Source organism: Camponotus vicinus, unplaced genomic scaffold, assembly GCF_025532165.1.
Source record: "Camponotus vicinus isolate PSW18456_S1 unplaced genomic scaffold, iyCamVici1.0 SCAF_2, whole genome shotgun sequence".
Taxonomy (NCBI): Eukaryota; Metazoa; Arthropoda; class Insecta; order Hymenoptera; family Formicidae; genus Camponotus; species Camponotus vicinus.
Genome location: NW_028141956.1, coordinates 3,902,603 through 4,026,490, shown reverse-complemented (window position 1 = coordinate 4,026,490; position 123,888 = coordinate 3,902,603). Strand labels below are relative to the sequence as shown.

At 38.8% G+C, this 123,888-nt stretch overlaps 2 protein-coding genes across 5 annotated transcripts; one reads left to right on the top strand and one right to left on the bottom strand.

The window, feature by feature from the left end:
* Window positions 1–46,463: 46,463 nt before the first annotated feature.
* On the bottom strand, window positions 46,464–105,124 carry LOC145966754 (uncharacterized). Of its 2 annotated transcripts, XM_083091086.1 has the most exons (6): window positions 104,364–105,122; window positions 93,208–93,604; window positions 79,982–80,255; window positions 68,044–68,211; window positions 67,614–67,690; window positions 46,464–47,735 (listed from the first exon to the last, which is right to left on the bottom strand). In XM_083091086.1, exons 1-6 carry the CDS (start codon window positions 104,545–104,547, stop codon window positions 47,267–47,269), a joined length of 1,569 nt encoding a protein of 522 aa, XP_082947212.1. In that variant the 5' UTR covers window positions 104,548–105,122; the 3' UTR covers window positions 46,464–47,266. The 2 variants fall into 2 exon arrangements, with proteins under 2 accessions (XP_082947212.1, XP_082947211.1); XM_083091085.1 differs by lacking the exon at window positions 67,614–67,690 and having other exon boundaries at window positions 104,364–105,124.
* On the top strand, window positions 80,562–82,925 carry LOC145967077 (uncharacterized). 3 transcript variants are annotated; one of them, XM_083091709.1, is made up of 3 exons: window positions 80,562–80,650; window positions 81,061–81,246; window positions 81,660–82,925. In XM_083091709.1, exon 3 carries the CDS (start codon window positions 81,692–81,694, stop codon window positions 82,418–82,420), a length of 729 nt encoding a protein of 242 aa, XP_082947835.1. In that variant the 5' UTR covers window positions 80,562–80,650; window positions 81,061–81,246; window positions 81,660–81,691; the 3' UTR covers window positions 82,421–82,925. The 3 variants fall into 3 exon arrangements, with proteins under 3 accessions (XP_082947835.1, XP_082947834.1, XP_082947836.1); XM_083091708.1 differs by having other exon boundaries at window positions 81,061–81,274; XM_083091710.1 differs by lacking the exons at window positions 80,562–80,650; window positions 81,061–81,246 and adding an exon at window positions 81,267–81,358.
* Window positions 105,125–123,888: the final 18,764 nt, after the last annotated feature.

Here is a 123,888-nt window from a genome sequence, read left to right as displayed (position 1 = left end):
CTTCCTGGCGTGGGTAAATTTGTATTTCCGAGGTAAGGAGCCATTATTCCAAACGCAGTGATTCTGCCCAAGCTGGCGTGTACACGCTTAGGCAAATGTTGTTGGTTCTGTACGGTTAACCAGCTACAGGATGCCCCGTTTAAAGGCATCATCACGCGATCCTCAAGCCGACCGTGCGATTAGGGGATGAAGGAGTCGCCGACTGTGCTGAGAAAGCGAGACGGGTTGACCGCCGACGCGTCACGAGATCGCGCTCTCGTAAACGCTCGTCGTTTCCGGCGATGGACATTTTTATTAGCACACATTTCTTATATTTATCGTATTGCAAAACACTGATAACCACATACAACCGTGTTCAAGAATATATGTGAGAGAATTAAATATTAAAAAAATCTTTTAATATAATGTAAGATATAAATTTGTATAAGATAAGCAGCTTTTTTAAATAGTTTCTAAAAGACTCAATGTTTTTAACGTAACAATCGAGGATATTTAGTTATTTGACATTTTATTTATTGCATTTGCTCTTTTTTGAAAGTTGATAAACGTTGCAAAATTTTATGATGGCGTCGATTAAAAAAATTAAAATTAATTAAATATGTTGAACTTCCATGCGCTTGGGTGAAATTTACTGGTCACTGAAATATTCGCTTATTAATTTGTCGAGCGCGATGATTGTGTCGTAAAGTGGGCAGGCTGAATACATTTCCGTCGTTATGGCTATTCGTATTCAGATGGACATTAGAATGAATAGACATGCAACCGGCTGATTTGCCGATCCATTCTTCGGCCGTAAATTATGCGTCGCGTTTGCTACGAAAGGACATTAATGGGACGAGGAGAATTTAATACAGAGATCTCATTACGAGACGGAAAAGGGGGAAAAAGCGGCGACATTGAAAATGTTCGTCGTTTTGATTAACACTCGTTTTGATTATGGCCTGTCTCGTCATAAAGCATGCGATTGCGATCGCACCTTCAAGAGATCGATGCACAAGTTTTTTCCCTGCTCATTAAGATGAAATTACCCACATTACCCTAAAATAACTTTGCGATTGAGAGTATAATTTTCAAAAAAAACATCTCGAAAAGACGTTTAAAGACATCTTAATCTCTCAGATATCCTTCACAAAATTCTCTCTCTTATTTTCAAGATTCTCCTGTTGTTATATTTTAAATATTTAATGTAAGTCACATATATAAATTTTAACATAATTTTTAAATCACCGCGTCTTTCATGTAAATAAAATATGTATTACACAGGATTGCAATAACTTTGCGCGTGTGACAAATTATATTTTCATACATATTTCCCACAGAAAATCATTGTTGCAACTTTAAATCGAAGAAAATTCAGGCACTTTGTTCCTTTAACGTAATTCCTGCGCAGAACTGTAATTCCAAGAGAACGGCGCGTTATCCTGGACAGGAGGCGGACGGTTTCATCAGGCCTGGCCGGTCCCGCAGGACACACCGCGAGAAACCGCCGTCGCGAGAGGTGGCGTTTTAATGCGGAATGAAGGCATTATAAACCCATTAGCCAGTGGGCCGAGCCCATTCGCTTTTGCGTGCGAATGTGCGCGCACATTGCCGCCGCTCTTTATTTAAATACACAAAACATTAACGGCTTTGCTCGTCCTGAACCGTACCCTCGGCGCCGATGTTACTCGCATCCTCCTCCTGTCGGGAATTTTTTTCCTCAAACGACGGTTGGTCCCTTCCTTAATCTCTCTGTCCGTCGTTAACCATATCCGATAAGTTTCTCAATTTACTTAATTCGAAGCTTGTGTGTATAAGTACGTTGATTTCTCCTTGACATTCATACCAATATGCTAGATATATTTTTACGGAAAAATGTTTAATTTTTGGAAATGTTTGATTTTTCAGTTCAATAATTGTTATTTTATTTTACATAACTCGTATTACATACTAGTATTTAGAGATTTTATACCGTACAGTATTCGCATTAAAGTAACACATCCCTTTAGCTACAACGTACAACGTGTAGTCTCGTTTTTGCTTTGTATTTGCTGCATTTCCTTGATACCTCGATGCACTCATCTTACTTCGTGCCTTATTATGTTAATTTGTACTTTACAATCTAATTCCTTGTAAAATCCCTCGAGGGATGATTTGTAAAATATTCTTGCTCTTCCTCTCTCTCTCTTTATCTCACTTTTCTCTACCGACTGTTTCTCTTCTCTCCTTCCCTCTTTTTGTCTCCTTACGCCCTCTTCCTCCAAGGGATACTGCGTCAGCCTTAATAACAACTTGCTTAACCGACTCACGGCACCGCTCATCCAGCGTGTCTGTTAAATCGTTAATTATCCCCGCGAGAAGGTGAGATCAGAGAAACAACGACTGGAAGGACGAGGAAGTAAGAAGAGCCAGACCTTTGTAAGAACAAATGCAGAGAAGGAAAGAGTCAGTTGGCGAACGAAGGAAAGCAATGTCGAGGGTCCAGGACGAAAAACGGCGACGATCGAGTCGTTTCGTTCTTTTTTTCTTGCCTTCCCTCTGTCCCACCTTCTCTTCCCCTTGCCTTTCGTACCTTCTGGAAGCTGCACCGCGGTGAACGCCCACTTCCTGGCTGATGCACGGCCACTTTATTCCGCGTTTGAGAGCGAAAGGGGCACAAAAAGGTATGGCGAAGAAAAGGAGAAAGAGAGTGGAAAAAGGGAGAGGGAATAAATAGTCGTTTTGCCTAATCTCTTCGGTAATGCTCTGCCGAGAATTAACGAGTCGGGATGAGAGACAAGAGAAAAAAAGAGGGATAGAGTAAAAGGATGAGAGGGAAGGGGAGAGAAGAGGGCTGCTAGCATCTAGGATCGGCATTAATTATGTTATTGCCATAGGTGCCAACAACCTGATTATCAGATTTCGATCAAATCCCAATCATCTATACGATTACATCGGGGTTTCAAACACGAGCGAGGCATCGATTCCCTTTTGGATATCGATATCTTGGTCGATTCTTGTAACTCTTCTCGATTCTCTCATAAACTTATATCGTAAAAATTAATCGATGAATGTTTATTTACAGGAAATGCCTTAATAATGTATTATTATTATTATTAATCATTATATTTAATATTTTAATTAAATGAATTAATTATTATTGTTATAAATAATCTGTGTAATGAGAGTTAAAAAAAATCAATTTCACATTTATCAATGGATTTATTATTGTTTTATCTCTTTCTCTATTGATTATATAATATATTATACGTAAAATTAACACAAAATTATTCTCTCTCTTCCTCCCTCTCTCTCTCTCTCTCTCTCTTTCTCTTTCCGATATTATATTTAATTCTCATCAAGATTTTTTACTTTTAAAATTCAAAATTTTTGGATATTGAAAAAATAGAAAGTAGAAAAAAATAGAGAAGCGTAAAATTTTCCTTTAGAAAGTGTGACTAAAAAAAAGGAAGAGACACACGCACACATATAAATTCTTCCTTTGAGAAAGTATGGTTAAAAAAAAGCAGGCGCATAAATATGTCCTTTCCCCGAAAGAATACGCGAAAGTGTGCGCCCTGGAGGGCGGACGGAGGCGGGGGAGAAAGCAGCAATCGCTGTGAAATAAAATGGCGGTCCGGCGATGCCACCGGTATCGATTTGGTCCCGACGGCACCCACCGTCGTACGCGTACACGTGTGTGTACAGTCGCTGTTCACCTCCCTCTCCCCCCCCCCCCTCCTCCCTCGCAATCGCGTAGGTGCGAACCGCAGGGCACGAGGGCGCCGTTTCGCGTGCGCGCGGGCGGGGGAGAGGGGATGATGGCGGGCGAGATGGCACCCGATCGGCCGGTTATTAACCAACGCGTGTCGCGCCCCGCATTTGCGCGTTCCCTTAAGCACGTATTAATTGATCGAATTAATTCGTCGACTAGCGACGTGCCGGGGGGGCTCCGCGGGGAGGCCCCCAAATTTGACAAGGCGCAAGGCAGTTGTCGTCGACCGGAGAAATGTCATCGAAACGTCGCGCGACGTCCTCGTGGCGAAAAATTATACGCAATCACGCGTATCGAATAAAAATCGATAATAATCGCGTCTGACTCTCGTATAATAAATGGAGTAGGAAGAGTGACGGTAGTTTTAATTCTCTACAGCTTTCGCATTAGCGATAGCGAGGATACAATGAGCGTGATAACATTATCGCTTTCGCTGAAGTGCCACTCATGCGAGAACAATATGAGTTTACTACTTCATAATAGATTAGTTTAAATTAATAAGCGGTACGTTACACGCGAATATGTAGGACGAGATTGGATAATTGCCTGGTGCACTTTAACGTAGTTTGAAAACTTAATCTATCTAAGTCTGTCTTTTTTACACATACAAATACCCACTTACGTGATTTTATAATTGTAATATAAATTCAACACTTAAAAAATAAGTTGTGTTTAAGCGATAGTTAATGTTACATTGTAACTGATATGTTATAATATCGCCAAAATTATTTTTTTATATTATTTTGTTAAGTAGAGTATCTGCACATGTATCTGCTAACTATTTTAACTTAACAACGTTAACTATTTTGAATAATACTAAAAAACTCAAAGATGGCACAGAGTCCGGCTAATTAAAATTTAAATCTCTTGTAACATCAAACGGTTCAAAAACATCGGCGTTGAGATACGCATCGGTAATTTCTCGACGGAGGAGAACTTCATTAATTAGATTCTCACTCCGAAAAACGGTCAACGTGTGATCGGTCCTTTTTAATGACGCTTGTATCGCCGATCGAGAGTCTGCTCCTCGTTAGATCGGACTTACACGACATCCGAGCTAGGTAAGTTAAGAAGCAGAACCGGGTATAGTCTGGTATCCGTCTGACTACCGAGTAGTCAAAAGAGAGAGAGAAACTGAGAGGAGAGAGAGAGAAAGAGAGAGAGAAAAGGACAGGAAGAAAGAGAAATCCTCGAAGGGCGAAACCTGAGCTTATTCCCCCTTTTTTCCATCTCAATCGGAAAGAGAGAAAGAGAAAGAGAGAGAGAAAGAGGTAGAGGCACTACTATTCATTCATTCGCTCGTTCTCGAGCGCGCGCGCTCGCGTGCACGACCTACCGCGCGTCACCGCTAATCTCGATTTACAGCTGGAAGAAAAATCGACTGTACTCGACATTTAATCGGGTATCGGAATTGGGTTCTGATATCCCGGGTATCGCGAATATCCGCCCAGCGCTTTTTTTTTTCTCTTTGGAGAAGCGGCTTTTCGATTCGCTCTCGGGTTCGAATTCGATGGAAACGATTCTTGTTGCTCTTCTTAATACACTGCATTATTTGGAGAAATCGGGGAAAAGAACTTTATCGCAATTAGTATATTCTGTAGTTTTATCCTTTTATATATTTCCCCATTTAATCCTATATAACTTCTAAATTAATTAAAATATAGAAGTGGAGCAGTAGATTATTGCATGTGTCAAAGATATTACCATAAATTTAGAAAATATTTAATAAATGTGTATCCAATAATTTTTTAATTCTCTACTCTTTTTTATATAAAAGAAATAATTTTTAAAACTTTGAAATTTGCATAAAAATATTTTTTTATCTCTCGCGCCCTTCTTGCCAGAAGGAAATTCTATACGGTCTATTCCCCGATCTAAAAGTATACGTCACGTAGTTTTTTTCTTCAGTACTCCATTTAACGGCACAAACGGCGCAACAGTCGTTAAAATTCAGTCGGCTTGGTGAATGATTTACATCTGTTTGACACGCGGAAAGTTTGCAACGGCGACGGAGACTAAATAAGCGCTCGGAAATCCGCGACGGATTCGACGCTTCGACTCTTTCTCTCTCTCGCGCGCGGTCTCTTGAAAAATTCACAAACAGCCCTGACGTCGGATTTTGCGTCGGACAGCGAGCGCCATTAGGGTCGTAAACGTCGATAAGCGGAACACACGATAAATTAAGGACAACGGATCTGCGGATAAATAATAAATCCCGGCCGCCTGCGAGATTAAGCGGATCGCTTTTAGCCGCGACTTACGGCGCGGAAAACGCGAGCTGGTAAAATCGTTCGTTAAATCTACGTTTCCACGAGTTATTCGATTCCGTGTCCTGCGGGCTCGCTACCTGCTGAGAGTATCCTGTGATACGTTCTTTTGAATAGAACGTAATCCGAATGTCGTGACGATCGATCATACTCTTGACTTGAAAAGGGAGTTAGTTATAACGATAGTCTATCGTTGTACGTTTCAATGCAACCACCCAAGTGGTTTCACACATTTCTGTGAATACTACACGATTCGCTTTGTCATATTTAAGAAGTGTTTTCGAATAGCGTTAAAAAATAAAATAAAATCGAATCGGGATTGATATAGAAATTATTAAAATAGCTCTTTTATATGAATTAATAAGAGCAGTTTTTAAAAATATTATCAAAATTTCTTCTTTTGAAAATTACCATCAACAAATTTTATAGAATTTTATTTTATATATAATACGATGCTGGGGGAAAATTTTTATAAATAGCTTTTTAAATAGCTTTTTTATGAATTAAGGAGCAGTTTCTAGAAATATTATCAAAATTTCTTCTTTTGAAAATTATCATCAACAAATTTTATAGAATTTTATTTTATATATAATACGATACTGGGGGAAAATTTTTATAAATAGCTTTTCAAATAGCTTTTTTATATGAATTTTTATAAATAGCTTTTTTATATGAATTAAGGAGCAGTTTCTAGAAATATTATCAAAATTTCTTCTTTTGAAAATTACCATCAACAAATTTTATAGAATTTTATTTTATATACAATACGATGCTGGGGAAAAATTTTTATAGAAAGTTATATCGTTTATAGAACAAAAGAAGTTTAAAAATGACAATTTAAATTTTATCACAAAGTAAGGAATTTTATTATAATTTCAACTATAATTATATAATTCTCCTTTTGGTAATCGTAATTTTTAATTATAGTAGATTACGCTTTTCGTTAATCTTAATTTATATTTTACAATTTACAATTTGTGAATTGTAAAAGTTTGATCGCAAGCCTCGACTGAGTCTTTTGTAGAGCGAAATCGACGATGCCACGTCACGCTCTCCGAGATAATCCCCAGATTGACAATAGCTTGGCGTGGCTGTGAAAATATTTCGAGTCCTGCGACAGATTCCCGGATTGTGATTCAACCAATGTGACGTTCTTCGCCCTTTCCAAAAGATTATGAGACGACAGGAAGGAAAGTAACGACGAAGAATAAACGAAGTTCTTGTGGCTCTTGACTTGCCGCGTAATCCTGTGTTCAGGTCTGTCACCGGTCGACCTTATGATCGATCGAGTTCGGGGATTCCTCTTGGTTTCCGGGAATAATATCTCGTCGATCACGAGAGAGAGAACGATCGCGCCCGAGTTAAATTCGCCTGTCAAAATTGACTGACCTTTGCGTATTGGCACAATGACCGTGATACGGACAATAAGATATCCATCGAAATATATGGAGTAACATGAAGAAAAATATAAGAATATAAATTTTGATCGTAATCTTCACGTTCCTCGATATTTATTTGACGGATTAGTGGAGAGAAAGAGTTGTCAAATATTGAAAAATTCAAGGATCCAACGAGATTACGGGATTACAAAGTCGCGAAGTCACGGATTATCCGATCGCTAACAGTCGAGAACAGAGGGATCACGAGAAAAATTTTGTGGATCGATCGACAATGAAGCTCGCCGACATCTTGTCCAAATATTTGGAATCACCTAACGCAGTCGGTTGACACTGCGGAAAACGCACGGGCGACCCGTGACGAACTACGGCTAACACACTCGACTGCAGGTGGTCCACAGATGCTGGGGGATTATAGGGTTTATTCCCCAGCGGGATATTGATCCCATTGTGCCCCAGCTATATGAAGCGGGCGACACTCGTCGAATTGCTCTCGTTGCTCTCGGTTTCCTCCGAGATGGATTCGAAGACGGGTGAAGCGTGTTCACTCTCATCTCTACGATGGATCTTGTATAATTTATGACGGTCGCCTATATCTTTTATAAAGAAAACAACATATTTATATTTATATATTTTCCAATTCGCTTGTTTTTTCACATTTTAATTCACTTTTGGACTCGCAATTTAAGTATATTTTTCATCATATTAAAAATATAACGGAAATGAAATGTCGCGAACTAGGAAAGTTATGTAACGAGCAAGACGTTAAATCTACATCGTCCCATTACGCGGGCAACGCGATATATACTTTATTTATTCCATAGAAAAACACGATACTTTATTTATTTATGCACATGTATCGGATTACATCTTTCATTCCTGACGGTCCATTACTCGCTAAAATAGTTTGTCCGATCCGTTGGTTTTATCATTATCCATCAATTTCTACGCGACAGATTGGATCAAGGATCTCGAGGAATATTCGTCAAAGCGATTGTCCATATTGCACGACAATCGACAATCTCCAAGGATCCTCGCCAATTTATTTACACAGCAATCTATGGAGATTGCGGGATTGCTATTTCAAATACCGTGATCGTTGTTTAACAATGCAATAGGTTTCAGTCGAGAGATTCCCGGGCGGCATGAATCGCGTGAGCTTGATTCGCCCGTAAATCGGAGCCGAGGAGATCCGTGATCGCGAGGTAATCGCTCGCGATTTCGATCTCTCGGACGCTCGAACGATTTCGATGGTGGCGAATCAAGCGTCGGCAGGAAGGAAGCTGCCAATTTGCACCGCGCACGCCACGTCAGGACACGGCTAACGGGGATGTCCTTCAGCTCCTCCTACTTCACGCTCCTTCGAGCAACGATGATTGGCCTGGACGCGCAGGCTCCCCTCGCAAGTAAAAGAATCGCAACCGCAATCGTCGATGCGAATCCGAAGTCACACACAGACGATTCTCTGCATTTCTGGTTATCGCACGCCAGACTGAAAAAAAAATGGAAAGAAGAAAATAATTTATCGAAACAAGAGTCTACGTTTCAATAAATTTTAACACACTTGATTGAAAATTATTGTATTATTAATTTTAGTTTTTTTTAAATTTAATATGAAATTAATGTTTATATATTTAAAAAAATTTTTTTATATTTATCATTCAATTTGCATTTAGTGCAAATTTGTGGATAGCTTACATTTTAATTTTTGCAATCGCGGAATGTAGTTTTTGACTTTTTATCGAATTTATATTCGCGTAAAGTCATTTCGATATGCAGATTGATTTCAAGGAATAACGCGAGAGAAGTGAGATGAACCGTGATCGTTCGATTATATTTGTGAAGCGTAATGATCCTATTATTGTCGGGGCGCCTTTTAGAAAATAAGCTGTCACATATCGTCGCTAAACTACGCTAGGGGAGATGGCAGAATGGAAATAAAGGGGAATCGTGGATTAGGTTTTAGTTATTCCCCGCGTATCGAGATGTTATTTCCCCATGATATCCTTCTACTGCGGCCACCGCATGTATTTGGGGAAGTGGCAGCATATATTTAAAGCATCCGTTCATTTTTCACGTCTGGTCCTGCGTGTGCGTGCCTTGTATGTCGCTCTTCAATTTTTGTCATCTCTCATGCCTATTTACTTTTTTATTCACCACTTCCCCATCTTGTGTAGTTACATTCGATCACACAATAACGTATTTAAGTACACTATATTCGAGTATTTGTGTAACGACAGTTTGAAATTTCTTGTAATTTTAATTTAATATTTACACGTCGCACGATTTTGAGCTCAGACAAATTTAAATTTAAATTTAAATTTCTCGCATAAAACAAAATTTAATGATATTAATTAATTAAATGTTTCGTGTATTGTGTTCTACTTTTGATACTAACGTTCCAAGATAAACGATTTTTTTATTGTCGTAATACGTCCCATTGATTAGGTGAATTATAGTGAAATTATCGAGATTGCACAAGAATCGCAAGGGAAAATCTTGCGACGCAGGCACTCTTTGCGGAAGAGCGATGTCCAACCGCGACTGACTTTCCGTCCGTTACACTTGGAAGGGCGCAAACTATATCAGGAAACGCGGCAATTGTCCTGTCGTGAGGAGAAGAGCTGTTCGGCCGAGGCGCGCAACACTCGACACGCAACTAACAGGAACCCGATAATTCGTGCGATCCGCCACGATCGGCTCGCGAAATCGCCTGGAATCACTTTCGCGCGAGCCTTTCCTGCGAATTCAGCCCAATGGACGAAGACAATCGACCGCCGATCGTTTCGTAGAAGGGAATATTGCATATCTAGAATTTCCAAAGAGATCGTCCAAAAAATTTTAATTTTAAAAAATTATTTAAATTAATTTAAAAAATTTTTTAAATTAATTTTAATTTTAAAAATTAATTTTAAAAAATTAATTTATCCTCGTCTCCGCAAAATCGATATTGGAATCAGATATTTCTAATGTTCATAATTTTGTGATTATTGAAATGTATTATAAAGAGATCTTACACGTTTTCAAGATGAAGATTTGTGGATTTTTAAAATTTAAAACTTTGCTGTGGAAGATTTGAAATTTACATAAATCAAATGATTATATTTAAATCTGATAAGTTATTGAGATACTTGATTCATTATTTTGAATTTAATGAATGATTTATGTCATCGTGTCTGTAGCTTTTTAGGCGAAGACTTGTATGAAAAAAGAGATCTCACACGTTTCCAAGATGAAGATTTGTAGATTTTTAGAATTTGAAACTTTGCTCTGAAAGACTTGAAATTTACATATGTATTAATTTTTGAAATCAAATGATTATATTTAAATCTGATAAATTATTGAGATACTTGATTCATTATTTTGAATTTAATGAATGATTTATGTCATCGTGTTTGTAGCTTTTTAGGCGAAGACTTGCATGAAAAAGGATCTTTTCATATTTAAAATATTCTCGAATACGTCCAATCGTTCCGCGAAGTTGAATGACTTCCATCTGTCGTACTCGAAAATACTTGTAAAGAAACCGCCTTAATTCTTAACAACTGGAGCGTGGATGCTCGTTGATTGTTTGTCGCGGGCGATACACGCGATGCGAAATCCTGTTATCCGGCCGGCTGATTTTCAGCCGGCGCGAGGAGCATCCTCGCGTCTCAGCAGCTACACGCGGAGTTTAATTAAGCGTTGTACCTGAAGTGAAATGCACTGTTGTAACAACAACGGCGGATATCTAAAGCCCGGCACGTAAATTACAGGTAAAGACGCAAGACGCCCTCGAGAGTGGTTCGAGTTCACGCCGGCACGATGCTAGTAATTAACTCGGAGGGACGCTACAGTTCCTTCCGCCAAACGCGTTCGTTTGCTCGGAATTGTTTAACCGCCACTACACCCGCCCATGTTTCACCATATCGATCGTTGCTTCGCATTGTAATTACGTTCTTTCATCTCGCGAATTTTTCGTGATTTTGAAATCCTCAAAACTGCTAAGAATTTCGAGGAATTTTAGAAGAACGTTGAAAATGTCAGGAATTTTTAAAATTTAATTTAAACTACTTGAATGTAACATTCTTTTAATTCTTACAATTTGAGTATTGAAACTATGAAACATGTAAAATGGAATAAATAATAATAAGTGGAAATAATTCTTTTCTGTATGAAAGCGAGACTGCTTTTGTCAAAGTGTTATGCCAACTGGCTGTCAGCTGTCTCTCTACGGCACATATATACGCTTCTGTTGAACGCATTGCCTGCAAAGTGACAAGCTGGAATCGCCGGAGGAGAAATTACCTGTCGAACAGGTGCGCGAAAACGCAAAAAAGGAAGCGTGCAAGTGCGATTCTGCGGAACCAGGGTTACTAATATCATTTGATCGACACGCGAAACGTGCTCAAATACAAATGTACAGCCATATATCAATTCTAATCTTGTATCCATTCTTTTCTAAGGACAATTTTCAACAAGTTAGTAGAAAATCAATATTTTTTTCATTTTTTTGGTATAAAAAATTCAGATATTAACACGTGTGATACTATTTTCTAGAAATATTAATAATATTAATTTATGATCGAATTCTAGAAATATTAATAATATTAATAATAATATTAATTTATGATCGAAAAAATCATTCGACAAAATAAATTAATGAAAATGTCGACGAAAATACCTAATAACATACATGATATCTGACAAGAATTGCTTTTCGACTGGAAAGTCAATTTAGAATAAACTTCTTTAAGAAAAATTTGATTGAGGATTATTTTTATCATTTGATATTTAAATATCCTTGCAACTAGAGCTTAAAAATAAATAAATTAGATTAAAATCCGCGAAATTACACCAGCTTGCATCGTATCCTCAGGATACATTCTCGGGTGCGCGAATAAACGTTCACAGACAAGTGTCCCGCGGCTATGTATCGTCGATCGAATGTATACGTAACCGTTGTTCCGCTATCGAAGAGAATCAACGCGCATCACGCAACGCTAATTTGTCTTCGATTGCTCGGACCTTCGTAGCGTGGGAGATTTTGTTTGTCCCTCGCTCCCATCGCGAATCTCGTCACTTTCGGAGACAGCGAGAGAGCGTTCTTCCTCGAGGATTAGATTAAAAATTAATTTCACGCATCCTCTTTAATTAATTTCATTTTTTTTTATTTTGCAGCTTTTTATACTTGTATATTATATTTGTATATTTTTTTATTTTGCAGCTTTTTATATTTGTGTATTATATTTCGATGAAGTTCAATAAAGATGCCGGATGCACACCGAGTTTACCCGAAGTTCCTCTGACTCGCTCTCGCTATCTTCCGCAGAGGACCGGTAGAGTTTCCTCATCTTTCGACCCCCTTCGAGGTTTCTCATTCCTTCCCGCCCCTGCTCCCACTCGCGAGGAGAAAGCGCGAAGCCGGCGGGGCTCGATGCGAGCGGCACGATGTCGGCGTGGAATATCGTGGGTCATCACACCGGGGCTCGTTTCGCAATGATACCGCGCGTCATAAATAACGTTTGTTTCAATGTTAATCTGCGGCTCGGATCAAATCTAATAAGTACAGAGGCGACGCGAAGCAATGCCGATGGCGATTGGCTCGGCGGTATCGGAACGCAGAGGCGAACGTTGGAGAACCGAGATGGAGAAGAGAGAGGCCCCTGGGGGATAGAGAAAAGGGAAGAAGGAGCAGAAAGGAGAGAGAAAGGAGAAAGAGGGGGAGAGAGAGAGCGCGGGTGAGGAAGAGGGGGTGGGAGGGAGGGTGGGTGGAAGAAGACGAGCAAGAAGGGCCGCTCGGCATTGTTCGCGGCCGCTCGCTCGTGACTCGTGACTCTTGCGACCCGGATGACCCCTAGCCTCAATTACCTCAGACACATCCGCCCGCTCGGATCCTCTCCCTCTCCGCCTCATCCCGCGCCCCCGTCCTCCCTCCGGCGAACCTTGCCCCCCTTCGACGTTCATTCGCGGCCCATGACTTCGTACCGACACGAACGTCGATACTGGACTCTTCTCTCCTCGAATCGATACAGCTCACCCGGTATATGTATGATAAACTTATCCTCGCGATAAATTCAAACGATTGCATTTACTTGTGATCCGGTTTCAGTGGACACAGTTTTGTTTCTTTTTCTATTTGGTTTTCTCCCTCGTTGAACATGAGATTTGAATTCATTGCGTAGAACGATATCACTTTAGATGTTTATAATAATTGCATTTTTCAAAGTTCTAAATCGAGGAAAAAATATGCGAAGTGGATATAATTATAATAAACTTGCTTCACAGAGATTGCGAGTAGAATGGATAGATAAAATGAGAGACGATGGCTCTGGAGAACACCCTATATGAAATATCGAAATATCAGATATGCGCAATTACAAGGGAAACGCCGACAAGCGTGTCCGAATCTTCAATCAGTAAACGTTGGATCGATGCCGGTTTCGCGAAATGTATGTATCGGACATTCAGATGCGAGTGGCTCGTCTTCGCTCGCCTAAGGAAATTAAATGGCAACCGGTCAAAACTTGACTGTAGATCCTGTCGCGATAAAACTCGGAAGATTCGAACGTCTTAGTTAGCCGGTGCTTAAGGGAATTGCTGGATACGTCTAGACCGTGTCAGCTGTTTCCCCGACTTCCGGTTGTCTCTCAATTCCAAAATCGGATAGTCCTCTCTCGGGTAAAGCGCGCATGCTTTCTTTCCGAAAAATTAGAAAAAGATTATGTGTAAAGAAAATTAAATTATATATTTAATTTAACTTTATTTTTCCTCAAGTTTTTTTAAGAGAGAAATTTTCAATTTGAACCATTTTGTAAAATCGAAAGAGGGTTTATTATGAAATATTAAAAGTAAAAGATTAGATAAATTTGAAATATATAATAATATAATGCAAATCATTTGGAAGAAAAATATTTCTAATCTAATTGAATATTTCAGGATTGGAGAGAGGAAGCGAGAGGCGCCGGCGTCGAAGGGAATTTAAAGGGCCAAATGTGCCTAGATCGGCGCGCGCGCGCGTCGATCCCTATCGCGGAAGGATTTACAAACACGTTTCGAGAGATCCGTAGTTAATCTCTCTCGGGAAGAGGCGGTAGAGGTGATGTCCGGAGAAAAGGAAAGGAGAGGGGAAGGGGTGGCATTCTCGCGGCTAATAAATTGTGCTCCTTCGTGTAAAAGTATCTCTACCGAAATTCCAATGTTCCTTCATCTCGACATCGGTACAATCGTACCGGAGGACTTCCACGACGTCTCGATAATTAGTCGGGTTATCGGGTCCTCTGACACTATCCCAGGTCGATCTACAAGTGTTTGGAATCCGAACGGATCGTACCGGTTTGTTTCGTCGTAAAAATTCGACCCTCGCGCGCGTTGACTAATGAAATCGCGCACGCGTGTCCTTTATCACTCGTCCTGCCTTCCCTCCTTTTCTCTCCCGCGGATAACGATCTCGAGGAATCTGTACGCGGATTCGGAGACGAACGTCGCGTTAAATAATCCGAGTTATCGGCGCTGGAATGGTGCGAATTTACAAACCTGTAACCGGCCCGCGATCGTTAGCGCCGTCCAAGAATGTTAATCGCCGTCGAAAAATGCGACCTTTCAACGAATCCAGCTAAAATCAACGTGAAACCACTCCTGATTCTCTTGTCGGTTAATTAACCGATAACTTAAATTAATTCGCGAATAAATGTAATTTATAAGAAATAATATTGTTGTTTGCGAACATCACGACATCATACGCCTACTTTCAGGATTGCAAGTCGAGTAAATGTGTGACAAGATCGAGATGGAAAAGCAATTTAAGAATCGTAAAGTCAATCTTTTTCTGTGATTCTGCATATTGAGGGTTGTAAGTTTCACGAAATGAGAGAAAATTCTCGTCTCAGTTGATTTTAAATTATTTTTATTGCTCAAAATTGCATCGTCGATAGAAGCGAGAAAGAGACATGTATTCGATGATAATTATGGATAATGGCAACGGCGGGTCCACCATTGCACGCGAGCCAAGCTCCGGTGAACTCGAAGACAAGATCGACAAAGAAGAGGAAAGGAGATCCGGATTGATCTCTCGACATCACGTGGATCCGCCCACAACAGAACCGAGGAATCAATGTATTTAACGAGAAGACCGACACAAAGTTAAAGTAACAAACATCTCCGAGGTCAGAGAACAAAGATGCTCAAGTCCTGAGAGTCCACTGAAATTAGTGTCCCGAGAATAATTATTTCGAGCATTTAAATCTTTAAATGTTGAAACATTTTTAGAAATGCAAACTTTAAACTTTCTATTATATAAGCATCTTTATTTAATTAATGATTATAAAAGGTATTTAATTATTTCTTTGCATCGTGATTTTTATGATTTATTATAATTAAAGTTTTGCAAAATTAATTAAAATCTATCAAACGCACGTGAGTTTTTTTTAGATATAATATGAATATATTTTTAGATATACGAAATCAGACAATAGAAAATTAATTATATTTCCGGATCAACTAAACCGAGATTGAGTTACATGATGAGGGGGATAGGATTCTAAATATCAATTGTCTAACAGGGTCATTGTTTCGAGATAATACACAATACGTTCTGATCGACATGACACGCTGCAGGAATTCGTGTATTCGCCCTCTATAAACCATCACCGTCGCCGTAGATCCTATCTGAATAATTGTACGAGCCGATCACGAAGATTCGAGATCAAAGCTCGTTTTTACAAGCGTCGTAATTGAGCCATGAAAGCGTGACGAAATCGCCTTGCAACTCGGCTTCATCCAACGTGGACTCAACGTCGCGAGACGTCCTGACGTCGCGTTCGCCCCGGTGACTCTCTTTGTAGCTCGTTTAAAAACTATAGCACATCAGGACGACGAGCGCAATTCGCTCGCGGGCAGCGCACGCGACCGTCACGTTATAAAACGTAGGAGCGACGTTGATGGATTTCACGCGGACCGTGCGTTATGAAGACATTAGGGGGACGGAAAGGTGCATGAAATTGCGAACGTGAAAATGATCGTTAAATTGCGTCCCGACTACAACAACATGTTAACGACGACGATCAGTCCGTTTCCTTCGTGTCGAAGAGAGAGAAAGAGAAAGAGAAACAGAGACATCGAGAGGCAGGGAGAAAGAGAGCGGTTTGAACTTTCGACTGACTCTCTCCAGAAGCCCTAATTCGTACTTCGTCCCCGTCGCGATCATCGACTCTGCGGATCACCCTAAGCGAAGTATAATTGGGCTCGTTAAGACCAGGAGGCATCCACTGTAATGGCAGAATTTGTGCGACGCCAGGCAGACAGGCAAGACAGGCAGATTGCACCTGCTCGCGCGCAGTCAACTCGGTCGACTTCTTAATCCGACAATGAGCTTTCATGATCTCACCGGTTTCTCGAATCGCGTCATAAATATTGGAATTAAATTCCCGAATTGAATTCCGTTCTCTGAACGAACGCTTGAAATTTCCCTTCGAGTCGGCTGAGGATAGAATCCGATCGTGTAATTTTCGCCATCGCTGAATCGCGACAAGTGACGCGGCGAATCATTCGAGCGACAAGGTAACAATGTCTTTTAAACTTTCTCGTTTTAGCGCGCCTCGCGTCAGCTTTCATTTGCCTCAGGTATGTACACTTGAGAGTTTCTCAGCTTTATAATTTGACTAAATGATTGGAGATAAATTATTTTTATTGCCGTTTAAGAGAGATTAATTTCATACATTGTTCCAAATTATTCTGATGAATGAGCTATCTTGTCACATTAATTTATGAAAATATATTTTTGAGAGGCGATTCCTATCAGAGTGAGAGAAACGATGGAAATCTCTAAAAATTATATCCCAATTATATTTCCAAAATAGTAAGAAATTGATTACGAGGTAATAATTATAAAATTGATTTCAAACACGATCGAGAATTATAAGTGAATAAAAAACATGCGATCTTATCTTCAGTCATTATGACGATACTAAACTGATATATTTACTCGTCGAAGCCGGATTTCTCTGATGCAATTTAAGAAACAGTCGTGTCACATCAATCGCGTATCCCCGCGGCGCGATTTGATTAATGCTCGTTATTTTATACAAGATGTCCTCTAAATGTGCGTATCTTTTTCCTCCAAATATATAAAATAGATATTAGAAATTAAAATACAAGATGCCTTAAAATTGTTGCTCGAGACAAACTGATTTCGGGTCGAAGCGAAAAATTAAAACATTCCGAAATGACTAGAGCAATTAAAAAATATTTCTAATAAATATTAAATGAGTTTACTTGGATCTAATTATCAAGATATTGAAATTTAATAATAAAAAAAAAAACAATTTCGAATCCGAGAATCCAGAGGGAGATATCGATTCGATTTTCAAAGAATCTTTCAAAGGAGAAGAAGCGCACTTTTGGGACATCTTGTACACATCCTCCGGATTCAAACGCGTCACCGTGAGACGCGCTTGAGAAAAAGAATGTAACGCCGAGAGTGATCGAATCACGGCACCTGCCTAAGCGGTCCACTGTAGAAGCGGCGGCGGCCGCGGGCAATCTAAAAGCCGCGCGAATTACAGGGTCCGCCATCATTACTCGCGAAGAAAGGAAGCGGCTCCGACAAGAAAAAGAGAGAGACAGAGGGCGAGAAAGAGAGAGAGAGAGAGGGAGAGAGAGATCGCCGTCCGGCGGGATAAAGGGGTGGAAGGGGATGAGCTCAGGGGCCTTATGAAATAATTGCGGATTTCGCTATCTGATCGCGACATAGATGGCCGTATAGAGAGCGCCAATGGAAGAAAGCTATCTACGTCACGTACGCTCTCCGCGTTTGCGGGGAGAAGTACGTGACCCCGAAACTTTTGACCTGCGACCTTTGAAAGGTGCTCGGAAAGGCGCCCGCGATGATAAAACGACGTGGTCCGAAAGATAATTTGCGATCCCCTTCTTGTTACCTTTTCCTTTTAATCGAGAAAACGAGGCCACGTCGCCGCCGTTATTTTCAGGGCGACGAGTTATCGTGCAGAATCTTAACATATTGATATTTAATGTGAAGCAACGATAATCGAGAATACTCTGTCGATCTGTCTTTCATTGTATCGGGATAAAAAACAAACTTGGTTATTTTTTATAAAATTTTTATTATTATAAAAGATAGGGATTTTAATAAAAATCTATACAATATCTCTCTCTCTCTCTCTCTCTTTCAAAAGAATAAAAAAGGGAAAGAGATATATTTGTTGTACAAATAATCAAAACTCTTAAAAGTTTAGATGGCAATATATATATAAAATATTAAAAGAGATTCGAGCGTAAAACACTGAAATTCCTTCGTGTTTACCTCAATTTTTCTGCTTTAATAGATTTCGATCCGTTATCATAAGCGTTTAATGCAAGCTGTATAATCAGCGACGATGTAATCATTGTATAATCGATATAACCGCATATCGGTATCCGTATGATCCGCAATCAACTAACCAATCATCCAGCGACCACCCATGACGACCGGAAGAGCCAGCAGAATCACCAGTAGCAGCTCCCTATCATCGGCGTTGCGAATGTGCTGTCGCATGGCTCACGCAGGTTCGTTTTTTCCTCGACGGGGAATCCACTTTGGCATTTTCGAAAGAAAAGGTCGAACCAGCCAACGCCAACGCCACGTTCCTCGCCACGTGCCGGATCGCGTTGCCACGACGACGAAAGTTACCGCTCGTTCTCTCGCTCCCTCGCCTTCGAAGGAGAATACCTGTAAAAGGATCTCAAAGACGAAGGTAAGAGCCTGCCGAATGAATGGAGCGAAACACTCGGGTAAAAAGTAACCGTCATGACTCGTCGCTAATCAAGTCACGGTCAAAGTTTCGGATAGCTTTTCGAATTTCAGCATGAATTATACCTGCATATGCGTTAAACAAAAAAAAAGGATTAAGATTTATATATGAGAAAGCGTTTGAGAAAGCGACGGAAATTAATTGTATATTATGCTTAGATAAAAAATGAGCTAACTTTTGCGAATTTTTACACAAATATATAAATTGAAATATAAAAATTAACGAAACGTGTCTGTAAATTTTTGAATTTGTCGAGCAAAAACTTGAAGAATTTTTTAAGAATAAGGGAGAGATATATATAAATTAAATCAATTTATATCAATTATTATATCAATGTTAATCGTTCTAAAGAGCGGTTGTTTAATTGGGCCTTAGGCCCCCGACGCGCCGGCGTCAGCTGGAAGCTAACGTCTGCGCGCGCATCTAATCACCTTTTGAAAAATGATTCATTAGGGAACTAATCAACGAATCAAAGCGAAGCGAGGGGGAGGAAGGGGAGAGGGAGACTCCGAGAGATCCAGCGAGTTCGCATGACGTCATGACGACGCAGTTGCTTTGACGCTGCGTCGGGGGTGGCGGGGGATGCAGGGTCGTTCGGCGCGGATGAGAGATAAATGTAATGCGTTGTAACGAGGGGGGAGGCACAGCGATTGTAGGGATCCTGCCAAGTACCACTCTATTGTGCGGCGCGACTAACTGACTCGGCCCAAACAATTTGTCGGCGTGTGCAAGACGCGCGCTCTCTCGACACCCTCCCCCGACTCGTCGCTACGAGCGATCTCTTTTACGGGGTTGTTTGCGCGAATCCGGTGGGCGGGTATAATATATACGTGTCGGCGTGAGAGAAAAAGAGAGACGGTCACGTGTGCGCGTGTTATCTCCAATTTGTAAGAGGGGAGAGAAGAGAGAGAGAGGGGTATGTATAGGGGTTTGGATCGAGGGGGATTTTCTCGTCGGCTTCTCTCAGAATTAATGCGCTTATAATTAAAAATTTCGTTTGAAATAATTCGGTGTTATTTAAATCGAAAATCAATTTATTCGAAGAAGCATTTTAAATAGTATTAAAAATAACGTTATAATAGTAAGAAAATATTCTGACAGTAATAAAATAACACATTTCACGTTTTTATGTAACTTTAAAATTTACAAAACGACGTTCAACGACAATAAACATAATGCTGGAAAAATATGAAATTTAAATTGCTCTTGATGTATGCGATCTAATTTGACGTAAAGTCTCTAGATTCGCTTGCTCTCCTCGCTATTCCTATTTTTTCAAATTTATAGTTAAAAGCAATAAGAAAAAAGATGAGAAGGGAGAGAAATCAAAGAACGGGAGATAGAAACCGTGCCGTCTCGTATCCTGGGATTAATCCTGTTACAGGAGCGTCGCGGTGCCACGCGTCGAGGATCGTGTCGAGGATACGTGAGTACAATTGCCTCGATCTAAATCGTCATGCTCCATTCTCGAGGGACACAGAAGGTCGCTATAGTCTCGAGAACGTGCATCATCCTTAGAGCGGCCTGTCTTTTGGATCTCTCGAAAAATTAATTAACACGATTTTTTTCTTCCTCGAACGACGCCCGTTGTTCAATTGCAAATCGCGAGCGTAAACGAAACTCGTTTCCGAGGAGAGACGTTGATAGATGCCGTCGCAATAAAATCGAACCGCCGACGTTGAATTGCGCCGTCGTTTTAAAATTCCGCTCACGAAAGAAATTTCAAGTTATTGGTATCAGCATAGGAGAATCCGGGTATATCAGTTTGGTAACTTTCGGGTCAAGATCGGACGTTCGCGGAGGACAGACAGGACGAGCAGATGCGAACTATTGGCAATCGGACATCGGGGCTCGGTCCAATAATACTCGCGGAAGCCCGTCCGCCCCTTTGTTTCTTTTTACATCCTCCGTGCCGGATGTTCGCTGTATATCTTTCGGCTTCCCACTGCGATTCCATGTAAAACTTTTGTAAATACGCGATGAGGTATGCGTTCTGCGGAAAAAAATATGTCGCGCGAATTTAAATCGCTTGTGTTTTGATAAATGTCTGATTTTCCAAGACTTTTCTTTCGTCTTTTCTTGTCTGTTAGAAATCTTTGATTCTCTCTTTTCGGAGATTTAAACTTCTGAATTCGCGAATATTTTAATTAAAATTGCGTGTTGTGTTTGGAAATTTTTCTTCACACTCGCAAAGAATTATGAAGCTATACACAGTAAAAAATAAAATGCTAATTATAACATTTTTCACATGTCCCAGAAAGTCCACTCTAGATTTTAAGTTAAAATAACTCATTCGTCGTATGTCTTATTGACAAACAAAAAATGTTAAATAATTGACACAATACTTTACATTTATTTTTGTTATTGTGACTAAGTGTAATGTAAAAATAACATACAAATTAATTAAAAATTACATGAAAAAATAGTTACAATAACGCGTAAGAAATGTTGAGGACATTAACATGTAATAGTAATTATTTTAACTTAAATTATTTGTAATAGAAACATTTGATTTTAGAAAATTTGATTATTTTGTATTTCAAAATTCAAGATTGTTTGAAGATTCACTTTAACTTTTCTTAGAATGTTAAACTGACTTTGAGACATGTTGATTGTTTAAAATGATTATGTTAAAAATACTCAAAATAATATTCCATTTCTAAGAAACATATACAAAGTGTTAAGTTATGAAGTTGACATAAATGTAACACATGAAAACGTTATAAAAATAATAACATACAAGTCGTATGTTAATTTTACATTAAAGTACTAATCAAAACGTGGTAACACAAGAAAATTTTAACACATGAACGCACAATTTTTTACTGTGTAATTTTACGGAACTTTGCAGATTTTAAATTCATGGAATTGTCAGATAATCGTAGAATTTTATTATTATTCTTTTTTCTAATACGTCGACAGTTTAAAAAATTCTCGTAATAAACGTACTGGTATTCTTACAATTTTACTATAGATCATTTGTGCGATTGCCGTAAATCGCGAACACGAGAAAAACGAGTATACCTGCGCGTCGCGGAGCGCCACGCTTGATTATCAGCGGAAATGGCATAATCGTCGCGAGCCGAGGCGTGCACACGCACGTAAAGAGGATGTGCGGGAAAGATACGACCCGGCGCGCGGCACAAAACGGCATTGCAATACAATTAGCCCTGATTGAAGGCAATGAAGCTTCGGCACGGCCGCGCACCATGTCCAAACGTTAATTAGTACGTAACGATTTTGTGCGTGTGGACAGAGAGTGAGACGCGCGAAAGGCCTTCCTCTCACGGCGTGATTATATACACAGGGTAAGGGTAATGTCGGAGCGCCGCGGAAAGGGTGGGCACGCCGGGGGAGGGGTGGAGAAGGGGAGGGGGGAGAGAGAGAGCCGCGGATGACTATGCAACACGGGTTTGTTATAACGCCGGTCGGATCTCGCTGCCGCGCGCGACCGTGACTCTGCTCTTCGCGCTCGAGCCACTCGGTGCGTGTAATACGAGATGTTTATGCGTCGTGAATGATTCTGCCGCGATATCAATGGGCCGCGCTCTCTCTTGAATGCGAGCTCCTAGGCAGCGGAGAGCAGGCGCGCCACCCAGTGTGCACGGCTACGTTTCAGAAGTGCGTTCCGGGGGCGTTTTGTACGGGATCGTTGACCCCGTCATTTTTAGACCGTCGAGCGCTTTGCACTTTGACGTCTAAGAGTTGTTTCACGAGATCGTTCAATTGTCGAAATACAAAACAGGCTTCAATTCTTCGTTACATTATTAGACTGTTTTATCTTTATGTATTATTATTTCCTTCTTTCTCGCTCATATACTCTTTGTATTTTTTCTGATGGGATGTTTCCTTTAATATTATTTCAATTTGTAAATTTGCTGTTAATAGAATTTTATGTGAAAAAATTTAATTTATCAAGAATATCTTTTTACATGAATCACGGAAGCTCTGCAAATTTAAATACTGAAACAAAGAAATTATGACGCGTGTTCGAAGATATAATCGAACTTCGCATTCATCGTCCTCGCTTTGGCGGTGACCGCGAAATAAACGCCGATCATCTGTGGCCGGAAACGAATCATGTGTGTGTACGTGTATATGTATGGCCCGATCCCGCGGGTCCTCGCGTGTCGCATTGTGTGTCACACACGCGCGTACAACACGCGTGCGCGCGGTTTACCGCCTCTCCCGCGAGTGCAAAATACTTATGCGGCTGTTGCGGCGTGGCTTATTATTTCGGCCGTTAAGAAAATAAACAGAAGGCAGGGAAAAACACGCGAACGAGCGAGCGGCCAACGGCGGAAATTATAGACGGCCCCGGCCAAATGGCTTGAAAAATGCTCGACCACAAATCAAGGTGCCGGCTCCTCGCTTCGGCGTGGGAGCCATCTGTCCGTTCGTCGCGGCTCTCCTCCCCGCCCTTTTAACGCGACATACGCTCGCGTAGACACGTATACGTGCTTATTTTTCCGTATTTTCCAGGGCCGGAATTTTTCAGGCGGTTCTTCCTCCCATTTGCCAGCTGAAATGCCCATAATCATCTGTTATGGACGTACGATTCGTGAATGAGTTGTATACTTTCACACTTATCTGATCGAAATCGAGGTCCTTAGAATGATTAACATTGATCAGAATAGCGTAATTTCTACATTGGAATTTTTCCAGCAATCTTGTAAAATTGATCGATTTGGAGTTGATCTTTTTTAAATGTCAACAAGATAATTTTCCTACAGGATACTCGATTTTTACGTCGAACTTAAAAAAATCTATTTATCTATTTTTATCTATTTATATATTTTATCTATTTTTATTTAATAATAATTAGTAGAATGCGATATAAAAGACGCAATTTGTATTTGTACGATGACAACAAGATTAGATTACTAATATTATGTTTGCAGTAATGCAATGACAAATATAACAATTGGCTTGTGCAAAGCGAGTTTACGTAAGAGATACATATTTGCATGTGGAGGACGCATCGTCGAGGCAACATACCGCTGCGTAATCCTCGCGATTAAGTTAACGAACACCCGGGGAAACGCGATGCGATGCAATTACGTGATCGGACGCTCGCTCAGGTTTCGCATGCATCCTGATCGCGACACTCGGTCGTGATGGAGAGAAGCTCCGCGTCAAATATTCCGCCGGCATTTCTGCGAGAGCTCTTGACTTCTGGCCGTACACGACCTCATTTTCGTGTCACGATAAATGTCAGTGAGCGAGGCGCGCAACCCTCTCTTCCTGTCACGACAGTTGCAGCGCGCTCGGCGAGGCCGCGGCCGCGTATAAGTGGATTTACGTGGGATATTCCCGTCCTCTGACAGGAAATCATCGCTTGCGAGTGTGTACAGGATCGACCGGGCACATCGGCAGCTGCGCATTTCGTAACGTTCGCCTCACTTTGCACGATGTGCACTTTTCCACGCCTGCCTTCACGCGATCGTGTCTCGTCGTCGATGATGCATCCAAAAATGTGACGTGCACACTCGTTAAATATACCACAAAAAAACTGACGGTTTCCTTGGAAATTTCTTTCCACTTTCTAGTTTAGCAAAATCTATCCGCAACAGATTTTAAAAAATGGCCTTTTTCGAGTGAAATTTTAATTGTTTTGGTATTAAATATTTTATAAGAGATAACGCATAGATGCAATTATGTCATTATTATGTCACGGCTATAAAATTAGGAATTTATTTTTTCATTGGAATTCTTATTTAGTTTGATAATATTAAAAATTTGAAAAATCTTTTTTTTTTATAGCCATGTTAAAGTAAACATTTCTAAAATTTTAATTAATATCGAATTTAACTATCATACATAAAAATTACGTAACTTTTCTGTAAAATAAAAATTGCAGATGGGGTAGCTTAACTTTTATCGATTACGTGAAGCACCCTATGTAATCCGAGAGCAGACTCACGCGACTCGAGTGCGGTTAATCACTTAGATCGAAGCATTTTCCGATACGATTCCGGCCAAGTGGAGTCAAATGTCAACGGATCTGCGTTGTCACCCTCGTTTCATTGGCTTGGCTCGTGCCATTGACAATTGTCAATTTTCTGCCACGTGTGTCTTGTGTCTTGAACTTAGATTACAAGTGTGCAAGGTTGAAATCAGTCACTTGATCAGTGAAACACAGTCTGATAATGGAAACGTGACTTTGCTAGACAGAAAAATAACTGGATATAATTGCATAATTGTCAGTAGAAATTTAAATATCACTATAAATAATCGTTTTTTTTATATCGATTAATAGACTATTATTAATCTCCTAACACGATCTTAAATTCTATATAAGAAAAATATATTCTTTTACATATTTTTATAAATTAAATTTTATTAACCAAGTAATTTGATGAGCTTGAAACTCACAATAAATTATAAATCCATTTTGTAAATTTAATTAGAGTGTAAAATAACTTTTCCTTATCTCAAGATTTAGTATAAAAAATTGAAAAGTACGTAGAATTATTATAAATTTATATGTAGAGTAGCAGTGACAAAGGGTTGGACGCTAAAGTACACGCTTGCATATCGTCTGGGTGTTTCTCTAAACCGACAAGAGAAGTTACGGGACGATAAAAGATACATTCACTTTCAATACAATGTACGCGGGCAAGTTTGCAAACAGTGTGAGAGTCATTTTCGCTGTCTCGCACGCGTTAAAGTTGTGACAAGTAAATGATCGCGGTGTTCAATTTTAGTTTCTCTTATAGCACACGGTGACCATCGTTTCAGGGCAAAGAGCCAGCAACTTATTGTCACCTTCGCCTCCTTTCCGCTTGTTCCCTTTCCGTTGCCCCGCGACTACATAAAGCATGCAGTATACATGTAAAGCCCGTGCTAAATTCGAATTAGTTGCGCGTACAAAAGCGGCGATCGATCCGCTTCTCGATGGCGACGATTACGCGGTCTGATCGCACCTGCTGTGGCTCGTGACGGCATGTGAAATCGTTATTTACGTGCTACCGATTTTTCAAAAGGGACAATAGGATAGGCGATTATCGCCGATTTGCTCGACGCCGAATTAAGATGTGCCAACCTCGCGTTATCCTATCGCGGATCGTTGCTGCGCCAAGTAATTAAAGACATTGAAGAAAACGGATGAACGGCTTAGATAAGGTTTAGATAAATTGTGTTCGAACGAATTTTAATTAAAGATTCTAGCAAATATTTTTTCATATCTTTGATATCTCTATAAAAGGTTGGTCTATTTATCTTGTATAACATGGATTCTGGAGTGAATTATTACATTAATTTGTTAATATTATATTGATTTATTCGCGTGCAATATTGTAAGCACAATAAAAATAATTTAAATAGGTTGAAGCTTACACATTATATTAAATAAATAAAAATTATTTTAGATATTAAATAAATAAAAATTATATTCTTATGTAAATGTAAAATATTATTTAAAAGAAAGCTATATGTATATATGTATATATGTATATATGTATGTATATATGTATATATTATACAAAACTAAACGCAACTAAATATTAATATGATACATCAAAAAGAAAGAAAAAAAAATTCTGTATAATTGAATAAAGTAAATTTATTATTAAAATATATATAAATTTTATGAAGTAAACATATTAATTTACTAACAGCATATTACTGATTAGGGAATTATCTCACAATGACGATGCCTATGCGTTAAATTAAGCATTAAAAATAAGCAACCAATTAGCAGATGATAACGCAATTTATAATTTGCGTCTAGATTATTATTTATGAGTGACTTATAGTCACTTATAGGCACTTGCACTCGCGCTCACAGCTAATAAATAATTTCTACCGTTGTCCTCCGTCCAAGAAAACCAAGGAGAACACATCACGTTCCATTGTGGACGTCACACTGACGTATCCGGTCAGTAATTCACTTTGTGGGATTGCACATACTGCACCGTCACGTGTGGCGCGTTAGATTAATTTTTTATAAACCGACCGCTGTCACTCTTGAGCTCAAAACATCGAACGAAAGAGATTATCTTTAAATCCATGTAAATATTTAAATTGACGCACTGATTTTTTCGATCATTCTTTTCATTAAAAGCGCATTCATATAAATTACTATATAATTTTAATATATAAACGTATTTTACATTTCTAATCTAATTAATCTGGCGAATGTCACATTGTGAAAAATCGTTAATTGCAAAATTATTATCATCATTCTGTCCTCCCACTTTTCGCATATTAATTTATCAGAGAATTTGGATCTCAGCCAAATGTCGGGATCAGAAACAATATAGATCACAAAGTGACATTTTGATTCAACAGATTCCACGTGACACCCGAAATTTGACCAATATTCTCGAAGATGGGTAACTAATCGCGGTAACACGACGTCGCTATCTACGGGTCATGATTGCTCCGAACACGGGGCGAGCTTCGCTGCCAATAAAAACGGTGTCATCTGGGACGGGACACGATGCACGTGCCGATGTCGTCCGCGGAGTGAGAAACTCGAGGGCAAGTGTATCCCGGCTGATATTTATTAGCCTTCTAGCTGTACTTTGAGAGGGTGGAGGACGGAAGTGATGGGCCAAGGGGTGAATGCGGATTTAACGAGGGGCACTAACAAATTTGATGGCACCCTAATTCGGAATTCGCCGCGTCTGTCGATGGCGATGGATTTAATACGGAAATATCCAATTCTGATTACTCACAAAACATGTGGTGTGATTAGGATTTTTCTTTTTTTTCTAAAATGATTAAGATTTTATCATTATTGCAACAAGTTCTTCGAATAAGGAAATTTATGTGCAGATTATAAATAAAATATCAAATTAGTGCAATTTTTTTAAGAGAGTCTAAGAAGATAAAATTAATCTAAAATTGTATGATAAGGATTAGATGCCCTTCTTTTTTACATGATATGTGGTTACGTAAAAGGTTATCGAACCACACGAAAATTTCTATCAAAACAGAAAGCCATCTTCAAAGTGCGACATCCCGAAAAATCCACCCCGATAATCGTACCGCGCGTGGCACACTCTATCGATTGCGCTATAACCGCGGCCAATCCAATATAACTGAAAGGTGGAAAAAGTGACGTACGTTCGATTGATGGCGACGGCGTACGAGAATCGACGTCGACGTCGACGAGTACGAGGGGGTGGCTCGCCCCCACCCGTCCGGTTTCCGTCGCAATATATCTTGATTTCACGACCCTTCGCAGGGGTATCAGGTTCCACACAAATCGGGAAACTCGGTTCGATGCGGCTCAGACGACGTAATCCAAAGCCATGGGAACGCGGCACCGGCCGCGTCGCGCTACCACCCTCGTTTCCCCCTCGTCAGGGGAGAGAAGCCACCTCCCGAGATCGGGGTCCAGCCGATAATCATTGTAAATTACCACGCATCTGTAGCGCGTTTCGGTCGTTAACGCGAACCGACTGGCTCCTTCTCTCGACGAGCGTTCTATATGACTATATTCCACGTTTCGCTTCCATGGGAAGCTCCTTTGTCGATCGGCGACGCCGATTTCCAGATGTGTTCCTGATGTAATATGAAGTGCTACGAATTTTCCGCCGGTAGTGACTGATGATAAATTCATTAGTCACTGGCAGAGAGTTCATTTATATTGGTCTTGGCGGTTATGAAAACTTCATTTTCATGTTGTATCATTATACAAAGTTTCTTCTCGTTTTCGTTCTTTAAGGGCTTTTTTAGTTGTAATTAAAAACCATATCAACTTAAGCTAAGAAACCAAATTGATTAATATTCTATTAGGCAATACTTTTTACCTATTTGTGTCTAGTTAATTGTAATATTTGCTTAAATATTATGTCAAAAATCTCCCTTGTAAATTAATATTTCAATTAATATAGACTTTAGTATATTTACACATATGTATAATGTGAAAAAAAATTCTTTGCTATAAAAATGTAAGATTGAATTTTTAATTAAGATTTTTAATGAAAATTTTCAGAATCGGAAAATCAGTGAATACTCTGTGACAATGAAAACATCATACACGAAAAAGCCTCTTTCGAAAAGCAGAAGAGGTTGCAGAGGAAGGGAAGGAGAAGTGAAACCTTCGAACCGTCAATCGAGTGAACTCTGGAAACCTCGTTTCTCTGCATGGTTCCTCCGCGATTTAATTCTCGTTTCACGGTGGCAGCAGGAAACGGGACGGCTGGACGGAACCGACCGATGACGTTCGACGAGTTGGACCCAGCCGCTTCTCTCAACGGCGATACTTCATCCCCCGAAGTGTGCACTTTTGACCTGGACTTTTGCGTTGGTCGAATGACGAGACACACAATTCCAGACCGGACATCAAGTTATCCGGGAGGCAAGGGCCACACACACACAGGCGCGGACACGCCTCGGTTTTCGAGAGCGTGCTGCTATTTAGCAGCCCTTAGCAGTGATTTACTGGCGCGCCTCGGGGTGAAGTTATGTTAGCGGGGCTTGTCGCAGACAAGCGTGTAGCAGCCCACACTTTGAAGGGTAGAAAAGAGACCGGGAGAGATGCGTGTGGGTGCGTGTGCGGCTAGGGCTGCGTGTACCTATTTAGGCTCATCGTCGTGATACATGGCTCGAAAGGGGCCACCCGTGGCTGGCCGAGGGTAGACCACCCCTGGCCACACTAGCGCGCCTATCTACAGTCCCGCATTAATGATTATTTTATTCCCCGCTTTGACAGAGTACTATACGAGGACCCTCATAAAGGATGCGCACGTTGTCCGAACTGGTTCAAAACGAGCTTTTGTGGCTACCATCGTTTGAGTTTCAAGAAATAACCGCGGGGCGCTTTGAGAAATCGGTCGGGGGAAAGCTTGGAAAGGCCTCTTTGTCTTCATGGAAGACTTCGTGAAGTTACTGTGGGATATTAATGTCTTTTGTAACGTATATTTCGCATTACGATAAACATGTCCGGTTATAGCCGTTTATTAGACAAGTCCTTATTGCGTGAATTGATGCGTTGGAAAGCGTTTCATGCATGCAATGACACATTAAAAATCATTTTCAATTTGCATTAGTTTTGTGTGAGATGCGTCAAAAGGATTTTAGAATTTAAAATTGAAAAAATCAGAGCATATTAAATTCTTTTAATAAACCTTAACAGGCGCGCGCGCGACCAAACTCTTGAACGACGTTAAAATATGGCAAGATGACTGCCGGTGTCTTTTAAGGGATCCGAACGCGCGCAAGCCTTAAAGGGACGCCTCCTCACCTTTTGCCGCGCGGAAATCAATTTACGAGCGTAATACACGAGTACACGACTAATTCCATGGCGGGCCGTTCGAGTTCCGCATAAAAAGCGCGCGCGCCTCCCGCGAGTCTCGTGTGCGAATGGGCCCTAAGGCACGCACGCACACACACACACACACATACGCAGCCGCACGCAGCACGTCCGAGTACATGTATCGTTACACGTATGTACAGCAGAGCGAATATTATTATTATTACATTCGCGCGCGCACATAAGTGTGTGTGTGTGTGTGTGTGTGTGTGTTTGTGTGCGCGCGCGGCAGTTCTTACCGGCCAGGCAGGTCTCGAGTATCGGTCAGAAGAGGATCTTGCCGACAAAGCCGAAGATTTCCCGGCTAATTACTAGGAGACTAATTGAATGCCGCTCCTTTCGCGCTCTCTCCGTCCGTCGCCCTCCCTTCGCGCTCCCCCCTCTCTCTCTCTCGGTCTCCTCCGTCTCGCCGTTCTTCGTCGTCCCACCCCTCTGTCGCAGTCTCCCTCCCGGAGTTCGCCCTCTCCGCTACCAGCAACGTTCTCCGTCAGACTCGGCCGCGCTCTCATGCGAACGTCCTTCTCCGCCGACGTCCTTCCGCCGCCTCCGCTCACGGTCCTCTTTCTCCTCCGCAACCTCGCGTCCTCCTCCTCATCTCATTCATATTCATGCAGTGGTAATAGTCTGCCGCCTGCCCGCCGGCGGACATTACTACACTTCTTGCGCGCGTTCTCGCCACCGCGAGGCAACGATGCCAGCAACGCTCCTGCTCCTCCTCCCCTTTCCTTCCCCCACGCTTCTCCTCATTCGCTTCCCTCATCCTGCTGCCGCTGCTGCTGCTGATGCTGTCGTCTTTCGGCTCTACGTCGCGCGTCTCTGCAACGATACAACCCCCGTGTCTTTTACTATCGCGTCTCCCGGAATAATTCGCGGACGTATCACGCAGTTTCCCCGCAGGGCTTCTTTATCTGTTGGCTGCGCTCGCGCGAGTTTGCAAATAATTGCGCGCAAACTTTTCCTCAAAATGCCCCGCAAGGAGACGTAAAGCGAGCGTCGAAGGATTGCGAAGCTCGAGGTAGTTGTCGCAAAACTCTACGGATATTGTTGGATTCGTGTAAAGTTATGTGTGATGATAGTCGAATAATCATCACTATTGACGACAAGTTTTTACTTTAAAGAATCTAATTTAATTTCATTTTGTTTCTACATTCGATGTGTTGATTTTTTCGAAACATACACGAGATATTTTTACATTTATATTAAAGTTTACAATTCAAGCAATTAGAAATTTTACATCCTGTAGCAGCTAATTTATTGATTGCGGGAAAAATTTATCATCGAAAAGAATAATCATTGGTGGATTCTCGGAAAATGATATTCCAACGAGAGAGATGCCATAGACGCCTCGTCAAATCGATTTCTCAAATGGCCGATCCAAGTTTTCACACCGGCAAATTCACAGTTTCCCCTCTTCGCGAACGCGCGCTTATCTTCGCGCGCCGGGTTCGTATCCTTTCGCAAAGTCCCGTTTCGCGAAATTGGCTAGCTTCGCCGAGACGAAATGGCGGATAAGCTCGTCCCAAATTCACGGCGGGAGTTAGAGAGCCGTTCTATTACTCGCGTAGAGTTCCCTCACGATGTGTGTCTTTCGGATGGAATTTTATGCATTTATAAATAAGCCGAATCGAGATATACTAAGTATATTATACGTGGGTCCGGAAAATATACGCTCGATGTACCCTCCGCAGCTTGCGCGGTGCCGGCGAATACAAAAGAACGAGTTTCCTACGATTTACCCCTATGACGATTCCTCGGTAGATCTCCGCCCCCGCGCCTTTTCTCGAATCCTTGCTTGCACGAAATTGGACGGCTTTCGAAGGACGACAGGGTAATCTCGAATTCTCAGCGGTAGCTCGCAATGCGCGGGCGTTATTTCCAGGCAAAATAAACTTTTCTCTCTATCTCCTCCTTTCTTTCTCTCTCTCTCTTTTTCTCGTTTCTTCGCTTCGTTTTATTCTATTCTATTAAAGTTACGTTCGTGGCGAATTTCTCGGTTCTTCGCTGACATTGACGGATAATATTGAAGACGTTAAATTAAGATTCTAGTCAAATATGATATGAATAAAATCTAAATGCATAGTTTATTTGTGCATGTGAATATTATAATACGTGATTTTTATTCGAAATTTGAAAATTATTGAAGTTAAAAGTTAATATCGTTTTATAACTCAATGCAAAATATTGAAAAGACTTCTAGAATAAAATAATGAAGGTAAAAATGAAGAGCACACAAATGATAATAATTATAGACATAATAAAATTATTAGTTTTTGGTGTAGCTTTTCCTAGAAATTTTCCAAAAAAGACTTTCTCATTCATTATTCAAATTTTGGTATGGATTATTGTAGTCAGTTTTGACATGTAGCCATTTTGAAACACACGCAGATTTACTTGAATGACATGCTCTTTTGAAATTTTAAAAGGCTCTTACACGCCTGATCATTAATCAAGTGAAATTTTCCATGGAAAGACTCTTGAAAGACTAAAACAGATGTATTTTTCAACAGAAAAAATTTTTTTTGATGTTTTTTGGTATTTTCTTAAAATTTTCTCAAAATTTTCTCTCGAAGATAGCACAATCTAAATCAATAAAGATTTAATATTCTAAATTATAATATTCTAAATTATAATATAAATAATTTGTTTGAAATTTTATAACGTTTTTTTATAACGTTAGTTGAGAGATTTTTTTATATTCGATTATTCTCGTATATATCAATTATATTCACTTTGTATTTTACATTTCCTGAATATTATACACATACATACCAGAACGATGTAAAAGATATCGATACAATGATTTGAAAGTTTACAAAGCGTCGAAAGTTTCTAAACAGTTTCATCGAAAAGAATCTCCGCTTGACGTACAGCTTCATTCTTTCACCCTTACAATGACAATTGAATTCAGAATCGAGGTGAGCCATGAATTTATAGAGTTGGTAGGCTGTGCATTTTATAGAGAACTGGTAGGACTCCTCTCGAGGGATAAAATCGCAAAAAGTCCAACCGCATCTTTTGCATTGACTAGATGTTATATTGTTCATCCAATGAATACTGCAAGAAAGGACCTTTCGGAAAGTATGCAGCTCTCAACAGATTCATGCTTGTGAATTTCTTTAATGATAACATCCTGAAACCAAATTATATAAAATTTTGCTATTGATAAATTTTTTAGCAGAATGGCTTTAATCCAAACAAATCGTCTCTCATGTTACTCGTTACTACTTACATCTGTACAAAATTATATCATTATTTCTTAATAATTAACAACTCTGTCTGCACATTGTATAAGCAAAATTATATTGTATGTACAAATAATACATAGTATTTCAGAATCATCAGAGATTCTTTTAATTTAAATATCGAATTACTTATTTAATAGATTACATTGGAAAAAATATGTTAATAAATATTATTTTCCAATTAATTTTAATTCGATTTCGTCAAAAGTTTAATTTAAGATTTCACTAATAAAATATTTTGTCTTGTAAATAAAACATTAATAACAATTCCTTAATGAGACCTAAGGTAAAAAGAAATTGAACAAAAACCTTAAAGCATTTTTGACTATGCTTTTCTTCACTTTTTGATTTATATATCATTCTCAATTTATATTGAGAAAAGCAAAGAAAGAGAACAGTTTTTCCGTTAACTGTAACAATGAAAATCAAACGAGGGCACTCTTTGTTGGCACGAAATATCAGCAAAGTTAGCCATGAAAAATTAGTTTCGGCATGTAAACTCTCAAATAAAGATTCTGCCATGCGACAACAGCCAAGTGCGACCCTTGTGTTTTCAGCTATTTACGTTGACTAACGGTTAGTTATTGAATGAAAAATTTCGCGCTTTACTTGTGAATGAAAAGATGACCTCAAAATCTAACACGATTCTACTTGCTCAGGAACATCAATGCACCGCCAAAATTTAAGCACTGTCATGTAAATCTGCGCGACAAATGTGGCCGCGGAGTCCTTCCATATGTCATACGGATTTCAAGGAGTTTCGGGGTTTTGGTGTGTTTAAAGCTTTTATTTCATGTTTATTTTTTATAATTATTTCACTATTTTTTATATATAAAAAAAATATTTCTTATATATAATATAAATTATTCTTATGCAGGATGTATCATAAGTCCCCCATCTCTGGAGAATGAATCAACGAAGTCAAAATAAATCGAAAATGAAGAATGACGAAGCTGTCGATCGTTTGAGCCTTTTTTAAAGAATTACAAAATATTGCATTTTAAATATACATCTGGAGATTCTGTCACAAACAATTGCTTTGTCTAATAATCTAGCAGTAAATGTTAATATTAAAATATTAAAATAAATATTAAAATAAAATATTAAAATAAAATGTTAAAATATTAAGTTAACTTAGTATTATCAAAATAATTACATACTTTTAATTCAAATAAAAATAATAATCAAAATAAATTTTTAAATTATTTGATTATGATACTTTAAAAAAAAGACTCAAATGTAATGTCGTTATTATTTATTTTCAATATATTTTGATGTCAATTTATCTTTCAGAGATGGATGAGGAGCGTGACTTATGATATACTCTATATAAAGAGTAATATAATAATTATATATAAGTAGATCAAAATATATATTGACAGCTTATATTTTAAAACTAAATATTTTAATTTTTTATTTTTATTTTATACATTTCTCTAATTTTGCAATATAAAACTTAATATATTATAGTTAATTAAATAAATGACACATATATACATAATATTTATACATCAGTCAACATATACATAATTTGTTTGAAGATAAGAATCGAGTAAAATTTGAAATGTACTGCTGTTTACGGTTATATTACGGACGTTAGTGCTAGACTTGTACTAGCTTGTTTACTAGTCTTATTTCCATAAATATTTTGAAAAAAAATTAACTTTATTTTGTCTTTATTTTTATATATTGCAAATTCTAAAATCCGAAAATTCTTTAGAAAATATGCAGTTCTTTAGAATTTCAAATAAGGTTAAAAATTCCTTCAATGCATTGCTTTAAAATTTCAAAAAAATGAAGTCCATAAACACCCAAACCTCTGCTAAACATAGAGTGTAATAAAATTTGATGAAATATCCGAGGAATATCCGAGGAATTATGTCAAACCGAGAAGTAGCTTTTACCCAGAGACCGCAAGTAAAAATCAACATCAACTCCACTGGTTATCATTGTTCCCAACGAGAATCCCTCAGGAGCGCAACAATGTGTAGCTATTTTGCTTTTTTTCGAAATTCTATGTCGAGCTTTTACTTTCGTTTCGATGCGATGTACTACAATATACTAAATGGTATACTAGTAGCTACTACAATAAACATTTTGAACATAAAACCTAACCACAGAGTTTGAAAGTTAACACATCATTTATCAATCAATTGGTCGAAAGAAAAAACCTTGCCATAAATCGTCTAAGATATATAGGCTTCCACATTATTTATTTTACAAAATAGAAAAAAATATAACGATAATAGTTTTCTTTTGTGATTCAGTTTTGAATTACATATCACTTGAATATCATTCAAACTCATCGGATTTCATTTCTTAAATGTGTGCAAAATTATTAATGATAGCAGTATTGAATATAGAGATAAATTACTGATTCTAAGAAAAAATGTAGAAAAGGAACATATTTATTCATGATGTTTATATTGCATATGCCTTTTGAAGATGAGTTTTAAATAATTTATTCTGTACATTTTCTTGTTATATTGAAAAGCATTTCATTGTAAACAGTCGTTATTGCCGGATTTTAAAGATAAACGATCGACAAATCCGACAATAGATTTCGGCTTGTGTTAAGTCAGTTTTATGACTTTTGGTCCTTACTGATCCTTTTAAATAAGAGACAGAATGATCACCAAGAATGAGAGACAGAGAGCGCAAAATGTGCTGCAATCCAGGACCTGGTATCTCGCTGATATCTATCTTTCCCACCGAATGACGGAAGAGAACGCCGCGCGAAAGAGAGCCGCGAAAAGATACCGATCGAGGACGCGAATCTAAAACATCGATCTAAATTACGTTGCGCAACCTCCGCGATCCTGGCCGGAAATCGACGAGCCTTTTGCTTCGGCCCGCTGATCCGACCGAGATTAGGCGCAAAATCCCACGTAAAAGAGAATCGCTTCTTCCGGTTCGTCGAAGCGAGCTAATCGCAAATACTAACGATCGCCCCGAATTATTCGATCTCCATCGGGATGATGGTTAAGCGTCACTGTTCGCTGGATCGTCCGCGAAGGGAGCGCGATTATCTTCCGAAGAAGAGATATCCTTTGCTAATTCCTAATTAGCCACGTTCCATATTGGAAAAAAAATTTATCGGCCAAATAATAGTCCTCGATTCAGTGATTTTATTCTTGTTTTTAATGAAAGAATAGAACTCTTTGTTTTCTTCTTTCTTATTTGGTCTTATTTGAATGCAAAGCTAATGTTTAAAGATATCATGGAGGTTCGTATCTGTTCTGTATTTCAAATACAATTTCATTCTTATCATTGCAAATTTAATTAATAATTGTACGTACAAAATTTTCAGTGATATAAATAAATTATTAATTTTCAATATTTATTGCAAATTCTGATTTCTAAGAGAAGACCGATGATGAGACAAAAGTTAATAAGAAGCGAAATATATGAACCATGACTGAGAGTTCTCGTATACAGGTAGGTAGAGAAGGTGTCCATGATGTGATTAGGATTTGCCGCTTGTTGGGACGGATTAGGTCAGAGAGAGATTGTAAATAAAATCCAGGAACCAGCTCCAGATAAAAAGCGGGATTTATGGTGAAAATATTTGTGTGCGCGCGCATTCTCATGGCGTGGGTAAACCGGGCGCGTAGGCGGAGATGTGTATAGGCCTACATTGACGTTCCGTTGAAAGTTTCTGCCGTAAATCCTGTACACATTGTCAGACTTTCAAGAGGAACCCGCAATGCCTTTGTGACTCTCCACGCGGACTGCTGTAAATAATAAACCCCTAACTTCCCTCGTCACATCCCTTTGCGCCTGCTCCGATCTTCAAACTAGTCGTTCCTTTCAACCGGTCATTTCTTCTCGTTTTTCTACTCTTTAGCCTTGACCGCTGCGTGAATTGTTACAAAGTGACACGAATTTTCGGTTCGGAACATGCGAATTTTCGCAGTTCTCAATTTTTTAGCAAGATAGGAAAATATAAGATATAGGCGAAAGACTTAAGAAACTCTTTACTTTAAAAAAGTTTCCCGTTTTTTACATGTACGTGAATAGTATTTCCTATTTTTTTGTGACTTACTGTCTGTTTTTTAAAAATCTTTCATCTTACGCTTTGATATTTTTTTAAAGGCAAAAAACTTTGCTAGCCATAGGGATACCAATTTCGATGTTCGTGCCAAAGATATGGTTTTTAAAAAAATCATAGAGTGCGCTACAAAGAAAATTTTTTTGATATCTTGAGATTTTTAGTTTTTCAAATATATGAATTTTATGAGAATAATCTTTTTTTAAGCAAATATTAAAGTAAATTCGTCATTTGAATGCATACTCGCATGAAAGATTATACATTATATATGTGTGTACATATTCAATTTAAATATAATTAAGTTCCGATCTCGATCTTGAAATCAAGCGAATAAATTTTAAGTTTTTTAAATACTTGACATGTTTTTTATTTATTATATTTTAATACGCAATTATGTATCTCTATACCGAGTAAAAATGTGCGAATTTGCGGAAGTATCGAACGGAAATGGGATGCGCGAGCGCGCTCGAAACTGCTCGGATCTGTTGAGTTTAAATCCCATAAGCGGCCATAAATCTGACCCCGCTAAGCGCATTATTGTCACATAGTTGCATCATAGAAAATCTGCGTTTACGGCACGGTCTGCAACAGCAGCTCGTTGATCCTGACAGATGGTCGTCGAAAAGCGAAAGAAAAAACAGAGAGAAAGAGACATTCTTATCGTTAATCATATAACTAATGCAAATCTAGATGGAGTATCCATAATTGACCATTAAGATTTTAGTGCGTCTACTTAGCACTCTGTTTTTCAGTGACTAGTGCGAACAGATATTCACTCTTCACACTTATATGTGAAAATAGAAATTTTCATCAAATTTCGTGAAAAGAAAAATATTTATATATGTATATATAAGGAAAATACGATTATTTAATAAATTCATTCAATTGTTATGATCATTAATAAATTGAATGAAAAAATAGAATTTATTTATTTTGCAAAATTTAACAAAACATTTGTTTCTCGCTTGCTTGCACATTTTGTGCAATATTGCATACATAATGCACGTATATATATATTCTTGAATATTTTTCAAGATTTCATTAAAAATTTTATAGATATATCAATTAACAATTTTATAGATATATAACAATTATTTATGCAGCTGTTAATGAAAATTATTATAATCATTACTGTAATATTCTTTCATCTTTTTTCATGATATATATTGCATCGTTTGGCAAGCCTGAGAAATTTGATTCATAATGAACATCGATTTAGGCAATCGTTTAACCAGAATACTATAATAGCAGTCGTTTAACCAGAATAATATGTAGCTCGCTCGTGATTATCATAGTCGGTTGACTTCGAGAATAGTTAATTCTTCTCCGTCTCGTATGAACAGGTGCGAAGAACGATCCAGCTGACGACGAGGTTAATCGTCGCTCTCGTTATTCTCTCGTCTACATCTTCCATCGGTCCTCCAAAGTTGCCCATCGGGTGGTTCAATCTTTTATAAACGAGTTCGGATATAATTAATAATCCGCTAGCAAACTCTATCAAATCGTATAGATTCTCTTCATATCTCTTTCTTTTCGACAATTTTGTGTGTAAAATTAATATGTTTCACTCCAGAAAAGTTTAAAATTATTTGCTATTATAAAAATCAATTCTATTATATATAATAATATTTTTGGTGATTTTCGCATAAATCAGGCACTTAAATTTATATCGATTTCGCGTAATCGCGATCGACGATCGCGATAAGTTTCTACGGCTAGAGCACATGACCTGCTTATAATTGATCGTATTTCACGGTCACTTTTATAGCGTGAAAGAATGCGTCATAACCACCTGACGATGACGATGAGAATAAATCCGGTATCGTGGCTCGTAAAACGTATAATAATACAGAAGTAATAAAGTCTTCTTGAAACGTCGCTAGCTTATATTTATGATTGCGACGTTGAATTCGCGCCTCCCCAATAAAAATTCTACAATATTGCGTATTGCAGAAAGTTGCAAAAAAAAAACTCTTTTCAAGCAATACGCTTTTCAAATTTATACCGTAAAAGAGGAAAGTGGAGAGATAATAAATGGAACATTTTTAAGAGGCTATTTAACCAGTCGAGGCCGAAGTAACACGAAGTGTTATTTTATCATTTGCATTACTTTATTGCAAATCAAATTTTTATTGTAGATAGAATATGGTATATATAATGTAATAGATAAAATATACATATAATATATTTAATAATATATATTCACAAGTTTCACATTTTTTGTATCACAACGATATTCATTCGTGTTTGCCTGGTTCCTGTCGCAGCTGCATTCGATTCGCATTCGAATAAAAAAAAAGTACCAGAAATATCGAGGTGCAGGAGCGTCACCTACCATAGTAGCAGGATGCGTTAAGAGAAACGTCGCCGTCGTTGTGCGTGTGTGTATGTGTGTGTGCGTGAGCGCGAAAGGAAGGAAGAGAAAAAAGAAATGAGAGATCTCGCACAGCAGCCACCCACGGAGACTCCGGCGGTCCTCATCCTTGTGTTCTACCGTGTTCCGTTTTCGTGTCTCATCTCGGCTCCTGCGTGTTTTTGTCATCCAATCCTTATCTTTATTTCACCAGCGGTCGAAGTAGGGTGATTAAATCGATGTAGCAATTGTCAAAAAGCTGCTTCCGATACATCAAAAGTGTCATTTAGCGTTGTCTTTTTAATTGTTGGATTACTGCAAAGATTACTTAATCTGTTTGCAAATGTCAAGTTGGATCAGACGAAGTTTTGTAGAACTCTCTTCACATTTTATCGCGTGTCACTTGCTTTTAAATATTTTTGCGCCTTAAATTATGTCAGAAAGATTAAGAATTTTCATCTTTTAAGAATGCATTCGTACAGAAGGACGGCGGTTGAGGTGTAATTTAGAAATTCCATCCCCGGGTGTCTCCGCCGCGAGATCTCGTGATCGACCGTAATCATTTTTTCCAACATTTCTCCGGCGATATTGTGTATACATCGGGTTGAACCGCGATTGGTGGCGGCATTAGCGACACGCTGGTATTAGTAACGCTGGTATTAGTATACGTATACGAGTCCACACAGAGGAACGTCGAGGACCCGATCCGGACGCGGTCCCGCGTGCGTCACTACTTACTGATATTTATTGCGTCCAGAAATGTGTACGGACCGCCATAAATCTCCGCATTCACACGGAGTTTCTAATTTACATATTCTCCACCGAATGCTCCTCTCTCTCTTTCTTTCTCCCTTCTGTCATTCCTCCCATAGTGCCATTCCTCCCGCCTTCTCCTCTCTCCCATTCTACGTTTCATCGTTTTCTTACGACTCTCTCCTCCGAATTTTCTCCTTTTCCTGTCCACGCAGCACAGCTACCGAGTGATTTCGCGGGAAATAAAGGACTCGTTTACGAGATAAATAACGAGTTGAAATGTTGTCAAAGTTCAAACGAATAAGTAAGACGGAATTCTCAGGATTTTGGATAGCTTGGCAATATATTTATGAAAAACGCATTTATCGAAATCACAATTTCGTTAAATTAATTACCGGAAGTGACGAATTCCGAGACTTTTAACGCAAAAGATCGAACGATTGCGATGTAAGAAGGAACTCGAAAGTATTTCGAGGGAAAGGAAACAATGAACACCGTCGCCTTTTGTTTTTTAATAGTGCATTAACCTTTGCCGCCCCTCGAAGTAACTCGTTCGATTGCAATTAAGGTATCGATCGTAAATTCGTTCGCCCCCGAAGAACAACTTGTATAGCGACTCGTAGTGAAACGAGCAAGAACTCGTAAGAACTCGCCCCCTTCGCACTTTCTCCGTCTCGAAGCTGTCAGAAGCGGCGAGAGTCATTTTTACAAACCGCTAATTCGTTACCAACTTTTATCACTGCGCTCGTAATTGCACGTCGCTCCGTCGTACCTTCGTTACGACCCTGAACGCTTTCAATGTTCATCGATCAACCTCGTGGCTTGTAATCTTTTTCGCGTCAACGCGTGCGCTTTTATTTTATGCGTTAGGGTTATTTCGTAATTCTAACTTTCATCAAATTAAACGTCCCATCCTTTTCCCTCATATCTGCAGAAAAAATTATTTTATTTTACATTTAATATTTAATAATTTTATTTTATATTTTATATTTTTCATTTAGGAAAATTTAAATAAAACTTCACGCGTCATAAATGTCAAATTTATAATGTTTAATATTTTTAAATCGTTGTGTATATACATATTATTTATATTAGTAAAAATTTTATAAATGAAAAAAAGTATATCTATATATTTTTCATTATTTATAAAATTTGTACAAACGTAAATAAGAAGGAATATTTCTATTAGCGGCTGTTAACTTTTGTCGGCTGCATCGACCTGATCGCGATTTTATCGCGGTTAATCACCGGCAATCTCGACGATTAACCCTTCCGTACTTGTATTGTGCGGGAGGATGAAAACGCATCTCTCCCGCGCAAAGTACATCCGAGACGGCGAGGCAGGCAAGAGTTAATACCTCACCAGCATCGTTCCCGCCGAAAATCATCGCGGAACGAGGCGTGAGAAAACGATTAGGCCCGGCAAGGCCGCTCTCTCGTCGAGGGCACCCGCCGATACATTATAATGCGTATTTATGCGTTCGATGCGCGCGCGCGCACGTATGCGTCGCACGCGTGTGCGGCTGGTGCGAAAAAAAGAGAAAAGAATACATGGCGCGAGATAGAACCGAGAGGTAGGAGATACAGAGAGATGGGAACACGAAAGGGAGACAGAGAAGGAGGAAGAGGCGCGGATGCAGGACAGACTGCAACCGCTCGAGGGTGGGGGTGGATGCAGCGTGGCGGGTGGAGGAACGTCTTCCCCGAGAGCCTCGTAAAATGGAAATCAATTACATCTACACTTAACCACTTAAACTGGTTTCGCCACGGTCCTAAAGCTCGATCCGCTCTCCTCTCTCTCTCTCTCTCTCTCTCTCTCTTTATCTCTTCTTCTTATTCATCGCGTGGAGATGAGCAATGCGCGCGGATGGATGCACGAAAAAGAACGTATACGTATGGAGAGGACGGAAGAGGAGAGGACAAAACGAGGGGAGAAAAGTATCGATGAGGAAGAAAGGCAAAAGGAGAGAGAGAAGGAGAGAAAAGAAATGTGAGAAGCACGTATAGAGCAGCCGGTGAGCATCGCTAGAGGCCTCGCTCTCTCCTCCTCCACCTTCCGCTCGTACTCTTCTTCTTCTCTTCCTCCTGTTGCTCTTCGTCGGTCTGCGGCGAGCCGCAGATCATTCGTATCAACATAATTACAAGCTCGGGAGCCGCCTCTCTGTTTCTCTCACCTCGCTCCACCCATCACGACGTAACACACGATCGCTTTCGCGCCCCGGTGAAACCTTCGTCGTCTTCTTCTTCTTCTTCTTCTTCTTCTTTGCTCCGTCTTCTGCTTCTTTCGCGTTTCTTCTGACCGTGGATTCCTGATCGTTGCTGCCGCCGCCGCGATCTTTGTCGCGGATTCAACGAGTTCTTAAATAACTTTCGAATAATCGCTGAATGTCTTTAATATGATCGGTAATAAGCGAGATAACTCAGATGTTAATGAATAAAAAAAGATATCATTTTTAAATCTTTTTAAGAGCGATGTGCTCATTTAATGAATATTAAGAAAAATATATCGAGATTATTATATATCTTTCGATATTTAAAAGATATGAAATCCGTTGGGAAATAGAATTGGAAATAAAATTTTATTAAACGTGTTATTATATATAATTCTGCCCCTTTTTCAAATGTTGCCATTTTATGCTACTATTTCCTCACATTTTCTAGTAACCCTCTTAATATTTTACGTATATAATTCGCATATATAATAAAAATATACATATATAATATAACTATATATATATATAATTAATACGAAATAAAAAATAATATATACTGTGCTTATTTAAATTATATTTTACCTGTCTTTACAAATTGAATTGAGTTTTTGTCACTAAGTGTCATCGCATACATGGCACATTCCGTACCTTCGTATGTATTGATGCATTAGCCATTTATATCTCGTTTTAACCAAAGGGCTAAAGGGCGTCGCGTGTTGTCGCAGTTGTTGCGCTCGATGGCGTGCAACAGTTGCGACGCAAGTGATCCGGTGCATTGCGTCTAACGACGCGAGGCAGCCATCGCCATGACGAAAAGGACCGGCAGCAGAGCAGAGTGCGGCAATACCAACGTATTCTTGCAGGGAGAAAACGAAGGAGAAAGAAAGAAAGAGAGAGAGAGGTGTTAGTCATGGAACGAACCAAAGCCTTAAAGCGGCCGCATCTGAGAATAATTGCTCGCTGACAGGCCGTGAAATGAATTTATTTAATTTCAAATAGAGGTATAACAGAATTACACGGCAGTTGAAGGTGCAATGAAGCTTGGGTGACGTATACCGGGTAAAGAAAGGGGTGATGGGACTGGCGCGAGATTGTTGGACTCGCGAAATGGATGTAAAATTATACGAACTTGCGTTTTCGATCGCAGAAAGGACGATGAGAAGAATATTCGCGTCTTTTCTTCCGGTAAAAATCCTGATTTTCAAAAGAAAAAGTTTTGCTATTATTAATTTTTCAACTTCAAGGTATGTGGTCCTTCAAATAAATTCGTAAAAAAATCTTTCTCATATTAAATTGGCATCTATTATTAAATTTTGTTAAATTAGTTTTGTATGTATTATTATAAATTTTCTATTAATTTTTTATTATAATTATCTTTATTTATTATTATAATTATCTTATTCATTATAATTATTTTCATTTATTTATTTCACTTATTCATTTAAATCACTTATGCTCTGTAATTGTTTTAGATTTTGCATGTGTACATTGCTTATTATTACAGAGATATATCAGTTCACATAGACATGTGCATGTAGACATTAATAATAAATTTAAAAAAGCAAAATAATTATTATAATAAAATATAATAAAAACTCTTTATATCGATTTTTTATAATAATCTTTCACATATATAATATGTTCGTTGGGGTTTAAATCAAGAATTCAATCTCAATTAAACAATTCCTCGATAACGACAAATAATTTATTTATAAGATACAAAGAATATATAAATAATACGAAGGAAGTAGATTGCGGAAATGATAGCGCGCGAAAGAAACGCGAGTGAGTGATCTGGGGGCCGTTTAATGAAAATTCATTTTTTTTTCATCGTGCTACATCGAGAAATACGGCATTGAATTACTACTCATACCATAAAAGGTTTCTTATATACACCGTCCTAATAAAGACGTATTAATACTATCACGGTATATGATACAAATATGTCGAATCTTCCTCCTTCAAGTCTTTCCATCACGCTCTCATACTCGCTCGCATTTACATTTACAACATATACACGTACATTCGCAATTGTCACGTCACGACACAAATTCTTATTCATTCTAATGCGCATAAAATGATTATTTACAAATTTATCAAGATCGAAAACGGAATAGAAAGGTTCGCGTATTTGCGATTCCTCTTTCCTCCAATACTCGCAAACAATCTCTACGAATGATACTACGCGATCATACTGTATGCAACACACGTCCTGCCGCTAAACTATTTCAATTTTTACGGCGGGATTACAAAATTCTCATAACATTGACAGCGCGTAGGATAAATCCCTCCTTCGCATCGTCGGCTACTCAAATTTTTGGATTCTGTATTCTTAGATCTTTGGATTATTCTACTCTCTCGATATTTACATACAATTTGCAGGATTCTGCAGGTCTCTCGCGAATCTTACATGCGCAAATTTTGAATGCGTACAAGTTTTCGAAATCTCTCGTCGACGATATACGTTCGCGCATAATATTAATGAAACACGTGTGTACACAGAAAAAATTACATTCATATATCGTAAATATCTAATGCGTTATGCACGGTCCTCTCCATTAACGATGGGCGCTAGAGATAGTTCTTTGGTTGCGCCTGAATGTCGGGGGGAACATTATGAACATAGGACACGCTTGGCAAACTTGCGACGTGTCATTCTCTGCTATTTCCTTCCATGTTTCGCGATACAGAATTAAATGACACTTATCACGAATTAAAAGATAACTAACGAATCGAGAAGAAGCTTGAATCTGAGTGGCGTGTCTTATTTTTGAGGATTTGAAGCTAATAATAAATTTTCGGCACTTTACAAAAATTTGATTTATAAAAATATACATAAGAGATTTATTGTACTTAGGATTATGCCCGGAATAAATAATAGTTATACATCAAGCGAAATACATAAATAATAGATTATATAATAAACAGGACAGATAACATGTCCAAATATGAAAAGGATATCTGAAACGAGTAAAGAATGTATGTATAATGTAAAATAAAGAGAATGAATAGATAAAGTTTAAAGAAATACGATACACGATAACGAATTATAATATAAAATAATATCCATCGAAGAAGCATATTATTTTACAATATATTATAATTTTTTGCTACATTAAAAAGTCCATATAATTAACAGCAAGTTGGTTATATGTATTAAATAATAAATGAAAAATTTATATAATAATTATTAATATGTAATTATTAATATATATATATATTAACATGTTATATTAATAATTATTAATATTATATTAATAATTACTAATACATATATATTAACATATTGTTGACATATAATAATTATTAACATATAAATAATTATTATATTAACATGTAATAATTATTAACATAATATGTAACATATAAAAGACATTTATATATGTTAAACATTGTGTTTTTAGAAATAGCGATATGCAAGTATTATTTTATATATTGTATACAAAAATATAAATATAAAAAAATAATTTTTATTAAATAATCTTTAAACATAATTATTATATAACAAAATAATTAACGTAAATCAAAGGAACTCTGAAACATTTGCTTTATTAACTTACCGCCACTAGATCCAGCACCGGTTCGAGATAATTCAAAGGATGATTTATGCATATGTATATTATATGGAATATAATATATAAATCATTGAGATATTAAAAATCACATCCTGGAAAAAATAAAAATAATGTTTGAAAGATTCCTTTATATATTCCTCTTTATAATCATTAAACAATTGTAAGTTAAATTTATCTAGTAAGGATGAGAGAAAAGAAAAATACTTTACTAACATGATTAAAATAAATTCACAATGCTTTATTTAATATCCGTTGCACAAAATTCAATATTTGTAATTGTTATATGCTTACTATTTGCGATATTATATTAAAATGACAATATCAATATTTTAAACATGGAATATAATTTAATTGTGTTATATATAAATGTGTTATATGTACTTTAGCCGCGTTTAAAATACTCCATATATCATCATTTTAATCAAACTTCCACCACTCGTATATAAGCATATAACAGCTGCGAAGAAGTGTCATTCGACAAAGTGTCACTTTACTTCCACATCGCGTTATCCGAATCTTTCGCAACAATCAAACGTGCTCTCGGCTATCGGGATAGTTCCGATTCCGGTTCCACGATCACAGACAAATGGAGGAGGAACGACGCCGTGGTCGACGAGTCGGCGGGGATCGCTAATTGGGGGTGGACGGGCGTGTCCGCAGCGGCGGGGGTGTACTGGCCGCCGGCGGATAGGGCGCGTACCTGACTGTGGGAGAGGATCGTCGCGAGATCATCGCGACTGGGGGTGGTTGCCAGGGCCACGGCAATGCCGCCGGGTACGGGAAGCCGGCGGCGACGGCGGCGGCGGTGGAATAGGGCGAGGGTGAGCCGGCGGCACCCCTGGCACCGTACAAAAGCGCCGTCGATGGCGACAGCCAGGGCGACAACGCGTTCTCGTTTAATTGTTGCTGCTGTTGCTGCTGCTGCGCGGATGGCTGGTGGTGCTGCGACTGCGTCTGCTGCTGCTGCTGCTGCGGCTGCTGGACACCGAGTGCCGCGACCACCGCGGCCGGTGACGACGACATGGCGAGGTGCTCGTAGAGCCTCATCGGGGCGACGCCGCATCTCACCAGCTGCTGCTCCATAAGGTCCATGGGGTCTCTGGAATAGTCAGGAAGAAGGAGATAGCGGGTTAAATATTGAAAAGTGGATGAAAAATTTGTGTCCATATAAAATCTAGGACGAACCCCCTCGATTCTCAATTTTTATTACACAAATGATTAGCTCTTTCTCCCTCTGGAAATATTTTTTCTTTTGGACATATATTGTAATATTGTTTATTTGAAATCTGGAATACGAATCTTCTGGGAATCAGCGCTCGTTCGACGTCAGAATTAGATGGGGAGGTCCACGCTATTGTGGCCAAGAGGTCGCAATCCTACGCGAGATCGGCGGGGGTCGAGCAAATAAATCCTCTGGAGCCGCGGGAACAGCGAGACAGCGAGATAAAATCGTCCATCCTTAAGGCGAGAGAGGCGGCTCTCGCCGGCCGGCTGATTAATCGATCGACGTTATCGGCATTAATAGCACTTAAAAGGGAGTAAATCAATGAGATTCCTTTATGAGCCGAGTCGAGATAGACAAAGAGAGAATGGCGGATAATTAAGACAGGCTTTTCTCTCATAGAGACGTACGAATGAGGGAGGGTAGAGGAGACGGAGGGGAAACGATGATCGCGAGAACCTTCTTCTTCCCCCCTCCCCCCCCTCTCTCTCCGCAACAAACGTGATGGATGATTTCGTGCGTTAGGCGCGAGCTTAATTAGGGTTAATTACGGACGATTGTGCGCGGACGCGCCTTCGTTGCTTCGTTACTATCGCGGCAGGAACGCTAACGAGCGGATTATTGGCCGATCGCGAATGAAAACGCGTCGCGAATGACGAGAGGATCATTCTGCATTTATCTCCTTTTTCACGCCGACGATAATTAACGACGAAGTCTCATTGAGTGCGGAATCACTTCGACGAGTCACTTCCTACTTTCGTGATTACGCGCGGGAGCGGCGTTTAAGGATACGCGGATTATCGGCTGGTCTATCTCAATTATTAAGACTTCATTACGATATCGCAAATCCGTGGCGAGATAGAGACTTCTTAATTACTTTCGATTTCAAGCCTGCCGAGGTAAGATCGATTGCGCAAAGCGCGACCGAACAAGCGAAACAGAATGCTTGGTGGATTCTTGACACGGCCTGAAGAAGTCCTACAGTCGTTTTCCGCTATTTAAAGTCAACGAGAATCGAATCGTTTTAACGCTAGAAAACCGAGGTCCGGATTTATAGACATTACAGAAAGGACTCCGCGGAATCCTTATGGAAAATGGCTTTCGGTCAAATGTTTCGAAACTTTGCAAAAAGATAGTTCTCAATATGTAGATTAAAAGTGTCCATGGGCATGAAGCTCTAAAACTTCGAGATTTTCAGCTACAGCCATCCAAAGTGGTAGATTTTTAGGAGTTTGAACCAATAAGGTTGATTTTTGGGTCAGAGCTTCGCACTTTTTTGATTGCATATTTGTATAGTTGCGGTCGAGAGCTTTCCAAAACACCCTATGAAAAGCTTTTTACATTGAGGAAAGTGAAAGTTATAAGTCCTCAAAGTTTAAGAAACATAGGCATGTAGGAAGCATGAGAATTATCAAGACTATCTGATCTATGATTTTTGTGCTAAGTAGACTGCCTTAATTGTGTGTGTGTGTGTGTGTGACAGATTGAAAATATATACATGTATTTGTTATTTGTTATTTTATCCTCCTTTTTTTAAATACAGGCTTGGAACTGTCAATGGCAGAGTTACTTTTTTTGTGTTTTTTTGCTTTTTTTGTTTCTACAAAACTTTTGTATTTACTACTTTTTTGTAAAACCTCACCCTAAGATAAGCTACCGTTGCCAAACTTCGGAATATGCTGCAGAAATTCAAAACTCTACCACTTTGGATGGCTGTAGCTGAAAATCTCGAATTTTTAGAGCTTCATGCCCATGGACACTTTTAATCTACATGTTGAGAACTATCTTTTTGCAAAGTTTCGAAACATTTGACCGAAAGCCATTTTCCATAAGGATTCCGCGGAGTCCTTTCACATCTCAAAAGCGTATATGAGAGAGAGAGAGAGAGAGAAAAAAAATGTCATATTTTATATTAATTCTATATATGTGTTTATTTCTTATATTTTAAATTTTATATCTTATTGCCTGAAAAGTGCTTTTTGCTGTTAGTTCTCACTCTGGGGGGAATTAAGAAAAATATTTTTTTCCTATAAATAAATAAATAAATAAATATTTCGAAAGGCAGATCACAATAATTACAGTTTCGATAGTCACATTAAAAATCAACTAATAATACAGTACTCAGTTGAACAGCAGAGTTATTATTCGTATGAAATTTTACTTAAGATTCAAGAGATTAAAGTAATGATGTGCGCTTTGTAATTAAATTTTTTCAAAATCGATATATGCATATTGTGTGCTGATATTATTATATATACTTGTATATTATAAAAGAAGATAGAATTAAAAAAATTTTTTTAAAATTTTTAATGAAATTTTTAATGAAAACTATAAAAAACTATATGTGTGTATATACGATTCAAAATATAAAAATATTATATAAAATAAAAACAAATAGCGTATACATTGATGAAAAGGAAACTTATAATTAACACTTATAATAAAAATATAATACATTTAAAATTACGCAGCAAAAATTTTCATATGTATCTTTAGATATCCTTTTAGATTTGAAAGTTTTTATTATGTGTGTTGGCCTCGTTGTCTGTTTCATTTTAAATCTTAAGATGAAGGCAGCCATCGATAGACTGCCAGTTCTTCGCGCTTCTCGGAAGCCAAGTGGTTGTAAGAGATAACCTGATACACTAGTATCCTAGCCGGATAATTTGAGCATGGGCCGCCCACGAATGATACCCCCTATCGATCATTCAGTTCCGCGAACCGGCATCGTGATATCCGAAGACGCCTTTCGCAACCGCCGTTCAATAACTCAGTATTTCGTGCATGAAATAATTTAGGAGCGTACATAGTAAAAAGATATATCCGGATATGTCTGTTCCCACCCACATTTAGATCATGTCTTTCATTGAGGAAAGGGGGAGAGAGGGAAATGTATTCTTATACGAATATGAATTTTTAAAATTTTACAAGAAGTAATAGTTGTAAAAAATTTATTCAACACAATTTAGTTTATTCACAGATAAAAATATTAAAAAGAAAAATATTTAAGATGATCTTGTATAATATCAAACACCTCTCACATTAAGATTCATTGTTTTAAAATCTAAAAATGCAAGTAATCGTGACATGTAATTCCAATGTTGCCCTTAAAATAGACCTTCAATGAACTAGCTTTTAAGAAAACGCTCGGAATTACACCACGTACAGTTTGAACAAAAGAACAATGTGAAGGGAAATAATTATTTTATTAGATCAATTTTTAATTAAAATTATATATTGGGGATCAAAAGATTATGTGTAATAATTGCATTATATTAAGATATCAAACAGCACTTTTTAACATCTCTATATTATTATTAATATAATTAATATAATAAAATTATATTCATATATTTGATTGTGTAGAATAAAATTGATTATGAAGAATTTAGAATTTTGATTATGTAGAATATTACTTAGTAATTAACGATTAATAATATCTGGAAGAAATTACTCTGCACATATTAAAATACATTTATTATAATATAGAAACTTTAGACAATTATTTAATAACAATTAGTAGCTATAAAATTATTACATATTAATTAAATTATTATCTAAATAAAAATTATTTCCCTTCAAATCGTTTACTCGTCAAACTGATAATCGCATATAAATGAAAGTAAAATGTATGAAATAAATTTGTGTGAGTAACTGAATTGAGACATAAATCACTACGCGATAAGAAAGTCGATGACAGATGGATATGTAAATAAACACGCTATTTCGCATCAAAATTGCGAAAAAAGTATCGGTATGTTTTGTTTTAGTTTTTATTTACGTTTACCGAGTTCGGGGAAGCCAAGCTGCTCGCTCGAGCGTGCCTTACTAGGAATTAGAGATAACGTAAGAAGGAAGGAAAAAGAGTGCGAGAAGGATGCGAAGAGAAAAACCAATAAGATGCGATGTTTCGCGAGTCGATGAAATCCAAGTTTTTTATTGTCTCAAGAATCGAGCGACTATGGGAAAATTGGATGATAATTATTATGATTATTGGCCATCTTTCGCGCGAGATGATTCCATTATTTAATTTAAAATTATCTTGCTCGTTAATTAGGTCAGCTGGAACATGCCATTGTGTGGGCTCCATATCAAGTTGAATATTTAATTGTGCATTAATTGAGAGAATCTAATATCGTTTTCTTCGTAAAGTTAGTTTCTTAAGAGAATCCAAATGCATTATTCTGATCATACATATGATTTCATGTTAAATAAATTTAAGCTAGTGTGTTTAAGCTAGTAGTGTTGGAAATTAGGAAAACTTTTTTTGAATTATTGTTTCTCTTTAAATTGATTAATATTACTTTAATTTATTGATTCACGTAGGATATTCCAGCTGCATATTCCAGCCAGGGCTTTTAGAAACAATTTAATTTTTTATAAGTAACGACATTGTACTTCCTACGATAATTCAAATCCCTAAAGCAGATGTGCTTAATGGCAAACAAAAATTTTCTGATTGCATAGATTTCTCTTGGTTCATTTAAACATTCATTATTTTTGTTAGTGTGTTCTTTTGAATCTTTATTATTATTATTTTGAGTCTACTATTATCATAATTATTTTAACACGAATTTGTAAACGGATTTCTTTTCCCATTTAAATAAATAAATTTAGAAAATCCAGGACATTGAGAATAAATCGCAAGATACATATTCATAGATCGACAAGTCTCTTAAAAATTTCTAATTTTTCGATCGATGTGGATTAATTATTACACATTACTAAGAAGCCTGCTTCTTGCCATCTCTATTCTTATTTCAAATAACACATAATAATTTTAATTTCCATACAAATATTTGTCCATTAATTTTATACAAATTATACAACAAATTCTAATGTTAAAAACGAGTTTCGCATTGCAAATTGATTACATGCGAATGCGTGATACAATCTGCATTATAACTTTACGCAACACGTCACTTTTATTCCTCAATCGAATAATCAAAATTATATTGGAAAATAATAGCAACTCATGTCCAATTGACAGATCGCCTTCACATTCTTTAAACGGATCACACAAATAAACATTCTTGTTAACAATTAAACAAATTGTACTTATGATATCGTATTTATCGTTCAATTAATTAAATTGGTCAGATTGTATTGCAATATTTATGATATTCAGCAATGATTTTTCATCAGATATTTCTTTAAAAATATGTTGTTATAAATTTATCTCACATATATGATATTATAAAAGACGCATTTTAAATTATTATACTGATTATAACAGCTATTACTAATTTATTCTTTCAAAATTTCATGACATGAATAGAATTTGTTATATAATTTGTATAAAAATTAATGGACAAATAGTTGTATGGAAATTAAAATTATTATGTATCATTTGGAATAAGAATAGAGACAAGAAGCAGGTTCCTTAGTAACGTATAATAATTAATCCACATCGATCGAAAAATTGGAAATTTTTAAGAGACTTGTCGATTTATAAGTATGTATCTTGCGATTTTATTTACTTTAGTGATATATTTATAAACTGATATACTTATAAACTTTATAAATATATTTGAAACTGTCAATGGCAATTCACTTTCAGTAACGTATTGATTCCATTTAAGAGAATGGAAAATGATTAGTTAATCAGCTTAGGGCAATCGTCACTCGTGGAATATTCAGCGCGAGCATAAAGCACTTCATCATCTCGGGCGACCAATGTCGTCGGGCCTGTACAATTCAATCCCGACCGGGTTCCGTAATGATTCTGTCCCCGCGGACCGAAGCCGAGGGACTGACTCTCGCGGGTCTAGTTATCCCAGGGGTCATTGGGACAAGCGACACCCAGCCGAGGAGAGAAGGGTCAGTCTATTGCTCGATAGTTGCTCGAGCTGGCACGTCGACGACGAGAGCCCTGACTCGTAAAGTCGTAAAATCATGGTGCGAAGGGCGAGACAAAATCGCCGTGACTGCGGACGAAAAATAAGAGAACTATGAGAAGCGAGATCCGTTTCGTAAAAGAGACTCAATCGCACTTGATTTCCAGCAGGATCTTTGATTACCTTACATTCTCTATTTTTCTATTGGGATTCTAATAATTATATAAACATATATATAAATAAAAGAATTGTAGGGAGGAGGAAATTCAAAATAAAATTTCAGAGAATTTTTTTCAGAAGGGAACGTGTGAATGACAACTAGATTATGCTATTAAAATTTTTATCGTGATGCAAAAGCGCTTCTATTTTCATAGAAAAAAAATTCGATGTAATTTAAAAAATCACCGCGTATTTTCTATAAAATAGTGATAGGAGAGAGTAATTATATATCTCGTGCATTCATACAATTAATTATATTTATCTGATGCATGTGGTATTACATATCGAGAGTTAGATATTGATACCCGATCAGATCGAGAGACGGTGAAGGGCATGTCGATTCGAATCGACTCGAGTGACTCAGTCGCGAGAAGCGCGACGAACGTGGGCGGGGGAGGAGGACGAAAGAGGGCACGGTGGCTGCAGGAGGCAGGAGCACGAGAGAAGGAGGCCCAGGAACAATGGGTCCGGTGTACGGTTTGCGCGTCTCGGTTACCGCTCGATCGTACTGCTTAACACGTAACACGACACCCGAGGAGGCGCACGAGCACACACACATACATACTGTATGAATGTGTGAGAGAGTAAGCTTGAAGTGGGAAAGAGGAAGAGGCCTGAAGGAGCCTGAAGGGCTGAAACCAGCGAGGGGGTAGGAAGGGGAGGGAGGGATTAGAGGGCCCGGGGCTAATCGCCGTCCACTCGGACGTGCTGGACCACACACCAGCGTCCATTCCTCCCCTCGTTCTCGTGAAATATCGCTGTCAAGGGCCCGAACTCTATTAGCGCGAGTTGCGCGAATACGCCGATATCGATTCGTCCGGATCGATCGTGATCCGAGATCCCGCGGATAGGACGATCTCGTATAAGAAACGAGCGAGCCGGCGTTTTTAGGCCGGATTCCTGGACGTGAATCTCGATCTCGATCTCGCGCGATTACGCGAGCGCAACTTTGATGGTCTTAAGTGTAGGAAGGTTTGAAGCGAGTCTATCAATAGAAACCATCTGCCCATTTTCGCTGCAATTCAAATATATAGGATCCGCCAAAAGTACCGGGACCCCTGAATATTTAAAAAAATGTATAATAATATAAAAGTATATTTTTCGAAATATTCAGGGGCACTTTTTTATAATACTTGGGTATTATAAAAGTACGGATATAGATTTTGCATTCCTTTTTATACTTTCCATTTTATTAGATTTTATATTCCTTTATATACTTTCTATTTTATTAGATATGTAAATCTTATATTCCCTTTTATATTTCCAGATGTAAAATGTAAAATGCATAAATAGCATCTGCATTTCAGAGTTACATTCTAAATATCCATCCATTGATATGCAATACCTGCGATAATGGAAGAATTATAGAGATGCATTTCGTCAGAATAATGAAACTAATTAGCTTTATCTTTCAGAAATGTCAGATGAACGAAAATCTAGAAACGTAAATACAAGATGCGGAAGACGTTACATTCGCGCTACCATCTGCTGGCAGCGTGCTATCTCTCTCTTTTTCTCTCTCTCTCTTCGAAAATAGCTTAATCATGTAGCTCGCTGAAAAATCCAGAAATCAAATTATACCGTTGGAGAACAGGTAGGCAGTTCCGTCGCGCAGGGGATGGACTCACGCCATCGTTATACGCACATGTGCGTGTGTACGCGCGAAACGGAAATGACGCAGTGCGCCAGCGACGCGAGGATCTCCCGTGCATTAAGGCCCCGGCTGCAATTCACGGCGCGCGTATAGCCCTCCGCCCCGGCCTTGAATTATATCCTTAATGTTTTCATAAAGCTTCTTTATGTACAGACAATAAAAGCCCTAATTACAGTCATTCGCCAGGCGAGAGAGCAGCCGCCTCCCCGGGGCCGGTTGCCTATTACTATTCGCGCTATGCCCGTAGCTCCCCGTAATTGTTACACCGCGATAAATATTCCTCATCGATCTGACGAGTCTGCGTTTTCCACCGTAATGGCGCGGTTACGGTCGAAACGTTCTAATTAGAGACCACCGCCGTTACCCCATTAAAATGTCCATGACGCTCTCGCGGCTACACCTCTCGAGTACCCGCCGTCCAGAAGAGAAACAGAGAGAAGGAGAGAGAGAGGGGCGGGGGGGGAAGTCTGTGAGAAGCTAGTCTATAAATACACAGTAAAAAATTGTACGTCCATATGTTAAAATTTTCTTGTGTTACCACGTTTTGATTAGTACTTTAATGCAAAATTAATATACGACTTGTATGTTATTATTTTTATAACGTTTTCATGTGTTACATTTATGTCAACTTCATAACTCAACACTTTGTATATGTCTCTTAGAAATGGAATATTATTTTGAGTATTTTTAACATGATCATTTTAAACAATCAACATGTCTCAAAGTCAGTTTAACATTCTAAGAAAAGTTGAAGTGAATCTTCAAATAATCTTGAACTTTGACATACAAAATAATCAAATTTACTAAAATCAAGTGTGTTCAGTTACAAATAATTTAAGTTAAAATAATTACAATTATATGTTAATGTCCTTTAACAATTCTTACGAGTTATTGTAACTATTTTTTCATGTAATTTTTAATTAATTTGTATGTTATTTTTACATTACACTTAAAGTCACAATAACAGAAATAAATGTAAAGTATTGTGTCAATTATTTTTAGTTTGTCAATAAGTAACATACGACGAATGAATTATTTTAACTTAAAATTTAGAGTGGACTTTCTGGGACATGTGAAAAATGTTATAATTAACATTTTATTTTTTACTGTGTAAGAAGGAAACGTCCGGTGCACGGTCGATTCGAATTTCTGCCTAGCTTTCTCTCTTTTTTTCTTTGGTCGTGTTCGAACAAATTAAATTAAATCTATTAAAAGAGTGATCGCGCACGAAGCGCATCAACTCGGTGACAGAACGAACGTTAAACGAATCTCGAATTATTCCTCGGGAAACGGCGCGGAGATGGATGTTCGTAATCGCTTGGAAGGCATAAAATCCTTGCAATAATTTAACTTTACACGACCACCTTCGCAGCTTGCTACCAAATAAATTCTGTTAGAAATCAGCTAGATACACACACTTGAATCTTTTAATGTGAAAAGTATAAGTCTCCCTCGAATATATAGCCTTCGAGTTATGTGTCCGCTAAATTAATATGTCTGATAAATTCATCTCATCTTTAATTGGCTCGTAAAATCGCATTAAACGCTCGAAATAAAAAAGTCCGCCGAATTACCCTCGAGAAAAAAAAATACACATTTCCTGGACGTAGCGCCTCGCTGCAATAAAGGACTTTTTATGCGTGATACATTTGTTGCATGCAGAGAGAAGGAAAGGATTGATCCGTGGAGGGTTAATTGGAGCAAAACTGACGGCATCGTGACGGCTTTTAGCGGTTAATGGCCGCGTCCCGTAATTTTCGAACGTATCTGTTCCTCGTTCCTCGAAGCCGCTCTGACAAGGAAATATGGTATTCTCGCATGGCTTAATGTCTCGTATAATTTCTCGGGGTTCTTTTCTCGGGGCTCCATCCGAGAGTCAGTCAGGTGCTATGATGTGTGCGCCGCGACGGGGCCCTTTTTTCGGGAAACCGAAATCCGCCGTTCTTTCTCACGCGAGCCTCCTTAGTCCCTAATCGTCGCGAAGAAACGCCGTCTTTTATGCGGGGACGAAGCCGCCCTTACCCCCCCTCCTCCCTCCTCGCCCCCGGCGCCGTTCTATCGCGTGATAATCTCTCAGCGTAATTTAATTAGCGATACAATTACACGCGGGCCGCGCCTCGCCTCGGCCGCGAGGATCATGCATATTTACGCGAATAATTCGCACATAATATCCGCACACCTGCATCGTGAGCGTACAGGTAATAAAATTACGCCCGCCCGGTAAAGAATGCAATTACTTGTGCACGCCAGTGACCGCCGCCGAGCCGATGTTAATTGTCAGGAATCGCTACCGGTAATTATCACGCACAAAGATTATCCACGGTTAGTTGCGCAGATAGAACTCGGAGCTAAAACGTGATCCCGATTTTCAGCGGATCCTCGTGTGTGTGCTCATGTGTGTGGGAGTGCGATAAAATTTAATTCTTGACGCTGTCCATACAATACGCGCTCTGTTTCGTGCGAGCTAAATCGATATTTCTCTTTAAATCTCCGCCTGGCAACGTAATTAAATAGTGACAGATATACAATGTGTATTGAAAGTATAAAATATATGTGAATATGTGATTGTCATATTAGAGCTTATATACAGATACCGAGTTTAATTTGACGAAGCATTAATTAACTTATAAGCTCCTTCATACTTCTCTTAATGAAACGTTTTTTTGACGACCTAATCGATCAACCTCCAAGAATCGCGCAGCGCGATTGGGCGACGCGAGACAACTCGCGATATTAAAGCGCGAGGGAATTCCGTCGAATGGAGAGAGCCTGTTATTCTCTGCGTTTACCCCGGGGCTGACACAGGGCATTAGGTAAGTGGTAGATAATAATAGGTTACACTCCCCGCTGATGGCCGAAGGTAGTTCATCGAATGCTGCGGTTTTGCTCATCTCTCGATTCATCTCGCACGCATCCCACGAGAACTGTCGGGCTCTCAGGAAATGCCACCATATGATTTCAAAGGACAACGGATCGAATAGATAACGCTTTAATTCGATAACTGGAAATTTATTATAATAATGCTCTAGTGAAATCTAAAAAGGACTGTTTGCAATGAATTATTTCAATTTACAATTAATACAACAATGACTAGATTCATATTCTATAAGAACTTGAGAAAGTTAATATAATTTTCAATAATAAAATTAACTTTTTTTCTAAGAGTACCGTTTTGAAAAAAAAAATATCACCAAGATAAAGTCTAATGATCAAAAGAAATTTTCAAAAATTTCCTGGATCTAAAAAATATATACAGAAAAAAGATCGAATTAATCCAAAGAAAGAAGACAAGAAATGAGAAAACTACTTTGAAATCAGTGAGAGATTTACGGCTAACAACGGTACCTCCTTGTTTCCTCCAACAATGAGCGAGCTGTCGTCGCTCTAGGAATCTCGAAATGAGATTTCGTGTTGGAGTTTCGATGGTGGAACAAGCAACGAAAGAGAAAGAAATTCATGGAAAAGAAGAGAGACAGCTCTTAGGTCTCTCTCGCAGCGATATATCGCGTGAAAATCTCGTCGAAAAAGAAACGGCGACGAGAGAGAGAGAGAGAGAGAGAGAGAGAGAGAGAGAGAGAGAGAGAGAGAGAGAGAGAGAAATCCGAGGCTAAAAAATCCCGCGGATTCTTCCCTCGACGTGGAATGCTGTTAAGAAAGGATTAAAAGATAGATGAGAAAGAGAGAGAGAAAGGCGCGGGGGCAAGAGAAAAAGCCGAGAGAAAAAGATTAAACTAAAGAGAAGAGAGAAGGAGAGAGATGGAGAGATGATACGAATCGACGAGCGGGAAAGAAAAGAATCGCAGAAAAGAAGAACGGGACGAGGTTAAGAAGAAGTTAAACGAGAGAGATAGCGAGACGAGAAGCGAGGAGCGGCCGGGAAGGAGCGCTGGGGCAGGAAAGGGGGAGGGAGCGCTCGGAGAGGGAGGAGGAGGGGGAAAAGGGGGAGGGAGGGCAGGGAGTGTAACAGCGAAGAAATTAATAGCCATAAAATATGAATAGAAATTAGCAGGTTCGGGGTGGCGTGACGCGTTTGCTCGCTCATTTCCTTTCGGCGCGTTGAAAAACAACAAGACAACACAAAATACGGTCGAGCCTGTAATTTACCCGGCTGCCGCCGAGCGGTCGCCGCCGCGCCGCTCGGCTTCGCCTAGGTGTGTAAGTGTACGTAACACGTGAACGAGTGTGTAACGCACGGGCACATGCGCGTGCGCGCAATACACGCGCGCGAGACGTTAAAGACGGCGAGAACCGGAGCTCCAGATGTAAGTGGATGTGCGAGTATTATTGCACGCGCGCGCGGGATGCGTGTGTGTGTGTGTGCGAAAGAGAGAGAACCTGCGGTGATGCGCTCGCGAGAGTCGGGCCATCATCGTCGTCGCACGGTAGGTATGGTAGGTAATGATCCGGTAATGACCCTGACGCCTCGGATAGTCGACCGATACGTGACGCGCAAGTGTGTGTGTGTGTGTGTGTATGTCGGGCCTCCTTCTCCCCGCTCTTTCTTCTTCCCGCGGGTATCCCCTCCGCGCGAGCCCCTGGCCGGACCTAAAAGTCCCGATGATGCACGGCGAGACCTTTGTTTTTGCGTTTTAAACGGCGGTTATTAGCTCCGTAGCAGCCACGGCCACTGATGCTGCCTCTCCACCTCTCGTGTCTCCACCCCTCCAGCTCTTTCCTCCTCTTCTTCTTCATCCTCGTCCGTCGCCGAGCTTGGTCTCCCTCTGGCACTTTGATAATGCGGCCCGCTAATGGACTGGCAAGAGGAGGACTGGCGGTATCGGTCGGAGGTGTCTGCGTTGATGCTGGTAGTTGCGTCGAGAAGAGGGGAGAGGGGAGAAGAAGAGAGAGAAGCTGACGGAAGGAGCATGCGAAGGGGAGAAGAAAGAGCGAGACGGAATAGAGAGACTTTGCGAGGGATGGAGAAGCGGAGGAGGAGGAGGAGGAGAAAGAGGGCCAGAGCGGCAGCGGTAATGACAGGCCGTCCGCTCTCGAAGCTAATATAGATGAATGCCCTGCCCTCCTTGCCCTCCGGAACCGGGAACGTGGAATCGCTCTCTTTCTCCACCCGTTTCTTCCTGCGAGAGGCGCTTCCACGCGAGAGACTCGAACCGAATCGAAATTGAACGCGAATAGCGACGAAAATATGTAAGGAATGCAGATATATGTTTCCTCTACGTACATCTCTGAAACGCAGCAAATAAGATGTAACCAGCGACTGGACATTCAAGATATCGACTGGTCTACAAGAGCTGCTTTTCATATGATTAATCTCTAGAATATCTTGTTGAACGCAATTTCTTTTTATATTTGACAGATGCTAGATCCTGATGAATCCCCAAGTTGGAAAAAATCAAACTATCTAAATATCCTTCAGATGCAAGTCCAACATCGCTCCAGTTTCACCATGGGTCTTAACGACTTCACCTAAGCCCAGCTTCATCAATCTGTACTGTATCGAGAGACAGCATCCTCTCAGCCGCCATCGCGCTCTCGCGATTCTCCTCTCACGCTGATACCCAGCTGATGTTTTCGCGACGTTGACGGCGGTTCTCGCGCGAACACGTACGCGAGGGAAGGGCTGCATCGAGAAAGAAAGAGAGAGAGAGAAAGAGGGGCCGGAGGGGCATCTATCTATCAGCGCCGGCGTGAAGTGGGCGGGTGCATGCGCCGTATTGCTCCGTGCGGCCGCTCTCTCATTAACTTCGGACGCCGCCGGAGCGGAGCATCCGTGGAGAGCAACTGCCGGCGTTCCTCGTCCGAGGAGACGACGGGGGCCCCCTCGATCTTTCGCGGCCGCGTACGTGCTTATCTAAAGCGAGCGCGGCAACGGCCGGTGTCATCAGCTGATGGAGAACGTGCGTGCGCGGATGCGAAATCTCAGCGAGAGACGCCGGTCTTATTCTTTTCTCTTTTTCCTCCCGAGCCAAGATATCGCCAGCCACCTGGAATTACTTTGTATCGAACGCGGATGTTTCGTAGATTAACTTTGTAAATTTAATAACGGATGCATAAAATGCCAGGCGGACGAGCTACGAGTTTCCAGATTCAAGAATAAGATGTATAGCTTGAAAAATTAGTAAATTAGCGAGTTATCAATTTCTAATTTTTTATTAAATTTATATATCTGCTAGCTACATTTTATAATATTCCAATTAAATCGTGTATTATTAAATAATATATTTGCTTGCTGCATACGTAAATTTATAAAAATGACTAATTATTAATTTATAAATTATATAATATATTATACTAATTATATTAATATATATAAATTAATAATTTCTCAATTATTGGATCTAAAAATTGCTAAAATGATACGTAGAAAGATGAATTTTTAAACATAATTGTTGGATATTTATTTGATTTATTACAGTAATTAACTAGAAGCTTGCAAATTGCTGTATCTTCGCGAGAATGTTTATTAACAAGCAGTTGGATAAACCGCTGATAATAGTATAGGAAGCTGATAAAGGACCGGCTCCAAATTAGTTCCACGATAACACAACTGCGCTTGGAGTGATCTTCGCCTATCGATAATTTCTGATCAGAGCTATGCATATATGTATATACGAGCTAGAGCATAGCTCAACAAAGTTGGGATCCCAAGCGGGCACTCCTAAGTGCCAAGAGCGACAGCGTTATCGCCAAAGTGTTACTGACCCTGGGAGATTTTATCGACAGTCCCACGGTAGTCTATCTTGAACGAGCTTTACGGGGACGTTTTCACGTGTAGCAATTTTGGGAAACGAGGGGGGCGGATTCTCGATGAGAAGGTATCGATAGTGATGAAGAGACTCGATAAGTCTCGTGACGCGATGCTCCCTCTCTCTCTTTCTCTCTCTTTCTTACACGGCATCGAAATGCATTTCGATTGACTTTTCGAGAGCACGAGATAGCGAACGAGTCTTAGGATGACGGTGCGGGATTTTAGGCCTGCTTGTTAGGCAGGTGCTGATTTGGGGAGGATCGTGGTGTGGCAGTGATTCCGGGGCGAGATCACGCTCGCGCAATCCGCAACCGAGATGCAGAGTCATTAAAAATGCACACATACACACGCACACTTCACATTATTGCTTGACTTGCCGTGAAATTGCTCTGTTGAAACAAAGCTAAACGCATGTGCAAACATGTCGACTGCGAATTAAGACGAAATTATACCGTTGTTGGAGAATTTGTGGAGAATTTGTCAGACAAATAAGAGAGAAAGAGAGAGAAATTTATCACACAATTATTCTTTTTTATAATAAATTTCGGATTCAAAAATTCCAGAGAAGAAATCGATATCCCGAGTATAATAAATCATACAATTTTATAATCTAGAAATTCAAAGATACAGCGAGCAAAGAACGAAAGGATCTATTTCTTCGTCTAAGAAATCAGAGACGTTAAAACATATACACAGTAAAAAATAAAATGTTAATTATAACATTTTTCACATGTCCTAGAAAGTCCACTCTAAATTTTAAGTTAAAATAACTCATTCATTGTATGTTACTTATTGACAAACTAAAAATGTTAAATAATTGACACAATACTTTACATTTATTTTTGTTATTGTGACTTTAAGTATAATGTAAAAATAACATACAAATTAATTAAAAATTACATGAAAAAATAATTACAATAATTCGTAAGAAATGTTGAGGACATTAACATATAATAGTAATTATTTTAACTTAAATTATTTGTAATAGAAACATTTGATTTTAGTAAATTTGATTATTTTTGTATGTCAAGGTTCAAGATTATTTGAAGATTCACTTTAACTTTTCTTAGAATGTTAAACTGACTTTGAGACATGTTGATTGTTTAAAATGATTATGTTAAAAATACTCAAAATAATATTCCATTTCTAAGAGACATATACAAAGTGTTAAGTTATGAAGTTGACTTAAATGTTACACATGAAAACGTTATAAAAATAATAACGTATAGGTCGTATGTTAATTTTACATTAAGGTACTAATCAAAACGTGGTAACACAAGAAAATTTTAACATATGGACGCACAATTTTTTACTGTGTACGAGCTCAAAAAGCGAAGGATAATTGCAAATAAAATATATTCGAAGGTTCAAGAATCTTGCAAACTGATAAATTGATCGCGACCTTTGGTATTTGCATCCCGCGATGCTCGGAGGCGCGTTTTCCGTCGCGAAATTACCTACGCGCGTTTCCTTTTAATAGACAAGCAGCATAAATTCGCTCTGATATATGTCCAGGGCGATAGCGCTCGTACATGAAAATATCGCACTAGCGGCTCGATCCATCACAGAACTGCCTTCTTCCGCGCCATGCGCGATCGTCGTTCGGGCATAATATTCGCGAGTGGGAGAGGAGATGGCGCGCTTCGGCTATTAATAATCATAAACGAGAAGTTCGCGTGTTTTTGCCGCTCTCGCGCGATTTAATTTTTTAACAACCGGTCTTGCGAAGAAACCAAGAGCTACGGGAAGGGAGAGTCGGAGAAACAAGAAGAACGAGCGCCGAGGCGATAATACGATGCGCATACTTGACAATAAACGCGTCTCTCGCCTCGATAATATCCAGGATGCTCCAAGGATGCGCGGGCGCAGCGGGACGGCACTGAAATCGGTCCGTAATTAAAAGCCGCCTTTATCGTCGGTCTCTGGCGACGATGGTTTTTCACGAGCGACGCCGGATCCAAACTTCTCTCGCCGCCGGACTTCTCGGCCTCGTTTAATAAGTAAGAACGACACACCGGTAGCCGGGCGCGAGCACGCCCATTAGATTGTTAACGGCGATCTCTCGGGCTCGCGATTCAAGGTTTTATGCAAATCGACCCGCGTACATACGGTGTGTTCGCGAATCGATAACGGGCACTCAATAAAGTCGTCGTCCCTCCCTAATGCGAACTCTTCATTCTCGCAGATCCCTTCTTTATCCTTTTTTCTGTCTCTCTCTCTCCGGAGCTTTTTATTTTTTCCGTTATCTCGTCTTTATTGCGCAATTTTTGAGAGGATTATCCACGTTATTCATGATAAGAAGAGTTCGCGCCTGAAAGTTGCGGCGAATTCGAGTTTCAATGTTTATAATTTACGATTCTGAATTAAGCGTTCAAGATTTAACGTCCGAGTTTTGCAGAGTGTACGCAGGAGAAATTAATTCTGGAGAATTAATAACCGAGAATTAAGATTTTACATACAAATTTTTCCACTCGAAATTATATATTCTATTTAAATCATCGGTGTTATCTGAAATATATTGTGCGTGTTCTCCGAAGAATTAAGTTGTGGCTCTTAGGTGTTAATAAATTAAATCTCTCTCCATCTCTTTTACCTTCTTCATCCTTCCTTTCTCGATTGCTCTCTCATTTTTTGTTTATTTGCTCTTCTCGTCGCTTTAGCGATCGCGGGAACATCGGCGTACCTGTCGTGAGACACCTGCTCCGCGAGAGAAGCGAAGTGCAATTAAATTGTTTATCCGATCGTAATGAGGCGGTAATGGTGACACTTAAATGCGCCGTCAAGTACCGCGATCAGCGATATCATAATCCGGCTGTGTTCGGCGAATTTCGAGTCGCGGATTTTTCGGAATCCTTATGAATAAATAAATACATAAATAAGCACGCGCGGCTTTAATTGCGCGAGTTACGAGCGGCGATGTTCTGAAATATGAGCTAATTAATCGCGAATGATCCCGAGGTACGGGAGTTTTCGTGAAAGTGGCATCCACGCTGGCCCAGCTGCGATCACGTGCAAATTGGAAGAGGCGTGACGAGAGTCCTGCCTCGCTTAACGCGCGCCCGTGTTCCTTTAATATATTTCTGAGGATCGGTGGGCGGGTGCGAGAGCACCAGACGGTTTTTCGTAAAATATGGTACCGAATCTCCAAGACCCCCGCGCGGGGACCGCAGTCCCCCTATCCCTCTCTCAGAGGGCGAGCTAATCAATTTTTAAACGTAAAGCTGCGGCTGAAAGTCGAACATAAAACTCTCGATCTTGATACGGTGGCGTGGTTTATAACTGTGCCTTACAGGAGATGTGCCTTATCTTTGCATACTTGTCGAGTTGTTACGTAAAAATTAATCGAATGCATCCATGCTAATTCTATTGTTATTATACTATTATATTTCTTTCTTATTTTATTATAAATATAAATTTTTTTTATAATAAATTTTATTTATTAAAAATATAAATATAAATATAAATGCTTTTACAGCATTTTTATGTCTATAAATCACTTGATATATTTTATACATATTATATATATTTCAAGTTCTTCTGGCCCTAAAAATTTTTTGAAATTGTCAATACAATTTATTATTTTTACAATTATGAATCAGCATCTTTAAATGCCTTTATTTTAAGATGCTTGTAACATTCCAAGTTGATTATACTCCGAGTGCTATTAATAGTTTTCTACATCTGTTTAGAGATAGATTCCAAGATTCAACGGGATATTCTGCTGAATTATACCAATCATACCAGGTGGAAAAAATGCACTTTTTTATATAAAAGAGCTTGATGACGAGAGACAAGCAAAGATAATCGATTAATCATAGCCACCGATTAATATCATGATGTCGGCATTAACGTTGATCCCGGGATGACGGCAGCGTTGAACGAAAAGGATATACTTACGCATATACATATATAAATATATTTTTCTGTCACGCCTGTATCCGCCTCAGCTCTAAATGCGAAGAGAAGAGAGAGAGAGAGAGAGAGGGAAAGAGACTGGATGCATGACCAGGGCAGGTGCATCGTCATTCATGCAGATAGATGATCGAGGATAACTCGAAATCAGCCGTGTGCACGCGCCCATTTCGGCGTCGAATGAGCACTCGATCTCCAACATTCGGTGTTTAACGTTATTGTAAATTTCCGCCCCGAACGAGAGAGATCTAAGCGATAATTCAGTCGGCGCGAATTAAGGTGCCGACGTTCTAATGAGATGTAATGACCGCCCGTGACACTACAATCGAGGAGATTCGCGTGTCGATAGGTCAAACTCTCGCAATGCAAGAGCCAACACGAGACAAAAAACGAGCCGGAAGGTTGAATAAAAATCTGTCACGGAAATGTCGAAGTAATGATCGAAATACGCAAAGTGTATAAATTGCTGTTTAATTATAAAGAACTAGTATTTTTTTTTACTAATCTTTATATAGATATTTATATTTTTATTTATATTTATATTTTTATATTTTATATAGATATTTTTCTTTATATAGATTTTTATATTTTTTACTCATATTTTTTTTCACTTTTTCTTTAAAATTTTTCGTTAAAATTTAAATATCAGCTTTTAAAGAAAAAATGAAAAAAAATTACGCGTTAATTTTGTCCAGGAATATATATATATATATATATATATATATATATATATATATATATATATAGGAAGGGAGAGAGAGGGAGAATCTTAATAAGAAATATATAGTAAACTCTTCCTTATAATTAAATAGCAATTTTAGAGCGGTCAATAATTAGCGTTTATCGCGTGTCGAACCTTTTTCCGTCCAATCTCGCAATTTCGTTCCAAGAGTATTCGAGGGTAATTAGAGATCTGGGATAATTCGCGCGAGAAAGAATCGAGGAAATCGTCGGTCCAGATGACGTATGCGCTGACACTCTAATCGCGTTTTAATTAACCCCTTCCAGTAAGGACGTCGACGCCGTGCCGACACGGGAGTTATAGATATTTCATTCGAAAATATAGGTTTTAATTTAGCGGCCGCTCGATCAACGTCCGGACATTATAAATGGGCGCTATGATTGCTCGTTACACCACTATGCAGAAAAGCGTTTGCCGGGATCGGACGGTTCGAAATACTTGTGAGTAGAGAGAGAGAGAGAGAGAGAGCAGCGCAGACAGATTGGCTACTAGTTGAAGAGCATATTTTAATCGAGTTTTGTAAATTATTATTCGATTGGCTACCGATACGCGAATAATAATTACGAGTGTCTCCAAGTCGGAAACGCTTATAATCCAATCCTCTTTCACGATTCAAATCTAGATATCCTATAGAAAATATCGCTGTCTTTCTTAAAAAAATCGAGTATCGAGAATCTATGCGTACCGTTCGAAGTCGGTGAGTCTCGACGAATCCCTAAAACCCTTGGCGAACGGATTACTATCGATCTTCAGTCTCGTTATCTGCAAATTTAACCAGAAACATGTTATTCTATTAAATCCAACATTCTTCTCAAGTTTAATTTAAAATATAATCGCGATTCTGCGAAAGAAAAATTTAAATTAAAATAAAACTCGTGTTATATAACATCAATTTATGACAAAATTTATATAATTCAAATATGACAGATATTTCTGCATTCAACGCGATGAACTGAAAATTTCTTTTTCGAGAGGAAATAAAAAATTCAAAATTTCAAGACTGATTCTCAATCTTAAGAATATCAATCCCGCTGGATGTTCGCCGATTCGCTTGAATCGCTTGTTTCTTTGCCGAGTTAACGTTGTACATAAATTGACTATTATTCTGCACTCACCAGCTGATTCTGATACGCCGTGACGGCGGTGAAAATGGCCTCCGGGAAGATAAACGTCTTGTGCTCCTCCTTCTGAAGGTCGCTGATGTGCAGGCTGCTGTCGTCGGTGTGTCGACAACGGACCAAGTGTATCCTCGGCTGATACCTGTGCATCGAGTTGAGCACGATCTGCAACAAGCAGAGATCCACCGCTCGATTATATCCGTCCGGCGTCTCGGAAATGAAGCGCGAGAAAGTGATTCCGCTTCTCCTAATGAATTCCGCGCATATGGTCGCGCGCGCGATCGCGATACGACCAATAATAATAAAGTACGATTATCGTCGCGATCGGCGACGATGTCTCGCGCGAAACGCGCGCCTTAAGTCGCCGATTATCGCAAGTTATCGCGCGATTATTTAGCGTACGTGTCTCTGTATCTAATTGCGAGTTAACATATTTCGTTTCCGAGATTGGATGCTGGCTCCAGTTATCGCAGGCAGATTATCAACGAAAAGTAGCTCACTCCTCGACTTTTATGCTTCTACGAATGGGTCCACGGTGTAATCTCTCGAGCAGATATGAGAAATAATAAATACAGAGGGCAAGAAAACTTATGCTATAAAGATATCGTAATCGCTATCGAATCTTACCCTCGATAAAAATTAGTTTCGAATCTCGATTCCGATAATATACAGTAAAAAATAAAATGTTAATTATAACATTTTTCACACGTCCCAGAAAGTCCACTCTAAATTTTAAGTTAAAATAATTCATTCGTCGTATGTTACTTATTGACAAACTAAAAATGTTAAATAATTGACACGATACTTTACATTTATTTTTGTTATTGTGACTTTGAGTGTAATCTAAAAATAACACACAAATTAATTAAAAATTACATGAAAAAATAGTTACAATAACTCGTAAGAATTGTAGGACATTAATATATAATAGTAATTATTTTGACTTCAATTATTTGTAATAGAAACATTTGATTTTAGTAAATTTGATTATTTTGTATGTCAAGGTTCAAGATTATTTGAAGATTCACTTTAACTTTTCTTAGAATGTTAAATTGACTTTGGGACATGTTGATTGTTTAAAATGATTATGTTGAAGATACTCAAAATAATATTCCATTTCTAAGAGACATATACAAAGTGTGTTAATTTGTTAAGTTATGAAGTTGATATAAATGTAACACATGAAAACGTTCTAAAAAATAATAACATATAAGTCGTATGTTAATTTTATATTAAAGTACTAATCAAAACGTGATAACACAAGAAAATTTTAATATATGGACGCACAATTTTTTACTGTGTACAGGAAAGACTCACTTAAAATTAAACGAATTTAAGAAATAGATTTCTGGGAGATTCAACGTTTGTGAGACAGAAGCGGGATCGACCTCAGGTGAGTCTCGTCTCAGGTTGCCCAGGTTTTTCCAAGATACTCCGCGTCTCGCATAGCTCCGTATCGCTCGGAAGTCGCGTGAAAGGTGGGCGGGTTAAAGTTTCAAGCGAGAATCCCACTTCCGCAGACAGAGAGAGAGAAGCACCCTCTGTCGCAGGTAGATACTGCGGATAGAGAGGGTGGCGCGGCAAGCGGGGCGAAGGCCCGCGTATCGATTTCCTGTCCGAAACAATGTGCCGCGACGAAACAAATTCCCCGCGACGGTATCATCATGTAACGCGCGCGCATCCCATGTCGGCTCCCACATTCCCTCAAGCTTGCCGTTTTCGGGGGGCAATCTGCGCGACAAGACGTACAGGATCATCAGGATCGGAGGATAGAATTACTTTGGATTAGAATTAATTCCGTAAGAGAGGATGATCGAGCATCCGGGATAAAATGTAACACTCACGTCTCATTATGTCCCTCAAAATGTCAAAATTAGATTATAAAATAAACGTACGATGTATCAAAAAAATGTACAAAAAATTAGGAGACAGTATTCCTTTACCAAGCAGATGTATGTCAATGGACTATCGGAGATGACAAACTATTAATTACTGGAATCGAGCAGAACGGTCAACGAGCTCGTTAGCATACGTCGGGAATGATCCTAGAACGAGACGCGTGGAGGTTCGCGGGGAGATGACGCGGGAGCGAGAGAGAAAGAGAGGGACGCGGTAGCCGGACTTAAATATTATCGCTAATATGAAATATAGAGGCGGCTGCGTGGCGCCGCAACTGTTGAGACTTAACGGCTGCAGGTGGCCCGAGAGGAGAGTCTTTGGGCATTTTTCGGGCCCTTCTCGCCAGGCCTCACTTTTAAGTCCCGTTCCCGCGACCGGCTTCGATCCCCGGCTAACGAATGTATGCGTCGTATATATGAATGTTGTAGGCACGATTGACTCTGCAGCCCCCCTCCTCTCCCCACATACTTATATGCACACATGTACAAATATACATCACGGTCGTCTGATAAATTTATCGTGCACGCATCCGACTCGATATCTTATTCCGATGAGCGATCGAAAACTCGATTATCTTGATTTCCCGACAACACGTGTGCGAACAAGCCGGCGACTTTTCATCTGAAAAATCGCTGTCAATGAAAAAAATATTGATTTTATTTGTGATTTCTTGTCAATAAATTATTTTAAAACGACCGATTTTGTCATCAGACACACTTACAAGCCTATAATTTACGATCGATTATTAAGTTTTATTGCGTTTTTATTACAATCACACGGTGTGCCTTTTGTATTTATTATATTTCGTCCATCGTCGCGGAGAATGCGGGAAGATGACGTCCTATGCGGGCATATATTTTATTCTCGCGAATTGTGTTCGAAGAGTTTATGGGGCACATTGTAGATTACGATCGTAAGGACACGCATGTGTCTCGTCGATGGGACGTGTCCTCACCGCGATCATTCGCGCTCGAGATACAAATGCATAAATAGCCGCGATTACATTGAACTGGCATCGAACACGGGAGATGATTTACGATGCGTAACCGACACACACAGCTGGATAAAAGTGTCTTTCCACCGATTAAAGTTAATTTTCCCCATAAAGAAGTGAAACACACCTGGAGCGTATATTACGATAATTATGCTATATTTTAAAGTACTTTACGAGCCAAAGAAGGAAAGAATTTCGTTCCCGCGAAGCGTCGCTCGAGCATCGGGCGCAATAGAACATGATAAAATTAAAAAAAGGTAAGACTAGATCTCAAAAATAAATATCTAAAAAAATCACACACTTTTCATGTTTAAAAAATTCAAAGACTAAATCTAAAAACTATTATTAAAAAATAAAAAGATAAAAAGACATAATATACATAAGATATTTGGTATTGAAAGTATATAAAAAAATATAATGATTAGGGTAGATAATTAAATTTAATATAAAATCCATGCATCAAGTAGGAATGTTTTACGAGGAAAGTTCCATCTGTTTTTCCGCGTCACGGCTTTTACGTAAAAACGTTTTCCTGAACAAAAAAATGTTTCCCAAAAAAAGACTTCGCTCTTTGCGTGCATCGTACGACGCAAACACCTTTTTCCGTTCAATCAATTAGAGTCCATTTGTAATAATTCCGCCGCGAAAGGCTACCAAGAAACCGACCCGGTCTCGTGATTTGCATGTGGCGATTTATTAAATATCGCGTCATCTAAGTAATACATGTTGATAGCGGTATTACACGCACGATTTATCGATATTTTTTCCCTCCTTAGTAGATAGCAATCACAGCGGAATGCCAAGTCAAATGTTAATCCGAATCTCAATTAATACAAACGTGTTTCTACTAGATACGGTATGTATCGTAGATAGCGAAATACCGCGACTCTCGTAAGCGAAAGTCGAAATTTAAATATCCCTGCGGATGAAAAGGAAGAAATCACTCGCAGCGGGGATTCGATGATTTAAAAGACTATAAATACCAACGTCTCCAATAAAAATCAAGAATACGAGAGAGATTCGAAAAAATCCAAATCAAGATTTTGACGATCCGAACAGACGCGAAAAGAATCTAAAGATCCCGCGTATTTAAAATCGAAATACTTGAAACATATATCAATTTAGAGACACTATGGGGACACTAACTGGAAATTATACAAGCGCGGGACTCGACGGCAGAAATTCGATTTCGAAAACGATTCTACGATTGCGATTGTATATTTAATTATAATCCGGATTATCACGAAAAATGCAAAGCGCCGAAAAGTGCTACGGCAGCTGGAGACGAAAATTTCCCGTCATTTCGTGCGGAATAAACGAGGAACGAAATCCCGCGCGAATGTTTTACATTTAACCGCTGGAATCTCCTCCAAGAGTGCTCACTTTGTCGATAATTTTGCATTAATATCACAATCAATTCGCCTAACCGCGGATATCTCGCGGGTAAAGAGAAACAAACGGCGTCCTTCGATTACTTTTCTCTTTTTTGATTCCTCTCTTTCTCGCTCTGTCACGAGCATATTAAACCAGTTTCAAAAATATTGCCGGCAATCTCGCGGTCGAAAAACAAATGTCACATTGCGATGTTTGGAAGGAATATGCACACGCATGCAACATGCATGTCCTGAATGTTCGCGAAAGCGAGTTTCAGTTTATGCCGGAAATCTTTTATTCCTCTTTTTCTTCTCTTTCTCTCTCCCTCCCTTCCTCTCCCTCGTCCTTCTTCGAGCGCGACGAGCATCCGGAGCAGGCTACGGATTATCCGGATCTACACAGGTATTCACAATGTGAGCGTATATAATTACGCAAAGGCCGCGAATTATAGGCGTATTAATTAAACGACCCAGGGGCGTAATTGAGCGAAGCCTGAGAGGTGTCCGGAGCCACTTCATTGATTATAACGCGCGTTAAATTCGCGTGGTTTTGCAAATCGCAATCTATCGTACGCTTCAGAATTTTCCATCGACGAGATTTTCTTCTCTTTGCCTCTAGGCACGACATCTCTTTTTTTACACAGTAAAAAATTGTGCGTCCATATGTTAAAATTTTCTTGTGTTACCGCGATTAGTACCTTCTTGTTTTGATTAGTACTTCAATATAAAATTACACGTATAATCACACGTATATTAGTACTTTAATATAAATGTACACGTTTTGATTAGTACTTCAATATAAAATTAACATACAACCTATATGTTATTATTTTTATAACGTTTTCATGTGTTACATTTATGTCAACTTCAAAACTTAATACTTTGTATATGTCTCTTAGAAATGAAATATTATTTTGAGTATTTTTAACATAATCATTTTAAACAATCAACATGTCTCAAAGTCAGTTTAACATTCTAAGAAAAGTTAAAGTGAATCTTCAAATAATTTTGTACCTTGACATACAAAAATAATCAAATTTACTAAAATCAAATGTTTCTATTACAAATAATTTAAGTTAAAATAATTACTATTATATGTTAATGTCCTCAACAATTCTTACGAGTTATTGTAACTATTTTTTCATGTAATTTTTAATTAATTTTTAATTTGTTATTTTTACATTACACTTAAAGTCACAATAACAAAAATAATTGTAAAGTATTGTGTCAATTATTTAACATTTTTAGTTTGTCAATAAGTAACATACAACGCATGAGTTATTTTAACTTAAAATTTAGAGTGGACTTTCTGGGACATGTTAAAAATGTTACAATTAACATTTTATTTTTTATTGTGTATTTAAATCGAACATTAATTATAAAAATACCGCATATTTCCTACTTGTGTTAACTTTTAAAAAAGATGTATTAATTAAGGTTTTAAAAAAGATGTATTAATTAAGGTTTTAAAAAAGATGTATTAATTAAAGTATAAGAAAGATTATATAATCTAAAAAAAAAACTGTTGTCAGTTTCCGGATGCTATTAGATAAACGATGATAGGAAGGAAAAAAATGAATGACTAATACGGGCGTAGCGAAGCTTGAGAGAAACAACGTGTATCGTTCGCGTTGCAAGGAGTTGGATGGAATAATGTTTCCGGCGAATTAAGATCCGAATTTAATTCCACTACCGCGCGGGGAACTGGCTTCCAGCGAAGATGCCGAGAAGTCGTTTCCAAGGTAGCAGTTTTATTGCGAGACGAGACGAGGCGAGGCGAGATTCCGGGGTGTTCCTATTCGTTTCTCCGCTGCTGCATCCGCGGGACAACCCGCTGCAACCTGTCAAGACTACAATCCACGCTGCTCTCTGTTGCTATACAATGTATGTGTCGCGCATGCATATATGTATACGTGCATGTGCATTCGTGTAACTTTTCCTTTAATTTATCAACCCCGCCAGGAATTCTCCCGCGGGAAGCCGAGATACGAAACCTAATACTTCGCCTTAAACGAGAGGACATATTCGCTTCGTGAGATCGTGAGAACTGACTTTCCTGGGACAAGGATCGATCACGTTTTTCCTCGATTCGATCACGTTTTTCCTCGACTCGATCACGCGAGAGATCATGCTACTACATATTTTTTCGTTTTCAATAATTATTAGATTATATCGGACCTGTGTAAAAAAAAGAAATAAAAAAATTGGCATTGAAAACGTTATATATTAGAGATAAAATCGAAATAAATTATATAATAAGTAACTGCATTTATCATTCGATAAATAAAAGCATCGAATTATAACATCACAAATTAAATCGACATATTGATCAATGCATACATTTTTCCTACAAAACTAAATATATAGATGCTGCAAACTTGCTACATATATAAATCTGCAAAAACTTGGAGATTTTTAGATTGTCTGATTTGTAATTAAAAAAAAAATTCAAATATAAAATCTCAAGTTTCCAGAATCATAAATATTTTAAACTTGATATATTCGAGATTCATTGATTCATTATCAAATCAACGTGGCCGTTGTCCACAGCAATCAACTATCCAAATATGTATAATACGATAGGTACACATCGTTGATACTTATTTATCGGCTGTTATTTATGTACCGCGGATTTAAATTCGTATCGTGCATATCATGCTCGCTCTCCACGGTTGGATCGTAAAAATTCCGCCGCACGGAAATGACTTTCTCTCCGCGGCAAAACTTACGTACTGCGAAAGGGAGGAGAGAGAAAAAAAAGCACGAGGGAGGGGGAGGGAAAAGAAGGGAAAAAAGAAGACAAAAGCAGAGAGATATGAAACGCGAATGTATGCGTGTGTCGAGAAACGAGTACGGGACAATCGTGCCGATACTCTTTCCCACCTGTCGATCAGCGTTGCACCAGCGTGCACTTTATCCGCGTGTTTACCAAGCAACCGGCAATTACGACAAATCCTCCTCGTCCGCGATATTTCAAGGAGATTAACTTTAACATCTCTCGCGCGGTAACTTCTTTTCCGCGCTCCAACAAGTACCGCTCACTTCAAAATTAAACGGTTATTATCGATAAAACTTTCAACGTCTCTCGCGTATAATGAATACGTTTTATATATCTTGCGTTAATAATAGTTAATGTCTTTTTTTTTTTTAAATACATTCTAATAAATATTTTCAATTTTATTTGTTGATACAAGATTTTTGATATTTTCTTGAAATATAGATTTAAATTAATTTTTCATTTAAATCGAAATTAAAGAATATTTATTTCTCTATTTATTTTTCTCGTTATAAAACGCGTGCGTGTAACATAACATCACGCGCGTAATCGAGAAGCAACGATGACCGGAGGCAGGGAATTAATATTCATATACCTATAGGGTATACAAAACACACGTCAAACTCACAGTCGTACGAATAAATTTCGAGATGAAAGAATGATAATGATAAATAGTAGCGGTAACTCCGATAGAAAGTTGAAGTAACCAGTGGCAATAAAAATATATTTTCTAAGAGCGGGCCTTGTATGCGGGTTCGCCGATTACGAACTCCGACGAGGAGAAAAAGATCGGAAGGAACGCTCGGCGCGAGAACTCGCGCGCAGGTGTAGATGGCCGCTTTTGGACCACCGTGTAGTAGCCGGAGTCGCAGGCGGGGGTCTTATAATATCGCGTCATACGAAACGATGAAATAGTGGCCGTAGCGAAGGAATGTTCCCTACCACTCGAGTCGTCGAGTTAAGTTGACTGGCATTGCGTGGTTCGCCCGGTTCGACCGACCGCTTTCAACCGGTGTGTCTGTTCCTCGCCAGTGTTTCTCTCTGCGCGTGTACAGGGCGTTTGGCAATTGCCGGTGCAGCCGGAAAGGAATAAGAGTTCCTCGTCACGAAACTCGACTCGATCCCCCAGGACCTTTCTCTCCTTCCTCCTCTTTCCGAATTCTTTCTCTCACCGACTTGTGAATTATTTCCGATCGCAAATCGAGTGACGGGGAGGGGGATGGGGGAATCAAAGATTTTGAAAGGAAAAAAAGAGGAGATTTTGTTACGAGAGACGGACCAGAGTTCAAACATTTTGAAGAACGTCGGAAGTGATACTCGTCGGTTTCTTAACGCGGATCTACTTGTTATTTTATGCTTATTAACAGTTTATATTTGCGTATCCGCCTACTCGATGTGTAGAGAATTCATGCACTGACACATGTATTATAACCACTTTTACGAGCGGTATCAATGGGCGAATATTGCAATAAACATCACGATACTGACAGCAATATTGCCATTGAAAAGATAATGCGCGTATAAAGTATTAAGATGAGCTCGCAATATCCAGGGGAAAACTGTTAATATCATTGACTAGAAAAATTTGACCATCTTTCATAATTCAAATATCTTCTAACATCGGCGAATATGTTTCAAAAATTTGTAGATTTTCAAAAATAAAATGTCAACATTGGGAACATTAGTTTCTTTCACAGCGCAGAAAGTATCGAATACTATCTTGCAATATAAGATATAATGTTATAAAGGTAAGTATAAAGTGTGTACATCAAGGAACTATAAAACTGAAAGGATCTATTGAAAATATAAAAACTTTTTTACACATTTCTACGGATGTATTCACGTGAAAGGCACTAGACCAGATGTTTCATAAAATTTTTGCAGAGTTAATAAAAGATTACGCAGCATCAAATGCATTATTAGTACAAGTGCTTCGCTAACACTTATTTCGCGATAATGCTCGAGTACCGCGATCGCAACGATTACCATTCATCCAAGTCAATCGGCGTAAAAGGATATAAACGGAAACGTTTGCAACGATGAGACGGGAACTCGCCCATCACGATTATCATTTTCTACGATTTATCCTCCTCTCGGATAAAGCCCCGAAAAGTATTCACGCATTGCGTGCGCGCGTTTACACGCGTTCTCTCGTCGTCGTCGTCGTCATCGCGGCGGTGCCGAGAGAAACATGCCGAGGTGAAGCAGGAAGAGCGAGTCTCGTCTTGAAAGAGAGGGAGAGGGAGAGAGAGAGGGAGAGGGAGAGAGAGACAGAGAGAGAGAGAGAGAGAGATTCAAAAGGTGCTCGACGGGGCCCAGGCGTAGGCTACCCGTGATCATCATGACAAAAGCTCGGGGCAAACATCCGTTCAATTTATTAGCTTATAGGCAACGCCGTCTTCTCGTACTACCTACTATACACCACCTACGACACCGGTTACAGACCGCCTATAATGTCCGCAATATTATGGACACGTTCCCAAGCTAGCAGCTCCTTTCCTCTCCCTCTCCCTCTCCCTCTTTCTGACGGGCCCGCTCCACCCTTCCGAGGTGTTCGTTCTCCCCAATAGAGTCCCAATTTTTACGGTCGCGAGAAGCCCGTGATATTTTTCTGAGCCCCCGGGGGTAAGAGATCATCGCGATGTATTCGAGGATTAAACCCCCTGATGCTATATTCATACATAATGTTCGATGTAGTTTGATAAATAGAATATATGTATATCATTGAAAAAGAAAGAAATTCCTCATTTCTAATAAAATTAAAATGTAATAATAAAATTAAATAAAATAATTTAATAAAATTAAATTAATTAAATAATACTTAATTAATTTAATAATAAAGTTAAAATGTTAAAATAATTGTCAAATTGAAGACGATTAAAAAAGGATTTAGCGAATTATTGTTATAACTATCAATTGTATATACACAATACAAAAATAATACATCAACACACTTGGACGTATTTAAATTTTAATGTAAATAAATTATGCTCGCAATATTTAAAAAATTTCCCATTGACTCTTTAAATTTTAAATCACAAACAAAAATTCACATGTACAACTATCTCTTAAATAATATTTTGTCATTTCATTAGCATTATTCGTATCAGATATCGTCGGTCTCAAATCTTGTTGCTTGTTTCCGAGAAAATCAATATGTTCTGTAGTTAAAGTAATCTTTTAATTAATTCTTATTCATACCTTGCATATGGGACGCGCGTGAAACACGTGCTTCCAATTAAGGAATAAAAGAGATATTTTAGAGAGCGAGGATTAACTTTTATCGAGCGTTTACAACGGGACGTCAGGAGAGATAGCAGAATATTAAGTTTCGCACGGTTTACCGCCAATCTCGCGATAAAGGTGAGACTCGCGCCGTAAATTCGCGCATTTACTCCGCGCGACTTTAACCTCTCACGTTAATAAGCAGGAAGAGGAGGCATCGCTAAATTTAATTACAGGGATAAAATTTTCTCAAACATTGCCATCGCCATCACGGAAGGGACGAATTTTCGCGGAGACGAGAGACCGGTTTATCATCGATCGGCCAGCAACGACGACGACGACAATGGCGAGAACGGATATTACGTTCCTGGCAACATGAACGCCCACGATTAGCAATCGCGCCGATGATAACCAGGCCCACGCTTCCACCCTGATGGGGTGATGTCCCGTCGCATTCGTTTTACGAGGCCATTTTCGGTGCGCGCGATCGCTCGAGGACTCGTCAACGATCACGCGAGCCGAGAGAATTGATATGAGGGCGTGAAAAACGACAACGTGAGCATCGCCAACGTCGTTGGCGCTAGCCATTCGTTAAAACGACGCGTGTGTCGCTTGCTCAGTGGTCGAATTTACGGAAACCACGGCTCTCTCTTTCCAGAGTCTGTCTTTTGTATAAATAAATCTTTATTTTTTATAATCATGTTGTAATAAGAGAATTACAACACATCCAAGATATGTAAAATTAACGTTGAAAAATATTGAAAAAAAAAAAATTTCTCTAATAATTAATTTAATTTAATTTAATAATTTCTCTAATAATTAATTTCTCTAAATAATTAATCTCTAATAATTAATTTAATTTAATTTAATAATTTCTATAATAATAATTCTATTTCTGTAATAATAATAATTTAATTAATTTAATAATTTCTCTAAGCAAATACCTAGAATTTCCCTTCACGTTTCGAGCGAAAAAATATAAATTCCTTTAAAATCCGAATATAATCACCGAGAGAGTTGTATCCACCTAGGGATTATGTCTTCGGGGCGTAATCGAAGAAGGGAGGGAAGAAGGTTCTCTTGCGCCACGTAATAGCGGTAGCATGTCCAACGGACTCGACATTTCGCGTCCGGCGGCTATTGTGCGCTAAACTCCGAAATAAAGGGGGAGATACGCCGCGCGGCCCAGGAATTACGCATCCGCTGAAAGGCAGGCGCAAATTACAGAACGGCGTAATGGCCGGGGTACATGGAGCGCCTTATCGTCGACAATTTCTGCGCGCGGGCTGCCCGAGGAGGAAAATCCTGCGCGCAAAATTACCCCCCAGAACGAAGATTATATGGAGATCGGTGGTCGACTTGCACGCTTCTCTCGCGACGCGTGAACATTTAACTATTTTAATGCCAAATTAAACTCTAATTACACGAGTGCGGTGGGAATTTGAAGAAGTATTAAATAATTATAGTAAAATAAGATAATAATTATCTTTTGTTTAACGCGAGAGCGACGTCGTCCAAAGGGTAATCTATTCGTAGATGAAACTTTTTTAGAATTTAATTTAGATAAAATTTTTTTCGCAATTAATTCTCATCGAATTAATGTCCTCGAAAAGAGATACATTTATTAATTCTACATCAAATTCCGCAGATGCACCACGATTCTCTTACCTGACCATGTTTATCCATGTCGTTATTGGTCAGTTTCACCTTCTCGAAGGAGACGATCTGCTTCAGCAACTGGTCACCGGTGAAGGGGGAATCGGGATGAATGTAAAGTCGCGCGGGTGCCGGCGGGTCCGCTTTGCCAGCCTCTAGCCAGCAACTACGATGATAGGCGTATCGATACCTCTTATTGTCGACCGGCACAATGTCCATCAACACTGCGTAACGACCTTCAGGCTTGAGTCCGCGGAAGCCTACCCGGCACGTTGGAAACATTCGTCTGCGAAAAAATGCGTAATGGATATATTATTAATATATATGTATAATAGAGACAAGCAATATATTCATGATTAATTAAGTATCTAAATAATTGAAAGTTATACTTTCAAGAAATATAATTTTTCAATTTAGATACTTTATTTAAATACTTAATTTTTCAAGACGATTAATTTTTCAATATTTGTAATTAAACTTAATTTTTATAGTTAATTTCTTTGTCAAAGTTTGTCAAAAAAATAAATATAATTGCAATTATATCAAATTATACTTAATCTGTTAAACAATTGCTTGTATTATAAACGTGAAAGTGAGAAATAAAAACGAGTTTCGATTTTTCTCGCAACGTTATGTAACCTTTCTCTTCCGATAAATATAAAATGACATAACAAAATAAAGGTAAATATTTAAAATAAAGGTAAATATTTAATATTACTTCCTGGCGTATATTCATCGTTAGAATTGCAAATGAATTATAGAACATCTTTAAGCATATTTTCTCAACAATGTAAACATTTTACAATGCATATAATTCTTTATTGATAGTCAAAACGTGTTTTTCGATTTTTAGAGAGAGCTCCACATATTACTGTAAATTAAACGTACATATTTCTATTATATTATTATATTATTATATTATATTATTTTTCAGAGTAATCTTTCGTTTGCAAATAGCAATTTCTTCCTCTACAGCCCCTAAAAGAAGATTACTTATAAAAAATCAAATTTTCACATCATTTGACAAGCTTCGTCATTTTCAATTATTTTCTACGATCTTAAATTCACTCATTATGTTAAATTTATCATAGACGATCAAAAGAAACGTCTGTTCAACACCTCGACTTTTCAACACCTCGAGAGGAAATACGTCAGAGCGCACGCGCCGTCCGGACGCACCTTCGTCGCGCGTCGACGTCGATGCGAAAGCACCGCTGGATATCTCGCTGGCAAAGCGACACGGAAAGCATGACCTTCCTTCGTCCCCGGGTCCCCCGGTCCGAGAGCTTTTACCCGGCCTGCGATGTACGTCCTCGTGCGATCGCACGCGATAGACTCGCGCACGTGATTTACCGCGCCGCGGGAAAGAACGTCGGGCGGAATTCTACGGTCAGATGGCAGATATGTCAATAGCGATTTTTTCACGGTGAAAAACTGGGTTCCAGTTAATTTATCGCGGAAAGCGGCCGCGCGGGGACGGACGTGCCCAGGAACACCTATTTTAAAACGCAATCGCGCCATTTCGCTCCGTAATATTTATCGCGTAATTGCAAACTATGTGAAATACAACGGATATATCTGATAAATGAAAAGGCTCGCTCGCGTTTCGTTAAGAATACGTTACGTCAAAATTACATTTCTGTATAATTTCACGCAATATAATGCTCTGATTTGATTATTTCCCTTCCAGACGCTTAATCGATTCGACAAAGAGAACCGAAGATGACGGATCCATCGCGACATACCTGTCGAGGGCGGCCGATGGTGTGCCCAGGTCCGTGCAATCCGCTAAGAGCTCATCAATATCATCACCATCATCATCACCGTCGCCGTCAGAAATACGATGTGGCTAGCGCTACCACATCAAGAAATATACCCTTGCCGGACGAATTTACCCCGATGTTGCTAAAATCTTTAAAGCCAGATATTCCCGACACATCCGCAATCTCGACGGAGAATGAATCGATTTCCAAAACGTCATCATCTTTCGCCAGGATCGCTTTGATCAAAGTCTCGCCCAGCCCGAGAGCTCCTCGACTCGAAGAAAGCGACATTTCTGCGATCTTGCGAGAGATCCTGACGCAGAAAAAGTTAGAGAAGCTCGGAGAACCGTCAACGAGTGAGCCGCCGCTTTTGAGAAAAATCGATACGACGGTTCCAACGAGAACGATATCCCATCCGAAGGAAACGATTGTGAGAATAGCGGCCAATCTGGCATCGAGGACTCTGGACGTGAAATGTATAATTGCGAAGAAACTGAATGGATTAACACCGAAAGTAGCGTCCTCGCTTCTTCTGTATCTGATGATTTTCATAATCTATGCAGGAATCCACGTATTATTGGCTGTAATCACGTGGCGAACATCTACCTATCAATTTTTCGCGTCCAGTCAAATTTGCGGGCTTCTCGCGTTTCTCATGTGGAGGATAACCGGTACGATATTAATCTGAGTTACTGCAAATAGATATGATATCGAGATAATGCGCTGCAAAACAAACATCAAAATTGATTGACATGTTTTATACTAATTTATCACAATTACATATATGGAGACAACATCCTTGCACCGTGTTCCGCTGAAGTGAGGATTGATTAATCGACGATCAATCAAATTGATGAGTCCTACTATTTAGAAAGTGTGAGATTTGAATATTAAAAATGCCAACAAAAACTAAAGCTGAGCGTTAATAATTTAAAAGATCGAGGGTCGATTTTTTATGTCGATTTGTAATATTGAATAGCATCGTGACTGATGATGTTTCACTACTGAAATGACCGCTATTTTTTTATAATTTATTCTTTAGTATCTATGTTTAGAAAGCTTGATGAGTGCTGGAATACGCATAAATATGCATGTGCTGGAATATATCTTTTTAGACATGTACATATTTTGAAAAATTAATGTATCTCATTATCTTTGTGAATTAGAAAATAAATTTTTATTGGAATCTCGAACATACCTATATATTTTTATTCATTAAAAAAATTGCAATTATGTTTATATCATTTTTATCAAAATGATTATTATTATTTTTATTATGTGAAAGAATTAAAGGCACACATGCATACATAAATACATGCAAATACATGCATGCGTGCTTTTTTTTCATTCAGATCCTTGTTACGCGCGAAAGCTTCCATTGCTCCTGTCACTTTTTTTCACAGGACCGCAAGGGTAATCGCGGTTTTCTAGATCTATTTATCCGATGACAGGATCCTGATCCTTTTCCTTTACGGAGCGGAGCCCGAAGCCGCAGGACTCGTTCACAAGGAGCTGAACGAAACGAGATCGGGGAAGAGGAGAGGGCTTTAAACGAATGCAGATAAGAGAGGGGTGTCACGCGAGTGCCCTGCGTCTATTCGCGAAGCCCCGAGAAGACGGGCCCCGCGAAGAGGATGGGGTCGGTCCCCCGCGACGCAAACCTCATCGCCTCGAAGCGGTTTTGCGGTTTCAAGCTCCTCGAAAACGATCCTCCCTCTCCCTCGGCACGTATGCGTTCGGTTAGGTTCGTGCGGTTTTTAACAAGGGCATTGTCCAACCGCGTTGAATAGTATCGTCGTTACGTCGCCCCGGGGCCCGGCGCACCTTAACGACACGATTGTCGCTCCTCGAGCGACGAGTTTTAACCGAACGGTGCATTCGAAATTTGCACGCGCATTTTTAGGAGCACGAGACGCGAGCGAGATCTTTATTCGCGACTAAGTCGTGAGACTCTTGCTGCGTTTTTTACATTTGTAATTCGATTCCAGAAGCGAACTCGAGATCTGAATGCTTGTTTCGATTTTATGTCTCGATACCGTGATACCTGATGAAACTCTCGATTACTGATTAATTTACAACATGCTAATTGATTTACAATATTCTCTACAATTTGAGTTCTTCATATATAAAATATTAATTATATGTATATATTATATATAATGAAATTTTCGCCGATATAATTAGTATTCGCAGGAATTAATATTACACAGTAAAAAATTGTGCGTCCATGTTAAAATTTTCTTGTGTTACCACGTTTTGATTAGTACTTTAATACAAAATTAACATAGAACTTATATGTTATTATTTTTATAATGTTTTCATGTGTTACATTTATGTTAACTTCATAACTTAACACTTTGTATATGTCTCTTAGAAATGGAATATTATTTTGAGTATTTTTAACATAATCATTTTAAACAATCAACATATCTCAAAGTCAGTTTAACATTCTAAGAAAAGTTAAAGTGAATCTTCAAATAATCTTGAACTTTGGCATACAAAATAATCAAATTTACTAAAATCAAATGTTTCTATTACAAATAATTTAAGTCAAAATAATTACTATTATATGTTAATGTCCTACAACAATTCTTACGAGTTATTGTAACTATTTTTCCATGTAATTTTTAATTAATTTGTATGTTATTTTTACATTACACTTAAAGTCCCAATAACAAAAATAAATGTACAGTATTGTGTCAATTATTTAACATTTTTAGTTTGTCGATAAGTAACATACGACAAATGAGTTATTTTAACTTAAAATTTAGAGTGGACTTTCTGGGACATGTGAAAAGTGTTATAATTAACATTTTATTTTTTACTATCTTTTACTAGAGACAAGAAAAGATGTGGTTACTATTCATTTCATAACAATTTTATACAAAGTTATACAATCATCAAATATCAATATATATAATTTAATATCTTGTACATGTTTACATATAAAATTATAAAAAATTGGAAAATGCGTTATATATGCGAATCAATTTTAGAGAAATCAATTTTAGAGAATCAGAAAACAAATATATCGATTCCGTCAGTTGTAGCGCATTTACATGTTTTGAGACTTTATGTAACTCTGCGTAAAATTACCATAGAAAATAGTAACCACATTTTTCTTTGTTCACGCATAAGCTTCTGATGCTAATATTAATTCCGTCGTGGAAAAAAGTCGCGATTGATGCTACTATCTCAATTAATCCGGGTTGACAACATTCTATAAAATCATCAGGGTCGTTTGCACCTCTTTTAGACCACTGCACCCTGAGGCAGCTGCTGCTATTCGCTTATCGCCCGAAGCCAGCCTTGACGTGGACGACGACGTTTCTTCCGAACAACTCGGTGGTGCTCGACTTTCACCTGCTGCTATGAGCGCACATTATGCTAAGAATAAATTTCGCAATCGCGCACGCGCGCTAGCATTTTCACTGCTATTTTTAGCGTTGTATAGACGCGCACACGTACATGGGCGGGTGTCAACTTTTTGTAAATATTAGGCGCGCGACGTGATAAATCATCCGGAAAATTACCACGGTGGGGTTCGATCGCCCTTCCGGATAAGCCCGCCGACTATTTAAGTATCGACGGCGAAGCTATCGACGCTCTCCCTCGAGATCCGCTACCCTTGCGATCTCTATCGCGCATTACACTTGTACCCTATGAATCCCGTGCTCAGTGACTCATGTTTTTACGAGGATCGCGCGGCGAACGAGTCAATTTGTGTGACGCGTGCCACTTTCGAACGCGTATCGCTATCGAAATTGTCGACCGTATCGGAGTAGCTTCGTTTTCCTTTATATTCTCAAGAAACAATGGTTTCGTATAAATAACGCACGGTTACTCACGTATATAAAAAATAATATTAAATTATAAAATATTAAAATTAAATTTATTAAATAAAATATTTATAAAATATTAAAATTAAATTATAAAATATTAAATTATTATATCCCTAAAATATATATATACGAATTTGTAAGTGGAATAAGATTTTGTGTATCGATTGATATCGGAATATTAATTCATCCTTTTTTCGCGTAATCTATTAATTTTCAATATATTCTCAAAATAATTTTTTAAAATAATTTTGTAATTAATTTGTTCTAATTTTGTGAAGGGGTATGTGTATATTTATTCTTTTCATAATATATAAATTTTTCCGACAACCAATTGACAAATGTCACCATCGCATGTAGACTCTCTCTCTCTCTCTTTCAATTATTATTATAATCATAATAACGTGCATAATTAGCAACTTTGCTCGCCACATGACTCTATATGACTTAATTGCTCCTAAAAAAGAATTATCGCGGCTAATCCCGATCCGAGCGTTTCTCACCATTACCTATAAGATGGCGATAACAAACGTCCTAATTTCACCTGCGGCTAATTTACTTCCAGTTCCAACGCCAACGGATCACTCCTAATTCGTCGGGACGTACTCGCGTCCGACATTACGACGCGTTTCCCCGTCAAATTAGGCGGAAACAAACAAGCAGTCCTCGATGGCCCGTGGCTAACGAGGCCGTAATCGCAGAAACACCTCGATCCCTCGAGTCACCCCGAGAACTGCCCTGAACCACTCGTATATCTTTCTCGCTTCGCGAGGGGGACGCAACGGAGGGCCCGACTGCCCCCGAGGAAGGACCCAAGTTCGTACAAATGGATTACGGAAGCGCGCTGGATATCATACCACCGATCCACCGGTCCGAGTTAAGCCTAAAATGTTTGCCGAGCTAACGACTCCGTACGCCAGGTGGGAAAGATCGCCGCTATTGTAATTATACGCGCGGCTGTCGCGCGTTTCATGTCCCGGAGATCGTGACACCGTCCGGCAGGATATTTCTACCCCTGCGTGAAAAAAAATAATAAAGAGAAAGCGAAACGATGTAATGCATTGTTTGAACTGCCAGTACAAGAGTGTCGAAACGTGTCTTTTTCCAGTTGGAAATAATGGAGTAAAATCATAATTTGCACATTCTATAAAAAGAGTGTCCGAAAAGTGCTTGAAATATTGTTATTCTATAATTAATATGTCGCAGGATGTCATTGAATATTCATGATCTTTTGTTAATTCGTTCTATTATACATCAATTTTCTACTATTATTTTAAATATAATTTTGCCTTATTTTAAATAATTTTTTATAATTTTTTATAATTTTAAATATAATGTATAAAATTGATGCGCTTTAATAATAAAGTAATAATAATAATAAAATATTAATAATAAATCTTATCAATTATGTTCCTGCGAGCCATACTAAATATATCAAAACATTTTTCATCATGCTACTTTGATACCTTTGATGATGCGAGATGTAAAATCCATCTTAAATCCGCAAGTTCCTTTCTATCTCTCGTCTTACGTTATATCTCGCATTTATTCATTAATATGTTTAGTCCACTCGGAGACCTTCTAAGGATATTACCCTGCGTATTTATTATGTGCAGTTCGTATAACTGCGCGAAAATGGGGTCTAAAATGAAGAGATGTCTATCTACCCCTACTCCCTATCTCCACCTTCTTTCGATTTCTCTCTCTCTCTCTCTTCCTCCGCTATGTTCATCCTTTCTTTCTCTCGACACGTTGTTCTCTGTGCATGTTCTCCGCGGTGTAACGTGCACACGATCGTCCCAGGGTCGCGTGTGAGTGTATAATGTAGGTTGCTGGCACCTTGATGAAGGGTTCGCGTGACGAGTACCCTCTATCCGCCGGTATCCTGTCTCTCTCCTGACCTGCTCGTCCGCACCTCCTATTCCGTGCGAGGCTCGCAGTCCACGGTTACCCACTTAAACGCTGAAAAAAACGCACCGGCCGCAACGACAACGACGGCGACGGCGATAGCGTTCTTCTCGCAGAGCGAGCTCGGCCATTTTGCTTTTCACCGCGTCTCTACAAATCGCACAGTTCTCTGGATTCGCCGGTAAATTGTGACACGAATCCTAACAGAGTGTTGGATAATTTAAAAGCAGAATCTCTTTGCTGAAAACCAAAACGTATAAAATTTAATGCTTGAAGATTGGACAAAAAGACTGTCATTTTTATATTTTAATGATGTGTCAATTCATCAAAGATTCAATTAATAATTCCTCGTGTTGCTACCTTTCTTTTCTCGTCTTTGAGTTTGTAAATCTCTAAAATATCCATCACAAATGAATTTGTATTATTTTGTATTGTTTTCTTTGGTCAAAAGATTTCCATTCTTCTTAACGAGCTCTCACAATGTTTACCAATATGTAAAGTTTATACGGTTTTAAAAGTTTTTCTTGGAATAATGGTTTTCTGGTACAATATTAAAGGGACGACAAAGGAAGAAAGGAAGACGAGAGAAAAGATTTTGAAAATTGGGCGGGTGCCAACGTGGGAAAAGAAACTCCAGAACGTTTCAGGAGGAACCTAACCAGAGGAGCCTATGATCTTGGCACCCCGTAGGGCCAGACAATTCCACCTGATTGGTCCGAATTCGTATTGTCACTCTCTAGACTGATGTTTAGAGCACGCTCAGCTGGGATTTCCTGCCAAGTTTGTTACCAGTTGCTAACGACGCTATTCGTGCATCGTCGCGTTTCCTTGATATATCGATCGTCGTTGCCCGGACAGCGATACACGCTGAGATTATTTCGAAATTTTTAAATGCACTTAGCAGTTTATTGTGGCGTGTCAAGGACTCTTGGAAACACCTCTCTCATTGGAAGTACATATATGTTAATTAATTCACAGAAATTTGACCTTTTCAATCTTTCTCTCTCGGTTCTTATTAAAAAGTCTTGTTTAGACGTATTGTCAGATATTTTCACCTTATCAATAGTAATATAAATTTATATCTTTAATTCTGCGCAACATTGCGAATGGTTTGCAACTTTCATATCGCTTTCCACTTCATTCCCCGTGACGACGTTTCAAGGTTGCACGGATTGCGGCACGGATTATTCTCAGGCGATCATCGCTCTTCTCTTCTACCCGAGGCTCTCTCGCGGCGTTTTGTAATTACGCGCCGTCCGTCTTATCCGAAATCGTTCCGTACGCACGCTTATCCAATTATCATCTGCTTTCCGCGTGCTGGCGTAAACACATATGTACGTTTTGTTATAATGTAGAAGGACTGATCGCGTTCTTGAGCCTGCCTGCTGGAAGATGGCCTCCGACATCTTCCGTTCGTAGATAATTACTCGAGAAAGCCACTAAGTATTTCGTAATTAGAGGCCTACCGGCTTATCGGAAATCACATTCTCGATTATCATCCCTCTATCTCTCAAAAAAGCTTTTTTTATTCCTTCTATTTCGTTCCGATTCAAATTGTGGTCAGCTTCTTGGGAGGCATGTCCCATACAGCACAGATCATTGTTACATTGCCGTAATATTGCTGCAATGGTCTGTGCTGCATGGGATCATTCCAATCTATTCTATTCTAAGTTGTCATTGGAGAATCATTCGTTACTTCTCAACGACAGGATTCGTGAAAGATTGAAATTTCCTACACGGATAACGAAACATATAAAGTATTGATACTCCGCGAGTGTTTCTGGACGCAGAACTATCATCGAGATCGCAATCGCAAAGCAAATGACGAAGTCGAACCGAGTCAGCGCACGATTTATCTAACACATAGCTTTCTCCTCGTTCAGCGAACAAGATAGCAACGTAATAGCACTACCACGTGTCATATGTCACACATTGTTGCATAGGAGGAGGAATCGTGGGCGTTAATGGCCGAGCCGCGGAGCTTATCCGGAGTACATCTAATATCCAAGCGAGCTGGACAAACACATATGGCATACCCGACATTGATCAACACGGTAACACTTCAAGGTTGCGCTTTATAGTAACAGCTACATTTCCACCGACAAACAGCCCGAGGCCTGGCGACCCGAGGAGGAGCAAGAAAATACACATCCTGAAAGAACTCGTATAATACGGCAATCTGAGAGTCGCTTAAAGCTTGAAAGCCTCGGGGTTTCAATTCTTTAATTTGTTGCTTGATTAACAATTTACATAAATACAAACTTGGGAAAAAAACGAATAGCGGACTTTGTCGACAAAATTTCTTCTAGAATATGTATTTTGAGAAGCACTGATTTAGAATGTAATGTAACAAGGATACGTAGACATCCGATTACAAACGCTCATATCGGAAACGCGCTTTATAATTGCACACCGCGCTTATCCGTAATCACATTCACAGTTACAATCGTGCAGCTTATCGGATTATCATCTACTTTCTGCACCGCATAAAATATGCTAGCGCCGCGCTTACGTCGCTTTACAAACACGTTACGTGCGGCAGAATGTGTGTGTGCGCTGGCCGAATAAAATAAAACCAACGGAGCGAGTGATTAATATACCTTTGATTGTAAATAAGGTGCACGGCTTAAGTGAATTACCTACGATGCGACGCTTTGCGAAAAATTAAATTACAGAAAGATTATAATTGGCGCAGAATTTTATCGGTAATCCTAATCAATAGAATTGTATGTAATATTAACTGCTGTGAGATTGGAAAAATAAAATTTGACAAAATATAGAAAAATCTAATATTAAAAGTTATAATAAAAAAGTATCTAAAAAAATTTATTCTTTGCAAAAGCGAATCTTATTAATTTAATATTGTTAAAGCTTTCAAACTTTAATTAATAAATGATCCTCTGTGCAAAGTTATTAAATTAAAAATATATTTTCTAATTGAAAATGTGTATTCTCAATTAATGTTTAATTTCAATTTTTTGACGCAGAATTTTATCGGTAATCCCAATCAATAGAATTGTACGTAATATTAACTGCCATGAGATTGGAAAAATAAAATTTGGCAAAATATTAGAAAAATCTAATATTAAAAGTTATAATAAAAAAATTTATTCTTTGCAAAAGCAAATCTTTTTATTAATTTAATATATTTAAAGCTCTCAAACTTTAATTAATAAACGATTCTCTCTACAAAGTTATTAAATTAAAAATATATTTTCTAATTGAAAATGTGTATTCTCAATTAATATTTAATCTCAATTTTTCGACGCAGAATTTTATCGGTAATCTCAATCAATAGAATTGTACGTAATATTAATTACCATGAGATTGGAAAAATAAAATTTGGCAAAATATTAGAAAAATCTAATATTAAAAGTTATAATAAAAAAATTTATTCTTTGCAAAAGCAAATCTTTTTATTAATTTAATATATTTAAAGCTCTCAAACTTTAATTAATAAACGATTCTCTCTGTAAAGTTATTAAATTAAAAATATATTTTCTAATTGAAAATGTGTATTCTCAATTAATATTTAATCTCAATTTTTCGACGCAGAATTTTATCGGTAATCTCAATCAATAGAATTGTATGTAATATTAACTGCCATGAGATTGGAAAAATAAAATTTAGCAAAATATAGAAAAAATTAATATTAAAAGTTATAATAAAAAAGTATCTAAAAAAATTTATTCTTTGCAAAGAAAATCTTTTTATTAATTTAATATATTTAAAATCCTCAAACTTTAATTAATAAACGATTCTCTCTGCAAAGTTATTAAATTAAAAATATATTTCGTAATTGAAAATGTGTATTCTCAATTATCTCAATTTTTCGATTATATGTATATCGGTTTTGATGAGAAAAATTTCTGCTTTTTCTTACTATGCTATCCAACTAATAATACCAAAACACGCGGCTGAATCGCAAGCACTTCACGGCCGACGAAAGATACATTCCGACTGTACTCAGTGTACGCGGTATTTCGCAATTAGCCTGGAAGCTTATCTCGATCGCAGCATCTCGGAGAGTTCCCAGAGAGATGAAGTCCCGCCTTTCGCGGATCCCGCGATCGCGATCGCGAACTTCAAGCGATAATGGGGCGCATCGATCATCGAGGTAACGCTTCAAGGTTGTATACACGTACAAGGTTGTATACGCATTTAGGATAGCCGGTGGTTGGTTCTCGAGTAGCCCTATGCGCGCACGAATATATCTCATAATTCCGACGTGGTCACGCATCTCGATTCGCAGCTGCGGGGCCGGGGCCAAACTTTATTAGCATACCTATAAAAATGCGCGCGTTTGCGCGTAAACGCGCGCGATAAATTACGTCTAAAAGTCTTATATCTCGTAAAACGTCAGTCAATGAAATCCATTAGTTCGAGCATCGCTACCGATAACATTCGCATCAGGGGGCTTTTCCTGCCATTTGCTTGCGAATTAAAGACACTCGTCTCGGTGTCGTGCTCTCGTTATATACGACCGATTAACGCGCGCGTAAACATGAACGCTCGCGCAATCACGTTACAATATCGTAAAGATAATTGCCGAGCATCTCGGTTGGCGATGTTGAAAGAGGGAAGCGAAATGTCATGTCTGCCGTTAAAAGAGCAGTCCCTCCAAGACTGATCGCGTTAGTTAATGTTAGGAGAAAATTCGCTCAAATGCATATTTATTTGTATTGCTGAGAGAACTGCATGGATAAAATTCAGATCTGTCTATATATATCTTTAAAAAAGTAGGAATTTTCACAAAGAATGAATAAATTATACATGAACAGTAAAAAATTGTGCGTCCATATGTTAAAATTTTCTTGTATTACCACGTTTTTATTAGTACTTTAATGTAAAATTAACATACAATTTATATGTTATTATTATTTTTATAACATTTTCATGTGTTACATTTATATCAACTTCATAACTTAACACTTTGTACATGTCTCTTAGAAATGGAATATTATTTTGAGTATTTTTAACATAATCATTTTAAACAATCAACATATCTCAAAGTCAGTTTAACATTCTAAGAAAAGTTAAAGTGAATCTTCAAATAATCTTGAACTTTGGCATACAAAATAATCAAATTTACTAAAATCAAGTGTTTCAATTACAAATAATTTAAGTTAAAATAATTACTATTATATGTTAATGTCTTACGATAATTCTTATGAGTCATTGTAATTATTTTTTCGTGTAATTTTAATTAATTTTTTCGTGTAATTTTAATTAATTTGTATGTTATTTTTACATTACACTTAAAGTCACAATATCAAAAATAAATGTAAAGTATTGCGTCAATTATTTAACACTTTTAGTTTGTCAATAAATAATATATGACGAATGAGTTATTTTAACTTAAAATTCAGAGTGGACTTTCTGGAACATGTGAAAAATGTTATAATTAACATTCTATTTTTTACTGTGTGATTGTACGCGCCTTTCCGGATTCCTATGGAACATACTGCGGATTTAAAAATTTTTATAGAATATAGAATGTTTAAATTATAGATCCTATTCGCGAAAAGATTGGGAAAAAGTTTTTTTGATGAAAATTTCCCCGAAAGACTTTTGAATATCGTAAAAGATTCTTGTCGCGTCTTCCCCGACAAATATCCCATCGAATTTGCTCTGCGTGACTTAACGCATTCTTCGCATCCAGTGTTCCGCACAGCGAAACCTTTCCCCGATATCCTCGCGTCTCTGCTGATCGACACGCGTCACTTACCGGCCGGTCTTCGTGATGATCATCTCCGTGCCGAGGTCGTTGAACTTGTCCCAGAGCTCCTTGGTCTCGAGTCGGCACTCGACGTCACGTAGCTCGTCCGAGTTGCAGCTGGTCCTTAGACGCTGCTGCTTCTTCTCGTCCGTGTTGCATCCATCCACGCCGCACTTCCGCGAAGGCGTCTTCCCGATGCCGACGACGTCGTCGGCCAGCACCCCGTGGACCGGACCGTCGTCGACGCTGCTGCACTCTTCCACGTCGACGTCCACCTCCTCGTCCTCCTCGTTCCCGGACTTGGCGGACTCGCTCTCGCAATTCTCGGTCTCCTCGTCGCCGAGAAGAGCCTCCTCCGTCACAACCGTCGCTGTCGCGACAATGTTCACCGGCGACGCTCGAACACCTGACAAAACCAATTCCTCATTTACCATATCCGATACATTTCCAAGCTGACGCGTTTCGAAGCGGGTAGCAAAAAATATGCAACCGTGTCACGATAAATTTATTATTAACATTAATTTCAGAAAATTACTTAATCCATATCGAAATATAATTATCATAAGTAGTTTCACGTTCCATCGTAATTATTAATAATGATCCCCCTGTCTTCTCGGCTGAGACTTTTGCATCGCGGGCGATTTCAGCAAGATTATAGCGGCCCGTCGATCGGGCCGCTTATTGAGCCGAGATTTATCGCGAAACAACCGACCGACCGGCCACGGTAAAGACGCGGAAACGAAATCCCCGGCGCAGGCGCGATTATCGCGGACCGCGTCGATTTAAATGAGCGAGATGAGCCCGAACGATACCGGGGGCCGCCGCCTGTTAATTAATCGACCGGGCTCCGCATCTGCCACAAGGTGGTGGCCCGGCGCCTAATTAAACCGTCAGATTTTCAAGAAAGCCGATCCGCGCTGCCGTGCCGGTGTGTACACAATGTTAATTGCGCCGGGTTCGCGATATCGATCTGTTAATTTGTACTATTCCGCGCGAACAATGCGTCTTCCGGTGCGAGTTTATCTCAAATTGGATCCGTGAAGCGAGCTCGCGCACGTGCGTAGGGTATATAACGCGCGGGAAAATTTATCGACGCGTTGTCATCGACGGAGAAACGTCAAAACGCCGCGTGTTTTTCTCCTCTCGGACAAACCGACCGTCTGCACGAAAAACACTCTGTGTTACCCGGGATTATTCCTTTCTCATTTCCATTTAGCGCTACGTCTACCATAACAGACACGGTTATCTGATAGGGGAATTTATTCGCTCGATGTAAAAATTACGCATCGGCAAAAGGTTGAGAGAGTCCGACAGTTGTATTTAGTTTACGCTAAACGTGCGTCAAGAGTCCGTAGGCCCGAGTGTTGTTCACCTAGCGTTAAGAAGGCATTCGGTGTAACATGAATGCAAAATAAATGAGACGCCATAAATATTTCCAAAAAATAAACAGCAATTATTTCCCTTATATTCGCACATGTATCCATTATTTCTATCGTTCATACACGTCTAGATCTTCCGGCAAAACAGGCGAGTCCTTTTCATTTCCGTGATAAGCAACGTCGCGCGCTAACGACTTGATAAGTAACCGGGCACGCTTCTTTACGCTTCGCTGAGACGGGATGCGAGTTTCTGCCCGGGTGATCGAACATCTTCTTGACCGGAGGAAGGCGCGAGACACGACTCGCCGAGCCAGAAAACTGGCGATCATCAGTCGCCACGACTATCCTTCACGTCCGTCGATCGAAGAGACTACATAATTCGATTCGTGTGCTTCCTGTTTTCTTTTTGACTTCTGATTGCTACATTGACTCGGTTGTTTCTCCCCTCATCGCGCTCCTCGGACGCTACCAACTCGGGTGCTCAAACCGGTTTCGTTAAATTTTCTATGACGACAACGGCAACGATAAGCATAACGCGATTACTTTCACCGTTTCGTATACGTTGCGTTGCACGCGTTTAGCAATTTGCATTTTGTTTCGGTAAAACCAGAGGCCTTTTACGAAGTTTTACGAGTGACTACCGGATTTCTTAATTGCCGCGAAACGATATCCTTCTTCGCTACTTGAAATTTGCGTCAACTTTATTATCGATAAAAAATTCTATATTGATCTTAAGCAATATTAGAATCTCAGATTCTTAATTTTTAGAAAGACTCCTCAAAGTCGAATATGTTACATCTTTAAACTGAAATAGATGTATTACCAAAGATATTTTTTCAATGTGCATCAAAATATCGAGGCATTTAATAAAAATATAACAATTGCTCGTGTTTTATGAAGGAAATGGAAAATATTTAGAAATGAAAAAAAAAGAAAACAAGGAAAAAGCAATTCATATAATTAAATAAATCATATAATTTCGATAAAGGACTTTACATCTTAATTAAAAAATATTAGTTTTAGGTTTTTAATTTTTAGGACGACTCCTCAAAGTCAAATGAGCGAATATGTTACATCTTCAAACTGAAATAAACGTAATACGAAAGATATTTCAATATACACAGTAAAAAATAAAATGTTAATTATAACATTTTTTCACATGTCCCAGAAAGTCCACTCTAAATTTTAAGTTAAAATAACTCATTCGTCATATGTTACTTATTGACAAACTGAAAGTGTTAAATAATTGACACAATACTTTACAATTATTTTTGTTATTGTGACTTTAAGTGTAATGTAAAAATAACAAATTAAAAATTAATTAAAAATTACATGAAAAAAATAGTTACAATAACTCGTAAGAATTGTTGTAGGACATTAACATATAATAGTAATTATTTCAACTTAAATTATTTGTAATTGAAACACTTGATTTTAGTAAATTTGATTATTTTGTATGTCAAAGTTCAAGATTATTTGAAGATTCACTTTAACTTTTCTTAGAATGTTAAACTGACTTTGAGACATGTTGATTGTTTGAAATGATTATGTTAAAAATACTCAAAATAATATTCCATTTCTAAGAGACATATACAAAGTGTTAAGTTATGAAGTTGACATAAATGTAACACATGAAAACGTTATAAAAATAATATATAACATATAAGTCGTATGTTAATTTTACATTAAAGTACTAATCAAAACGTGATAACACAAGAAAATCTTAACATACGGACGTACAATTTTTTACTGTGTATATTCAAGATATCGAGGAATTTAATAAAAACATAACAATTGGTCGCATTTTACGAAAAAAATGGAAGGTATTTGGAAACAAAAAAACAGAGAAAAAATTAACAATTAAACAAATCGAGTATCGGTTCGCGATCGCGCGATACGTACAATCGGCGCAAATTTCAGCGTGAATTTCATTTCGCGCAAGCAACACGAACCGCTGGTACCGCCGAAAGGTGCGCCGATAGTCGCGCGCATCGCGTGCTGCTCGCGCGTTGCGTGCGCGCACATCTGCGTGCACGCATCCACGCACACACGCGGCCGGCTAATAATAATACAGCGCGGAGGCCACGTCCCGTCCGTAGTTTCGCGTTGCGGCACGCGTGTCACGTCGCTCTCGCGAGTTACGTGTAAAGAGGCGCGCGGGCGATCCTTTTATTTTGTTTTCTCCCTCTCGCGGGGTTCGCGAAATCGTTGCAATTGCCTTATTGAGCCATCGCGCCACTCGGGAACCGGGCAAAAAAGTTGCGCGCGCGAGAACAGCCGGTGGACGTGGGCTCCGATGGAGGAAAAGGAGAAAAAAAAAACAGCCCGGTGTTGCGTTAAAATTAACACCTCGACGCGCGCGTCTCTCGCGTGAGCCGCGGACGCATCATCATCGTCGTCGTCGTCGTCGTCGTCCTCGTCGGTCTTGCGCGACGTCACGCACGTCGCGAAATTACCCGGGCGTGCATCGTGCCCTGGCATCGCTCGTTAATTTGCGAACAATCGACTTCCCGGCTGAAAATCTATCTCTTACATCGACAACGCGCTCTGCTCCGTTCCAAAGTGTGACTCTGTACAACTTACAAAGTATTACAGTGGAACACGGACGAGAGCGCAGTTTGTGATAATTGATCGAAACAGAGAATGCGGTTTATAAAATATTTTTTTTTTAAATATTTTTACAAAATATTTTTTTTCAAAAATATTATTAAATTGTTTGAATATACGCTCGATGTCCTCTCTTTTGAAAAAAATCTGATGATCTTTTTCTCTCCCTTGCCACCGCCATTTTTCCAGCGTTAACAAGAATAAAGGACAACCGACTTCGGACGCAATTTCGGGATCATATGAGCCATGGAACGTGTCGCACGAAAAATGGGTCCGATGGTGACTTAAAGAGCCTAGACCTCGCATACAGGCACACGTGCCTATAAAGGGACGCCCAGTGTAGGAAGAATGCTTCACCGGAAGCTTTCCGGGCGACACGTAGAAAGAGGCAGAAAGAGACAGAGGGAGAGTGCGGCCCGGAGTGTGTATCTCGCGCGCGCGAGAAGGTGGTCCCGTGTTCCACGTGATCTTTTAAGGCCAGAAGAAATATGACCGAGAGCTACTGACGTCAGCTTCCTTTTGCCGCGACCGACGGCCGACCACCCAGAATCCTGTCACCACCCAGGCCTCGCTTTCGAAGGACGTCGCTCGAGAGGATCGACACAGGCGCGACCCGAATAACGATCGCGTTACCGGAATCGTCGTTTTATCCCGGCGAAAAAAAAGGAGAGAAAGAAACGTGCACCTACGGTCGCAGGTACGGAGTCGAGCTCCAATTTCAATTCCGCGCAGGAGGGATCCCGGGAAATCGTTTCATTCAGGATCGAATGCCTCCCGCGAATCACAGGTGGATTTCACATCGCTCTAATTTTGATACCTTTCAAATATATAAAGAATTCTAATATTTTTAAATTACATTCATGTGACTGGAGCAATGACCTAATTGTCGTAATTATCTCTAGATTATCGCTATTTGAAGGAGAAACAATTTTCGACGTAACGTAACGTGCAATACTATGATTATGCTGCGGGGAACTATGATAATTGCAGTTTAATGGAAAGAGCAAGAGAGAAAAGCGACAAATCGCGGTGAGAACGTATCATTTTGCACTCACGTTTTAATGCCGATGTGATCTGGTGGCAAAGTTTGATGGCTATTAATTAGGGTACTTCGAAAGAAATAATCGACACGCGTCGACGGAAACGCGGCGCAAAAAATCAACATCAGCCTGTTTCTCAACACGACGCTATTACAATTATTGCCAGCGGATTAAAGGCACTTGAAGAATAAATCGCGCATTTCATTTAAATCGCGTAACACGTCGCTGCTCGATCACGCAAACAGAATTCCGTCTCGCGGCTAATTACTTTGCCGCGTAGAGATGGAGCTTAGACCAAGTATGTGACACTCCTCTGTCAAGATTAGATTAGTCTTAAGAGATTTCGCATGACGATTAAATTATGCGCGAGTTATTCTTGGGACCGAGTTATTTTCGCGTTATGTTATTTTCGCACAAAGTTTATTCGATTTCCGTCTAACTGAGAATGTATTTTACACCAATCTGGGGCTCTTACGTGGAAAGCAGCTGTTTTTAAAAAATTTGAATTCTTTCTCCTTCCTCTTCCTCTTCATAAAAATAAACAATTCTTTATTTGAACTTATGCATAATAAAAAAACTTGCAAAAAATAAATCGTGAATTCTCTTGAGACAATTAAAAAAATATAAGCGTGATGGAAAAGATTGTATTGTTGACATGGTCTACATTTTACGCCTCCCAAAATTATATATATATAGTATAGTTTGATTTCTCACATGAAAAGTGACGTTATATCTCGAGCACTTTGTATAATTGGATAAGTCTGATTCGCGCGAATTTTTACATAATTCCTTAATTCGAAGTACGCTCTTCTCCAAATACGTGGTCACACGTACTTTGAGAGACGGGAGAGGGTTTAAACCGGTTTTGTGTAACGGATCCGCTAATTTCGCGCATGCAAGAGACGGACGAGCGAATCGGATTTCGCTAGCTGGGAAATTAGACGAGGAAGCGAGAAGATATCGAGTATAAACGCGAACCGGTTTCGCGTCTCGCAGGAAGCGCGTACTCGATCTCGAAAATAACGCAAAAACGCAAAAAGATCCTCGAGGATGTCCGAGAAGCGGATAACAGGAAAGGTGAGTAAAGAAAAAAAAATAGCAAGGAGTTTAGCATCTCGCGATCACACAATTTAAATCTAGGTTAAACCGACGATCGGCGTCTTTTTCGCGTGCGAAATAATGTATATTCGCCAGAAACAACGATTATGATCGTTCTCTCGATATCACGGATCCCATAAATCTCTAATCGCGTGCAGCCGGTATCTAATGCATCCCTTTTCTCTCGAGAAGTTACGAAAAAAAGGCTTGCGAATTCGCGTAATGACATCATTAAGCGTACTAATGTTATTACTGACTGAAAGGCAGCGGATGAATCTTTATCCGGTGATAAAAATATACCGAGCGATTTATGCGAGTACAAAAGTGCAGGTCACATGGAAAAATGCGGCTCGCGTGTTCTTCATGTTTCTCTCTCTTTCTCTCCCTACGATTTGCTTTTTTTATCGCACTTTTTAACGCTTCTTTCTGCGGTTGCGTATCTCCCGATGCGAGTAGCGCAAAAAGTAAGATCTTATCGACCTGCTATTATCGAACGCAGCGAACATAAAAAAGAAATAAATATTAAAAATACGAGTAAATTTCAAATTTCGTCAACACGTTACTATAATATATATTTTTGATTGCCTTCTTGGACTGTCTCTTTTCAACTAAAATGTATGTTTTTGAATGCACGTGAAATTAAATATGTAAATCGTACTTATGTAATTATCTTAAGTGTTGTAAGTAAAAAAAGCTAAATTGTAAATATCTTTACAAGCACTGAAAAAAAGAACGAAGAACCCGCATACCAATTGCGATCTTTATTCGAATATATTAACACATGCGTTATCGCGCAATTTTGTAATTGCGTTATCGCGCGCAGTTTTATAATTACACCGCACACATTGATAATTATATGTATTACTACGACCATGATGAAAATATATACACGCGATAATAATTTTGCAATGCTGGTAGCCACGGTGAAAAATACATGTGTGCGACGACAGTCTCGGAATGGCGGATAACACATGCTACGTCTGTCAGCAATTTCCATATTCGTGCGTGCGTCTTCCGATCGGCAACCGATTATATTTTCCACGCACATTGCAATAGGAAGCTTATTATAATTAAATGCGCAATTTTCACTAATCACGATCTTTATGGTGTGGATGTTTCTAATACATTTAATTGAGGTCTCGGAATTTCACACACACAGCTCATGACGAAGCAAAACTGCACATCTACGATGTATGACATGACTTTTTTTTTGACGTTTGTCTAGCGACTTCAGAATTTAAAAAGCAACATGCATAAAAGACTAATTAGCTCTTTAATCTTTCTATTTTTATGTATGTGTGTATTTAAGGGAGGAGGAAATACAATAATAGTATTTATCATTTTATTGTAAAACAAATCTGCGATTTAAAAATTTAAAACTGTTATATTTCTATATTTATTATTTATTTATTTTTCATTTATAATTATAGCGATCTCAATTTTAAGATATCTTTCAGCTTTCTCCTCTTTTTTCCTTTCAATTATATAAAACATAAATATAAGAAAGAAATGCTAGCTCATTTTTCAACTCGATTCTCCGACATTTTTCTCTAGAAATAATAATCCCATTTCACAACTCAATTTTCCAACTCAAATCGTTTGGAGATAAAATCTTCCAATTAAATCATGCCATTTTTGCCAGGAATAATAAAATGTTGCTTACATAATTTTATAGTTCTGTACATGTACATTTCTTGGCTACGAGTCTCGTATCCAATTTGCATTGAGCTTTTTTCGTCGCGGAAAAACGCCATAAATTTGCGGATTCGCGCGAAGACTCGAGAATTTGATCTCTCTAGATCATCATCTGCTTAGCGAGCGTCTAACGCACGCTCGTTAATTCTGGTGCGAACAGGTAAAATTTACGTGCAATTTGTTGGCAGCGATTCGCCGGGCCGCTGCTGCGACGTACGAGAATTCCCTCTACACGAGTACGAGAATCGCTATTTCGGACGCTAATTATCGCTTGGCTTGCCAGACGACACATTTTTTTTCCGACGCGCTCGCCTGATGAATCGCATATTCCTAATTAACGGAACAGCGCGCGATCAACACTTTTGTCCCAGACCGATGTCCGGTATACCGAGATAAAATTGGACTCTAAGATAAGATAAGAGTTTTATTGTTAGGCACAAGATGTCGGAAATTATCCTACAGTTAATTTATATGAGAAAAAGATTTGACAAACAAAGAGATATATATGTATGTAGAGAAGTGAACAAATTTGTATTTTGCATTTTAAATTATTCTAATATACAATTCTATAAAAAAATTATTTAAACCTTCTATGATAAAGATTTAGAAAATTTTTATAAAAATATATATATGATATACACATATTATATAAAAATATTTCTTTTTTTTTTTTCGTTATACCTCGTGCTGCTTATTTAGTTCCAATATTGTTCTATTATTGTTTGATTTTCCGCGAGCATGAGTTTAAACTATTCATTAAAATAGATATTTTTTTTATAAAATAGATATTTAAACACAAAACATGAATATTATTCAATATTATTTTCATGTAATTAAAAAAAAAATCAAAAGAAATGCTTAAACAATCAAAGCTTCAAGATTTCGAAAATACTAAGATTTATATTTTTACACTCAAATTTTATATTCGAAATATTAAAAATTTGAATGTAAAAGTTGATGAATAACATTTGTATAATTTTTAAATTTATTAGCGTAAGTAATAATCATATGTTGATTACACTTTAAAAATGTTAACGCGAATACATCATTGGAAATAAACACAATTAGAAAAAATTTAAATATTTATTTAGTTCATTATATATCAATATATTTATTTAATTATTTAGTTCATTATATATCAATACATTTATTTAATTATTTAATTATTAAATTAATAATATTTCAATATTATTTATTCAATTATTTATTTTATTATTCATTTAATTATTAAGTAAACTAATAATTTTTCAATATTTAGCTGATAGCTAAAATGTTGAAGTTAAGATGCGAATGACTAGTTGGTTCGAACGAAAGACCGCAAGCCGTCGGATAGAAAAGCACGTCGTGATGTGGACAGACCGAGGAAGCATTCTACAGCAACAAACTCTAAATAAGCTCGTTAAGTCGTAAACCAAGTTACCCCTAAGATGATCTCGTAATTTAACCTTTTGCAACCCGAACAAGCTTTTATTGCGGTGCTAACAAGATAATTTGATTCACTTAAATTGAATTTTTTCCCTGGGATGACATACGAGATATACTTGTCATTTCTCAAAATATTAAAGTATAAATAATAATTAGAATTAAAAAATTTAAATTAAGAGACGTGTAAAGATATACAATAAAAGCTTTTGACAAATAAATTTTTTTTTAAAGAATCGAGAAGAAAATTTTATGAATTTTAATTTGTGTTAATAATTTTCACTGGTTTATTTATTACAAAGCATTCATTGGCTCATATCTCGGACCTCGAGATAAGATAAACATTTCAAACATTAACAATAAATAATTCTTTAACATTGAGCCTGTCATTATAATTTACACAAAAAAAATAATATATTTACACATCAGGGAAAAATGTATAAAAGTTTGTGATATGCGCAGACGCTGCGTGATATTTTTTATTAGCGTGTTAACACAAAACTAATTATTTCGATAGTTGATTTAGTATGAGAAGCTAATTTTCTACAGCGTAAAATTATTTATTTCGTAGATGCATGAGCGATAACGTTCTGATGCGAGTGAAAATCTCCAGTAGCGAGACTTTCTCCTATTTTATCTTTGTTATTCGAGAAAAGACCGGAATCTTGGAGATCTCAAATCTCTGATTTTAACGATAATAAAAGTAAATTACACTTCCAAGGGAAAAGTGAAAGATATTTTGATTTTCCATAAAATTATTATTAAAGTTATTATTAAAGTTTTTAAAGTATAATCTATTAAACACAGATGAGAGACAATACTATCTTACTATGAAGAAGAGTTAAAGGTAGTTAAATAAAGAATTGAAGATTAATGAACTTTTTAAGCACGATTCTTGTTTTTCAGGTCGCACGGAATTAAGACTTATTATCAGATATGATTATATTGTTTTACAACAATGGTGTAAAGTGCCTTCTATTGTTTTCAATCATCACTGCTGGCAGCGATACATGAAACAAGTCATGATCGCGTTTATCTTTCAACATTTGACATTTCTATATCTCAATTTTATTTCTTTCTTCATCCATGTTGCATTTGCAATAATTTTCTTCTCACACTTTCCATTGTCGCAATGCTTTTATTTACCTCGCACGTTAAATGTCAAAATATAAATGTCACTTGAAATGTTTCAAAACGTAGAAAAAAATTAATTGATTTCAAAGTTTTCCAATGACTATATTTTCGAAATCTAAAAGCCATAAATATTTACAAAATCATAAATATTTACAAAATATACCGATACACTACTAACAAAGATCCACTTCAATTTCTGATGAAATGACACTAGAAAATGTCTCTTCAACACTGATATAATTAATTTTTTATTGGTCAACTCTTTTATTTTACTATTTGACTAAACTTGTGTCAAAGTCATAAGATTAATGTTATTTAATAGAGATGAATTTTCCATTAAAATAGATGCGTACTTGGGACTTGCATTGCACAAGCTTTCAAAATCACATGTATCTAAAGACTTTAGAGTGTCAAAATCTGTTATTGTTGTCTAGATAATTATTATCGATAAAATATACAAGTTATTCTGAAATAATTATTACATACTTTTGAAATTTTTAAAATTTTTGCTTTTACCCGCCATTTTTCATATTTATCCAGATAACGATTACTAGTTACTATCTTTTTATGTGATATAATATGAGAAACAATACATGTCATGTGTACATGTATATCCAATTTTTCATGTGTATCTACAATGCCGTGTTTGTTTCCTATGAATGATACGTAAATATTACAAAAATTATATTTGGCAGGTATAATCGTTCGGCGACACTCGCGTTAAAAACTACGAGAGCGCGATTTTCGAAAAAAAAGAAGACACTTTTTATATTCGTATAAATGTACTCACGATGATCCAGCGTCGAATCAGCCACGAATCCCTTGCCAGTCGGGCATTCTAGGTTGGTGTCAGCGGTGGCAGCAGCGTTGCCGATGCCCTGCAGGTGGTATTGCGCGAAGGACGGACCCCCGGGCGCCATGATGGCCGCGATGCTGAAGTCCGTCGCTTTTCCCCTCTCCCCCTTCGTAGGCATCCCTCCTCGCGCACCCGACGACACTTATACGTTACGCGTTTAGTCTCCTCTCGCTCTCGAACGATCTCCGCGTCCTCGCCGCGGTTTACCTCACCGTCTCGAAATTGTCCACCCTCTCTCTCCTCTTCGAGAAAAAGTCGAGCAAAAATCAACACCCTCACTCGCGACGAGGCATACCAAGCCTCCGTCGGCACTCTAGTCCCTTCCGCTTGTCCTCTCCTCACCACCTCGCCCTCTTTCTATCATCAGGCGTTCGTTCGTGTCAACATGATGATTCGCCGCAACCTGTGAGAGAGGAGGCCGTCACCACCTCCCGCCGGGATTTTTCACAGGCAGCCGCGAACGCGCGATTACGTCCGTTACCGCGATTAGCGCTTCCCGCCGATCTGTCACTATCACAGCTGATTGTCAAACGACCGCCAACGTCTGTCGAGATCGTCGATTGCCGCTGATTATTACTGTTATTGGATTAACGAGAACGACGCGGCGCACGACGCGTCTGCGCTCCTCGACTTCCCGGACTTCACTGGACCGTCGTCCTTCCTCCCACGCGCACCGACTGCCCCACTACTCTGCGCCGCGCAGGGCGCAGCGGTAGTAGCACCGCGCAGCGTGATGCGGCTTACGATGATCGGCGACGTTTGCGCGCGCAGTATCGACCGGCTGTTTAGGCGGAGTCTTGCACCGCCGCTCGAGGAGCCGACTCCGGGCCTCCGTCTCCCTTTGTGTCCCCGCCGCGACGGCGGGTCACGTGACGCGCCGGAGAGGTGAGGTGCGTGAGCGCGCAAACGTCCATGCGGCGAAGGCGGCGCGTGCGGAAAGGACCCTCGCATCGCACGCCACACCCCGAGAACCAGCCACATCCGTCGCCGCCACACCACCATCGTAAACTGACACCACCACGTCGGTCCCCACCACCGGAGTCTATCTCGACGTCTACGTGGGTATCGCGAAGTGGCGTGGCAGCGACACGGTGGCCGCGCACAAACGACGAAAGAGAGATCGATCGACCTCTCGCGCCGGATGGCCGGCGTTTCTCCTACGTATCTACGTGTGTACCCTCGGCAGTGGCGTAGGATGGAGCTGCAACGAGCTCTGCAACGGGAATCATACGTATGATTCGTCGTCTATTGATTAAGAGGATGATACGCTTCTATGGGCTCTTGGCTTGTGTGTAAATGTTCTCTGATCGAACAATTGATATCATGTAAGGAGAGGACCAGACGAATGATTAGGGTTTCAATTGTTGCGAGTTGGACAAGCGTTATTCGATCGGACATGAGAATTGAGAGATTGTGGAAGACGAACCGCAAGCAACATCGATTACATCGTCTGACAAAGAAAGATTGCACTCTACCGCCGCTTGGTCTTCCCGGAGAAGGCGCGGAGAATTTATTTAAGACTTTGGCGAGATGCACCGGCACGTAATACGTGGCTAAGAGCTTTCGCGAGCCGTTTGGAGAAGCGAAGGGATGAACGAGGGTCGCTTGTGCCGGGAATAATCATGAGAATTCGCTATCGACGACTGTTGCAAGGTAACAATCGTCGACAGTGTATAATCCGTTTATGCCAGTTATACACTGCAATTTACGCGCGAAAGAGATTGTATCTCGGGGAAGAGTGTTAAAGCTGGACTATATACGCGTATCTCTCTTCCGTGTAGAGTTTCCGTTTGACGCTGACTCACGTGCTCCGTCGTTACGCCAGGATTACGCCAACCTTTCCATCACTTGCGACATGATTGATAGTCCCTTCATCGCGATTTCCATCTTCTAGAAGTTATGACTTGTCTCTTTGCTTCCACTATATAAACCTACTCGCTCTCCTATTTAACCATTCTTACCGCAAGTGGTTATACATACTTGTCACTTGTATTATAATAAATTTCTATGAGCGATATATCGTTTACGGAATTATATGCAAAGAGGAAAAAGTCTCTGTTCTCTCGAAAGTAGATGTGCATTTTAGAAATTTTTTTAATAGGTTTATCTTGTAGCAAATAGATTTTTTCTTAAACGGTAGCTGAGATTTTAAGACGCTTTACCTAAAATTTTACATATTTATCATAGTAACATTTATTAATAATTTAGCAACCTTATAAGACGATTAAGCAGAGTGAAGCCGTTCGAGCTGATGGAATTTAGGGAGGAGAGAGGATGGGCACGAGAGGAAGGTGCAATGATGATTTTGGAGTGATCCATTGGGACTACATCCGACACAAAGCGAAGATAACTATTAGAAACAAATTGTTAGATGGACTAGGTCCAGTTACAATGTACTTCATTTATAAAAAAAGATTAACATTTCTTGTTACCAGATTGATAATCGTGTTACTAACTACATTGTCGACATTCTGCCGCATCTCATCAGCAAAGTTCATGTCTCCGCCGCAGTGGATGATACCTACAGCGGCGAATTTTCACTCAGGACACGTATCGCGGATATTCGCCGCGGTAAAACGAAGAGCGGTAAAACGCAATCGAATTCCGCGAGCATTATCGTCAAAAGCGAGCGGCGAGATGGTGAACGGAAGAACGAAAAGGTGAATAGACGTTATACGGCGAGCGGTAATAAAACCACCGAGGAAAGCATTCAAAGACGCAACAGGGACCGTTAAAATCGGCAAAAGAGAGAGAGAGAGAGAGAGAAAGGTGTATCTCGATCGATCAAAGGCCACAAAGTGGATCTCGACGAGACAATTTTGAGACGCGTGTACGTGCGCGAATGTCTCGGCAAGAGTACCGTCGAATAGAAAGAGGGGGGGGGGAGAGGGAGATTTACGGCGTGTGTTTAGGCACTCGCAGGGGCGCTCTTTACCTAGCCCCCTTTATTATACTAATTTCTCGGGCATGTCAAAATACCTATCGTATGTAACCCGGCCTTCCGAATTCTATTCGACACGCTGGGTGCTCCCGTAGTCGAGCGCATAAAGGGCCCCCTAAAATATAAAATATGAAGCCCGGATGGTCGTCGCCCTCCGCGTCTCCCCCCCCCCCCTCGTCTCTCGGATCGCCTTCAGGTAGCTGGAAAGAGGAGTTAGCTCGCGCGCGAGTCGTCGAGTCGTCTTTCGTGAACCGCAGGAACGAGCCGGTTCCCCGGAACAATTCCCCCCTCCCCCCCCCCTGTGCTCCCTGCCTCCCGCCGCGGGACGACTACCCTCGGTGTTTTTTAAGACGACCGCCGGGACGTGTCACCGTCGCCTTTCACAGTCGTCACTCGCTGTAAAGTTTGCCATTTAACGGACTACGACTGTATCCACTCGACTGCGTGCGCGCGTTAAAAGTCATGTGGGTCTACTTAAGGCGCGCTGTTAAACGGGTATTATGACTGCGTAGCCGCAATGTGGACTCGGGATGATGCTTTTCGGGGCGTGAATATCGATCGGGGAACCTGCGTGAACGTATTTCGAAATTCGACTGACATTACTACGTGACCTGTAAACGGGGATGCCATCGCGATAGGAATAAGTTAACTTATTATTAATCGCAATGTATCTGTAGTAAATATGGATTTAAATCACTATAGCGAATTTATAATCGTACACCGAAAAAATTGTATTCTTGAAATGTATACTTTATAAGTCCTCTTAATAAATATTCTTAATAAATAAGAATATATTCTTAATGAATAAGAATATATACTTAATTTGCGACTTCTCTACGCCGCAACTCGATTTTCGTGTGCGCGTCATGTTCCTTCATTTACCGCTACGCGGCGACACCACTTTTAATTTTTCTCGTATTCAATATTTATCATGAAATGTATATAAAGGACTTGTATTAACGTAAGATCTAAAGTATAATTTTTTCCCTTAGCAGTGGTGCGAAAGAGAGGACGCTGCTCACACACAGGTTCTCTGTGTGCATGTGAGCCGCATCCTCTTTCTGACATCACTGTTTATCAGTTTAATTTCAAGCTGAATTTAAAATAATTTATTTAATAATCTGGATTCCTTGTTGGGGATTCAGAATATTAAACAGATTATTTGAAATTAGGCGGGAAAAAACTTTTAGATCAATAATTAAATTTATTTGACTTCAACAAAATTTATTAAATCCAAAGAAATATTTTTCTCTGTGTATTAAGAATATCTCTTTAGAAGATTTTCCTCTTAACTTAAGAGGATCCTCTTGGCGCCTATTTTAGGTATTTGGTATATTCTTAAGTTAAGAATACAATTTTTTCGGTGTAGTAATGACCATTTGTCGGTGGAATTTGTAGCGAACGCGTCGCTACTTCTTTTCTTCATGCTTCGATATAATAAAAGATCGATTCGTATCAATTGTTTGCGGTCTCGATCGAAATTAATAAAATTTTCTTTCCGCTGACAACAATTTTGCCCGGTGAGTCGCAAGCTTCTACGCCGATTGTTGCTCGCGGCAACCGGCTGGGACGGCGGCAACAGCAGCAGCAGCTCGGATGCAAATTGCATCTCGACGGTTCGCGGGTGGGAAAAATAAACGAGAAATAAAACGAGCGAGCTAGCGGAAGGAGAGAAAGCGAGCGAAACCCGCCGCGTTGCGAGGCTGCTCGATGATGGGGAGGGGAAGGGAAGATGAGGGAAATGCGGGAGGGGAAGGAAATATCAAGGTGGAGTGGAGTGACAAGAGGAGAGGAGAGGAGAAGGCGGACGAACGCGTTGGTCGAAGGTAGATGCGGAGAGCCGGTAGGGCCACGACAGGGTGCGAACCATAAGAGAGGGGGGTACGCGAGGGTCATTCATCATCCGAGGAGAAGAGAGGCCTGCGCGAACACACACCACCATACCACGCCACCGCACAGTCCATGCTGGTGGAAGGGCATCGGCGTCGGAAGGAGGAGGTGGAAGGCCACCCACGCGGAACGATCGGGTTCGCCTTCGGTGGCGATTCCGAGGCCGAGTATACCGACACCAGCGAGACTGATTCTATCGCGGGTTCTTGCGTATGATTGGCGCCGTGGCAAAATGATCGGCGTGTTACGCGACGCGTTAGGGCTCTGACATGTTATTTAATTCACAAATGTTATCTCGAAGCACATAAAATGCATAAAATTTAATTTAAGATAGGTAACTCTGTATTAGTTATGTCGCTAAATTTGATGAGTAGAATGTTAATAATCGATATAAAATGACAAATCAATCGTATAATTAATATCGAATTATCAATGAGAAAGAAAATTAGACAAGATTCTTTTCCTCGTATCTAAAAAATAATTATTAGAATTAAGATTGAAGCTCACTGTCTATATGCTAAACAGTAGAGAGACATTATTTTAATAGTCGTTTTTGTGATTTCATCTATCTATGCGTTTTAAACCTCTCCTCTGAAAAGGACCGCTCGTCAAAAACCAGTCAAGCAGAGTTACAAACTCCGAGCTCTCATGGCACGAGCTTCTCGGCTGTTCTGGAGTGGTTTCTGGAGAGGGTAAACACACGGTTCCTTTCCACGGCCACCCCCGCTCAGTCTCTAGCAGGCCTAATAATAACGACGAAATTGCCGTTCGTGGCGGCGATAACGAGGAGACGATGTCAGGGAAAGACACCGAGTACTTTAGTTAGGAGAGACGGAAAGAGAGAAAGAGACGAGGGTGGAAACGGGGAGGATAGTAAAGGGACAACATCGACGACTCGTGGAAAGACACGGGCTTCCGACGACTCGAGAGCCGCCAAGAGATCGAGGACTCAATTCTGCTCAAGAGTGTCGCGGCGCCAGCCCTTTTCAGGGCCTACAGAAAGTAAAACATAACGCTGGTGTAAAATGAGAACTCGTGTACATATTTCTTGGAGAATGCGTCTCCCGTGAGAAAACCATGGGCTTTAGAAAAGAAAAACTCGAAGTTGTTTTAATCTTAAAAAGTCTCTTAAAAGGAGTATTATTATAACAGCAAGACAACAATTTCTTTTAATAAAAATACAAAATTAAATTTTTATATAAATACTAATTAATTAGCATCTCTAGTTTAGATTAATTATGCAAATTTTCATTGTCGTCTGAGGTTTGATTTTAAATCGAGTCGAAAAGATACATATTGCGTCAATTAAGCGGATTAAATTTTTACAGAAGAATCTACTCGAATATATTCTTTTTTTCACTAGCAATTCCTATTTTTTATAGGGCATATCGCGAGGAAACGTTCTCTGATAGCGAAAGAGCCGATAACTGCACGCATAAAATACGTGCTTCTCGACTGCTCTTTCTTCGCAGATCGTACTGTGTGGGCGGAAAAATGGTTGCGCGTTTGAGAGAAGCGAACGAGAAGAGAAACGAAAGTATGAAGAAGGAGAAAGTAAACCTTTCGGAACGGAAGAGCGGGGAAGGAAGAAAGGGACAAAAAGATAGAGAGGGATGGAGCAGAAAAGGCGTAAGTGAACACGTGTAGGAACCGGGCTATATATCCCATGAATAACCCATGGCGGGGCGCAGCACGCTCGCTTTCGTATAGCCGCAACCATAATCATATCGGAATGGTGGCACTGTGTGCATTCGCTCGCATTGACGCCGGTACGAAAACGATACAGATATACTCATACGGAGATGGAAACCATCGGGGTGTACGCCCATAACTCGGTCTAGGTAGGTGAAAGGTTCGCCGTGTGAAGATGGAATCGATCCTGAAGCATCCGAGAGAATCCCTTCCGACATGACGTATCGTGAATCAATGAGACTCGACGATCGAACGTCGATATTCAACGAAAATCTAGATAAAGCAGCTCTGCACGTTTTTTAGATTATATATAATATTTCGAGCCGAATATATAAATATTTTACGCAGTAAGAAAAAAAGTTGTTAACTCGAAATTATTATTTTTTTAATTTCATAATAATAAAATAAATAATTTAATAATAATAAAATAATAATAATAATAAATTTAATAATAATAAAATTAATAATAATAAATTAATAATAAATTTAATAATAATAAAATAATAATATTATATAATATATTATAATTAAATAATATATATTAAATCTAACATGATATCTATTTGACTCAAATATTTAAATTTTCAATTAAAAAAATTATTTAGTCGAGTTGTCAACTTTTTTTCTCAGTACGACTTTGGGACTTTCCTTCTTCTCCTTTGGAATTCGGAAATGCAGCAACCTTTACGGAGTCAGCGGACTTAAGGAGGGTTTAAATACCTGCTTAAATTTGCGGTGGACCGCGTCGTACATTATAGCGCACCTACCTGCTGTTGTGTCGCTGGTACATAAACGCGACACGGTAGGTATATCGCCTTGGGCCCGCTCAGAATCATCTACCTGCCACGGCGATCGCTGTGGTACTAAACGTCGCACGATGCTTATCTAAGTCCGCACACGATGAGCGCTAATGTCCTTGCGCACCGCGAGTCACGCTCGTATGTATCTACCCACATAACACACGCGCGCATGTAAACATACGGGCAAACGTATACGAGTAATGGGAATTTCGAGAAGATAACGCAATTAATTGCTTCATTAATTCGATTGTCTTTTATCGGCCGACTGCATAATTCTCTTATCGATAGTCTCGGTAATCCATGCCTATGGAATACACGCTAAAAAGATTGTGTACGTTAAATAACATTAGCTTAATTTACAAATGGCATTAACGTGTAATCTAAAATAATAGTAAAAGTAATAGAAATGATAATATTAAAAAAGAACGTTAAATCGGCGTTCAATTAAGATAATACGAGATATAAGATCCTCAATATCTGAAAAATATTTTTACTCAAAAGATATTCTTATCACATCTCTCGCTTCTAGAAAGTAATTGCTGCAAAGAACGCAATAAGGCCGAATCAAATTTTTATGACAACGTTAGAAACGATACCGTATCTATTATCATCGACGTCGGATAATTAACAGCGAACTGGCAAAAATTGAGGATGATTTCAAAAATATCGCGACGCTGAATTTTGCACGTGGCACGTATTTATGAGCGAGCCAAAGATACAATCTCATATTGTGGTAGATTGGCCCATTTTCACGGAGTTTCTCCCAATGGGCGGACTAATGAGAATCAATGACGATGGCGCGAGAGCTGTTTTATAATCGTCGAGCGAAGAAATAACATGTTGAAATAGTTATAAACGACGAAAAAAGACAATAGCAAAATTTTATTAATGTAATAAATCAATTTACTGGGGAAAAAAAAGAAATAATATAATATAAAAGATTACGATAAAAGTACGATAAGTATATTTTGAAATACGTTGGCTCTCATAACACTTTGCATATAGAAATATTAAATAAAAAATAGTAAATTAAAACTAAAATGTTAATTTATAAGCATGGAATCTGAAAGAAGAAGTGGATAATATTAAAAAGAATTTACATATCTGAGGATATTCACATCGGCTTGAAAACATTTTCCATCGAAATGCACATATTTTGAATTAAAAAAATAAATTATAAACGCGTTATAATTCGGAGAACGATAGAAGCAAAGATAAATCCGTTTCTTCATTGAATGAAAGGATAGAAAGAGAGGAAAAAAAGCGAAACACGCGCTGAACGAATAGATATACCACCGAATCGACGGAAATCTTTTCAATGGGCACAAAGCTCCACGGTCATGTGGGTGAGCCTCACGGGAGGATGGAATTCCAGGAGGATTGGTTGTACAACGTGTTTCACACTTCGGGTTTCACCCGCCCACGCCCAAACAAATATATAATGCGACATTAGAATAACAAATAGTGGCTGAAGCGTCTACGCCTGAGAGCAGCGGGGTGCCGTAGGTGCGCACCTAACATAAATACTAATACGAACATAAATAAGAGCGTGCTTATAATTCTGAAGAAAATTCTGCGTAAAGTACTCTTGAGGGGAACGCGATACAAAGAGAAACCACGGGGAAAGTCGTGAAATATTGTTTCGCGTTTAGGGATTAAGTTCTTAAGTCAAAATTATTTTTCCCGAAAAGAAATTGAAGAGAAATATATAGATTAGATTCTTTCCTAATATATTGTCTAAATAACAACTGTTATTCGATCGCTGCGAATATAATATTTACTTTGATAATTGATCAATATGATTATATAACACTTCTTTACTCGATAAAAAAAGTTTAACTAAAATTTAACAATAATTGTTACAAAAATATTAATTATCTTATCATAAAAGTGATACTAGTTTCGCAGGAACTTTTGTCTATATTTAATGTTTTGTTTTCTTGTAAGAGATATTTTGTATTTTATACTTTCTATACCAAATATCAAACAAAAAAATGTTCTAAAAGTGAATAAAATCCTACTGTATTTATTTTTCATCTCGCCTAAATAATATATCAGTAGAAAAATATTACCCAGGATGTCAAATTAAATCTCTACTGTTAAAATATCCCACTAATGCGCGCTACTATGACGAATGATACGCAACAATGATGGATAGAAGTAGCGGCATAAAAAATGTAGTGCCGATCATTTTCCTCCCTTCGTCGTTCCGAGTATATCGCGCTCAGCGACTTTCATCCCTTCCCAACCCTTCGCCTTTGCTATTCTGCGGGATGTAGTTACACGATGCCAAATGGCCGCCCGGGGACTCTAATCGAAATTAGTTTTTTAATTGAGGGGACTTATTTAGTCGTTAAGGTCTGGAGGGAGAGGCAAGGGAACGGAGGAGAGCGTAGGTCGACGCGAACGACTTTTCCTCCGGTCATTTTCCTTCAGCCGCTCAATCTGCTTTTTATAAGCGGCCGTTCTCTTTTTACGCGCGATACCTCGCTGCCCGTTGCTCTACTGGGCTGTAATTATTGTGGCATCGTTATGGCTGCTTATCGAGGCAAGGAACATATCCTACGGTTGCGTAATTATCAAATTGAGAGAGAGAGAGAGAGAGAGAGAGAGAGAGAGTAAGAGAGAAAATTAGTGAAATATAATTGAATAGTGAAATGAAATTAATTACTGAAATTAAATTAGTGAAATAAAATATAAACTAGTAGTGTATCATGTATAAATAAAATGTGTGTAAAATATGTAGAATATAAGTTATGAATTACAAAGTGTTTTGAAATATTTTGAGTTCTGAAACAACTCTCTTTCAATATTTGATTTACTTCTGAGAACTAAAAATAATATATTCACAATATATGTCATGTTTTTCATTAACAAATAATATATTAAATTTATATTTTATGAAGTAAAAGTTTTGACTACTGTTCAAAATATTAATTTTGATGTAGTGTTTGATGATACGTTTTAAAATCTAACATGTTTACTATTAAATAAGATTTTGTAAAATTTTCATTAAGATATATATTGTCAGTTGATTATTCAATTATTTATTTTCATTGCGATTTGTTTACGACTTAAATTGCAAATCAATTAGCATAACCCATCGGACGGTACCCAAAATAGCCTGTGAATGTCACAAATGTTACGGAACAAGGCTGAGCCATTAACCGGATAAGTTTCTTGACGCCACAACGACGAGGAGAGAAAGGTCACGAAGGATGAGGTCGGTCGCAGGACAGCAAGAAGAGAAGGACAAGGACAGAAATAATGAGGAGAATGAAGAGAAGATGCCTAGCATAATTCGCGCTCAAATATCGCTCCAGAAGATGGAAAAGAAGAACGAGCGAAGAGCTCGGTAGTGCGGAACGTTCTTGGGTAATTTCATAATTAGCGGGAGGCAAAAAGCATGCGAGGCTCGACGAGTTCCATCAAGCGATCTCCAGCCTCGATTGGACTGGAGCTATTAAAACCGAAGAATCTCGAAAATTAATAATGCGATCGTTACATGCGACATTTTGACTGGACGTAAAAATATATCAGCAAGATGATGTTGCGAAAGGAGACACTTTTTCATCAGAAGAAGGAAGAGAAAAAACTTCCTCTTTTCTCTTTCTATCTTTCTCTTCTTCATCTTTATTAATTTAATCATGTCAGAAAAAAATTACTTTTATCTTATTGTGCAATATAAAGGAAAATAAGGAAATTATTGAAGAAAGTAACGAAAATAAATAATTTGCTATCTAAAATGATACGTGAAATTGTCTTAAAAAACTTGTGTAATGATAATTTTATTTATTGCCAATTTAAAAGCAGCTTCGTGTCGATTCTACATAAACATGCATTAAACGATGAGTGCCACGTTTCAGGAGCGCTCATCGATTGTGCGTTCTTTCACTTTTCCTCCACTTGTTTTATAATAAAGTTAAAACATTCGCGCATCCCTCGAAAGATTTCTTTTGAATGTTTCCGCCCTCGAACGAAGTTACCACATCTTCGATTTCCCACTCTTCCCCGAGCTTTTTTCGGACCAACGAGAAAACAAGCGAAATTTACTTTACGAGTCCTCGCCGGCCCCCGTTTAGAGTCACTCGTAAATCTGTGCCACGGCTCATTCGAGGGGAAAGAAGCGGCAACGAAGCCTCCTCAACCCTGCCTCCTATTTTCCCCGTAGATTTCTCCTCGAACGGGACAGTCCGGTCGATAAAACAATTGCCGGGGGGATAATCGGCATTATTTACGCTGGATTCGCTGTAGGATACACAACGGCTCGGGGAAGCGGCCAGCGATGTTGCAGGGGAGAGAGGACACTTTGTGTATGTGTAACCACCGAGGGTAGAGGCTCGCGGAAGATCTCCCTGGCGGTTATAAGCCTGGAGGGTGATCTCCCAGCGGTGGTGGATGGCTTATCCCACCCTACCCGCCCTCGCGGTTAAAGTGGCTCCAATTAGACACGTCGCTGGATCTCGATGTCAACCGAGTGTGCAAATCGTCCCTCTCTCCTGCCGTTCCAAGTCGTCCCCCGGAGACGAAACGATGCGCGGATGCGATCCTGAAAGCTGTCCTTCTTCCCCTGGCTTCCAGCGCGCTTCTGAAAACTTCGATCCTGAACTTTACGAGGGTTTAGCGTCCACGCGTGTCTATTATTGCCGCGCGTCGATCAATTTATCGCTAATGGATCTCCCTGGAATTACGCGCGAAGGGGTTGCAATTAGCTCTGATGTTGTTTCAATGCGTAAAAGAGGAACGACGAGCGGAGATCATCGCCAGATCCTTTCGCGTTAATAATAGTGTCTCTGGGATGGCACTTTTCATCGATTTAGAATTCTTTTTGTTTTAGTAAAAGTTAGAATTTAGATATTTTGAATTAAGAATTTTTTAAGTATATCTCTTGTCGATTATTTAATCATCAAATTAAAAATCAAGAAAGTGTACTTCTCAGATTGATAGAGTACAAATAGAAAATTAATTAAAATCGATAAATTAGAAACCTTAGTAAAGATCTGAAAATTCATAAAGATCTCTGAATCTCGGATTTTGAAGACACAAAGTATAAAAATACCTGAGGATTTGGGGTACGTTTTAAGAATTCAGGATTCAATCTCTACGGTATTCCGATGCATGTCGCGTCTTTAGCGCGGTTCGCAGTTTCGGGATGTTTTGTCGCCGACAAAGAACGACTTTTTCTAGTCATTGGGTATCACGAGAGACGGTCGACAGATGCCACGGAATCGCGTGTCGGTGTTTAGCAGGCAGGCAGATCTTCGTTTAAGGCGGCTAAACAGCCACTACGAAAGGCCGCCCGGTTATTCGCGGCCATTGTGTCGGCCATCTCTGTCGATTGGGGCCCTATTACGACCAGGTCGAGCCGGTTAGGCTCGCGAACGCGAAATGACAGGTTTTGACAGCTTGCCGGCACATTCGGGCGACACGCAAAAAAATGCCCCGATTTCTTCTTTTCTCTGCCCGGCGACAATGGCACTTCGCGGCTCGCTTGAAAATAGGAGGCATAATTGGCGTGACGTGATGGCTGCTTCCGTTATAGATCGCGTGTCCTAATCGCTTGTCGCCCAAATTGCTGCCAATTTCGGATCGCGCACCGTGTGTCGCCATTATGCATCGTAATTGGGCCGTAATTGTAGATATCTAGTCAGGAAGTAAGCCTCTTTCTAAACTCAAATCGCCGACGGAGAAACTTTTGGCGGTCCATCAGCTACTTTGTTAAGGGGCCTGTTAATTTTCTCGTCGACGCGCTTGCCAGACACAATAATAGATAATCTATTATTATTTTCGCATCTATTACTAGCTGTTGCTATTGTCATCTACACGCTATTATAGTTATTCTAGTGTATTTCTGCTCTGTTATTACTTTACTTTTTGCACCAATTTACATATATCGGCCAATAATTACAAATATTGTAAAATATCCTACATAATTCGCGAATCTATATATTTAATATAAAATATTTAAGATTAAGAAAGAATTAATTAATTTTACGTTAACGGAAAATAACAAAAATCTCAATAAATCTAACTCTTATGAAAGATATTTAAAAAAATCAAATTGGAATAAAATTTAAGAGTGATGGCAGAAACGCCATCACTCAATTCATAAGACATTCAATTTATAAGAATAACAGAAAATCTTATTGTGCGACTTGTTGGATTGAAAGAAAAATCGCTCTTTAATATTTAATAATTAATTCCTATTCTCGTGGAATCGGAGAAAGCGTCTCTTAATGCGTAATTGAGTTAAGAAAAAGCCGCGCGTTGCTTGTTCGCGACTTTTATTCTCAGGGTAGAAAAAGTCTATACGCGATGGAGCAATTTCCGCGAGAATCTGCCGGAGTCGACAAAGAGCGAGTCTTCGATCGCGACGCAACCCCGAACGCGCGCGCGAGGGATTGTCGAGAGGGTGCTCGCGCTCGCGCACACGGGACCCCATTACCCAGGAGATTATGGTAAAGTGACTAGCTGCCAGGAGGGGGAAGGGGAGTTTGGCGCAATTAGGGCGCCACGAGGGTAGGAAGAGATGGAAACAGTGAGGAAGGTTGTCGAGGGTTGAAGGAGAGACAGGAGGATGGCAGAGAAGGAAGAGGAGAGGGGGTTGGTTTACACAGAGGGCGGGTCGCGACGCGCCTTAATGCGGCTTTGTCGGAATTGTTGTTGTACACACACCACTTTGTATTTTTGTGTGTCAAGATTTAGACAGATACATTTGCGATAAATCGATTTTTATAAAGATCACTTGGACGTAATATAATTTCATATGTGAAAATCCCCATCATTTATTGTATAAAGATAAAAATAAGTTTACAATTTAAACATCTTATAAAAAATGTTCTATGATTTTAGTCAAGATTAAAAAACTTGAGATTCGAAAATACAAAAATATTGAAATTTGATGTATTAAAAATTTAAAGAAAAAGAAAAGCGCAAAAGAATAACATTCAAAGATCTATAAATTCAAACATTTAAAGCTGAACTTTTACTATTCGTTAATAAAAGCACTGAGAATATCTAATAAATACGACTAATAAATAAATCTTTGCAAAGTACACAATCCCCTTAGACATCGAATATAATCTTATTTTAATAGCACGATATTTGGTATACAAATAAAACGTTCTTTTCAACTTCCGCGGCGTTTCCGATAGATTTTACTTCGAATTCTTTCTAACTTACACATTCAATTATTATAAGATATCTGGAGTCGCTGTCCGACGTTTCCATCGGCAGATTTTTTTCTTTCCGTATCAAACAACCAACACTTTTCTCTCAACGCGCGGGAATGAAAACCGACGACGCGACGTTCGCCGCAATACATGATACGCACGTGCACGATCGCGCATCCCGATCCTCTCTCGTATGTATGCAAAGCTCCTCACACTCGGCAAGATAAAATAGGCGTGTCCGCGCACGTGGACGTTGCGTTCACGTGCACACGTGTGAGCGTATGCGTGACGAGGAGGTACGTCAGTCAGTCACTCGCTCACTCGCTTGCATCCCTCCGCCAGGGGTGCATGCGTAATGAGGCATCCGCGCCATTTCTCGGCCCCCTTTTTATTCGTTTCCCTCCCCTCTTCTCCGCCGTCGAGGACGACGGAGGAGATCCCTCCTACGACCCTTATCCAGACCCAACGCTACCCTTCGTCGACGATACGGACGAGACGACGGAGTCGGTATCCAATTCGCCCTGTGGCTCGACTCGCCGCAGGGAAATCCTCGTGTAAATACGCTCGCAACTGCCTAGGCTTTACCTATGTAAACATCCTCCTTCTCCCCGGACGCGCCTATGGAAATTGGACCGCCGAATTCGATGCCGCGAATCTGCATATGAGAAATTATTTCCGCTTGCGTTACGAATTTTTAATCTTTTGTGGTCGGAACCTTTTCAAGAGCCGTAGAAAATTGCAAAATATCTCGAATAGCTAAATAATTGTTTACTGAAATATGCAATACAGATTTATAAACCTGTCTTGAAACCAACAAGAATCTCCATTACATTAAGTTTATCTTGCTATTTCAAAACCAAGGGGTATGTGATATTATTTTCTAATTCATCGAATTACTACGCCCTTCATCATTATACAATCGATTCGCTGTCACCCTTTGTTTGAACAAGTCTGGCAGCAGGGTGTCACCGTGCAAACGAAAAAGTGCAAATAATAAAGTGTCAGACGGCGTTACAAGCTGACCGAGGTAGTGAAGGCAGATTGACAGGAAACGAACGTGAACCAGAATTAATCTCGTATGCCTGCCATTTCAAACCGATCAAAATACTTGATACATATACATCTGACTACTTAGACAAATTGTACAAGATATCTATAGATTATTTTATATTTATGGACAAATTAATAATCATGAGAAATAAAATTTTATGCCATGTAAAATAATTGTTAGGTATATTAATTACTGTGATTATTTTAAATAATTACTGTGTACTATACAATGTTTCTTATTACGATCAATATTTTATTTGTTAATTGTATTATATTCTCTTTTCCTATTTAAATTCCATTAAAATATTTTATCAAGGTTAAATAATTTTTATTAAATTATTATCACGACATTTTTAATTTAATTCTAAATATTTGATTTTCGCATTCTGTGTAAGATAAATATATTTTAGTGCGATAAAGAAACATAAACGTTGCAATCATTATTGCAGATTAAATAAATGAGTCTGCGCGTGATGATATGATAAATAAAGAAACGAAAAGAACATAAAAGTATAAACGGTTTTCGTTTCACTGCATTCATTTTATTGTAAAGAGTTTTTTTAATGACAGAGAAGAAAGTAGCAGTCACATGCGCAATTCCTGCGGTAATTATTTTGCCGCGAAATATATCACGTGCGTGCGTTTAATATTTTAATTAAATTAAAAAATTAAAATTAAATGTGTAAGATACTTTGCTTTTGATAGCGTTCATCGTGCAGCGAACAGATTGAAAGAAAAGTGGGCAGTCTCAGCACGTATTATCCTTGTTTGCTATTTAAAATTACCGTGATTGCGCTTAATTTCCATGCTGCCTGTTGAATTACACACTTTCTGCAATATCAGTGTACTAGAAATTAAAATCTTTCAGAGAATTTTTTGATGTCAATGAGACTATGTTATGTACAAAGTATGAATCGTATTTATTTTGTTAATTGAGAAAAGATAAGAGCTTTTTTTAAATGTTAAAATTAAAAATAGCTTGTTAGAGTCAAAATAAAGATATTTTTTGACAAATTCCATTTGGATTAGACTGTAAAAAATCCTATATCTTTTTTTTAAATTTTTTAAGATTGTACATATATGTATATACATACATATAACATTTTGAATTTTAATTATTATTATTAAAGATATTTATTTTCATTGCAAGTGTTTTCTATGTTAAAAAATTGAATGGATGTTTTGGATGTTTTGTAAACTAAAATAATATATAACCGAAAAGAAAAATCTTTCTCGCAAAAGCGACTTTACAGTATACATAAAATATTTTACAAAATATAACTGTAAAATAAAATAATAATGATTTATTAATCATATATTCTTTATATAAGTTAAGTTGGAATCAGATATTCTGTCTTTTGTTTTCATTGCATACGTGTAACATAATCTGAATTAATTCAGTAGAAATGAAGGGTGTCATAAAGACATCTTACTTAATAGACAGATAAAAATTTTGTTACGCGAAAAAAATTCGCGATGTAAAGTGTCTAATTGCTTCATAAATGATGGAAGAAGGATACGTGGCCAAGATATGTGGCCGGATTGACATGTCGACCATAACGAGTAAGCCATTATGGATTATTGGGGTCACACCCGTTTGATGCCATCCTTGATTACTGTTGTATATGATTGGCAATAAACTGTCAGTCGCTCTTGATACAACCGAACCTCGTCGTTGATCGATCGAATCTGCTTCGAGCACTTTCAGAAGCCATTGCGACACTCTTCTCTCTCACTCTCACGAGAGCAGGAAACGTGAGAAATCGAGAGAGATCGTAAAATTGCAATTATCTATTTTTGAGATTAAAGATTGACTTTGCGACTCAGGCCACAAATAAACTATTGTTTCGTTCTAAATCATTATAAAAAAAGATCAAATCTATTTTTTAATTTTTGAAAAATAGATAATTGACTTTATATATACTAGACTTATTTATCATATGATTGCAGTATTAAGTTAATTTCATATAATGACTCATTTTACTATTAAAACTATCAGAATGAAATTCTTAAATATCAGGTGCAATATCGTTACTGCAAGTATTATGTGCTGCCATCTAAGAACGATCTGCAGTACTAAACTACGTCAATATCATATGTCATATGAGCATACACTACTGCACGCGAGTTTTTATTTTCATAAATTTCTATATATGTAAAATAAAATTAATAAATATATCATCTCATGTTCGCTCGTTAAAAATTAATTGATATCATATTTTTGTAACACATTTTATTACATTCCGTTTACTCCCGGAATGGCATGAGGTTCTCCATCTCTACAAATTGAAATATGACTGAACGGATTTCATTCCGACGAATAACTCATCCGAAAAATTCCAGTCTTAATTTTCCCAAACAGCTTCTATCCCGCGGTAGGAGCTCGGACTCTCCTTATTCGCCGAAGCAGTCGGATTATTTATATCGCAGCGTGCGTTTTTTCGACTAGAAAAATCAACGTCTTTCGTTGTTCGTTCCTTGCGAGACGAGACGAAGACAGGTACAAATCTACAGGACGACGTTTCCCGGGCGTGCTTATCCCTTTGACCTCGCGGCATTAATAACATTTCACGAGATCTCCTCGAATTCCTCCCGGTCCCCCTTCCTTTCCCTCCCACCTCAGGGACCCCCCGTCGAAGAGATCGCGTCACTGACGTGCATCCTTCGCGCGGCGATCCTGATGGATACGCGGGATTCGATGGGAACAAAAGGATGTTGGTTTAGCGTGGAAGGCGTGTTTGTTGTTTTGATGAGGTATAATGGGATGGATCCCGGGTGTTGATGCATAGCGCGTAGCGGGGTGCCGCGGGTTCGGGGCCGCGCGCGAGGCCCCGGACCAAGCCCCCGGTCATCGAGACCCCCGTAGACAGGGGCCGCAACACGTCCATCACGTGTCACGGTTATATATTTAGACATATCTCACTATCATCCTGCGCATCTCCTTTCTCCCCCCTCTCTCTTTCTCTGTCTCTGCATCCTCGAGTTCTTCCCCACGAGTCTTCATCGTTTTTCCTTTACATTCCGCTTGATTCTTCGTCATACAACCATTCTGTCGCATGTTAACCGAGATTGCATCCTGCTTAGGAAAAAGAATCTATCGACGCTTAGAGAATTGATTTTATCGGAAATAAGTTCATCTTGAAACAAGAAAGCTCAATCGAATTTTGAAAATTCGAAAAACAAAAGTTTACTATTTTTGATTCAATGAAAGAGATTCCAAAGAAAATTAATAAAGCGATCCTTGAGTGAAATACAAAAATTCAACACACGCATTCATATTTGCCTTCCAATCACTCCTCCCAAGCTACTCCCTTTCATCACTCATCCCTTCAACTCACTGTCCAATTTGTTGCGCCGATATTCTCGCCACCTTACTATTTCGACTGATGATTCATTAATAGATCCCGTAACAACCTCGTCTCCCGCGCAATTCTCTTTTTCGCCACTGCGCGTTTCCTCGTTGGTCCCTATTGGTCCCGCCTGGGCGCCGCGTATCATTCATCCAGCACCATATTTCAACATTAATTTCCCGGATGGTGATACATCGTTCGCATCATCCTGGCCTCCTATCAGCCCAGAGCTCATCATCATCCGCGTCCTTTTTTGCTCCCTCCCGCTGTCGTGCGTACGTAAAGTCCTACTCTTCTTCTTCTTCTGTTTTTTCTTCAGGGACGAATGGTGGCTTTTCTGAAAGTCCAAAGTTATAATTATTTTAAAGTTAATATTATCTTTCGAAACCTTTCTGACAAAAGTATAGTCAATATAATCAATGTGGAGTTGAACATCTTTTTTCGTATATTCTGTAAAGTATACAGAATGTTTTACATCTTTCAAGTCTCAAACGTAAAGTTGTTTGAGGTAAGAACAAATATAGCACAATGAAAGATATCTTAGTTTTGCATGCAAAATACAAA

Excerpts from the sequence above, each read along its gene's own strand:
- LOC145967077 (XM_083091709.1), top strand. The coding sequence starts at position 81,692 with ATGACGGATCCATCGCGACATACCTGTCGAGGGCGGCCGATGGTGTGC.
- LOC145966754 (XM_083091085.1), bottom strand. The coding sequence starts at position 104,547 with ATGCCTACGAAGGGGGAGAGGGGAAAAGCGACGGACTTCAGCATCGCG. Across the intron at positions 68,212-79,981 it reads ACATGGATAAACATGGTCAG|ATCGTGCTCAACTCGATGCA; the intron begins GTAAGAGAATCG and ends TGCTTGTTGCAG. Across the intron at positions 47,736-68,043 it reads CGGCGTATCAGAATCAGCTG|AGACCCCATGGACCTTATGG; the intron begins GTGAGTGCAGAA and ends TGACTATTCCAG.